Genomic DNA, 131308 nt, shown 5'->3' on the forward strand with positions numbered 1-131308 from the left:
CTGCATGCTCCCTACTGGGGATTTGGCCCATAACCTGGGCATGTGCCCTGACAGGGAATCGAACCAGCGACCTCTTGGTGCCTGGATCAACGCTCAATCACTGAGCCACACCAGCCAGGCCATGGTGGAGTCTTGATCCTGTGAACCATACATGTCTGTTCTTTACAAGCCACCTGGTGGTGGTATGTTACAGTCACCCCAACAGACTAAGACATCCATGAACAATACAGTGGACAAATAAATGGTGGTGTGTCAAATGAGTACAGATTCACACAACTGCACACATGAAAGTCACAGAGAAGTTAGACACAAGAAGCCAGGTACACAGAGTACAAAAACAATCAAGGCTAAACTGTTGTATTGTTTAGGATACATTGTGGGTATCAAACCAGTAAGGAAAGCAAGGAAAACGTTTTTTTCCGTAAAACTCAGAACAGTGGGGTTGGGAAGGTTAAGCTGGGAATGGGACACGCTAGAGTCTTCTGTGGGCTCTGGGGTGGCTGCCAACATTCCATTTCTTTCTTTTTTTATTTTTTTTTATTATTATTATTTTTTTATCCTCACCGGAGGACATTTTTCCATTTTTTGTTCAGATAGAGTGGGGGGCGGGGGGAGAGAGAGAGAGAGAGAGAGAGAGAGAGAGAGAGAAACATCGACATGAAGGGACACATCGAGTGGCTGCCACCGACACGACCAACCAGGGCTGGAGACAAATTGCAACCGAGGTACGCGCCCTTAGCGGGAACCGAACCCGGGTCTCTCTGTACCGCAGGCTGACGCTCCAACCGCTGAGCCAAACCGGCCAGGGCGATTTCTTTCTTTTTTTAAAAAAAATTGTATTTATTGACTTGAGAGAGAGAAACACCAATTTGTTGTTCCACTTATTTATGCATCCATTGCTTGATTATTGTATGTGCCCTGGCTGGGGATCGAACCCAAAACCTTGGCATATGAGGACAATGCTTTAACCAATGGAATTACCTGGCCAGGGCAACAATCCATTTCTTAACCTGGTGATCATTTTATAATTATTTGTTAAATTGTGCATTTGTATGGTACCCTTTTAATCTATGCATCCTGTGGATGCTCAACGTCAGAGATATTCCTCTCCATTCTGCCAACAACACCCAGGAACCTGGAGCCAGACTCATCCCTTTGGGGATAAAAAACACAAAAACAAAAAACCCACCTGCCTTGGAGAAACAAGAGCAGCCCCCTTAGAAACAGGCACCGCCCCAGGGACAAGACCCGCGGGGAGAGTTGAGCACCTGGAGAAGAGCCAGGGTTGCCATGGAGATGGCCTCAGGCTATGGAGTCAAGCATAGGGACCTCAGGAGGCCGAGGCTTCCGCCCACCACACCTCCACCTGCATCCTTTCTCTGAAGGCAGCACCGTTAAGCAAACAGGCGAAGCAAACCCCACCGCCCAGGAGTTTATATTCCAACGAGAAAAGAGGGAGAGGCAAGTACAACTGTGACAATAAAGGCAGAGTGCGGACCAGAGGGTGACAGGGAGGCTGTTTTGGCCAGATAGAAGCGAGGGAAATGTAGGAGAAGGGCGTTCCGGGAAGGGGAACGGCCTGTGCAAAGGCCATGAGTCCAGAAAGAACAAAGGCGGTGTGGCTGGAGCAGTATCCGCGAGGGAGGCCCCAAGGACCAGACCTGTAGCGTCTGTTAGGAGTGGGAGGGTGTCCAGGCAATAGTGACGAGAAGTGATCCCTGGGTGCACGAGACGGCCCGGGAAGCAGGAGAGCCAATGAGGAGGCAGTTGCAGTGGGACTGGCATCGGTAGCGCAGGTCTAAGCCAATCAGCGCCAAGGTCCCGCCCCTTGCCCGGAGCCTCGTTCCCAGCGCAGGGCGGCCCCGCCCAGGCCCCTCTCTCACCTGGACTCGCGCCCCGCCTCCTCCCCACCGCCGCCTGGGTCTCCCCTGCATCCGGCCGGGCCTCCACGTGGGTCCCACAGGAATTTCTCTAGAACGCTAATCGGATCATGTGACCCTTCAGCTTTAAACCTTTTCAATAGCTTCTCAGTGCACCAGGAATGCGTCCAGCATTCAGCCTGGGCCAGGAGGCCAGACACAGTCGCTTGCCCAGCTCTGGCCTCTGGCCGCCTTTGCTGCCCCAACCCGAGGCCCCCAGGCTTCCCCAACACACACACACCGCGCTGTTCTCTCCGCCTGAACTTTTCTTTCCCACCACCTCCATTCCTGAATTCGTTTCCCCCCAAAAAGTAAGCCTTTAAAATTTGGATGACAAAATAACAGGCACACCCCCTAGGTATATAAGTGTATCATGAAAAGAACCGAAAACAGCCGTTCAAATAAAAACGCAAGTACAGATGTCACAACAGCGCTATTCGCAACGGCCAAAGGGTAGAAACAACACAAATGTCCACCAACCAAGGAGTAGACAAAACGTGACCCAAACAATGAAATATTATTCAACAACCAAAAAGGAATGGATTGCTGACAGGCTACACAGTGGATGAATCTTGACAGCGTTGTGCTGAGTGAAAAGCCAGTCATAAAAGACTCTACTGATAAGAAATGTCTAGTCGGCAAATTCATAGAGGCAGAAGGTTGATTACTGGTTGCCAGGGGCTGGGAGGGGGAGGGAATGGGATGTGACTGCTTTTGGGGTGATGAAAAATTTCTGCAACTAGATAGTGGGTATGTGGCAAGCAGTTAGGCAGGAGCAGAATAAGGAGTATGGGCCAGGTACAGAAGGTCACCTGGGCAGAAAGCCCCAGGGGCCTAGCAACGGGCAAAACAAGGACCTTGCCCCTAGGGTGACCTTTCTTCCCCAGCATATCGCTGGTCATGCGGTTTAGACTTCCTGACCTTTCATATTGCTGCATGCAGTTCAAACCCTATCCTGCCCCCCCCCCATCTTGTTAGTTATTCAGGTTAGACACCCTTAGAAGGGGACTGAACAAGGGGACCAGCCCTTAAGCATTAAGCCCCCAGGACAATGAGGTTCTGATCTGAATGAAATACAGCTAGGCCTCAGTTGTGTTTCAGCTCCAGGCCCAGAAAAGAAGCAAAACCCAGCCATGGCTGACAGCAGGACCAGATGCATTGAATAATGACCCCCTGCCCTGGCGCTGACCAATCAATGGAGACCAGGACCCTGAAAGGACACACCTGGAAAGCTGATGAATCTTTGATTAAAACCCTCCCCTGAGACCTCCAGACAAGGACCCAGTTAGGCTTTCTCTATGAAGCAAGCTGGTGCCTTTCCCTACCCTCTACCCCCAGATGCCTTTCCCTTGCTTCTCTCTCCCAAGCTCCAAGGGCCCTCTTGCCTCAATAACTTGTTCCCTGAGCCCACACAGCCCAGATGGCTCACTTCTTCTACCTCCGTGACTTCTAAATACACTTTTGCTCGTGTTTGAGCCCTGGCTCTGAATTCTTTCCTAGCCAGAACTCAAGTACTGAGGTTGCTGAACCCAGGTCCAATAGCTGATAACATTCTGGTACAATTTTGCCATCAACAGATATAGTTACCCAACATTATGAATATACTTAATGCTACCAAATTACTGTTTTGTTTTGTTTTTTAATGTTTTTATTGATTTTTGTTGGGGGAGAGAGGAAGGGGGAGAGATAGAAACTTCGATGTGAGATACATCAATCAGCTTCCTCCGGCACACCCTCTACTGGGGATCAAGCCCAAAACCCCAGCATGTACCCTGACCAGAAATAGAACTGGGACCTCTCAGTACGTGGGACAACATTTAATCTACTGAGCCACACCGCCTGGGCCATATGCACATATTCTTCTTTTGGGGTACGTGCCCCTAGAGGGAACCAAACCCGGGACTCTCTGGTCCACAGGCCAACGCTCCAACCACTGAGCCAAACTCGCCAGGACAGTATATATTCTTTTAAAAATAGTATTATTGATCAGGTGCTTTTATTTTTTTCTATTTATTTATTTATTTTTTATCCTCACCCGAGGACATTTTTCCATTTTTTGTTCAGATAGAGTGGGAGGGAGGAAGGGAGGGAGAGAGAGAGAGAGAAACATCGACATGAAAGGGACACATTGAGTGGTTGCCACCCGCACAACCCAACCAGGGCCGCAGACAAACTGCAACCGAGGTACATGCCCTTAGCAGGAACTGAACCCGGGTCTCTCAGGACTGCAGGCCGATGCTCTAACCGCTGAGCCAAACCAGCCAGGGCTGATCAGGTGCTTTTAAATAGCATGCTCCTGGCCCTGATGGGTTGCTCAGTGGTTAGAGCACCAGCCCTTGGACCAAAGGGTTGTGAGTTTGATTCATCAAGAGCATGTTCCTGGGTTGCAGGTTTGATCCCCAGCCCTGGTTGGGGTCATGTAGGAGGCAACCAATCAATGTGTTTCTCTCACATTGGTATTTCTCTCTCCCTTCCACTCTACCTTAAAAAAAAAAATCAATGGAAAAATATTATTGGGTGAGGATGAAAATAAATAAATAAATAAATATCATGCTCCTGGTTCTTACCCTTTCTCCCATCTCTTTGGGAAATGCAACGGCTTGCTAAAACTCACTAGCTGAGAAACCTTTAGTACCTCACTTTACTGCTCTGTGAAATGGGCACGTCATACTACCCACTCAAGGCACCGAGAAATAAATGGGTTTGTATGTATAAAGCACATACAGGCCCTGGCCAGTTTGGCTCAGCAGTTAGAGCGTCGGCCTGCGGTCCAGAGAGACTGGGTTCGGTTCCCACTAAGGGCATGTACCTCGGTTGCAGTTTGTCCCCGGCCCTGGTTGGGTCGTGCGGGTGGCAGCCACTGGATGTGTTTCTTTCACGTCAATGTTTCTTTCTCTCTCTCTCTCTCTCTCTCTCTCTCTCTCTCTCTCTCTCTCTCCCACTCTACCTGAACAAAAAATGAGAGAATGTCCTCGGGTGAGGATAAATAAATAAGTAAATAAATAAAAAAAATAAAGTGCATACAGAGTTAGCTGTTACTCACTTTCCTCTTATGTTTTCTCATCTTCCACTTGTTTTTCCTTTGTCTGAGTTTGGAACATACTCCACATGGTTTCATGTTCAGACAGCACAAAAGGATAGTGTAGCAAGTTGCGGTCCTGGGAGTCAGACGAGGTTGCTAATTCCCTCTCTTTTCCTCCAGGTCCTCCTCCAGACACAGCCCTCAAATAAGCTCAGACAGAGCAGGCTGCAAGCTGTCCTCCTAACTGCAGGCAATTAGGCATGAGCCGAGTGAGGAGGGTGGGCCAGGTGCAGAAGGTCACCTCCTGTTCCTTCCCCCTTCGCGTAATCACTCGGAGCCTTTCCATATTGTTACACAGTGAACTTCCTCATCCTTTTTTAATGGACACATGGCATTCCACTGGGTGGATCAATCACGATTTATTACCCAAATACCAACCCATGTGCGTTTAGCTTGTTTCCGGTTTCTTGCAGTGACGCTCAATTCTGCACGGATTAAAATCTGGTACAGACAGCGATTTGTATGTGTCTGAGAACATCTATCTGATGGATAAGTTCCTGGAGCTGCTCACTAGTTAAGGCTGTTCCAAATTATACTCTCCCAAGGAATGTATGAGAAAGGTCCTGTTTCCCACACTCTTGCCAGCCACACTGAGCTTGTATTTCCCCTTGAACAAACGGCATCAAGCTGGGGGGTGTAATGTGCCTTTTCTGCTCAACTTGAGGTAGTGGAGATGTGGCCCTGTTGGTATGTTTCCATTTGCTCCTCCTCCTATTCCTAACCCTCGGCTGTTATCCTGCGGTTTTCAGCTGAAACGTGGTTGCCTCCAGGGAGCCCTCAGGCATCACTCTCTGAGAGTGACCTCAGCTTAGTGCCTTTTCTGTTCTCTATATTCCCACTGCATGTTGTTGGCTGCATTTGAACCCAATTTCTATTTATTTATTTTTTTATGCTCACCCAAGGACATTTTTTCCATTTTTTGTTCAGATAGAGTGGGAGGGGGGGGGGAGGGAGGGAGGGAGGGAGGGAGGGAGAGAGAGAGAGAGAGAGAGAGAGAGAGAGAGAGAGAGAGAAACATCCATGTGAAAGGGACACATCTAGTGGTCGCCACCCACACAACCCAACCAGGACCGGGGACAAACTGCAACCGAGGTATGTGCCCTTAGTGGGAACTGAACCCGGGTCTCTCTGAACCGCAGGCTGATGCTCTAACCGCTGAGCAAACCGGCCAGGGCTGGACCCACTTTCTAGAAGGGTGATTGGACCTGTGTCTGTCTGTCTCCTCCATCAGACCAGGAGCTCCCTGCAGACAGGATCCAAGGGCCACTCTCTTTGCTACTGTTACTCCAGCACCAAGGACAGATCCAGTCCACAGTAGGTGCTCAGTAAATACTAGTGGCTTAGGATGGAGTGAATAAGTATAGAAAAATATATGCAGAGCTGGCCTACAGTAGGTGCTCAGTTAACACTGATTATTTATGAATATGTGCAGGGCTTGTCACTGGGGGTGGGGGTGGAACTGAGGCTTGGAGAAGGGAGAGTCGCTTGCTCTGGCTGCCCAGTGTAGGCAGAGTCATGTTCTAGTCCAGAGTGTCTGTATTTTCCCTGAAGCCTCTGTCATTGCTTCATTAATCTCCTCCCCTGCCACCCTTCCCCCAACACAGTGCCTGGCACAGACAGGACCAGATAAATGTGTGTTTGTTGAAGGAATGAATGAATATGTGTTTTGAGGGGAGAGGAGCTAGACCCAGCCTCTGGGACCCCCAACCCGCTCCTCCCTCTGGGAGCCCAGGGGACAGGCCCCCAGCTCCTCCCTTTACGGGACCCAGGAGTCCCAGCCGCGCTCCCTCCTCGCCCCCTGGGTCCCCTCCTCCTCCTCCTGCTTCCGGCTTCCCAGCCAGTCTTTCCTCTCTCAGGCGGGGAGGAAAGGCGGGTTTCCGGGGGGAAGGCTTAGGCGGTGACACCGAGCCCAGCCTCCTCCACCCACCCCCCCAGCACGCTACGCTCGGGCCCTCCCTCCCTCCCTCCCCGCCACCACCGTCCACTCGGCCGGCCGCGGGGAAGGAAGAAAGGCGCAGAGGCGGCCAAGGTAAGCGCCCGGTGCCCAGCGATAGGGGCCCAGTCCAGGCTTCGGGCTCAGGAATCTGCAGGGCCCACTCCTGGGCTCCAATTCTGCAGATCATGCCTGAGGGCACCAGCAAGCTGGGCCCAGCCAGGAGACCGGCCCACTGGGGGACCTAAGGACCCCCAGCGGCCTTCCTCGGGGGTCCCGAGGGCCTGGCCCTCAGCTTCCTCCTCCCTGGAGAATTCAGGCAGTGGGGCCCCCAGCCCCCGCCTCTCCCTTGTCGGAGAAGCCCAGCCCCCTCCCCCAGCCCTCCCAGCCACTGGGACCCAGGAACCCCTACCCTCCACATACAGGGGACCCAGATGCTGCATCCCCTCAGCCGTCTCCCAGAGCCCAGGTCTCAGTCCCAGCCCCCACCTCTCTCAATCCCAGGCGTCTAGGTCCCCAGCCCCTCCGGGCTCAGACCCAAGAGTCTGAGTCCTCCTACTCCCAGCCTCTCCCAGCCCAGCACCTGGGCACCCACACCCCATTTCCGGGGCCTCAGGATTCTGACTCCCACCCCTCCCCTCCAGCACTGAGAGCTGTTTCCCAGCCCCTCCCAAAGTGGGGCCCCCGAGAAAGAGCAGTCGCTGACTTTGTCTCCTTCTGTTTCCAATTCTGTCTGTATCTCTGTCTTGTCTGTTTCTCTGTCCGTCTCCCTGTCTCTCCCTACCCTCTTTGTTTTCTCTCCATTTCTGTCTCTGTTGGGTGCCCTGCCTTCTGTGGCTCACCCTCCGGTCTTTCTCTTTGGTCTCTGTCTCTACCCCTGTCTCTGTCTCACGCTCTCTGTTCCTTTCTCCGGCTAAATATCTGACCCTCTGCACTTCCATCTCTCTGTCTCTGCTTCTCTCTCTGCCCCCCACCATTTCTCCCCTTTCTCCTCACAGGCATGGATCCGCAGCCCCCTCCACCCGCCCAGGGCAGCCCACCGCACCGTGGCCGTGGCCGAGGCCGGGGCCGTGGCCGTGGCCGAGGCCGAGGTCGAGGACGGGGCAGGGGGGGCGCTGGAGCCCCTCGGGCGCCCCTGCCCTGCCCCACCTGTGGCCGCCTCTTCCGCTTCCCCTACTACCTCTCGCGGCACTGGCTGAGCCACTCGGGCCTGCGACCCCACGCCTGCCCTCTGTGCCCCAAGGCCTTCCGCCGGCCTGCCCACCTGTCCCGCCACCTGCGAGGACACGGGCCCCAGCCCCCCCTGCGCTGTGCCGCCTGCCCCCGCACCTTCCCAGAGCCCTCGCAGCTGCGGCGCCACCTGGCCCAGGAGCACGCGGGCGGCGAGGTCGAGCTGGCCATCGAGAGGGTGGCCAAGGAGGCGGCCGAGTCCAGCTGGGCCCCGCAGGACGCCGCCGCCAACGCGGAGCAGCCCAGCACTGCTGCCTCGTGCGCCCCGGAGGAGCCCGCATGGCCTGAAACGTGGCCCGCAGGGGAGCCGGCAGCGCCCGTGGCCCCCACGAGCGCCGAGCCCCGGGAGTCGGAGTCGGAGGAGGCCGAGGCCGGGGCGGCGGAGCTGAGGGCCGAGCTGGCGCTGGCGGCTGGGCGGCAGGAAGAGAAGCAGGTCCTGCTCCAGGCCGACTGGACGCTGCTGTGTCTCCGCTGCCGCGAGGCCTTCGCCACCAAGGGCGAGCTGAAAGCGCACCCGTGCCTGCGCCCCGAGGGCGAGCAGGAGGGCGAGGGGGGGCCCCCGCCGCGCCCCAAGCGCCACCAGTGTCCCATCTGCCTCAAGGCCTTCGCCAGGCCCTGGTCACTGTCCCGCCACCGGCTGGTCCACTCTACCGACCGCCCCTTCGTGTGCCCGGACTGTGGCCTGGCCTTCCGCCTCGCCTCCTACCTCCGCCAGCACCGCCGCGTGCACGGCGCGCTCAGCCTGCTGGCCCCGCTGCCCTCGGCCGGCAAGAAGGACGACAAGGCCTCGAGCGGACGGAACTCAGGGAAGGGTCCCGAGGGCGGCGAAGGAGCCACCCCGGAGGGGGGCGACGGCGGGCAGAACGGAGGCGATGCGGCCCCGGCCCGGCCACCCGCCGGGGAGCCTCGGTTCTGGTGCCCCGAGTGCGGCAAAGGATTCAGGCGACGCGCGCACCTGCGACAGCACGGGGTGACCCACTCGGGGGCGCGCCCCTTCCAGTGCGTGCGCTGCCAGCGCGAGTTCAAGCGGCTGGCTGACCTGGCCCGCCACGCGCAGGTGCACGCGGGGGGCCCGGCCCCGCACCCCTGCCCGCACTGCCCGCGCCGCTTCTCGCGCGCCTACAGCCTGCTGCGCCACCAGCGCTGCCACCGCGCGGAGCTGGAGAGGGCGGCTGCGCTGCAGGCGCTCCAGGCCCAGGCCCCACCGTCGCCCCCGCCGCCCCCACCACCCCCGCCGGCCGGGCAGGACGAGGAAGGGCTGCCCCTGCCCGTAGCACACATCAAGGAAGAGCCGCCCTCCCCGGGGACCCCACCCCAGTCACCACCGGCTCCCCCTGTCTTCCTCAGCGCCTCCTGCTTCGACAGCCAAGACCACTCAGCCTTCGAGATGGAGGAAGAGGAGACTGACAGCAAAGTGCACCTGCGTGGATCCGGCGGCCTGGCCTCCTGACCCTCACACGCACCCTCGCCCCTCCAGTTGGCTCCCGGTTTGCAATATGGAGGAGAGAAGTTGAAGGAGAGGCCGCTTCCTCCACCTACCCACCCCGCCCCTCCCAGTCCTGACACTAAGGAGTGGGGACCTAGGCCACCCCTCCCTCCCCCTCGCCCACCCCCAGGTCCCCGATGCTGGTTAGGAACTGCTCACCCAGCACGCCTCTGAGGCAGGAACCCTTGGAAAAGGAGGGGCAGGACATTGGCCAGAAGAATGAAGACTGGGGGACCCCCTGCTGGCTGCCCTCTTTGTACACACTGGACATCACCTCTTTGGAACTGCCAGACCCTGGGGGTCCCCAGTGAGCAAAGGTCTGTCCCTGTCCCTTTGTCTGTCTGTGAATAAATGTGAGTTCGTGAAACGAGAGAGTGAGGCTGTCTGTGGAGGGGGCTGGGTGAGCCGGGGGCTGGGTGAGCCAGGGGCTGGCCAACAGGCTCTGAGTGTGGGTTCAGGGTGGAAAGGAGGCAGGGCTTGGCCAAAGAAGACCCAAGGAGTGGGAGAGGACAGGTTACCATCTGCTCCCGCGACTTCAGGGAGCCCCGTGGCCCCCTTGGAATCCGGCACATTGCCCTCATCCAGAGGATATTACCAGGCACAGTGCTGAGCTCTGAGGATGCTGAGGACGAAGCCACTGCTCCCTAAGAGGAGCTGGAATTCTAGTTTTAAAGACTTTTCTTTATTGATTTGAGAGAGAGAGAAACATCGATTTGTTGTTCCACTTACTGATGCATTCATTGGTTGATTCTTTTTTTTGATATTTTGTTCAGATAGAGGGAGAGGGAGGGAGGGAGAAACATCGATGTGAAAGGGACACATCAAGTGGTTGCCACCCACATGACCCAACCAGGGCGGGGGACAAACTGCAACCGAGGTACGTGCCCTTAGCGGGAACCGAACCCGGGTCTCTCCGGACCGCAGGCCAACACTCTAACCGCTGAGCCAAACCGGCCAGGGCCATTGGTTGATTTCTTGTATGTGCCCTGACCCAGGATGGAACTCACAACCTTGGCGTGTCCAGATGATGCTCCTGGCCGGGGTGGAGCTGGAATTCTAGATCTCTGTCCCAGACTGTAGCCACAAGCCATGTGTGGCTATCTCCATTGACATTTAGAATAAATACTTTTAAAACAATGGACATGGAGTAAGAGTCAAAGTTCAGTTCCTCAGTCAGTGTTTCAAGTGCTCAGTAGCCCCCTGTGGCTGGTGGCTACTCTACTGGAGAGCACAGATCACGGACCACTGCCTGAGGCAATAAACGGTTTGCAATCTAGCCTCTGGTACTGATAAGGGTTCCCGAGGAAACCTCAGGCACTGTAATGATGGACAGGACTGGGAGGGCGGGGCTGTGGTGAGGTGACATCTGACCTGATGAAGAACCAGCTGAGGGAAGGGCTCAGGCAAAGGCCCTGAGGTGCATGTTAGAGAAACAGAAAGGAATTGGGGGTGGAAAGGGTCATTTTCTACAAATCCTCTGGGTGTTTATAAAAAGTTTTTTTAATTTATTGATTTGAGAGAGAAAAAGAAAAAAACAGTGGTTTGTTGTTCCACTTATGCATTCATTGGTTGATTCTTGTATGTGTCCTGACTGGGAATTGAACCCACAACCTTGGTGTATTGGGACGATGCTCTAACCAACTGAGCTACCCCAGCCAGGGCTGGGTTCTGTTTTTGTTGTTGTTGTTGTTGTTGTTTTACACATTTATCAGACCCTAAGACTGGAGGGGAGAAAGTTGTGTCCAAGCCATTCGTCCTTTTTTTTAAAAAATATGTTTTTATTGATTTTTATTTTATTTTATTTTATTTTTTATCCTCGCCCGAGGACATTTTTTCATTTTTTGTTCAGATAGAGTGGGAGGGAGAGAGAGGAAGAGAGAGAGAGAGAGAAACATCGACGTGAAAGTAGTTGCCACCCGCACGACCCAACCAGGGCCGGGGACAAACTGCAACTGAGGTACATGCCCTTAGCGGGAACCGAACCTGGGTCACTCTGGACCGCAGGCCGACACTCTAACCGCTGAGCCAAACCGGCCAGGGCAAGCCATTCGTCCTTAAACCCCTTCTCATTTCTTCAGTGGATGCCCCCCCTTCCCCCGGGCCTTTCGTGGCTCTCTCTTGACATTGACCACTTGTGTATCTTCACGATTGTAAGGCCAGGCAAGAGAGAGGAGAGAGCAGCCCCGTCTTCCAGGCTCTGGGAGGGAAGGTGTCTTCCCTGGTGTGATGGAAACACCAGGCAGCCGGGAAGATGGTTGAGAGTCAGGGAGGGGAGATGATCACCCAGAGCTGCTCAGAGTCCCGTGTCCAAGATTTAACACGTCGTGGCTGAGCCCTTGGAATGGTGCCTGGCACGCAGTGAGCGCTCAGTCCGTGTCTGCCTGTGTGATTATCACCCAGGGGTGGATGTTGGGGACAGAGTGGTAGTAAGACCAGCTGGTCCTTCACGGAGCTTACAGACCAGCGGAGGACATGGAAAATAATGAAATGCTGGCACCAAGAAGTGAGGGTTGCCAAGTGAGACCACACACTGGATCTTACAAGAAGCTGGAACTCAGCCTCGGGTGCTGGGGCGATGGGGGGCCAGGGTATGCTTTCATGACGTCAAAGCCGACTCCCTTCCCAAGAACTTGCAGTGGCTCCCTGTGGCCACCTGCAAATGTGGGCGGCCGTTTAGTGAGCACCTACCATGGCCAGACACCCGTGTAAAACAATCTCAAGGGCAGAACCCTTTGGGGGAGGGAATTCCCCGTTTATAGTAGGGGCAAACAGAGGACTCCAGCCAAGAACCCACGTGTCCTGTTTCCGGAGCCTCTGCCACCCACTGAGCCTGTCTTCATAAATGAGTTACTTTTTGGAGAGGACGGGACAGTGCTGGCTCCTGGGAGGAAGGTGTTGCTCTCCTGGCCCTGTCTTTGTACTCCTCCCAGGCTGGTACAGGTGTGCTCCCGGGGCATCCTAGCACCTGTAGGAAACAGGGAAACGTGCTCACCACTTTCCAGAGGCAGAAATAGCCTCGGAGAGGAAGTCCTTTGTCCAGGACCTCACAGCTGGGAAATGACGGGTGTGGGATTCGAACCCAGGTGGGACCAGCTCCCTGCCCTGACCCCTATTTTTATTTTTTGTTAATCTTCATCCAAGGATTTTTTTTTTCCCATTGATTTTTAGATAGACTGGAAGAGAGGACTGGAGTGGGGATATATAGAGAGAAACAACGATGTGAGAGAGACACATCAATGGGTTGTCTCCCGCACGACCCTGACCAGAGCCAGGGATTGAACCTGCAACCCAGGTAAGTGCCCTTGACTGGGAATTGAACCTGCGACCCTTTGGTCCACGGGCTGATGCTCTAACTGCTGAGTAAATCATCTAGGGCCTGAACCCTTTAAAATGTTTTTTATTTATTTATTTTTTATTGTTGAAAGTATTATTGAACCCTCTTAAAAATATTTTAAATTAATTTTGAGAGAGAGAAACGTTGGTGTGAGAGAGAACCATCGATCGGCTGCCTCCTGCACGCCCCCTACTGGGGGTGGAGCCTGCAACTGGGGCATGTGCCCTGACAGGGAATCAAACCAGCAACCTTTTGTTACATGGGATGATGCTCAACCAGCTGAGCCACACCAGCCAGGGCATGCTCTGAACCCTTAACCAGGCTGATATAACCCTCATGAGCTGCTCCCAGCCACACAACCCACCTTTCAAAGCGCCCTCCCTGCACACACACTGGTCTCCTAGCCCCAAGGTATCACCCCCCCAACCACAGGTCTACCCAGCATCGTCCCGCATTTATCTTCAGATGAGTGGGAGGGAGACAAAGGGAGAGAAAGAGAAACATCGACATGAGAGGGACAAATTGACTGGTTGCCTCCCACATGACCTGGACCAGAGCTGGGGACAAACCACAAGCTAGGTACGTCCCCTTGGCTAGAATCAAACCCATGACTCATTGGTCCGTGGGCTGACGCTCTACCGCTGAGCCAAAACAGCCAGGGCTGTTTACTTGTTCTTAAGCAGCGGTTCTCAACCTGTGGGTCGCGACTCCTTTGGGGGTCTAACGATCCTTTCACAGGGGTCGCCTAAGACCATCGGAAAACACCTATCCAATGGCGATTCATAACAGTAGAAAATTACACTTATGAAGTAGCAACGAAAATAATTTTATGGTTGGGGGTCAACACAACATGAGGAACTGTATTCAAGGGTCACGGCATTAGGAAGGTTGAGAACCACTGTTCATAAGAATCTGCTGCCTCTGGAGAGAAACAGCCCTAGAACAATGTACAGAACTTAGGATGAGACAGCTGAGGCCCAGAACAGGGGGGACAGACACAGGAATTGATAAAACAACCAAATGGGGATAATTACTATGACGTCTTCTGCCACAAAATTTACTCACTTTCAGCGTACAATTCAGTTGTTTTTAGTCAATTTACAGGATTGTGGGACTATCACCACAATCCGATTTATTTTATTTGGGGGGTTTACTTTTTTTTTTTTTCCTTTATTGATTTTAGAGAGAGAGGAAGGGAGAGGGAGAGAGAGATAGAAACGTGGATGAGAGAGAACATCGATTGGCCCCTCCCTGCATGCCCTCCACTAGGGATCTGGCCCACAACTTGGGCATGTGCCCTGACTGGGAATCGAACCGGTGACTCCTGGTGTATGGGTCCATGCTCAACCACTGAGCCACACTGGCCGGGCACCACAGTCCAATTTTAGAACATGTCCATCACCCCCAAAAGATGTCTTGTACACATTCATCATCACTTCTCATTTCCAGCCCTGAGTTCAGGCAAGTCCTAATCTACTTCCTGTCTCTCTAGATTTGCCTTTTCTGGATTTTTCATAGAAACGGGTCACATGATACATGGCCTTCTGTTTCTGGCACCCTTCACTTGGCACAATGTCCTTAAGGTCCATCCATGTTTAAGTTGAATCAAATTTCCTTCGCCCCTTGTTCGTGGCTGAACGATATTCCACAGTATGGATGGACCACATTTTCTTTATCCATTCACCTGTTGATGGATGTTTGGGTTATGCCCGCCCTTCGGCTGCTGTAAGTAGTGCTGCTATGAACACGCGTGTGCACGTCTTTCTGAGGACATAGCATGCTGTTGCTCTTGGGGAGGATCCCAGAAGCAGAATTGTTAGGCTATGTGGAAAGTTTATAATGAACTGTTTTTAAAATGTCCGGGGTGGCTGTACCACTGACACAGTCCCACCAGCGATGCATGAGGGTTCCTCCTACATCGCCACCAGGGCTCCATCTTCTTGGGAAAGAAACTCGAGGAGGGAGATGAGAACTGACCGGCCAAGGTCACACAGCTAGGAAGGAGCAGAGTCAGACTTGACCCCAGATGTGTGGTTCAAAGCCTGTGCTCTTAACTCTTTTACAAGGATTCATCCTAACCCCATTTATTCATTCATTCCACCTAAAACTCTTTATTGAGGACCTACTATGTGCAGAGGGCTGTGTTTAGAGGTGGGAGAAGCCTCAGTAGATAAATAGACAAAGTTACATTCTGGTGGGAGACACATGAACATGCAGACTGAGGACATTGATTTGACAAATAATGATGCAGGCCCCCCTGTGTGCTGGGCACTGTCCTGGGTGCTGACTGCCCACTGGATAGTGAAACAGACACAGACCCCTCCCCACATGGGGCATCCATCCTGGTGGGAGGAGACAGACATGGGGACACAGGCAGCTAGTGAACGGTTAAGCAGCTCAGGGGGATGCGTGGTATAGAGAAAGATGATGGGGCCATGCCCCAGGGGTGGATGCAGCTGATGCAAAGGTCCTGGGGTGCAAATGTGACTATGTGGTCAGGGAGCAGAGAGGCCAATGTGGCTGGCGAGTGTGTGAGAGGGAAGGAGAGGTGAACAGGAGGGGATCAGCAAGGGGATGGGGGTCCAGATCTGCAGAGACTCACAAGGACCCTGGCTGCTACTCCAAATGGGAGGGAGAGAGCTTTGGAGGGACTCACACTGAGGCTGGTAGGATTCAACTTCCCTTTTCCTTTGAATATTTTATTACCAAAATTGAAAACCATATACATATTAGATTAAAAAGAAAAAGAAAAACATACAAGAAACCTGGCTGGTGTGGCTCCGTGGATTGAGTGTCGTCCAATGGACTGAGAGGTGCCGGTTCCATTCCCAGTCAGGGCACGATCCCCAGTAGGGGGCGTGCAGGAGACAGCTGATGGGTGTTTCTTTCTCACATAGATGTTTCAACCTCTTTCTCCCTTCCTCTCTCTCTAAAAAATCAATAAAAACATATACACATAGAGTTCTGGCTGGTTTGGCTCAGCGGTTAAAGCGTCAGCTCTTGGACCCAAGGGTCACGGGTTTGATTCTTGGTCAAGGGCACATACCTGGGTTGCAGGTTTGATCCCCGGCCCCAGCTGGGGTTGCACTGGGGGCAACCAGTCAGTGTGTCTCCCTCACATCAATGTTTCTCTCTCCCTCTCTCCCTCCCTTCCACTCCATCTAAAAATCAATGGAAATATATTCTTGGGTGAGGATTTAAAAGTAAATCAATAAGCAGAACAAAGAGAATTGTAGTCACTACCTATATGTTCAGCCTCCCGGACTCTACAGTCAGCATTTGGCTCTGTTTGCTCCATCATGAATCTGTCCTCGTCCGCCTATTCTTTCATCTATCTCGTCAAAAACTGATAAATGTTACAATCTAGAGCGGTTTTAGGTCCACAGCAAAACTGATGGTTCTTACACATGTATCATTTCAAAGTTCATTTCGAAGCAATTTGCAAATGCCGGTGCATGTCACCCCTAAACTCTCAGCATGCATGCCTGTCTCAACAAGCTGCCCAATATTTATTTAAGCTTCTTGTCCTCAGCAAAATCGAAATACTGTGAAAGCAGACATTCCACAGTTTGCCATCTGACACATTTTTATTTTTATTTTTTTTCCCTCACCCAAGGACATTTTTCGATATTTTGTTCAGATAGAGGGAAAGGGAGAGAGAGAGAGAGAGAGAAACATCGACGTGAAAGCGACACATCGAGTGGCTGCCACCCACATGACCCAACCAGGGCTGGGGACAAACTGCAACCAAGGTACGTGCCCTTAGCGGGAACCGAACCCGGGTCTCTCCGGACCGCAGGCCGACGCTCTAACCGCTGAGCCAAACCGGCCAGGGCCATCTGACATATTTTGTACACCTGAACAGCACAAACCCCTCTCCTGGGCAAAAGTCCTCTTAAGCCCATCTGGTTTTATATTTTAAGTAGCCTCTGTTTTCTGGAATCCTTTGGATTTACAGAGAAGTTCCCGTGAGAGTGCAGACTTCCCGTGAAACCCTCACCCAGGCTCCCCTACCGTTACTGTCTCCCCTTAACGTGGGCCATCTGGCAAAACCGAGAAACCAGTGCAGGCAGACGGGCTACCCCCCAGATGCTACCCTGCACTCAGGTTTCACTCATTTTCCTCCTCGTCTGTTTTCTGCTCCGGGATTCTGCCCGGGGTCCCACGTGGCCTCACAACAGCTCCTGGGTGTCTGCTCTGGGATCGTTTTTCAGACTTGCCTTGGTGCTTGGTGACCTTGGCCGCTTCCCGGCCTCCTGGGGAGAGAGACCACCCCGAGGAATCACGCCGCTCAGGAGGGCGCGCCATCCACGTAACTGGTCACTAATGTTCACCTTGGTCACCTGGCGGACGATGGCGTGGTTGGCAGGTTTCTCCACTGTAAGAGAGCCCTCCCCCTTCCAAGCCCCACTCTGTGTAAATAAATCACTAAATGTAGTTCACGTGGAGGGCGGGAACGGCGCTCCATCTCCTAGGGGAGCAAGTCTCCTGCATACATTACAAACTTTTCTTTTTCTGTCCCTTTTCCTTCTGCCTGTTTATTTATTTATTCAACCATTGATTTGTATTTGTATGGATTCATGGATGTTGATTTCATACTTCAGGTTATAGTCCATTGTGATGTTATTTCATATGAATATATTATTGTCCAATATATTATTTGTTTTATACTAATATGTATTCCAATATGACATTTTTAATTTCATATAAATATATTATAATCCAATATGATGTTATTAATTTTATATAAATATCTGTTATAGTTCAAAATGATGTGATCTATTTCATATAAATATATATTATGGTCCAATACAATGTTATTTATTTATTTCATTGATTGATTTGAGAGAGAGTGAAATATTGACTTATTCCACTTATTGATCCATTCATTGGTTGATTTTTTTTTTTTTATCCTCACCTGAGGACATTTTTGCATTTATCTTCAGACAGAGCCGGTGGGAGAGAGGGAGGGAGAGAGAAAAAAAAAACATCAATGTGAAAGGGACACATCGAGTGGCTGCCACCCGCACAACCCAACCAGGGCCGGGGACAAACTGCAACCGAGGTACGTGCCCTTAGCGGGAACCGAACCCGGGTCTCTCTGGACCGCAGGCCGACGCTCCAGCCACTGAGCCAAACCGGCCAGGGCGAAGCCCACCTGTTTTAACACAGGGTGCCACCAACAGAGACTGACACCATGCTGAAGAGGGCATTGCTCCAGCGGCTGCTACGGGCAGAGAGGACTTCAGCCAGGAGACCCAGGAGGGCTTCTCGGGAGAGTAATTTGAGATCTGATTCCCATGAGCTAGGGAGCTGGGTTTGGGAATCAGGAGCTGGAACAGCTGCATACAGTGAAACAAAGGAAGAGCCTGGGATACAAGAAGCAATGGGGGAGAGCAAAGAGAGAGAGAGCCTCGGCGAGCTGTTTGGCTTCCAGTGAAACAAAAGTCACAATGACAGCATTGAGCTGCTGTCAGCTCGCTGGGAAGTCAGAGGAAAGGGGCCTTGAAGACAGGATCAGGGGGCGGGCCTGGGACAAGCTGGTGCTGCCCATTGCTCCCCTGGTTGCAAGTCCTGTAGGGGCCTTTAGAGTTCAGGAGATGCATGCCCGAGAGGGAAGGAAAGCATAGGCTTGCTCCCAGGATGGGGAGAGCCCCCAGACTCCTTTGAAGGGGCTCCGGGGCTCCCAGGGACAGCCGCCTGCCCGTGGACATCCCCCCAAGCAGAGCTTCCGGGCTCCAGGCCCACAGCACCGCCCTCCCCTCCTCCCAGCCTCCTGGGCCAGTGGTTTGGAATTCAGCCTCAGAGGCCAAATCCTGGGGCCTCCTTATCTTGCCACACCCAGCGCTGCGCCTGGCACGGTCTTGAGCTCCATAAATATTTGCTGCCACTCAGCCAGCTGCCTGAGCCCCAACCGCCCTCCTTTACCACCTCTGGGCCGTGGCCCAAGCTGTGCCCCCTCCCAGTCAGCTCTTTTGACTCAACGAGGGATGAGGGGGTGTCCACGGAACCAGATGTGGAAGCAGAGTGAGGGGAGTGCCCCACCCAAGGTCCCCGGAGGTGGAAGGGCAGAGAGAGAGCAAGCTGGGCCGCGTCCCGGCTTCTTTGGCGGGATAGTGCCTGGAGCTACTATTCATCATCGCGCCCATTCTCCAGTGCCAGGCACGTCGTGCGCATTAGCCGGTCCCATCTGCACAGCAACTGTCCGTCCCCGGCACAGGCCAAGCGCTCATCTCACGGCCTTGGGTGGACAATTGTCTTTGCCTGGGATGACCCCCCTTCCCTCAGGCCTGCCCTTGAATGACCCTCAGCGGGCCCTCCTGTCCTCTCTCTCGCAGGCAGAATTCTACCACGACCCCAAGATCCCCGCCTCCTGATACACACGCACCTCCCCCCCGCCCCGTTCTCCCATCCGATGGGCATCTGAGCCCTGGCTGAGTGGCAGCAAATATTTGTGGAGTTCAAGTGGACTCTAGGCGACAGAGATGACCTTTGTGGGCCTGGCCTAATCAAGCGACTCTTTATTTATTTTATTTTTTATCCTCAGCCGAGGACATGTTCCCATTTTTTGTTCAGATAGAGTGGGAAGGAGAGAGAGAGAGAGAACAAGAAACATCGACGTGAAAGGGACACATCGAGTGGCTGCCACCCGCATGACCCAACCAGGGCCGGGGACAAACTGCAACCGAGGTACATGCCCTTAGTGGGAACCGAACCCGGGTCTCTCTGGACCGCAGGTCGACGCTCTAACCGCTGAGCCAAACCGGCCAGGGCATCAAGCGACTCTTTAAACAAGACAGAGAGAGCGATTGGACGTGTGAGGGGGAATTTAAGGGGATGAAGAGTTTCCCTCACTGGATTAAAAACATTTTTAAAAAATATTTTTTAGCCCTGGCCGGTTTGGCTCAGCGGTTAGAGCGTTGGCCTGCGGTCCGGAGAGACCCGGGTTCGGTTCCCGCTAAGGGCATGTACCTCGGTTGCAGTTTGTCCCCGGCCCTGGTTGGTCGTGCGGGTGGCAGCCACTCGATGTGTCCCTTTCACATCGATGTTTCTCTCTCTCTCTCCCTCCTGCTCTATCTGAACAAAGAATGAAAAAGTGTCCTGGGGTGAGGATAAAAAAAAAAAAAATAATAAAATATTTTTTAGCCCTGGCCGGTTTGGCTCAGCGGTTAGAGCGTCTGCCTGCGGTCCCGAGAGACCTGGGTTCGGTTCCCGCTAAGGGCATGTACCTCGGTTGCAGTTTGTCCCCGGCCCTGGTTGGTCGTGCGGGTGGCAGCCACTCGATGTGTCCCTTTCACATCGATGTTTCCCTCTCTCTCTCTCTCTTCCTCTCTCTCCCTCCCACTCTATCTGTGCAAAAAATGGAAAAAAGTGTCCTCGGGTGAGGATAAAAAAATATATATATGTATATATATATTTTTTATTGGTTTTAGGGCGAGAGGAAGGGAGAGGGAGAGAGAGATAGAAGCATGGATGAAAAAGAAACACCCCTCTGCTGCCTCCTTCACACCCCCTACTGCGAACTGAGCCTGCAACTCAAGACTGTATCCTGACTGGATACTGGACTGGAGACCTCTTGGTGCACATGGGACGGTGCTCAACCAGCTGCACCACCCTGGCCAGGCTCCCTCGCTGGTTATGAAGCGAGGCTGGGGCTGAGGCTGGGGTGAAGGGTTGGAGGAGCCATCACATGGTGAGAAATGCAGGCAGCCTCTGACAGCCACTGACAAAATGGGAGCCTCACAATTGATCCCAAGTGCAGACCCCATCTGTGCCTGCCTGGGCTCCTGACTCACAGAAACCGTGAGCTAATAAGGGGGTGCCGCCTTCAGCTGCTGCTACGGTGGTGGTTGCCAGGGGCTGGGGGGAGGGGAGGGATGAACAGGTGGAGCACAGAGTATCTTCAGGGCAGTGAAACTACTCGGCCTGATGCTGTCATGGTGGATACATGTCACTGCACATTTGTGCAAACTCACAGAATGGACACCAAGTGAACCCTAATGTTGGTTATGGACTTGGGGTCACAATGACGTGTCACAATGTACCACCCCGTGGGGGTGTTGATAATGGGGTGGGCTGTGTATGGGGAGGGGTGGGGGATATAGAAAATCTCTGTATTTTCCTTGCAACTTTGCTGTGAACTTAAAACTGCTCTAAAAAATGAAATGGCCCCGCTGGTGTGGCTCAGTTGGTTGAGCCTCATCCCATGTACCAAAAGGTTGCCATTTCCATTCCTGGTGGGGGCACATGCCTGGGTTTCGCGCTGGATCCCCACTAGGGGGCGTGCAGGAGGCAGCTGATCAATGCTTCTCTCTCTCTTCCTCTCTCTTCTCACTCTCTCTAAAATCAATGAGAAAAATGTAGTACCCCGGCCAGCTGGTGTGGCTCAGTGGTTGAACGTCGACCCATACACCAAGAGATCTCAGGTTCGATTCCTGGTCAGTGCACATGCCCAGGTTGTGGGCCCGATCCCCATTGCGGGGCATGTAGGAGTTGGCCAATGGATGTTTTCTCTCATCGATGTTTCTCTCTCTCTCTCCCCCCTTCCTCTCTCTCTAAAATCAAGAAAGAAAGAAAGATATATATATATTTTTTAAAGTTCTGTAAAAAATATAAAAAATAGCCCTGGCCGGTTTGGCTCAGTGGTTAGAGTGTTGGCCTGCGGTCCAGAGAGACCCGGGTTCGGTTCCCGCTAAGGGCATGTACCTTGGTTGCAGTTTGTCCCCGGCCCTGGTTGGGTCGTGTGGGTGGCAGCCACTCGATGTGTCCCTTTCACGTAGCTGTTTCTCTCTCACTCTTCCTCCTACTCTATCTGAACAAAAAAATGGAAAAATGTCCTTGGGTGAAGATAAAAAAATAAATAAATAAATAAATATATATATATATATATATATATATATGTATGTATTCATTCATTAAAAAAGAAATAAAAAGCGTGAATCAAGAAAATGATGCTGATGGTCATTCCATGACTATTACTGAGAATAATTGTGTTACATTGGGGGGGGGGGGCTGTTGAAATGATCCAGGCATCTAACCCCTCTGCCTCTCACTAGTGACAGAGATCTTTTTTTTATAGCTTGACGGAGATCTAATGCCCATAACTACACAACTCACCCATTTAAAGGGTCCGACTCCGTGGCTTTGGGTGTGGCCACAGAGCTGTTTGCCGATCACCACAATCAATTTTAGAATGTCCCCATCACCCCAGAAAGAAGCACCACACCCCTTAGGCATCAAACCCTCCACCACCACCCCCAGGCCCCTACAGTCCTGGGCACTCCAATGGCTGCCTGTGTCTGAGGTTTGCCTGGGGGACGGGGTGCTGGCTCTGCTCTTCAGCTCTGTCCCCAGACTCTTGATGCATCATCGCGAGCAGATAGGTGTTTTAACTAATGTTCGTTTGTTGTTTTGTTTTTGTTTTTTGTGGTACGTGCCCCTGGCGGGAACCGAACCCAGGACTCTCTGGTCCGCAGGCCTACGCTCAACCGCTGAGCCAAACTGGCCAGGGTCTAATGTTCGCTTTCTGTTTGCTTGTTTCTTTTGTTACTCCTCACCCGAGGATAATTTTTCCATTGATTTCTTTATTTTTTTTAGAGAGTGGGAGGGAGAGAGAGAGAGAAACATCAATGTGAGAGAGACACCCATTGATTGGTTGCCTCCTGTACATTCCCTGGTACGTGCCCTTGACCGGGAATTGAACCTTCGACCTTTTGGTGCTCAGCTGACACTCTAACCACTGAGCCACACCAGCCAGGGCAACTACTGTTTCCTTTTCATTCGAATCTCACCCATGACTGTCCTCTTCCTCACAGCTGCCGTCCCATGAGCACTTTCCTCAGTCACCCGTGGGCTCCACTTTATCACCTCCATGGGAACGGGGAGCCCCCTACTTCACGACGGCCGGCTCCTTGTCCCTCTGGGACTCCCCCGGGGCGGGGGCCAGCCCTGTCTGCGTGCCTTCCCCCAGCTCAGACCCCAGGAAGTGTGCGTTGAACCTGAACGGACACCGAAGCGGTCAGCAACCCGGTCGTAGGCCTGTCCCTGCTCCGGGCCTTCCCACACCTGAACCGCACAGAGAGGCCCTGCGGGTGTGAAGTGGGGAGCCAACGCTGGGGTTCCAGTCCCACCTCTGCTGGTGACCCGAATCGGGACACTGGGCAAGAGATTTGAGCTGCATGCGTGTCCCTTTCCTCAACTATGAAATGGAGCTAAGAATAGGGCCGCGGTGCGGATTAGCGCAGGGCTGCGGAGACAGAGAGTTCAGTAAACACCCGCTGTAATGATGCTTAATCAGGCGGGATTTAGGAGCCATTCCCAGTGCACTTCGCCGGGCCATCCGTCAGTCTCACCGTGGAGCACACATTTCCCGAGGACAGGGAGCTGGAGTCCAGCGGGCCCAGCTGCGCGTCCCTCCGCGTGACCGGGGTGTCGGGTGAGACGGCCAGCCCGGCGTGTGCCAGCTCCGGAAGGGCTCAAAGGCCGGGCTGGCCCGTGTGGACTCCGTCTCGGGGCAGTGGGGAGCCACAAGAGGCTCCTGAGAAGGTGAGAGACAAACATCTCTGTTAGAAAGACGCCTTTGCCCTGGCCGGTGTGACTCAGCGGTTGGAGCGCCGGCCTGCGGACCAGAGAGTCCTCCGTTCGTTCCTGCTAGGGGCACGTACCAAAAAAAAAAAAAGATGCCTTTGGATGTGGTGGGCAGGGCACCCCTCCCCCCCAGAGGTGACAGTGGGACCAGGGCCTCAGCCTGCAACCCAGTGGCCTTAGATAATGTGACGATTCTTTTTTTTTTTATCCTCACCCGAGTACATTTTTCCATTTTTTGTTCATACAGAGTGGGAAGGAGAGAGAGAGAGAAAAAAACATCGATGTGAAAGGGACACATCGAGTGGTTGCCACCTGCACAACCCAACCAGGGCTGGGGACAAACCGCAATCGAGGTACGTGCCCTTAGCGGGAACCGAACCCGGGTCTCTCTGGACCGCAGGCCGACGCTCTGACCGCTGAGCCAAACTGACCAGGGCAATGTGACGATTCGTAGCCCAGGTCTCCAGAATCCTAGAGAGACCCAGCAGGTCTGCTCTGTGATCCCCAGATGGTGGCTGTCAGATCCTATTTCCATTTTAATGGAATGCTGGGTGTTACCTGTTCTAACAGGGGTGACAAAGTGGAGCCCAGAGGTGGCTCTGAAACATCAAAAAGGAACCAGGTGAGCCCTGGCCAAGTGGCTCAGTTGGTTGAGCATTGTCCCACATGCCAAAAGGTCACCGGTTCGATCCCGCATCAGGGCACATGCCCGGGTTTCCGGCTCAATTCCCAGTAGCGGGTGTGCAGGAGGCAGCCGATTGATGATTTTTTCTTACATCAATGTTTCTCTCTCCTTTTCCTTACCTCTCTCTCTAAAAATCGACAAAATATCTTTTTAAAAAATGCCTACAAACCACCCACATGAAGGACCACACATGGTGCTCCCCAGCTGTGTGTTCACAGGGTCACAGTGGAGACGGGGCAGGGTGACAGTGGAAATGAGGCGGGGTGTCATCTCATTCCTCCCGGGCTGGGAACATGTGTGTCAGCCAGTTTGCAGACAGGGGATCCGTGATTACGGACATCGACTGTGTATCTGAAACATCGTGTCCTCGTGTAATTAATAGAAGAACCATCAGGGAGATAGCTTACATTCTCTTTTTCGTGTTAAGTTGTTAAAATCCCTGGTCTATTTTATGCTCACATCTCAATTAGGACTGGCCACGTGGCCAGGGCTGGAAGCCACGCCTGCCTGGCGAGTTGCTTCTGTGTCCGACTCTGCACGCCTCTAGCTTTCTTCAGATCCTCAAAGGGACCTGTGAACTCAAAGAGTAAAAATAAAAAGTCCACGCCAGAGAGAACCACCATGGAGAGCCGCACGGGAGGGGCCAAGGAAGCCGCACATTCTCTCTTGGGCCCTGGAATTCCCATCGAGACCAAGGCCCCGAGAGTGGCCCACTTAGCACAAATCAACATGCACCAGAGTAGTCTTTGTGCCCCCGTTTGTAAGAGCAGACTGGTGGAGAAAAATACAATGTCCGTCATCGGAAGTACGAATCCATAAAATGCAGCGTGTCCAACTTGGACTTCATGTCACAACGAGAAAGAAACCAACTCACACAGTGCTGCACTAATGAGGACAAAGGCAGGTGCGGAAGGTCACAGACGTAATGCTATTTATACAGCGTTTAATGACATGCAAGGCAACACTCTATTGCGGTTATGGGTTTATGCATATGTAGCAAGAGCATTTTTGTGTTGTTGTTAATCCTCACCCGAGGATTTTTTTCCCCATTGATTTTATTTTTTAGAGAGAGTGGAGATGGGAGGGGGAAGAGAGAGAGAGAGAGGGAGAGAGAGAGAGAGAGAGACCGATGTGCGAGACACATCAATTGGTTGCCTCCCACTTGTGTTCCAACCGGGGCCAGGGATCGAACCTGTAACCCAGGTACGTGCCCTTGACCGGGAATCAAACCCGTGACTCTTCAGTGCTCTATTCACTGAATCACCCTGGCCAGGTCTGTAGCAAGAGCATTTTTTTTTTTTTTTATCCTCACCCGAGGACATTTTTCCACTTTCTGTTCAGATAGAGTGGGAGGGAGAGAGAGGAACAGAGAGAGAGAGAGAAACATCGACGTGAAAGGGACACATCGAGTGGCTGCCACCCGCACAACCGACCAGGGCCGGGGACAAACTGCAACCGAGGTACATGCCCTTAGCGGGAACCGAACCCAGGTCTCTCGGGACCACAGGCCGACGCTCTAACCGCTGAGCCAAACCGGCCAGGGCTGTAGCAAGAGCATTTAAAAAATATCAGACACCTCCTTAAGGACAGTGGTTACTTCTGGGAAGGTAAGGGTTTTGGAGAGTATTCTGATTATGTTTGAAAACCTATATTTCTTCAGCTAAATGGTGGTGGCCAAGTAGGGACTCATAGTATTTGGGATATATATATTCCTTGCCTGAGGAAGGGTGGGGGGGGAGGGGGAGAGAGAGAGAGAGAGAGAGAGAGAGAGAGAGAGAGAGAGAGAGAAACATTGATGGGTTGCCTCCCATATGCACCCAACTGGGGATGGAACCTGCAACCTTTTGGTCAGGACGACGCTCCAACCAACCAAGCCACCCTGCCAGGGCTGCTTTGTTTCTTTAAAAAGGTTTTTAAATATATTTTTTAATTGCAGTTGACCTTCAATCTTACATTAGTGTCAGGTGTGCGGTGGAGTGGTTAGACATGTACGTAACTTACAAAGTGATCCCGCGATAGGCCGAGTCCCCACAGCCCCATCCATGGCTATCACAATATTATTGACTGTGTTTCCTATGCTGAACTTTACATTTCTGTGTTTTTTCTTCCTTTTCTCATCTTTTTTTCAGCCCAAGGATGAGGCGGCAGAGACGGTGATTTGAATTGTCAACCTCATAGTCTTTGATGTGTGTTAATTTATTAATGCGATCTTTCAGTATATATTTCATTCATTAGATGTATTTGAAAAATATATAAATAACATAAAATACAGGGTGGGGCAAAAGTAGGTTTACAGTTGTGAGTATGCAAAACATAGTTTATTCTTGTATTATTATTATTATTATTATTATTTTTTTTTTTTTATCCTCACCCGAGGACATTTTTCGATATTTTGTTCAGATAGAGGGAGGGGGAGAGAGAGAGAGAGAAACATCGACGTGAAGGGACACATCGAGTGGTTGCCTCCCACACGACCAACCAGGGCCGGGGACAAACTGCAACCGAGGCACGTGCCCTTAGCGGGAACCGAACCCGGGTCTCTCCAGACTGCAGGCCAACACTCTAACCACTGAACAAAATCAGCCAGGGCTATTCTTGTATTATTATTCATTAATTATTGTGTTATTTTCCATACGAACAACTGTAAACCTCCCTTTGCCCCACCCTGTATATGCCCTGCTATCTATAAAGAGAATACATAATATAATTATATACAAGGTAATGTAGATCACATTCATTATCATATTATATGCATATATTATACACAGGCAGACCTCGGAGATATTGGGGTTTGGTTCCAGGCCGCAGCAATAAAAAGGATTATAGTTTTTGCTACTGGAAGGTCTTGCCTTCAGTTTGGGGGAAAAAAGAAAAACATGCCCTGGCCGGTTTGGCTCAGTGATTAGAGTGTTGGCCCTTGGACCAAAGAGTCGGGGGTTTGGTTCCTGTAAAGGCTTGACCTTGTTTGCAGTTCGGTCCCCGACCCCCGCGCAGGGGGCAACTCTCTCTCTCTCTCTCTCTCTCTCTCTCTCTCTCTGTCTCTCTGTCCCTCTCACTCTATCTGAAGATAAATGGAAAAGTATCCTGGGGTGAGGATTTAAAAAGCATAATGCCTGTGAAGTGCAATAAAGCGAGGTAATATAATATAGTACAGAGATTTTTATTATTTTATTTTATTCTATTTTATTTTATTTTATTTTTTTAATTATTGACCCTAGGACTGATGACATTGTGGATGTTCACGTCTCTTTAACAAACTCTCTAGGTAGGAGCTGAAGTGACCCCCGGTGCTTAAGGAGGAGACTGAGGCACACAGGCAGCGGGACAGTGGCCAGGGGGAGAGCCAGGAGGGGTCACAGGAGGAGCGGTCGGGACTGGCCGGCAGGGGACACAGGACAGGCGGCGGGAGGCCAGCTGTAGTGAGGGGTGTGCGCGCGCTGGGCGGGGCCTGGAGCCTCCCTCCCCACACACACCTGCCTCTCCAGGTCAAGCCGGGTGACCCCCTGAAGAGTGGCGTTGCTAAATGGAGACATGCAAAGCTCCCGGGATCACTGTGAGCTCTCCGTGGGTGTGCGCACTGGGCGGGCTGTGCAGGGCGCAGGCCTGCAGAGGTCCAACCACCGGGCTTCCGGGAGCCCAGGTGGCCGCTGGGCAGCCTGACCTTTGGGCTCTGGTCCCTGCATTGCGCAGCAGCCCAAGTCCCCGGGGAGGAACTGAGCTCCAGTGGGCACCGGGGTCTGCCTCACTCAGCTGCCTGGCCAGGGGGCAGGGAGCAGCCAGAGTCCCCCCAGCCTCTTGGAACCCTGGCTCTGCCCCCCGCCAGCAGCTGCCCCAGGCCCCGCCTCTCTGTGCCTCGGTGTCCCCATCAGTAAACCGGACACCGGCATTGCACAAGAGTGGGGTTTGCAGGACCCCACAAGGTCCTGAATGAATGAAAACAAAACAAAACAAAACAAAAACCAAGGCCTGGCACCTGGTTAACATGGGATAGTCATCATCACAGCGTTTCATCGGTTTTACTTTTTGAATTGGTAACAGAGTTGGGAGGAAAATTCAAGTCATGGAGAAGGTAGGGGGGGGGCTACTGATTGGACTCCAACAGCCATCAGGGACTTCTTGGGGGAAACTGAACGCAGACGGGGCAGCAGCTGGTCTTCAGCAGGGTTAACGTCCTGCGTGGGTATTCACAGTGTCGTGGCTGAGCCGGACACGGCCCTTTTACAGCCGGAACCCCCGGTGTTGGGGCGACAGTGTCTCACGTCTGTAGCTTCTTTGGATCGCTTTGAGCTTATTCATGAAACATTTCCAGCATAACCAAAAACGATAAGGAAAGCGAAGCTCTGGTCCGTGTGGTTCAATGGTTCAACCCTCGGCCCAGCACTGAAGGGTCTTGGGTTCGATTCTCAGTCAAGGGCACTACCTGGGTTGCAGGTTTGATCCCCAGGCCTGGTCGGGGTCATGAGGGAGGCAACCAGTCAATGTGTCTCTTTCACATCCATGTTTCTCCTCCCCCCAACCATTCCACTCGCTCTAAAACTCAGTGGGGGGGGGACCTCGGTGAGGATTAAAAAATAAAAATAAAATAAAAGAAAGGGAAGCCCCTTGGTCTAGATTCTAGACTCTCGCACGTGTGTGCTTGTCACGACATCCCCCACCCCATGCAAGCTTGCATTTTCTTCTGTGGGCGTATTTTATTCATTCTAATAATTATTTTTTAATCCTCACTCAAGGTTATGTTTTTATTGATTTTAGAGAGCGAAGAAGAGAGAGAGAGAGAGAAACATCAATCAGTTGCCTCATGTACACACCCCAACCGTGGATCAAACCCACAATGCGGGTATGGGCCCTGACCAGAAATCGAACCCACAACCTTTGGGCGCCTGGGGCCACGCTCCAACCAACTGAGCCACCCAGCCAGGGCCGGCTGCAATATGTTACAGCAAACCTCAGGCCGTGTATCATTTCACCCCTCCCCCCCCCCCCGTGTTCCACAGGTTGTAACTTACTTTAAAATACTTCACCCCCACCCCCACCCCCAGAACACAGATCTCGCGAGGATGGCGCAAAGTTCTCTTTGGTGAGGTCCGGTCAGCGGCGCAAGAGCCTTCACTGGGGCCCTTTTGACTTCTGTACGTTGGCAGCTGTGCACCGTCAAACCTCCCAAAGGTCAAAGAGCAAAGGAGCTTTCCCCTCTGCACCGCCCCCCTGCCCGCCTGCCCGGGTGCCCAGGGGCAACACTGAAGCCAGTTTCCGGGGATCCTTCCAGAGTGTCGGTGACGGTTGTTGCTGTCTTTATTAATAGCAGGCTGTAGTAGTGAAAATCGAGCCGGCTGGGCGACAGCGCCGTGAGTCAGCCTGGCCCAGGTCCCGCCGACACCTCTGCCCCCCTCTGGCCTGGCGTAAGGCGATCTGTCTCTCGGAACCTCAGTTTCCTGCTCTGTAAACTGGGGATAAATCCCCACCTTTACTGGGTGGCTGGGAGGGTCGCGTGGAAAGCACCCGTTCCCCAAAGCTGGGCTCAGAGCAGCTGATGAGGACATGGGAAAGACCTTCCCCACCGTCTCTGAGCTCCCATGTCCTGGGTCTGAGGGAGGAGGACTGGGGGCCTGGACCCCTGGGTCTGAGGGAGGAGGACTGGGGGCCTGGACCCCTGGTCTGAGGGAGGAGGGCTGGGGGCCTGGACCCCTGGTCTGAGGGAGGAGGGGCTGGGGGCCTGAACTCCTGGTCTGAGGGAGGAGGGCCTGGGGGCCTGGACCCCTGGTCTGAGGGAGGAGGGCTGGGGGCCTGGACCCCTGGTCTGAGGGAGGAGGGGCTGGGGGCCTGGACTCCTGGTCTGAGGGAGGAGAAGCTGGGGGCCCGGACTCCTGGTCTGAGGGAGGAGGGGCTGGGGGCCTGGACCCCTGGGTCTGAGGGCGGAGGGCTGGAGGCCTGGAGGCCTGGATCCTTGGTGCTGTGCTGCAGGGCTTTGGAGTGGTCTCCCTGACTCCTGAGACCAGCACTTTCAGCCCACTGAGGAACCAGAATGCACCGAGCTCTGTTATCCACCCCAGGTAAGGCTGTGAAGGGGCTTGTCTTCCTTTTCCTGAAGCCGTCAGGCCTGGCCACCGGGGGTTCACAATATGTTTTGTCCCCTCTGTTCTGGGACTAGAGCCCAGGCTCCAGGCTGGTCTAAGTTTGGAAGGGGGAGGGAGGGGGCAGCAGGTCAGAGGGGGTGAGGGAGGGGTGTGAGGGGTACAGGATGTCTCTGAGCTGTCACACACACCCCTGTCCCAGGCCCAGAGAAAGGGAGGGACAAAAGGCTGAGAGAGAGAGTCAGGAACAAAGACAGGAGGAGAGAGGAGACGGAGAGGCTCTGGGGAGAGGAGGCCATAGGGGAACCAGAGAAATAGAGAAGGAGAGGGGAAAACAGAGTTGGGGAGCCCCCTGATCACAGACAGCGGCGACACCAGTGGAGACTGTGTCGGGACAAGAAAAAAGGGCCAGGGACCAATAGAGACAGGGCAGGGAGACCCACCCCAGAGACCTGGGAGCTGAAACGAAGGCAAGACAGACAGGGAGGGTGGTGGGGAGGTCAGGGAGGGGAAGAAGAGGAGAGACGGAATAAGACATCAACAGGATAATACAGCGCAGTACCCACAGACACCCGGAGGGTGAAAGAGAAGAGAGTGGTCAGGTGGAGAGAGTCAGAGAAATCTTTGGACTCAGGCAGACACCGAGGGAAACCGAGGCATACCCCTTCAGATGAGCTTCTAGACTTTGGACCTGTGGGGCACATTGGGCTTGAGTGGGCCAGCTGCCTTTCAAGGAGCCCAGACAAGGGGGAGCCCAAGGGCCAGCTGACACCAGGCAACCCCAAGATGGAGCTCAGGGACCCTGAGAACCACGAGGATGGGGACCCAGAGGTGAGAGATGGGACACAAGGGAGGAAGAGAGAGAGAGAGAGAGAGACCAAGAGACAAATACAAAGAGAAGCGGAGTCAGAGATAGAAGGGGCAAGGGGCAGAAAGCAGATGCAGAGAGACAGAGAAAGAAACAGAAAGGAGGAGACCGGGAAACAGAGAAACATCAGAGATCCAGAGTAATGCAAACGCGAGGACACACAGCAAGACCCAGGCCCCGAGAAATACCCTCAGGAACAAAGAAAGGGAAGCACAGGGAGAAAGGAGGATGGAGAGAGAGAGACGGGTGGAGTGGGGGCTCCATGGGTGAGGACGCAGCCCCACTTGAAGCTGGGGGCTTCTAGGGGCTCCCACGGATCGCGGTGGGTGGGGTCTCTGAGACAATCACCCCTAACCTTGCCAGGACACAAAAACAGGTGGCCTCAGGCCGGGTGAGTCACTGTGACTCACCCTCCTCTCTGGGGACAGTGACCCTATCCCCCTGACCCCCCACATCAGCCCTGGCGTTGGCCTCCAATCTCCCCCGGTGCTCCCAAGTGGGTCCCATACTCACCCCCTCCCCGCCGCTGTCCCTCTGCTGCAGGAGGACACAGCTACAGCCCTCCAACGGCTCGTGGAGCTGACAGCCACCAGGGTGACCCCAGTGAGGAATCTGCGTGTCCAGTATCGCCTCATCCGAAAGCTTGGCTCAGGCTCCTATGGCCAAGTGCTCCTCGCCCGGCCTCGCCAAGGGGGTGAGTTCAGCCACCAAAAGGCAGACGCCAGGACGCCCCTTATTAGGGTTCTCAGAAGCCACCGAGACAGGGAGCATCCCGGGAAGAGCTGATGGGGGACCCTTCTTGATCGGGGCTCTCAGAAAGTTAGGAGCTCTGTAATCTTCTGAGAAACAGAATACACCCAGAGAGGACAAGAAACTTGTCTGAGGTCACACAGCAAGGTCAGAGTGCCCTGAGTCCCCCTCTGCCCCCATCTCCCTGGCAGGTCCGGCTGTGGCCCTGAAGCTCCTAAATCGAGACTCAGTCCTGAGAACCACCTTCCTGAGGGAGTTCTGTGTGGGCCGCTGCGTCTCATCACACCCAGGCTTGCTGCAGACCCTGGCAGGACCCCTGCAGACCCCCCGGCTCTACGCCTTCGCCCAGGAGTATGCGCCCTATGGGGATCTCAGCGGGATGCTGCAAGAGCCGGTGAGGCAGGCAGGGAACAACGTTGGGACTGTTCATCTCAGGTGCAACTTTGTCCCAAACCTCATTTCTGTCTCCAACCCTGGCCCTCAAGTCAGTGCCCAACCTAGCTCCACCCTAAGTCCCCAAATGACCTCCTTATTTCTAATTCTTAATGCAGTTTCATGCATGACCCTAACCCTAATTTATCCAAACACAAGCTTGGATGGGCAGGGATTTGGGGTTGGGATTGAGGGTGGATTCGGTCTGATGAAGGTGGTGGGGATGGAGACAGAGTTGGAGTTCTAGTTAGCACTGAGGTGGGGAGTGTGGACATGAGTGGAGTGGTGGGCTGAGTTTAGGATTGATTATAGATTGGTAATGGGTATGGAGAAGGGCATGGAAGGGGTCGCAGAGCAAGGCAGAGCTAGCTGAGGATATATACACAGATTGCGTTGGAGATGGGCTATAATGAGGTTTCCTCTAGAAAGGAGACTAGGTCAGACTGAATCCATGAGATTCCAGGGGGACTTGAGTATGATGATTAGGGTGGGGCCATCTTTGGGAACAGGCTTTGGGTTTGAAATAGAATTGGAAATAAACAAAAGGAAAGAAGAGAGGTTAGATGAAAGGAAGGAAGGAAGGAAGGAAGGAAGGAAGGAAGGAAGGAAGGAAGGAGAAAAAGAGAAGGAAGGGTGGATGGAAGGAAGGGTGAATGGATGGATAGATGGACAGTATAATGGATGGAAGGAAGGAAGGAAAGAAGGAAAGGTAGGTGGAAGGAAGGAAGGAAGGAAGGATGGATGGATGGATGGAGGGAGGGAAGGAAGGGTGAGAAAAAGAAGGAAAGGTGGATGGAAAGAAGGTGGAAAGATAAATGGAAGGAAGGAAGAAAGGTGGAAGGATGGAAGAAAGGGAATAAGGAAGGAAGGAAGGAAGGTAGGTAGATGGAAGGAAGAGTGGGAAGATAGATGGATGGATAGATGGAAGGGGTAATGAATGGATGGAATAAAGGAAGGAAATAAAGAAGGAAAGGTGGGTGGAAAGAGGGGAGGATGAAAGAAAAGAAGGCGGGGTGGAAGGAAGGAAGGATGAATGAATGGATGGAGAAAAGGATGGAAGGAAGGATAGATGGATAGAAGGAAGGGCGGATGGAAGGAAGGAAGGAAGGAAGGAAGGAAGGAAGGAAGGAAAAGGAAGGGTGGATGGAAGGAAGGGTGAATGGATGGATAGATGGCCAGTATAATGGATGGAAGGAAGGAAGGAAAGAAGGAAAGGTTGGTGGAAGGAAGGATGGAAGGATGGATGGATGGATGGATGGATGGATGGATGGAGAAAAGGATGGAGGGAAGGAAGGGTGAGAAAAAGAAGGAAGGGTGGATGGAAAGAAGGTGGAAAGATAAATGGAAGGAAGGAAGGAAGGAAGGAAGGAAGGAAGGAAGGAAGGAACGATATATGGATAGAAGGAAGGGTGGATGGAAGGAAGGATAGATGGAGAAGGAAGGGCGGATGGAAGGAAGGAAGGATATATGGATAGAAGGAAGGGCGGATGGAGGGAAGAAGGATAGATGGATAGAAGGAAGGGCGGATGGAGGGAAGGAAGGATAGATGGATAGAAGGAAGGGCGGATGGAAGGAAGGAAGGATAGATGGATAGAAGGAAGGGCGGATGGAGGGAAGGAAGGATAGATGGATAGAAGGAAGGGCGGATGGAAGGAAGGAAGGATAGATGGATAGAAGGAAGGGCAGATGGAAAGAAGGAAGGATAGATGGATAGAAGGAAGGGCAGATGGAAGGAAGGAAGGATAGATGGATAGAAGGAAGGGCAGATGGATGGAAGGAAGGATAGATGGATAGAAGGAAGGGCAGATGGAAGGAAGGAAGGATAGATGGATAGAAGGAAGGGCGGATGGAGGGAAGGAAGGATAGATGGATAGAAGGAAGGGCGGATGGAAGGAAGGAAGGATAGATGGATAGAAGGAAGGGTGGATGGAAGGAAGGAAGGATAGATGGATAGAAGGAAGGGCGGATGGATAGAAGGAAGGGCGGATGGAAAGAAGGAAGGATATATGGATAGAAGGAAGGGCAGATGGAAGGAAGGAAGGATAGATGGATAGAAGGAAGGGCAGATGGAGGAAGGAAGGATAGATGGATAGAAGGAAGGGTGGATGGAAAGAAGGAAGGATAGATGGATAGAAGGAAGGGCAGATGGAAGGAAAGAAGGATAGATGGATAGAAGGAAGGGCAGATGGAAGGAAGGAAGGATAGATGGATAGAAGGAAGGGTGGATGGAAAGAAGGAAGGATAGATGGATAGAAGGAAGGGTGGATGGAAAGAAGGAAGGATCGATGGATAGAAGGAAGGGCAGATGGAAGGAAGGAAGGATAGATGGATAGAAGGAAGGGCGGATGGAAGGAAGGAAGGATAGATGGATAGAAGGAAGGGCGGATGGAAGGAAGGAAGGATAGATGGATAGAAGGAAGGGCAGATGGAAAGAAGGAAGGATAGATGGATAGAAGGAAGGGCAGATGGATAGAAGGAAGGGCGGATGGAAGGAAGGAAGGAAGGAAGGAAGGAAGGAAGGAAGGAAGGAAGGAAAGAAGGGTGGGTGGATGGAAGGAAAGAAGGGTGGATGGAAGGAAGGAAGGAAGGAGGGAGGGAAGGAAGGAAGGAAGGGTGAATGGACGGAAGGAAGGGTGGATGGAAGGAGGGAGGGAAGGAGGGAGGGAAGGAGGGAGGGAAGGAAGGAAGGAAGGAAGGAAGGAAGGAAGGAAGGAAGGAAGGAAGGAAGGAAGGAAGGAAGGAAGGAAGGGTGGATGGAAGGAGGGAAGAAAGCAGAAATGAATGGATGGACTTGGGATATTAAATAACTCCATAAATTATTGAATTGCTGACTGTGTGGTGGGATGGATGCTGAGTGGAAACTAGAATGGACTGTTGGGTGGAAAACTGGTCTGATGGACAGGCTGCAGGATGGCTGCCTGACCAGCTGGGTGGATAGATGTATCAATCAATTGGTGAAGTGACTGTCGAAGTGAAGAGCAGGGTCTGAATTGGAGATGGGATCTCGGTTAGCATGGGACGAAGAACAGAATTAAGTATGGGCTTTGTGTTCTCACTGGAGATCTGAGTAGTCAGGTAGGGGAGGTGAATAAGAAATGAAAGGAATGGTTTTGAGTATTAGGGTCAGGAGCAAGTTTGATGGAAGTTAAAAGAGCTTCTAGTTCAATTTTGGGTTAGGTCTACGGCAGGACAGGTGAGGGTGCCCGTTGTGGTTGGTCTACGGCAGGACAGGTGAGGGTGCCGTTGTGATTGGTCTACGGCAGGACAGGTGAGGGTGCCCGTGGTGGTTGGTCTACGGCAGGACAGGTGAGGGTGCCCGTGGTGGTTGGTCTATGGCAGGACAGGTGAGGGTGCCCGTGGTGGTTGGTCTACGGCAGGACAGGTGAGGGTGCCCGTGGTGGTTGGTCTATGGCAGGACAGGTGAGGGTGCCCGTGGTGGTTGGTCTACGGCAGGACAGGTGAGGGTGCCCGTGGTGGTTGGTCTACGGCAGGACAGGTGAGGGTGCCCGTGGTGGTTGGTCTACGGCAGGACAGGTGAGGGTGCCCGTGGTGGTTGGTCTACGGCAGGACAGGTGAGGGTGCCCGTGGTGGTTGGTCTACGGCAGGACAGGTGAGGGTGCCCGTGGTGGTTGGTCTACGGCAGGACAGGTGAGGGTGCCCGTGGTGGTTGGTCTACGGCAGGACAGGTGAGGGTGCCCGTGGTGGTTGGTCTACGGCAGGACAGGTGAGGGTGCCCGTGGTGGTTGGTCTACGGCAGGACAGGTGAGGGTGCCCGTGGTGGTTGGTCTACGGCAGGACAGGTGAGGGTGCCCGTGGTGGTTGGTCTACGGCAGGACAGGTGAGGGTGTCCGTTGTGGTTGGTCTACGGCAGGACAGGTGAGGGTGCCCGTTGTGGTTGGTCTACGGCAGTACAGGTGAGGGTGCCCGTGGTGGTTGAGGGTGATCTGGAGAAGGTGTTGGGAGGGGGTTACAGGGACATTAGAGGTAGCCACTGGTCTGGGTTTCTGGATTCTTAAACCCAAGAAGCAATATCAAGAAGGGGCCAAGGCACTCTGACCTTCACCTTCTCTCCTTGACCCCAGGGCCTCCCCGAGCTGCTGGTGAAGCGGGTGATGGCCCAGCTAGCCGGAGCCCTGGACTTCCTCCACAGCCGGGGACTGGTCCACGCGGACGTGAAGCCTGACAATGTGCTGGTCTTTGACCCCGCCTGCAGCCGTGTGGCTCTAGGAGACCTGGGCCTCACTCGACCTGAGGGCAGCCCGACCCCTGCCCCCCCGGGGCCGCTGCCCTCTGCCCCACCGGAGCTCTGTCTCCTGCTGCCCCCCGATACCCTGCCCTTGCGGCCATCCTTGGACTCCTGGGGCCTGGGGGTGCTTCTCTTCTGCGCCGCCACGGCCTGTTTCCCTTGGGACGTGGCCCTGGCCCCCGACCCCGAGTTCGAGGCCTTTGCTGGCTGGATGACCACCAGGCCCCAGCCACCCCAACCACCGCCCCCTTGGGACAGGTTTGCACCCCCGGCTCTGGCTTTGCTTCAGGGGCTTCTGGACCTGGATCCTGAGACGAGGAGCCCCGCACTGGCTGTCCTGAACTTCCTGGGGGACGACTGGGGGTTGGAGGGGAACAGAGGGGGACCTGGGGGCTTGGGGAGCATGTCTGGGGAGGATGGGGAGGAGGACGAGGGGGGATCAAGCTTGGAGGAGTGGACAGAGGAGGAGGAAGAGGAGCAGCAGGAGGAGGAGGAGGAGGAGGAGGACCAAGGTGGCGGGGGGGTGGAGACAGATGGGGGAACTCCCAGACTAGGTGACTGAGACAGGTGGCCAGAGCCTAAGCCAAAGGCCCCTCCCCCAGCCTCCATGGCCACCTGGATGGAGAGACAGCTGCTCCCGGGAGGACAGAGAAGGATACATTGCACTTCTCCCTACTGCAGGCCCAACTTGGTTGCACTATTCCCACCCCAAATGAAGGTCTGGGAGTCCAGGGCCCTCATCCCCTCCCCTCAGACCCAAGGGCCCTGCCCCCAGTCCCTCCTCCCTCAAGCACCCTTCCCTGAATGTGTCTCCTTGAAGAAAGGCACTGTCTCCCCTATAAATACGTGTCTGTACTATGGGAACATGGGGCTCCGATGAGATCACCCCTGTCCTCTAAGACCTTGCATGGCTCTCACGGTCCGTGGCACCAAATCTGGGCTTTCAGGATCCAAAACCATGGAACTCTCAGCCTGCCCCCGTCCCGGGCTCCTGGTGACGCTGAAGGAGCCACTCCTCCCCTGTGGACCCGAATCTGCACGCGCACACGTGCACGCACACGCAGGCACACGCAGGCACACACAGTCAGTGTCCTGCGTCCTTCCCAGCTCGTACCTCCGCAAGCCCCCACCGGCGTGCTCTCCGGCGCGCCAGGAGCTGGGTCCCCGTGAAGGTGTCTGCTTGTTCCCCGGCTCCCTCTCAGGCGCTCCGGCGTGGACTCTTCCCTCCTTCCTACATCCTTTCAGCTTCTGCTCGCACATCAGAGCGCCCTGTGCCTGCTCACGTCCGCACAGGTGGTGGGTGACCGCCCGAGCTCAGGGCCAGGCTGGTTGGCCGCACGGGGTTAGGTAGGGGGGCTGTGCTAGCGAGATCTGAAGAGCGGTGCTGCCCTGTCCGGTGTGGTTCAGTGGTTAGGGCGCTCGCCCGCAGACCAGAGGGTCTCGGGTTTGATTCCCGGTCAAAGGCACGTAACTGGGTTGCAGGCTTGATCCCTGGCCCTGGTGGGGGTCATGTGGGAGACAGCCAGTCGATGCATCCATGTTCTCTCTCTCTCCCTCTCCCTCCTTTCCACTCTTGTTGTAAAAACCGGTGGAAAACATATCCTTATTTTTTTTTTTTTATCCTCACCCGACAACATTTTCCCATTTTTTTGTTCAGGTAGAGTGGGAGGGAGAGAGAGAAACAGAGAGAGAGAGAGAAACATCGATGTGAAAGGGACACATCGAGTGGCTGCCACCCGCACGACCGACCAGGGCCGGGGACAAACTGCAACCGAGGTACGTGCCCTTAGCGGGAACCGAACCCGGGTCTCTCTGTACCGCAGGTCAACGCTCTTAACCGCTGAGTCAAACCGGCCAGGGCCATATCCTTATTTTTTAGGAGTGGGTTCACTCAGCCCAACGTGGCGTCTCAGGTTTGGGGGACGCTGATGAGGTGGGCTGTCTGGTGTGTGATGGTCCGTTTCCGAGCTTAGACAAATGCTCCGTTGGCTGAGAGACCCGTGGGGCATGGGTGAGGACACAGAAGTGCTCAGCACCCTCTTTGTAACTGTTCTCAAGATCTGAAAGTATTCCCAAATAAAAGTTTATTTTAAAAGAATGAAGTAAGATTGCATCTGTCACCTCACTGTAACCGGAGGGCCGGGGGTAGTCGACCAGGCCCACGGTCTCCCCCACCGGCACTGGGGTCCCTGCCCAGCTTCTCCCCCACAGCGAAGTCTGTGAGCTCAGACTGGACCCTCCCACGCCCTCCCCTCAGGCCCCTCTCTTCCCAGTTGTCCACCACCTGCTGCCCCTGGGCCCAAGTCTGAGCTCATCTCTCACAGCATCGGCCTGGAATCCACTGCCTCACCCGTTCCCACGGGACCCCAGTGTCATCCCCGGGACACCCTCACCGAACACTTGTGTCTGTCAATGGGCCACTGATGGGCAACCAGGGATGGGGGGGGGTCAAGGCAGGGGCTCCACAGAGAAATGACTTCATCCTCTGCAGGCAGGCCGGACTCCTGGGTCTGATGGGGGAGGGGCGGGGGGCCGGGCTCCTGGGTCTGATGGGGGAGGGGCTGGGGGCCCGGGCTCCTGGGTCTGATGGGGGAGGGGCTGGGGGCCTGGACTCCTGGGTCTGATGGGGGAGGGCTGGCGGCCTGGGTTTGATGGAGGAGGCACTGAGCTCCTGGGTTGGGGACATTTGTCCCGCCACAGCCAATTCTGGGAGTCAACACACGATGTCGCTCTGTCCCTAGTGGGATGGAGGGGGCGGGGCCAGAGGCGGGGCCTAGGACCCCAAGGTGGGGGCGGGGTCTTGCTCCTGGGCGGCCTCCGCTGGCATGGGCTCTGAGTGCTGGACACTGACCACAGCGGGCAGCCGAAGGGTCAGGCCAGCCTTGGAGAAGGTGAGGTCTGGAGGTCGGAGCCCAGGTCAGGGAGAGGCAAGGGTTAAAGGGCCTGAGGTGGGAGCCGCTGAGAGTAAAGCCAGGCAGGTGGCCAGAGTGTTGGGTCCCTCAGGGGAGCAGGAGCTGGACCCTAAGGCTGCAGGGTGGTTGAATATTAGGGACACAGAGTTTGGGGATCCCAAGATATGTGAGTTGTATAGGTTCCAGCAGAGACAGGAATGGGGGCCCTGACTGTTGGGTCTGAGGGAGGAGGGTCTGGGGGCTCAGATACTTGGGTCTGAGGGAGGAGGGGCTGGGAGCCCGGACTCCTGGGTCTGAGGGAGGAGGGCTGGAGGCCCGGACTCCTGGTCTGAGGGAGGAGGGGCTGGGGGCCCAGATACTTGGGTCTGAGAAAGGAGGGGCTGGGGGCCCGGACTCCTGGGTCTGAGGGAGGAGGGCTGGGGGCCCGGACTCCTGGGTCTGAGGGAGGAGGGCTGGGGGCCCGGACTCCTGGTCTGAGGGAGGAGGGGCTGGGGGCCCGGACTCCTGGTCTGAGGGAGGAGGGGCTGGGGGCCCAGATACTTGGGTCTGAGAAAGGAGGGGCTGGGGGCCCGGACTCCTGGTCTGAGGGAGGAGGAGGGGCTGGGGGCCTGGACTCCTGGGTCTGAGGGAGGAGGGGCTGGGGGCCCGGACTCCTGGTCTGAGGGAGGAGGGGCTGGGGGCCTGGACTCCTGGGTCTGAGGGAGGAGGGCTGGGGGCCTGGACTCCTGGTCTGAGGGAGGAGGGGCTGGGGGCCCGGACTCCTGGTCTGAGGGAGGAGGGGCCGGGGGCCTGGACTCCTGGGTCTGAGGGAGGAGGATGGGGCCCTGGACTCCTGGTCTGAGGGAGGAGGGGCTGGGGTCCTGGACTCCTGGTCTGAGGGAGGAGGACTGGGGTCCTGGACTCCTGGTCTGAGGGAGGAGGACTGGGGTCCTGGACTCCTGGTCTGAGGGAGGAGGACTGGGGTCCTGGACTCCTGGTCTGAGGGAGGAGGGGGGGCTCTTTGGCACGTTCCATCATGACTCAGTCTCCCTCTTCAGAGAAGCAGGAAACCAGTTGTGAGTCGAGATGAGGCCGAGCCTAAGATGGCAGATGTCCCTCACCCCTGCCCCCGCAGTCACCCAGTGGCCCAAGGGTGAAAGATGAACCAGATAACTCGAGACACCCCCATCTTGTTTCCACAGCAAACAGACTTGGGCCCTGGGGTGGACGAGCGGCCTCTGTCTCCTAAGCGCAAACAGGTGTTCCCTGCCCCTGGGGCCCGGGGCGGGGCTGTGCGCACCGGGGCCCGGGGACGCCTGGGTCCTAGTTGGGAGCACGGACTTGGGAGCAGTTACGGCCACAGCCCCTCCTCCCTCAGACCCAGGAGCCCGGCCCCCAGCCCCTGGTCAGACCCAGGTCTGGCGGCTGGGCCCTGGGTCACGCCCTGCGCTCTGCCCGCAGCCATGCCGGGCAGACAGTCCGACGAGGAACAGGTGAAGGAGGGGGCTGCCGAGAACGGAGCTGACGCGGAGGAGGAGCTGGGGGGCCTCACGGCGGAGGAGCTGCAGCAGGGCCAGGAGGCCGCGCTGGCCCTGGAGGACATGATGGCGCTGAGCGCCCAGACCCTGGTCCGAGCCGAGGTGGACGAGCTCTACCAGCAAGTGCGTCCCCTGGGCCAGGGCCGCTTCGGCCAGGTCCTGCTGGTCACCCACCGTCAGAAAGGTACCCGGCCCGGGGACGGGGGCGGCAGGGTGAACCCTGCAGGGCCCGCCAAGGCTGCAGAGCCCGTGGACCCAAATCAAGTGTTGCTTCTGTCCTCCAAGCTGTGTTCTCAGGAAGTCCTCTGTGAGCTCATGTCAGGACACAGAGAGGTCCCCCCCGGAGGCCCTCATGTGTGGCCAGCTTATCGGTCACCATGGGGATGGTTCGGAACCAGGCAGTGTGCCAGGCACCTAGCAATCTGGTGTCTTTCTGCCCGTGTGCCCCGCCCGCCCTCCCCACGACAGTAGGACACTGTGGATGGGGCTCGGAATCCAGATGAGGATGGACCCACCTTCCGAGTTCTCCCGAGGCTCAGCCCAGCCCGGAGGCGCAGGGAGGCAGAGGACCTGTAAGCCCACCTTCCAGGAGGACGACCTAGGCTGCCCCCACACAGGACCCCACATGAACAGGGCGGCTCCAACATCAGAAATCTGGTTTCTCCCAGGTCTGGAGGTTGCCAATCCGAGGTCAAGGAGTCAGCAGGGCTGTTCCTCCTGAGGCCTCCCTCCTGGGCCTGTAGATGGCCGTCTCCTCCGTGCGTCCTACAGGGTCCCCCCTCTGTGCGTCTGTGTCTTAATGGCCTCAGATTGGACCCCCTATGACCTCATTTTACCCCTTTCAATAGCCCCTCTCCAAGTACAGTCACATTCTGCGCTATCCAGGGTGAGAACCTGGATTTGGTGGGCGGGGCGGGGAGGGGCCTATTCAGCCCAGAACAAAGGGAAAGACGAGCTCAGACCCAGGTCATTGCAGAACCGGGAGGCAGGAGGCTTATAGAGGCTGCCTGGACATGCTCGCGGATCTCTGGGCAGCACAGCCGGACGGACGGACAGAGTTCGGCACAGACAGGCAGAGTTTCTCGGAACAAGCCGCAGGGCTCCGAGCTGCTGGTCCAGCTGGAACATGAGTGGGAGGGGGGTGGTCAGCATCTTAGGGAGGAGGTGACCTTCCTCCGTCACACGCGGCCTCCAGATGGCCGAGGCTGGGCCCTGGCAGGTGGTGGCGATGACATGGAAGAGACCAGAGATCCCGCCGTGGAGAGCGCACGTTCTCGGAAGCGGTTCCCACACGTGGCGGAATTCCTGGAAATTCCTTAGTTGGATCTAACACCCGGCGCGAGGTATCTTTCCCGGTCGCCTGGGACACGGGGGTCACGCTGGGTCACGGAAGGTCCCGGATTCAATTTTCACGGTGTCCCTTGGTGGGCTCCACGTTCGTGGCCTTGAAGCGAGCAGAGCAGTAACTCGTAAATGCTGTTATATTATTACTGTGACCCCCGCCCCAGGGTGCTTGGCAGCCATGCTGTTTACGGCAGGCTTGGCAGGGAGGCAGGGATCAGAGGAGCTGGAGACGGGAGATGGAAAAGACTCCGTGCTGGTGGCCAGCGAGGATGACCCCAGGTCTTGCTGTCCCCGCTGTCCCCAGGCACGCCCCTGGCGCTGAAGCAGCTTCCGAAAGCCTCCACCTCCCTCCGTGGCTTCCTGTATGAGTTCTGCGTGGGGCTCTCGCTGGGCGCTCACTCCGCCGTGGTGGCGGCCTACGGCATCGGCATCGAGTCGGCCAACTCCTACAGCTTCCTGATGGAGCCCGTCCTGCACGGGGACCTCATCACCCTCATCCAGCCCAAGGTGCGTCCCCAGATCCCCAGCGGGCCTCCGGGAGCCTTCCTAGGTCTCACAGCGCTGAGCAACCTGGCCTCAGGAATCGCTGTTGCTCGCTGCCTCACCGGCCTTACTGCCCGCCCCCCGCACCCACCCCGCAGGCCCCTTGTTGGGCCCACGCTCTTAGGGAACTGCCAGCCCTCTTGGGCTCACTGACACCCCAGAACCAACACAACACCCTCTGGATTCGCCTGCCCCACGAGGTCACACTAGACCCCGCCAGACCTCACTGGGGCTCCCGGAGACACACCATCTGAGGCCCTTCGTTCTCCTGGGCCTGCTCCCTGGGGCGGGGAGAAGCTACATCACCCGATGGCCCTGATGGGTCTGCCCTGCAGGTGGGCCTCCCGCAGCCTGCAGCCCAGCGCTGCGCCTCCCAGCTGGCCTCCGCCCTGGAGTATATCCACGCCCACGGCCTCGTGTACCGGGACATCAAGCCCGAGAACGTGCTGGTGTACGACCCAGACTGCCGGCAGGTCAAGCTCACCGACTTCGGCCACACGAGGCCTCGCGGGACCCTGCTCCGCCTGACCGGGCCGCCCATCCCCTACACCGCCCCCGAGCTCTGCGCGCCCCCACCCCTCCCTGAGGGTCTGCCCATCCAGCCTGCGCTGGACGCCTGGGCACTGGGGGTCCTGCTGTTCTGCCTTCTCACGGGCTACTTCCCCTGGGACCAGCCCCTGGCCGAGACCGACCCCTTCTACGAGGACTTCCTCATCTGGCAGGCCTCGGGCCTACCCCAGGACCGGCCTCAGCCCTGGGTCGGCCTGACGCCTGTGGCAGATGCTCTCCTGTGGGGGCTGCTGGACCCCCACCCCCGAAAGAGGAGCCCCGTGAGCTCCGTCAGCAGCTACCTGGGACGACCCTGGAGGCAGGGGGAGGGGGAGGCTGAAGAGGTGGACAAGGGGGACGTGGAGGACAGAGAGTGAGAAAGGCCAGGGCAGCCTGGGTCCACACTTGCCCAGGAGATCCGGGAAGGAAACCAGGGCCCACATGCTGAGGTCCTGGGCATCCATGTGGTGCTTTTATCTCTGTCTCATTACTCTGCCCTTTCTGTCCTCCCCGTCTCCCTGCCTGGGCCTGCGGGGTCTCTGAGGTCCAGACATGTCTGCGCAAACCTGTACGCACACCTGTCTCCATCTGCCCCAGGGCCTTTGCACTTGCTGCCTGTCGTTTACATGTGGAGCCCTTGGCTCACACCCTCACCTCCTGCAAACCTGAAGTGGTTACACCTCCGATCTCCGGGGCCGCCCTGTCCCACCCTGGGCAGCACTGCCGGGGCCCCAGCCTGGCATTCCCACCCGAGTGTCCTGTGACATTCAGTCCCCTGCAGGGGCCCCATGTGCTCACGTGGTTACTCTGCGCCCTGCTGGAGCGCCAGCCCCTGAGGGTGGGGTCCCGGCCTGTCCTGTTCGCTCACGTGTCCCATGCAGCTGGGGCCATCCTGGCTAAAGCAAGCGGGCAGTGCAGGCTCCTTGGGTAAAGGGATCCTGCGGTTTTGCACCTGAGCTCTGTCCCCCTCCCTCCTCTGTCTCCTCCTCCTGGGTTTCCCTCCCTCCCCCCATCCTTCCCCTTCCTCCACAGGCTGGGCCGTGCGGTCTTTATACAGCGCTTTCTCCTCTTATCCAGCCACTTTCAACAAATAAAGTCCACCCTGCACTTAGGTCTCCATGATGCTGTTGGTCTGTCAGCCCGGAGAGGGAAGGACGTTGTGTGTGTGTGGGGAGGGGGTGGGGGTGGGGAGGGAGGCTCACACCAGAAAGAGCATTGTGCAGGGGGGAGAAACGAGAGAGACAGACAGACAGACAGAGAAGGAGGAAGAGAAAGAGACAGACAGATGGAGAGAGAGACATTTACAATTTACTTGTAATATTAAAAATGACCACATTATCGCCCTGGCTGGTTTGGCTCAGCGGTTAGAGTGTCGGCCTGCGGTCCCGAGAGACCCGGGTTCGGTTCCCGCTAAGGGCACGTACCTCGGTTGCAGTTTGTCCCTGGCCCTGGTTGGTCGTGCGGGTGGCAGCCACTCGATGTGTCCCTTCACGTCGATGTTTCTCTCTCTCTCTCTTTCTCTCTCTCCCTCCCACTCTATCTGAACAAAAAATGTCCTCAGGTGAGGATAAAAAAAAAAAAAAAAATGACCACATTATGAAAAAAGGGAGGGAGACGGAGAGGCAGGAAGAGAGACAGACAGACAGAGAGGGAGACACAGACAGAAAGAAGAAAAAAGGAGAGACAGAGACAGAGACAGAGAGGGCAGAACCACCCTCAGCCTGATGGAGAGTGGCTGGCTCTGGGGGTGTGTTGTGGGCGAAGCTGCTGGTGTGGGGCTCATCCGGGCCTCTTTCGGCACATCCGCGTGTGAAAGGAGGAGACGGATTAGAGGGAGCTTGAGCCCTGACCAGTTTGGCTCAGCGGTTAGAGCGTCAGCCTGCGGTCCTGAGAGACCCAGGTTCAGTTCCCATTAAGGGCATGTACCTCGGTTGCAGTTGGTCCCCGGCCCTGGTTGGTCGTGCGGGTGGCAGCCACTCGATGTGTCCCTTTCATGTCGATGTTTCTCTCTCTCCCTCCCACTCTTATCTGAACAAAAAATGGAAAAATGTCCTCGGGTGAGGATAAAACAATAAATAAATAAATAAAAAATAAATAAAGGGAGCTTGAGCCCTGGCCGGTTTGGCTCAGCGGTTGGAGCGTCGGCCTGCGGTCCAGAGAGACCGGGGTTCGGTTCCCGCTAAGGGCATGTACCTCGGTTGCAGTTTGTCCCCGGCCCTGGTTGGGTCGTGCGGGTGGCAGCCACTCGATGTGTCCCTTTCACGTTGATGTTTCTCTCTCTCTCTTCCTCTCTCTCCCTCCCACTCTACCCGAAAAAAAAAAAAGGAAGAATGTCCTCCGGTAAGGATAAAAAAAAAAAAGGAGCTTGAACGTGCCAGGTGGGGGGCGGACAGGGACGGGAGCTGGGTTCGAGTGCAGTTGTGTGTACAGGAGTGTCTGAGCCCGTGTGTGTGTGTGAGTGTTTGCATGCACAAAGCAGGGACGTGTGAGCGGGACACAAGCTTGAGTGCATGCACTCTGTGGGCATCAGACCTTATCTGCGTGGCCCCCAGGCCGTGAGTGCACACGCACGTGTGAGTGTGCATGGGGAGGGTCGGGAGGCACCGGGCTGGCGCCAGTACCAGTCACCAGCTGGGCCCCGCCCCTCCACACCTCCCCTCTCACCCGGCCCCTTCCTGGCAGCCGCCCTGTTTGCAAACACTCTGTCTTCCTCTCCGTGCCCTCCTTGGCCGCCCGCCCAGCGCAAGGCTACAACTAGAGCTGGGTCAGGTGTCACTCCGTTCCTGGCCCCCCCACACCCCCGTGCTCCTGCTGTGGCCTTCGGGGGCGGGGGGGGGGGCAGTGGTGTGTGTGACCGCGTATGTGCTGAGTGACCCCAAGGGCCCTTTGAACTTAGGTTCAATTCAGAGAACTGGGGACACAGGCCCCTGCACTGGGCAATCCAGGTAAGCTTCCTGGAGTAGGGGGTCCTAGAGGGATGCCTCATGGGACAGCATGATCAGGACCACCTTATCCACGAATCTGAAATAGATCCGAAATAGCCCGAGCAATTAGGCCAGGAATGTGTCCCCAGAAAGCTGGAGGCGCCGGGAGAGGGTGGCGCTGAGCGGGCGAACGGGTGTGAGTGGAAATGAGCCGGGTGGAGATGAGCCAGAGGGAAGGTGGCTGCAGACGGTGTTAACTGGTGGCAGCAGCTGAGGCTGAACTGGGAGGTGACAATGACCAGGGTGGGCCTCGGGGGCAGGGGAGGACAGAAATTCCCGAGAAGGGCCTGCAGGGGGTGGGGCAATGTTGATTAAATGCCCCTTAGCTAAGTGACACCAAACAGGAACCCGCAACACTTAGTGCTGACAGGCAGCTCCGCAAGGTGTCTGCTTGGCCCCTCAGAGCCGCCTCGGCCCAGGTGGGCGGTGACGGCCCAGGGCCAGCCTCTGCTCAGGGCAGGTCAGGGTGCAGGTGGGCCTCAAACCTGGGCCGGCTCCTGTCCCCGGCTCAGCTCTTAAACGGCAGGAGTGTCCTGTCGTCATCAGCGGGGTAAGGGGCCCCGTGCGGGAGGCTGGGTGTGTGAGCATGGGTGTGTGAGTGTGTGTTACAAGTGTGAGTGTGCCCATGTGTTTGTGTGACAGTGAGTCTGCTATAAGAGTGTGGAAGTGTGTGTTGAGTGTGTGTGAGAATGGGGCAGTGTGTGTGAATGTGAGAGTGTGTGTGTGAGTGTGAGAGTGTGAGTGGGGAGTGTGTCGTTGTGAGTGTGCATGTGAGAATGTGGCAGCGTGTGTGTGAATGTGAGAATATGAGTGTGAGTGTGAGTGGGGAGTGTGTCGTTGTGCATGTGCATGTGAGAATGTGGCAGTGTGTGTGTGAATGTGAGAATATGAGTGTGAGTGGGAGTGGGGAGTGTGCATAGGTGGATGGGAGGAAGTTGGAATGCAACTGAGGAAGTGTGCGTGGGTATACGTGTGTGAGAATAAGTGTAGGTGAGGCATGTGAGTATGTGTCTATGTGTCAGTGAGGTGGTCACCCCCCCTTGGAGGAGATTGGAGAGGGGGTACCTAAATGAACACAGAAAATGGGGGCTGCAAAAGCCTTTAGAACACCAAAGGGTCACCATCAAAAGGCAGGCGATGGTGGCATGTTGGTGAGCACATGGACAAGTTGGAACCCTCCACAGTGAAGTGGAAAAAACGGGGCGGCCACTGGGGGAGACAGCGTGCATTTCTTCCCCGTGTTAGACACAGTTACCATGTGACCCAGCAATTCTACTCCTAGGCGTCCGCCCACGAAAAATGAAAACGTACATCCACATGAACATTCATAGCCACATTATTCACAGTAGCCGGAAACTGGAAACAACCCAAATGTCCATCAACAAATGAATGGATACACAAAATGTGGTCCATCCATACAATGGAATATTACTCAGCCATCAAAAAGAAGCCCTGGCATGTGCTGCGTCACAGAGGAACCTCAAAAACATCTCAAAGGGCAAGAAACCAGCCACAGGAGATGACCCGTTGCAGGATTCTACTTATATGAAATGTCCAAAGTAGGCAAATCCACGGAGAAAGACTAGTGACTGTCAGGGGTGGGGTCGCCGCAGCAGGGGGAGACAGGGAGTGGAGGCCACTGGGTGCAGGCTTTCTTTCAGGGGATGGTAATGGTGGTAGAAACGTAATAAAATTAGATCGCGATGAGTATTGCACAGTTCTGAGTATATGACAAACCACGGAGTTGTACATGTAAAAGGGTGAATTCTTTTCTTTTCTTTTTTTTTATCCTCACCCGAGGACATTTTTAAATATTTTGTTCAGATAGAGTGGGAGGGAGGGAGAGAGAGAGAAACATCGACGTGAAAGGGACACATCGAGTGGCTGCCACCCACACGACCCAACCAGGGCCGGGGACAAACTGCAACCGAGGTATGTGCTCTTTTTTTTCCGAATTCTTTTTTCTTTATTAATTTTTTAGCAAGAGAGGAAGGGAGAGGGAGAGAGAGATAGAAACATCGATGAGAGAGAACATCGACTGGCCGCCTCCTGCATGCCCCCCCACTGGGGATCTGGCCCACAGCCTGGGCATGTGCCCTGACTGGGAATCGAACCAGCGACCTCTGGGTGCATGGGTTGATGTTCAGCCACTGAGCCTCACCGGCGGCAAAAGGGTAATTTTATGGCATGTGAATTTCACCTCAGTGAAGCTGCTTGGAACAAATAAAAACAAACAAGCCAGGCATTTCCAAGTTTCCTTTGCTGTGGTCTTGATCAGGTGTTTTCTTCACTGCGGCTCTAATTGCCGTTAAAAAGAAAAGAACAGCCCTGGCCGGTTTGGCTCAGCGGTTAGAGCGTCAGCCTGCGGTCCAGAGAGACCCGGGTTCGGTTCCCGCTAAGGGCACGTACCTCGGTTGCAGTTTGTCCCTGGCCCTGGTTGGGTCGTGCAGGTGGCAGCCACTCGATGTGTCCCTTTCACGTCGATGTTTCTCTTTCTCTCTCCCTCTCTCTCCCTCCCACTCTATCTGAACAAAAAATGGAAAAATGTCCTCCGGTGAGGATAAAAAAAAAAGAAGAAGAAAGAAAAGAAAAGCCCTGCCCCCCTTCTAACAGCTCTGAACTCAGGGCCCACTCACTACTTCTCTCCGCACTTACAGAAGAGACCCCTGAGGCCCAACAGGGAACCTACTCTCCAGAGACCCTAAAGCCAAAAAAATGACGGTCTGGGTGCAAACCCAGCTCTGGCCTGACTCCAAATTCCCGTGCAGCATCCCTAAAATGCACCTGGGCGGGTGATTGCCGTAGGAGTTCTGGGCTCCCTCCAGCTGGGGAACCCCACACTTGCACACAGGACCAGGTAAAAAATTTGTGGGTGTCCAGTGCAAAGTAAAAATGTGGGGCTTTTTAAAATTTTTCTATTGATTTTAGAGAGAGGAGGGGGAGAGAGAGAGAAACATCGATTTGTTGTTGTTTCACTTATTGATGCATTGATTGGCTGATTTTTTTTTTTTTTTTTTTTTTTTGGTACGTGCCCCTAGTGGGAATCGAACCCAGGACTCTCTGGTCCGCAGGCCAATGCTCCAACCGCTGAGCCAAACTGGCCAGGGCTTGGTTGATTCTTGTATGTGCCTTGATCAATGATCGAACCCACAACCTTGGTGCACGGGTATGATACTCTAGTCCACAGAGCTACCCGGCCAGGGCAAAATGTGGGGTTTCCTAATTTAAAAAACAACAAAAGAACAGATAAAAAGCTTTCTCCTTCTCCCCTCTCTGTCTCTACCCCATCTGTCTCTGTCTCTCTCTCTGTATGTGTTGCACGTGTGGCTCTCCCGGGCAGACCCTCAAGGGGGTGGGAGATGGAGGCACCAGCCAGAGGGCAGAAGGCCAGGAACCCGGCCACCAGAACCTACAGGGAGGCTGGACTTTGCAGGCCCCAGGAACCTGGAGCACACTTCATTGTCTCATTGACTTTGCGTACAAAACACAAAATCAGAAGTCCGGCCCTGGTCACTTTGGCTCAGCGGTTAGAGCGTCAGCCCGTGGACCAGAGAGTCCCAGGTTCTGTTCCCGCTAAGGGCACGTATCTCGGTTGCAATTTGTCCCTGGCCCCCCGGTTGGGGTTGTATGGTTGGCAACCAGTCGATGTATCTCTCTCATGTCGATGTGTCTCTCTCTCTTCCTTCCTCTCTCCCTCCCGCTCTATCTGAGGATACATGCAAAAATGTCTGCCCTGGCCGGTTTGGCTCAGCGGTTAGAGCGTCCGCCTGCGGTCCGGAGAGACCTGGGTTCGGTTCCCGCTAAGGGCATGTACCTCGGTTGCAGTTGTTCTCGGCCCTGGTTGGTCGTGCGGGTGGCAGCCACTCGATGTGTCCCTTTCACATCGATGTTTCCCTCTCTCTCTCTTCCTCTCTCTCCCCCCCACTCTGTCTGTACAAAAAATGGAAAAATGTCCTCGAATGAGGATAAAAAAAAAAATGTCCTCGGGTGAGGATTACAAATAAAAAGTCAGCAGGACAGCCACGGACCCTGCAGAGCGTAAACCCGCAGGGGCACCCAGCACAGCCTGCTGCGGGGAAGCGTTTCCCGGGGCCCGGGGGCGCCGGCTGGGCCAGGCCTCCGTACACACTGCCTTTGTTCAGTGTTACACACGTGACATCAGCAGCGGCCCACGACCTGCCCGCCCATGTCATTCAAACACAGAACCTGATCCAGGGGGTCTGGAGACAGAGGGGCACCCAAAGTTCTGCTTTTCAGACCAGCTCGGGGTGAGACCCTTGTTTCTGGCCCCCGGGTCTGTGAGGACATGGTGTTGGAGCTCTGAGCCCACATCCTGGCTAAACCGTCAGCAACACCCAACCGTGAGCCCTCCGGGTCCCTTCTACGGAGACAGTCACATCGCCGTGGGCAGTGACAGGTGTGGGTCGTCCTTCCCACTCTGGTCCTGCTGAATTCAGGGAGCACCCTCGCTCCGCCTTTGCCGAGAGCCAGAGCGTGTGTGTCTATACACTGGGAATGTTTTTCTGCATCTGTCCAGCTAGCCGGGGCCTCTGCGGCTACTGTTCTCAGCTTGTTGCAAGCTGGCGGGCACGGCATCGGGCTCAGCTGTCCCCTGGGAGGTGTCCAGGGTCAGGGCCAACAGTAGGTGGGGGCTGGCCACCCGTCCTGGCCTTGGGCCCTGGGGCCAGATGTTTGGGCTTAGCTGCCTGGCCAAACAGGGATAGAGTGACCAGATAATTAAGCACCCACTTCTGCAGGGCTGGCAGAGGGTGGCAGGGGGTGGAGGAACCTTGGGCCAGGCAGCCTCTACAACCCTGGTTTGTGGAGAAGGGCCGGGAGCCTGCACCCCCAGCTGGGCTCTCTGGGGTGACCAGGAGCCAGGGTCCACCTGCACCCCTCTGGAAACAGGAAAGGAGACCTTTGGCTTGCCCGCTGGGGCACCATCCTCCGAGCCCCCGAGAACGGAGGAGGGCAAGGGGAATGCGGGCAGAAGCCGTCCCCTCAGCCCCTCCCAGGTCAGCGGTTATTTAAGTCTCAGGCTTAATGAGGACGAGGAAAGAGGAGTCCTCTGTGTGCTCCTTTGCCTGTTGGCGGGGGCAACGGTCCATCTATCAGGACCCCCAGACATTATTACCCCCCCCAGCGAGTAACTGGACCCCGCTGGCCTTTGCAGGACTGCGGGGGCGCCAGCTCCCTGACCTTCCAAGACCTGTGAGCCAGGCGCGGACCAGAGATTGGAGAAAGAGGGAACCAGTTCCTGCCTGAGGCTGCAGGAGCCAGCGCAGAGTTGGGGTTCTCCTAAGCCAGTCCCCAGGATACAAACTGAGGCCCAGGGAGGGAAGGGGCGTGCCGGGAGAGAGCCTGTCATAGGAGTCCATCCCTGAACCCCCCCAGGCCAAAGTCAAAGCAGGGAATCCACATCCCCCCATTCTGGGGCCGAATTCGGGCTCCGCTGTGTGGCCTGAGCCCTCCCAGTTTTCTTCTGAAAGGGGAACCAAGCCCCTCCCTCCCCCGAAGGGCTGTGGGGAGGACCAGGGGTACTGAGAGCCCACACCGCATCCGGCACAGAGGAGCACGGCCAGGCGTGGGCACAATCACCCTGGTTAACTGAGCACACGTTACATGGGGAGCCCTGTACTTCCTGCACTAGCTCATCCAATCCACGCAACCACCTCAGGCAGCCGGGACTAGTGTCGCCCCATTTTATAGGGGGAGAAACTGAGGCCCAGAGAAAGTCAAAGAACCGCTAGAGTCCCACAGCCTGGACACAGCCTTGAACCCAGGATAGTTGGACTTGGCTACGAACTATCTTATGAGCGATGGCCCCGGGGTCAGACCAGCCTGGGTACCAATGTCCCCTGTGACCTGAGCTGGGTCATGGGGATACACACAATCATACTATCACATGAGGAGCGAGTATCAAGAGCCAGCCCTGGGCTACGCCTTCTTGCACGTAGATTAACTCATCACTTCCTCATCACAGTAACCCAAGGTTATCATCCCCTTTTATAGTTGGGGAAGCTCAGACCAAGAAGTTCAGTAACCAGCTCAGGTGCACATCTACAAGGTCTCAGATTCAGGCACTCAGCCTCCCAAATTCACACCTCTCTGCTGAGCGGTGGGAACAGTATGCTCCTCAGCAAATGTCCGTGAAGATAAAATGCTGTCACATGTCCTGGCCAGGTGGCTCAGTTGGTTGGAGCATCATCTCATGTACTGGAGGGGCAGGGACTCAATTCCTGGTCAGGATACATACCTAGGTTGTGGGTTCGATCCCTGGTCAGGGTGCGTACGGGAGGCAACTGATTGATGTATTGCTCTCACATGGGCATTTCTCTCTCTCTCTCTACCTTCCTTCCTCTCTAAAAAAATATACATAAAATGACTTCATACATGCAAAGCCCTGAAAACAGAGCCTGACCCATTGGAAGTGCCTGATGAATATTAGTCATTTTGTTATTATTATACACTCAGGCATTCAACAGACCCTTATGGGGTGTGCCTGAGTTGTGTCAGACTCTTTTCTTGTTTCCATCTGTCAACAAGACAAAGATTTCTGCCCTGGTGGGCTTCATCAACACCATTGTCGCTATCATCATGACCATCTTCATCAACATCACTAGTACCATCATGGCCATCACCACCATGATCATCTTCATCTCCAACACTGGCATCATCGTCACCGTCAGCACCATCACCGCCACCGTGATCATCTTCATATACATCATTTCTATCATCTCCACCATCAACACCACCATAATCATCTTCATCACCATCATTACCACCATCACCATGATCATCTGCATGACCATCACCTCCATCACTGTCATCATTGTCACCATCATCACCATCATCAGCAATCATCATGACCATCATCACTATGATCATCTTCACCACCATCATCTCTATCACAATCATCACCACCATCACCACCACCATTACCACTATCATCATTATCACCATCATCACCACTATAATCATCTTCATCACCATCATCTTCACCACCACCATCACCACCATTACCACCACCATCATCATCACCATCATCACCACTGTAATCATCTTCAACACCATCATCTTCACCACCACTATCACCATGATTATCTCCATCACCATCATCACCACTATTACCACCATCATCTCCATCACCATCACCATCATTACTATCACCATCATCTCCACCACTATCATCACCACCATTATTAACACCAAGATCATCACCACCACCATCATCACCATCATGTTCATCACCATCATCACTACCATCAACCTCCCTGTCATCATCTCCACTGTCAGGATCATCATCACCATGCTCATCACCATCATCGCCATCATCCTCACAACTTGCACGGTACCTGTGATATTCACAAACAGATCAATCTTGTGATTCCATCTCTCCAGGGCTCCTCTAGTCCCCCAGAAATGTCATCCACATCTTGTTTTTAATTGGATACTTTGGTTTTCCTTTTTTGGTTGGGAGTGTCTTAAACCTCTCATGTCCCACAGAGGGTCACACGTCTCCCCTCAGAGGCCTCTCTTCCTCCTCTGGGGTGGTGGTGGTTGGTGCAGGTGTGCTGGGGGGCCAGGCCATCTCTGCCAGTCTCTTCACAACCTCACCCAGCTGCCCCAGACCCTGAGCAGCCTCCACTAGCTGGGTCAGCCCCAGTCCCAGGGCTTGGCGCTCCCGCTGGTCCCGCTCCAGGGCCTGGGTCAGCCTCTGCAACTGGCTACCCACGTCCCTCACAGCCGCCACCAGCTCTACCAGGGCAGGTGGCTCACAAGCCATGACCCTTACAGGTGGCAGTGGAGCCACACATGGGCCAAGGGGGCCTGGGTTCTGACCAGGGATTGGCCCTATGGTGAGATTGTCAGGAGGGGGTTGATCTAACGGGTGGGCCTTGGGGGACAGGTGGAGGTCAGGGGTTGTAGTGGGGTCAGAGACTGAGTGTGAGGTCTGAGGAGGTGAAGGGGTTAGTTTGTGGCTCTGGCTTCTGGGTGGTTTAAAGTCCTCAGTGGATGGTGTGTCCATGCTTGAGGCTGGAGAGGGCCTGGAGGTGTTGGACTCTGAGGCTGCGGAGGGCTCTAAGCTGGACATATGGGATGTGGAGGGGTGAGGGGCCCCAATGAAGGTGAACTGGGGGTGCAGGCTGGGCTTGACTGTTGGTGCTGGAGTAGGAAAGGGAAGTTCTGTTTTCAAGGAAGTTAAAAGAGACTTAGTAGTGATCACAGGGATTGAGGTGGGGTCAGGAGTCAAGGTGGGGTGAGTGGTGGGGGTAGAGTGAGAGGTCATGGTGGTGTCAGGGGTCGTGACAGGGTAAGGGATTGTGATGGGATTAGAGGTTGTGGGTTGAGCTGTTGTGGTGGGATAAGGGGTGGTGGTGGGGAAAGGGGTCGTGGCTGGGTGAGAAGCTGTGGCTGGGCGAGGGACTGTGGTTGGGTGAGGGGTCGTGGTGGGGTCAGGGGTCATGGTGGGGTCAGGGGTTGTGGTGGGGTCAGGGGTCGTGGTAGGGTGAGGGGTCGTGGTAGGGTGAGGGGTCGGGTGAGGGGTTGTGGTGAGGTGAGGTGTAGTGGTAGTGTTAAGGGTCTTGGTGGGGTGAGAGGTCACTGTGGAGGGAGGGGTGGTGGTGGGAGGAGGGCTTATGGAGTGGTCTGGGGATCCAAAAGGTTCTGGGACTGTTTTGGGGGATGGAGTTGTGTCCCAGGCTGGGGCTGTGTCCGATTCCGGGGTCATCTCTGAGGTAGGGGAAAGGTGAGTCACCACTGCTGGAGCCGAGGGGTCAGAGGTCAGTTCTTTGGGCAAGGTGGGAGGTGAGGTCGATGAAAGCCCAGGGGTCAGCGCCGGAACCGCGGTGGCATCCAGGGTGGACAAAGGAAGGCCAGGGGTTGTCAAGGTGAGGCCAGAGTTCTTCCAAGATGCAGGGTCTGGGCTGGGTGGCCAAGTGTCAAGAGGGTGAGAGGTCACCTCCACCGAAGGTGAAGCTGCGTCGGAGATGAGCTGTGGTCCTGAGGGGGAGGTGGGTGGCGGGCCTGGGGAAGGGCTGGGGGGCGCCGTCCTGGCCGCCGTGGGCTGCAGCAGCCGGCGCTCCTGCCAAGGTTTCCTCCCAGAACCTGCAGGAGGAAAGATGGACAGCTGAGGTCAGTCTGCCCCGCCCACACCACGGCCCATCCGCCCAGGGGTAGGACGACCAATCGGAAGGTGCCGAGCCTTGTGATGTCATCGGTCGCCGGCAGACTTCACCCCGCCCCATTGCCTCCAACCACGTCCCGCCTCCTCCGATTTCTCCAGGCGCCACCTGGCGGCCTCCACTACAGGAGGCCTGGAGGCCGCCGGGGTGTGCGGGTGCGGGGTGGCCGCGTTCATGGAGGGGACGGGATGCGGGAGCCAGCAGAAACGTGGGGAGGATGCAATGAAGGATGTGTGGGAGCGTGCGGGAAGAGAGTTGGGGAATATGGGGTGTGAAGGGGTACAGGGCAGGACAGAGGGGCGAATGAAGGGGGAGGGGTGTGAGAGCTGATGCTGCAGGGTGCAGAAGTTGGAGTGGTGCAGGAGGGTTGGGAGGGGTCATCGGTAATCAGGATCAATCTTTTTACGCCATATTTTAAAACAATCAAAAATAATGCAAAATATCCACGATGCACAAAAAGTCAAAAATTCATCCCCAACAAGACCTGACCAAGCCGAGATTAGGGGCAGTATGGTGAGGTAGGTCGGGTCCTGTCTTTATTTAAAAATTCGATATTTAGTTCACGGTGGGTTTTTGTTTGTATCCATTTTGATGTGTAAAACCATTGTATTAAGATTTTATTTATCTTCATTACTGAGGGTTTAGGCGCCCCCTTAATTGGGGGCCCGAATGAGAAGACTTATTCTCTTCCAGGTTGGACATTTTCCTGGTCACTAAAAGGTTGCTGGTGGGCCCTGGCCAGTTTGGCTAAGTGATTAGAGCGTCAGCCTGCGGTCCGGAGAGACCGGGGTTCGGTTCCCGCTAAGGGCACATACTTCGGTTGCAGTTTGTCCCCAGCCCTGGTTGGTCGTGCGGGTGGCAACCACTCGATGTGTCCCTTCACGTCGATGTTTCTCTCTCTCTCTCCCTCCCACTCTATCTGTACAAAAAATGGAAAAAATCCTCGGGTGAGGATAAAAAAGGTTGCTGGTGGAGTACTGGATTTTGGTCAGGTAGGGGACATGTGGGAGGCGGCTGAATCTGTGTTGCGCTCTCACGTGGATGTTCCCCCACCCCACTTTCCCTTCCTCTCTCTAAAAATCAATAAACTTTTTTTTATTTTATCCTCACCCAAGGACATTTTTGCATTTATCTTCAGATAGAGCGGGAGGGAGAAAGAGAAACATCATCGTGAAAGGGACACATCGAGTGGTTGCCACCCACATGACCCAACCAGGGCCGGGGACAAACTGCAACTGAGGTACGTGCCCTTAGCGGGAACCGAACCCAGGTCTCTCTGGACCGCAGGCTGACGCTCTAACCGCTGAGCCAAACCGGCCAGGGCAGGGCTTAACTTTTTTTAAGGCCTTTTTACAGATGAGGGAAATCAGGCCAAGAAGGTATGTAACTTGCCTGGAGTCACTCACACACACAGATTGCAAATTGCAGGGACAAGATTTGAACCTAGGTCCTTTGTACCCAGAGTCTAGACCAGTAAATATCACTTTCTCCGTGATGGGAGTGTTCTGCATGGTCCCGCGTGGTCCTGAGCACTTCAAATGGCGTTAGTTCCACCAAGAAACTGAGTGTTTCCTTGTTTCCATTTTTGATTCATTTAAGTTTAAATCACCACCTGTGTCGGAAGCGCTAAGGAATTCCACACAGCCCATCCCCCTGCCATCTGTCTGCAGGGTTGGAAGAGCAGTTGAGTGAGGGGCTTGGCCTCCAGCCAGGCTGCCTGGGTTTAAACCCCAGCTCTTCAGTTTCCCTGCTGGGTGACTGGGCAAACGAAGTACTGACAATAGTGCCTGATACATAACATATTGCTCAATAAGCATGAACTGTTTGTAATTATTTCTAGAATCTCAGCTTTCTTAGATATTGTCAGGGCTCAGATACTTAGAATGGTATTGATTTTTTTTATTCTCACCCGAGGACATTTTTCCATTTTTTATTCAGATAGAGCGGGAGGGAGAGAGAGGAAGAGGGAGAGAAACATCGACGTGAAAGGGACACATCGAGTGACTGCCACCCGCATGACCCAACCAGGGTTGGGGACAAACTGTAACTGAAGTACACGCTCTTAGCAGGAACCGAACCCGGGTCTCCCTGGACCGCAGGCCGACGCTCTAACTGCTGAGCCAAACCGGCCAGGGCTGATTTTTATTTTTTTAATCCTCACCCGAGGACATGTTTTTATTGATTTTAGAGAGAGAGGAAGAGAGAGAGAAACATCGATGTGAGAGAGAAATATGGATCAGCTGTGTTTGTTAGTACATGTGTATTTTTGTGTTTGTGGATCTGCAAATAACATTCTGTGAGAAATCTCATTCTGTTTCTGACTTTTCCCCTCCATGTTATGTTGTTAATCCCTGTCCATGTTGCTGTATATACAGCTCGTCACTGCTTTACTATTGCATAGACTTCCATCACACACTTGTCACATTTCTCTTATCCCTTCCCCTACTGTTGGACACCTAGCTTGCTTCCAACTCCCCGATGTCACAGTATTGCAAAGAACATGCTCATATATGTTTCCTAGTAAATCCGTGCAAGCATTTCTCTGGAATAGGATTGCCGAGTCACAGTTCACTGTCGTATTTAACTTCACTAAATACTGCTAGAGTTTTATCAAAGAGCTCTATCCAGTGGGGATACCTGTCTCCCCACATCCTCACCCACACATGGTATTATTCTCTGTACTTTTTCCTGTTCGTCATTGTTTTCATTCGAATCATCTGATTCTTCCTGAGTGTGAGCTTTTCTGCACATTCTCCTTGGCCATTTGGGCTTCCCCTTCGGTGAATATCCTGTTCATTACACTGGTCTTTTTCCTTTTTATTTTTTATCCTCACCCTGAATTTTGTTTAGATAGAGTGGGAGGGAGAAAGAGAGAGAGAAACATCGACGTGAAAGGAACACATCGAGCCCTGGCCGGTTTGGCTCAGCGGTTGGAGTGTCGGCCTGCAGTACAGAGAGACCCGGGTTCGGTTCCCGCTAAGGGCACGTACCTCGGTTGCAGTTTGTCCCCGGCCCTGGTTGGTCGTGCGGGTGGCAGCCACTCGATATGTCCCTTCACATCGATGTTTCTCTCTCTCTCTCTTCCTCTCTCTCCCTCCCGTTCTATCTGAACAAAAAATGGAAAAATGTCCTCGGGTGAGGATCAAAAACAAAAACAAAAAAAAGGAACACATCGAGTGGTTGCCACCCACACGACCCAACCAGGGCCGGGGACAAACTGCAACCGAGGTACGTGCCCTTAGTGGGAACCGAACCCGGGTCTCTCCAGACCGCAGGCTAACGCTCTAACCGCTGAGCCAAACTGGCCAGGGCCACTTGTCCGTTTTCTTACAGAGTTTCCTACCGTTTTCTCATTGACTTGTCCCAGGGTGTCTGTACTTTGGCACCACAGACATTTGGGACTGGATGATGACCTGTGATGTTACACAACATCCCTCCTCACCCCACCCTGACTAGGCTCCCAGTCATGACCATCCAAACCATCCTCAGAGATGGCCAATGGCCCCCTACGGCTGCAGGTAGTAACCCCTTATTTTAGGATACATTTCTGTTGGGTCTTTCTGGGGTAAGAGTTGGGTCACTGTTGGGGAATTTGGGGTGCATTTCTCTACCCCGCCACACAGACATCTTCGCCCCAGCAGCCGCATGCCTCACCTGTGTCTCCACGAGCCCTTGGAGCTGGCGAGAGATGGCTTGGGCTCCTGGTGGAGCCAGTGGTTAGACTGGGTCCAGGTACACCCGTGGCGGGGGTCCTCTGGGCCGAGGCTCCTCTTGAGGTTGTGTCCCATGTCCAGGAAGGCTTGGGACCATCCTCACCACCTGGAGAGAGATGGGAGAACTGAGTGTCCTTGACCCTCTGCTCCCCCTGGGCCCCAGCCAGGCCTCCTGGCCCATCACCCAGGTCTCCTCTCTGACCTTGCAGCCACCTGGGTGACTCACTGGGGATGTTCTCAGCTTCCAACAACAGAAATTGGGACTAAACAAGCTCATTCTTGAATTCCTCCCCACTCAAAACACCCCTATAATATATTTATTACTAAACTACCTGGAATAGTTCCATAGTATCATTTTCCCTGTTTTCTGGCTGAATACACTTGGACAATCTCTACCTGACAACTTTGTGTAACATATACATTTATAATATACTACATACATATACACACACCACTTTTATTTGTTTATTTAAATCCTTACCCAAGGATATGTTTATTGATTAGGGGAGAGAGAGAGAGAGAGACAAACTTTGATATGAGATAGAAACACTGACCAGCTGCCTCCTGCATGCCCCCTACCAGGGATCAAACCCACAACCGGGGCAGGTGCCCTGACTGGGAATCGAACCCACAGCCTTTCGGTGCACAGGACTACACCCAGCCAACTGAGCCACCCAGCAAGGGCTTATTAACTGTCCTTAATGAAATGCCTGTCCCGTGTCTGTTAAAGACCGGAAGGGGATGACTATGAAACGCTACCTGATGGCCATACTCATGAGGATTTTTTTTAAACCATGAGTGGGACTATTAATGAAAAAATAAAAAGTGAGGACAAGTTTAGGGGGGAAAAACCTATTGGTGATGAATCACTAAAGATTTCTTTCCAAGCTGCTGGGTTTGAGGACACAGATTAAAGTGATCTTCCCAAGCATGCTTCTGCCCTTAACCGGACGCAGGACTCCCTGACGCCACATGGCTTCTCCACGCTTCGGCCTCCTAAATGGATTTAAGACCGTGCACTTCCGTGTGCCTACTGCAGACGTCCTCTTGCAGCTTGCTTTCTGGCTGGGCCTCTTCCTAGCTGGGTGAGCACATCCCTTACGTTCCCCATGTGTCAGTTTCCTGGGAAACAGGGACAGTGGTGGCCTGCATTCCACGGGGTCACAGGGCCTGCTGCGTGCTGAGCTGCTCCTTTATTTATTTTTTACATTGTTTTTGTTCATCCTCACCCGAAGATTTTTTTTCTACTGATTTTTAGAGAGAGTGGAAGGGAGGGAGAGAGTTGGGGGGGAGGGAGGAAAACATCTATTGGTTGCCTCCAATACGTGCCCCTTGGTCTGCAGGCTGATGCTCCAACCACTGAGCTAAACAGGCGAGGATGATAATCTGCTCTTTTAAAAAATATACGTTTTTGCCCTGGCCAGTTTGGCTCAGCAGTTAGAGCATTGGCCTGCGGTCCAGAGAGACCCGGGTTCGATTCCCGCTAAGGGCACATACCTCGGTTGCAGTGTGTCCCCGGCCCTGGTTGGGGTCATGCAGGAGGCAGCCAGTTGATGAGTCTCTCTCACATCGATGTTTATCTTTCTCTCTCTCTCTGTCTCTCTCCCTTCCACTCTATCTGAAGATAAATGGAAAAATATCCTCGGGTGAAGATTAAAATACGTGTGTGTGTGTGTGTGTTTATTGATTTTAGAGAGAGAGAGAGAAACATTGATGAGAAACATCCATCAGCTGCCTCCTGCATGCCCCCTATTGGGGATCAAGCTCGCAACCCCAGGCACGTGCCCTGACCAGGAATCAAACTGAGGACCCAGTGCATGGGAGGATGCTCAATCCACTGAGCCACACCTGCCAGGGTGCTGCTCTTTGAATGAAATACGAAGACCTCTAGTTTCTTCTTTTTAACCTCAGGCTAATACTCTACCATCAGACGACACGAGTACCAGTTTATCTACGCCTCTGTTGATGGGGGTTAGGCTTAGCAAGGTTTTGCAGTTCAAGTGCAATGGCAGTGAACTTCTTGCACCCATGTCCTCGTCCTCGGGCTCAGTGCCTGATTGTGGAATCGCTGTGGAAGGCAGATGGGTCTCCCTAGATATTGTCACACTGTCCCCCTAAGTGGCAGTGGATTCTCTTGCCCACCTTTATTCCACATCCCTGGTGCTGTCAGACATTGTAATTTGGCAATCTCATGGGGAGAGGGTGGGTGGAGGAGCTGCGGTTTCATAACAGATGGCCAAACTGAAGCCCAGAGAGGTCAAGGAGCTTTCTCAAGGTCACACAGCGAAGGAGCAGCATTAGGCTTCAGACCTGGGCAGCTCTCCCTGGTTGTAAGTGGGGACCTAGTTTCCTCTGGGTGCAGACCTCCTGAGTCTCACCCCAGTCCTTTCTGGTGAGCTTGAACTCACCCTCGATGCAGTCATGGTTCTACACTCCTGGTTCTTCAGAGCTAATTCTGCCCGGGCTGGTGTGGCTCAGCTGGTTGAGCGTTGTCCTGTGCACCAGGAGGTCACCAGTTTGATTCCCGGGCAGGGACACATTCCCCAGTTGGGTTGTGCAGGAGGCAGCCGGTTGATTCTCACATTGAAGTTTCTCTCTTTTTCTCTCTCTCTCTCCTCTCCCCCTTTTCCCTTCCTCTCTCTCTAAAAATAAAAGTATTTAAAAATAATAATAATAATAATAAACCAAGTGGGCCCAATCTAAGTACACTAGTCCTTAAAATTGGAGAACGTTTTCCCAGCTGTAGTGACAGAGAAAGATGTGAAGACAGACTGGCCGGTGTGGCTCAGTGGTTGAGTGTCGACCCATGCACCAAGAGGTGGCGGGTTTGATTCCTGGTCAGGGCACATGCCCAGGTTGTGCGCCCAAACCCCAGTGGGGGGCATGCAGGAGGAGGCCATTTGATGTTCCCTCTCATCGATGTTTCCATCTCTCTCTCCCTCTCCCTTCCTCGCTCTCTAAAATCAATAAAGAAAAACATTAAATACACACACACACACATACATATATATATATGATGTGAAGACAAAATAAGGGTCAGACAGAGGCAAGTCGCTGATTTTGAAGACAGAAGAAGGGGCCATGAACCAAGAAGTGTGGTGGCCTCTACAAGTGGGAAAAGACAAGGGAGCTGATTCTCCCCTGGGGCCCTCAGAAGGAAAGCAGCCCTGGGCGGCCCCTGTTGAAGCTCTGACCTACGGAACTGCAAAATAAGTTTGTATTGTCTGAGTCCACGAAATGTGTGGTGACACGTTATTGCAGCCACAGAAAGTGGCACAGCTAAACACACGACAGCTAACGGTCTAGGGGACAGGACAATGTCCTGGACCAGCAATGCCATTGTCTTGGCTCCAGCCTTTGCCCCACTGAGGATCCTGTCCCTCCTGGTGTCTTCTGGTGGGGATCACACCATCTCCACTGGGAGGCTTTCCTGATTGCTCAACTAAAATAATCACTCCCTCCCTGGGATCCTGCAGCTGTTGTTCATTTACAGTAAATAACTTTAACAACCAATGTTTTGCGGTTTTCAACAATTTCACACACATTTTGCTCACTGGCTTGGGACCCGAGGTCACCCAGCTAGTTCTACTCCCAGTGGGGCCACCACGGAACCCCAGGGAGTTGGACCCCAGAACTCACGTGTGTGCTTACTTCAGTAATTCGATAATCTTTCCCAATCCAACGAGCAAAATGTGTGTGAAATCATTTAAAGTGGAGCTCAAGCCCTGGCCGGTTTGGCTCAGCGGTTGGAGCATCGGCCTGCGGTACAGAGAGACCCGGGTTCGGTTCCCACTAAGGGCGTGTGCCTCGGTTGCAGTTTGTCCCCGGCCCTGGTTGGGTCATGCGGGTGGCAGCCACTCGATGTGTCCCTTTCACGTCGATGTCTCTCTCTCTCTCTCTCTCCCTCCCACTCTATCTGAACAAAAATGGAAAAATGTCCTCGAGTGAGGATAAAATAAAATAAAATAAAATAAAATAAAGTGGAGCTCAAGCACGGCTCTGAGTTCGAGTTCACCTTCTCTGAGCCTCAGTGTGTCCCGACCTGAAACATGGACGGGACAACAGGAGCTGCCACCCAGTTGTTGGAACGTGGGTGCCTAGCACAGAGTAAGGAGCTCCCCTTGACTCTTGGCAGGAACCCTGGAGCTGTTTTTGCTTTTGTTTTCAGAAGAAGAAACTGAGGCTCAAAGAGGCAGAGTCGTATCTTTCAAGGTCACCTTGCTAGGGAGGATGAGAGTTCGTGCCTGTCGTTTTTCCCACGCACCACCCCCGCCCGTCCCTCCACGTCTTCCCGTTTCTAAGGTTGCATATGGGGCTGTCCTGAGACTTCCCTTGCGCAGTGTGGAGCTCTGCACAGACCTGTGCTCGGGTACTGCCTTCTCCCCCACCAGGAGGGACTCCCGAGGGCGGACCCCGGCCTCCTGCACAGCGGCACGCGCCCAGCATCTGCCCGTGTCCGCCACAAGGGGGCGCTACGGGGCAGGGAGGCGGCGGGGGGTGGGGGGGGGGGGGCACCAGGGAACAAAGGCCCTGGAATCCTGGCTACACTGCACCGAGGAGCATCACCCCTAGAAACTGGGCAGCATAAACCCTAATTCACAGTTTGGATCCCCCCTAAATATCTGAGCCTCATGTGCCTGGTCTTCTTCCCCTTCCCCCACGCGACCACAGCCGGCGACAACCAGAGCCCGGGACACCCACAGCCGCCCTGCAGGACCACAGGGCACGGCACCCGGCTTTTATCGCCGCGGGCCTGGGCCAGCCAGCCAATCAGAGGCGCGACGGGCCAGTGACGTTACAAGACGTGAGGCTGATTGACGCTTGCTCCTCCCACCCCGCATCCTCCGCCCCGCCCCTCTTGCGCCGGGCTGCGGTGTGCGCATGCGTGCTGAGCTGATGGAAAAGGCGGGAATGAAGCGAGGAGCGTGGAGGGGCGACTGGGGACAAGATGGGCTGCGGGCTTGGAGAAGGGCTTTGAGGGAGCCGGGGTTGGGATGACGACCTGGCGACAGGGTGGCCCCCGGCCGTGGGGTCCGGCTCTGGATCGAGGGCTTGGGCAGCACAGCAGAACCCCAGAGGCCCCGTAGTAGGTGGGGGGACATGGGCTGGGGCTGGGCTCAGCCTGCTCTGTTGTGGGAGACACACGCGGTCCCCTCTTCTAGGCTCGGGGACAGCGCTCCAGTGGAGCCAGAGGAGGGGAGGGCTTTAGGGCCCCTGAGGCCGAGGAAACAGGCGGGGGTCTCTGACACCCAGGCCCACTCATTTAGGAGGGTCTTTCCGGAAGCCCTGCAGGGGGCGCCCCGAGGCCCCGTCCCACCTGGCCATGCTCCTCACCTGGGCCCGGAAGGCGCCTCACTTCTGGGGAGGGGGCCCCAGGGCTGCGGGTGCTGCCCCAGGAGACAGTGTGTCCAGGCGCCCCTGCAGTGGTGGTCCCCTGGGCCAGGTCCTCTCCCGAGGTGGGGTCCCAGGTCCAGGCGGGATAGTCCTCCTCATCGGCGTGGCCTTGGGAGAAATCGGGAGACATCTGGGCCCTGTCCGGCCTCACTGGTCCCTGGCGCTGCTGCAACCCCCCCTTCCGGATCCTCCTGGAGAGACTCTGGGTTCCCCGACCCCCTGGCACCCTGGCTCTGTGCCCCCCGCACCCCCCTGTCGCCAGTACCAGTGCAGGTCAGCCCCACGTCCTCCTCATGGTCACAGTTGTGCTGTCCCCATGTCCCAGCGGGGCAGTCGCTCAGCGAGGTCTCAGTCCCTTTGCAGCGCACGTCATCCAGCCAGATGGGCCCGGTCCCAGGGCCGTAGTGGGTTTTGCCCACGCGGGGCCGGACTCGTCCACAGCCCAGCTCCCAGCAGGCCACGGTGCCGTCCCGCAGGTCCCAGTTGTCATCGCACACTGTCCCCCAGCGTCCAGCATGCCACACCTCCAGCCGGCCGGCACACCGGTTGGGCCCGTCCGCCAGCCGAACCCGGAAAGGGCCTGCAGGGGAAGCCGCAGGTCAGGAGGGGCCAACCTTGGGTCAGCCTCGCCCCATCACGTGCACTCCACTCACCTGGTCCCCCAGGGGTGCCCCCAGTGGGGGCCGGGTCTTTGGATGACTCTGGAAGACCTTGGGCTGGGATCTCGGCTGATGGCCCAGCAGAGGGCGGAAGGGTTCGTTTGATGGTGGCCTCGGGGGTCATCTCCCGGGGATCTTGAGTGGTTGGCCTTGTCACAGTCTTAGAGGTTTGTTCCAAAGGGGATCGGGGGGTCGGTGTAGTGGTATATGAGGTCAGCCTGTGGGGGGCCTCCGTGGTCAGGGCTGCGGTGGTCTGGGAGCTCAGTTCTGGGGGACTCTGGGTGCCCGGGACTCTGGAGTGTTTAGTGGTTGGCGAGCCGGGGGCCTGAGTGGTCGGCCTCTTTGCATGCTTGGTCACCCACTTTTTAGTGCTCTTGGGCATTTTCCCCGGGGCCTTGGTGGTTTTCTCAGCAACACTGGGGGTCAGCCTTGCAGAGGGCTTGGTGGCCAGCTCCCCGGGGAGCCAGGCATCTGGGTCTCTGCCCAGGCCCGGGATCCAGCTCCAGCTGAAGGGGTCCGAGATGGAGTCCAGGCCAGGGTTCCCTGGGAGGTGGAAGAGAAGGCAGGGAGGATGGCAGACCCCGTGGCACCAGTCATCCGCCGATGCCCCTCCCTCTCTCCCATCTCCCCCTCCCCAGTCAGTCACCAAGCTCCCGTTCCTTCGTTCATTCATTCATTCATGCTCATCACAAATATTGAGCATCTCCTCTGAGCCAGGCACTGTGCCTGACCCTGGGCACACTGTGGCCAGCCAAACCCGACACTGTCCCCTGCCTTCTGGGCACTTGCAGTCATGATGTGACTGGCTCTCTTCGCCTTTCACACCCCTGGCCACACTTCCTGTACCTTCTGACGGGCTGCCCTTCTTCCCTGCCCAGCTCTCACCAACCACGAGAGGGGCACCAGGTCTGACAAGTCACTCCACGACCTAAAACCCTCTGTGGCTCCCGTGGCCTCGGAAGGAGAGGGAGAGGGGGAGGGCCTCAGCTCCAGGCAGCATGGAAGACTCCATCTTCCCAGCAGCGACTGACTCACTGCACCTCTTTCTGGTTAGTACCTGCGTGCAGCAAAGGGTTAACTTAGCCCAAAGAAAGGTCTGGCCTTTGCCCCTGGCTCCTGGCAGTGACCTGAAGCCCCTGGAATGTCCTGCCTAATAAGATGCCTCCTCTGTCGGTCCCCTCGTCTGACCGACCTCACAGGGAGGCTGGGAGGGCTTCCCTGCTTGGCGCCCACCCCCCAGGGGACTGCAGGAAGCTGCACCCGTCTCTCCTGGACCCCGCACCACATGCCTCCTCCCTCAGCTGTTAACGTGTGTCTAAGTAACCACAACCCCGAGTATGATGGCGGTTCCGAGTCCTGGAAATTATGGAAGCTGCAGACGGTCTTAGAGACCTCCCAAATCCCACATATCCCGCGGGTTTGCACCATCTGTTGACGTGTCCTCTCCCTCGAGAGCTGTGAGCTTCTCACGGGCCAGGCCGTGTTCGCTGCATCTGAGGACCCAGCTCAGTGTCCAGCCCTCAGTAAACGTCGGCGAGTGAGTGAGTGACAACGGGAGGCCTGAGTTTCCTGCCGTGGGCCTTCACTCTGGCTTCACCCCATGTCCCAGGGCCCCTCTGTCTCCTTCCTCTCATCTTGGGGAAGACAAAACTCCCCTGTGTGGGGGAGACTTCCCTGATTCTTGGGAGAGAGGAGGAAGAAGAGTCCCAGCTCTGCCACTTTGTTGCTGTGTGACCTTGGGCAAGTTACTCAAACACTCTGTGCCTTAGGGTCTTCATCAGTAACATGGACATAGCATCCACCAATCTGGGCTTATTGTGAGATGTGAAGGCAGTCCCGTGTGGAAACACCCAGCCCAGGGCAGGGGCTCAGGAGGTACTTGCTCAGTCGACATTCGTGTGGATGTTAGTTCCTGTTCCCTCCTCCAGGAAGCCCTCCCGGAGCTAATGGGTGGCTAGAATTCCTTACCAGTGCAGATGACACCAACATCCTCATTGTGAGCGCAGTTGTGCTTCCCCCAGGGAGTGGCGGGGCAGTCAAAGAGCGACGCCTCGGTCCCTACACACCTCACATCGTCCAGCCAGATGGGGCCGGCGCCCCAGCCAAAGCGGCCCACAGAGGGATCCGGCTGCCGAGCTCCCCCGCAGCCCAGCTCCCGGCAGACCACAGCTGAGTCCCACAGGTCCCAGCTGTCATCACACACTGTCCCCCAGCGCCCAGAGTGCCACACCTCCAGCCGGCCAGAGCATCTGCTGGGTCCGGCCACCAGCCGCAGTTGGGGGGACCCTGGAGTGGAAGAAACCCAAAGAGTTAGAGTTGAGGATGCTTCTGCTCTCTGAGTCCTCCTCCACCTCCCCTCCATCCATCCTTCCATCCAGGCAGCAAGCATTTACTGAGGCTTGTGCTGTGCCATCGTCGGCATTAAGTACAGGGATAGAGAGCTAGCTGGGCACAGTGTGGTGGTTCCTTGGAAAGCTAAACAGAATTACCGTGTGATCCAGAAATTCCACTCTGAGGGACCAACCCAAAATAAGATAAAAATGGTTTTCAAATAGACACTGGTACCCAAAGGTTCACAGCAGCACTATTCACAAAGCCAAAGAGTGGAAACATCCTAAAAGTCCATCCATGGACAAGTGGACACATAAAATGTGGTCAATTGGTACAATGGAATATTACGCAGCCACCAACAAGGAAGGAAATTCCAACACCTGCCACAACATGGCTGCATCTTGAAGATATTGTACTAATTGAAATAAGCCAGTCACAAAAGGACAAATATTGAATGGTTCCACTTAAATGAGGTCCCTAGTGTCATCAAATTCATAAAGACAGTAAGTATGACAGTGGGGGCCAGGGGCTGGGGGATGGGGAATGAGGAGCTAGTGTTTGATGGGTCTGGGGTTTCTGGAGATGGTCGCGGTGATGGCTGCACAACATTCCGAATGTACTTAATAGCACCAAACTGTGCCCTTAAAATGGTCGATTTTATATTGTGTAAAATGGTCAATTTTATATTGTGTATAATGTACCACAATAAAAACAAAAGAATATGGTCTCTGGGACAAACTGCCTTTGCTCGAGTCCTGCTTTCCCACGTTTCAGCGGTGGCCTGGCTGGGACGTGGAGACCGGAAGCGTGCAGGGCGTCAGTAATGGGCTGTTCGTTACCTGTCACCTGCTGAAGAAGCTTAGAGCACTCGCACAGTCCTGGTCACACAGGAGCCAGTGAACTCTGAGTCACTGGTAGTTATTGTTATGTTGTTATTATTATTCGAAAAAGAGGAAAGAGCCCTAGCCAGTGTGGCTCAGATGGTTGGACATTGTCCCGTACACGGGAAGGTTGCAGGTTCCATTCCTGGTCAGGGCACATGCCCGGGATGGGGGCTCCAACCCCAGTAGGGGACGTGCAGGAGGCAGCCAATGGATGTCTCTCTCACATCAATGTTTCTAGCTCTCCCTCATCCTCTCTCTCTAAAAAAAATCAATAAAAATATGTAAAAAAAAAAGAGAGCGAGAGAGAGAAAAGCCCGGCTGGTGTGGCTCAGTGGTTGAGCCTCGACTCATGCACCAAGAGGTCGCTGGTTCGATTCCCGGTCAGGGCACATGCCCAAGTTGTGGGCCAAATCCCCGGGGGGGGGCATGCAGGAGGCAGCCAACTGATGTTTTCTCATCAATGTTTCTATTTCTCTTTCTCTTTCTCTAAGAGCAACAAAGAAAAGAATTTTAAAGGAACGAGAAAAGAAGCCTTCACTAATATTGAACGAGTCCCCACTGTTTTCGGCCTTGAAGAGACAGCTGTGTTCATCATATCTGCTTATTTTTGGTATTTCCGAGGCTTTGACACCAGGGGCCTTGGTGACATCAGAGGGTCCGCCCCTCCCCGGGGCAGCTCACAGCTCGAGATGGGAAACCACTGGATGGTGCCATTGGTGGGCCAGCCGGCCCATCCAGAGCCCGCACCACACTGCTCCTTTATGGGGCTCACACCCCTCAGCCCCTGGGACGCGGACCACACACCGGACAGTGGCCAGTCTCCCCTGCGGGAGCCCGCGGAGGCTCCAGCCCACAGGTTCCCCACCTCCCTGCCTCCTGGCCGACCCTTGCGCGCCCCCGTGTGGCCGTGCCTGGCGCGGCGTGCCCCCCTCTCGGGAACCGAGGCACCACCGTGTCTGCAACGGCAGCCTCCTGGTTTGTTGGCCTCGCCCGTGCCTGAATCATAATAAAGCCTAGATTTCAAAGCACGGCCGTGGTGGGCACAGGCCCTTCTGTACTCGGGAGGAGGCGGCGGTCTTCAGTCCGGGACCGGGGGCCTTAGAGCCGGCGAGGCCGGAGCACCAGCCCTGTGCACCTGTGCCTGTTGGTCCTCGGGACAGTCCCTGGGCAGAGGGGAAGGGCACTGGGGCCGATCCGGGGAGCAAACAGAAGCTAAGACCCTGTTTTGGGGGAGCAGAATGGACTCACCAGCTTCAGGCCCAGGCTCCCAAGGGGCAGCTGGGGAGGCAGGCGGCGCCGAGATGCCCGCTGTCTGCGAGGCCGGGTGCACCGTGGGGAGCGGGAGCCTGGACGCTGCGTCCCTGGACGCGGAGCTGTTGCTGCCCATGGCGGGGGCCGTGGGAGGGGCGTAAGCAAGAGGCATACCTGGGGCAGGGGCAGGGGAAGAGATGGTCACCACCCACCCAGTGCTTCCCTGGCCCCCACACCCTCTGCCCCGGGCCAGGGACATAGATGAGGTTTCACGGATAAGAGGGGGCACGGGACAGTGTGAACAAAGGGAGTGGGGGGCACGTGGTACTGAGGGAAACACATCAGCACCCCCCTTCTTGCCCTCCACCCGCCCACCCGCCTTCTCCTGGAGCCCTCACCGTCACACACAGCTCCTGCATCCTCCCGGTGGTGACAGTCGTGATGGCCCCAGGGCCGCGATGGGCAGAACCGCAGGGCTGTCTCGTTTCCCCGACAGCGAAGATCATCCAGGAGGATGGGGCCAGCCCCCTCCCCAAAGAAGGCGCCTCCGGGGGCGGCCAGCGCGGCCCCACAGCCCAGCTCCCGGCAGGCCACAGCGGCGTCACGGAGGTCCCAGGCGTCGTCACACACCGACCCCCAGCGTCCACCGTGCCACACTTCCAGGCGGCCGGCACACCCGTGGGGGCCATCGGCCAGGCGCAGCCGGGGAGCTGGGCCTGGACGTGGGGAGAGCGACAGCAACTATGATGCTTCCCAGTCTAAATGATGCTGGAGCCCTGGCCGGTTTGGCTCAGCAGTTAGAGCGTCGGCCTGCGGACCAGAGAGTCCCGGGTTCGGTTCCGCTAAGGGCATGTACCTCGGTTGCAGTTTGTCCCCGGCCCTGGTTGGGTCATGCGGGTGGCAACAACTCGGTGTGTCTCTCTCACATTGATGTTTCTCCCCCTCCCCCCACTAGATGTTTCTCCCCCTCCCCCCACTCTATCTGAAGACAAAAATGTCCTTGGGTGAGGATAAAAAATTTTAAAAATGATGCTGGAAATGAGGAAAAGGCTCCGAGACAGAAAGCCACTCGCTGAGACCCCAATTCTGATCCCCACCCCCATGTCCCTCCCTGTCCGGGGTGTGGGGTGACTGCCCCAACCCCGTGGGCCTCCTCCCTAGCCTGGCTCCCCATGCCTGGGGGACCCTCGCCTTCTGAGGGCACTGTCCTGGGTACTGTCCAGCGCGCCCACCCACCCAGCAGCCCTGGGCTTCAGCCCCCAGATGTGAGGAGTACCCACAGCTGTGACAACCAAAGATGTCTGTAGACTTTGTTGATGTCCCCTAGGGAGTGGGGGTGAAAAAATCACACACACCCCCATTGAGAACTGCTGGTGCAGACAGTAGCCTCTTGCTGGTTCTGGGGAGCGTTTATGTTAGGTCTTCAGGGGTCAGAACTGGGAGGCCACTGCAGATGTGGAGTCAGTCCATCCCTACTGGCCAGTACGGGGGATCACCCCAGTCAGTGCTCTCGGGCAAAGGTCAGCCCAGAGAGAAGCCAGAAATGCCTGCCCTATGTCTCCTCGTAACTGACAGGAGCTGCCCTACAGGGTCACTCTGCGAGCCACACGTGTTAAGGACAGCCCTGCTGGTGTGGCTCGGGGGCTGAGCATCGCTGTGCACCCAGAGGTCAGTGGTTCGATTCCCGACAGGGCACAGGGCACAGGGCACAGGGCACATGCCAGGTTTGGGGCTTGATCCCCAGTAGGGGGCGTGCAGGAGGCAGCTGATGGATGGTTCTCTCTCATTGACGTTTCTCTCTCCCGCTCCCTTCCTCTCTGTCTCTAAAATCAATGAAAACATATTTTTAAAAAATGTATTTGTTAATCCTCACCCGAGGATGTTTTTCCATTGGTTTTTAGATACAGTAGAAAGGAGAGAAACATTCAAGTGAGAGAGACACATCAATTGGTTGCCTCCCAAACATCCCCCCACTGGGGCTGGGGATCGAACCTGCAACCCAGGTACGTGCCCTTGACTGGGAATCTAACCCAGGACCCTGCCGTCCACGGGCCAATCGATGCTCTAACCACTGAGCCAAACCAGCCAAGGTCATAAAAACATATTTTTAACAAATTATTTTTAAATTAAGATGTTAAGGCACTGAGCTCCTGGGCCCTTCAGTGGGTTCACTTCTTTCCAACAATGAAACTCTCTCCGAAGCCTCATCTTACCTCCTGTGAGCTGGGCCCCGATTCTGGCCCCATGTGCTTCCCACCCTGTGGCAGGTGGAGGGCCCCCTCACTGCCCCGACCCGGCTCTCTGCCCCACCCTGTCCTGCTGGCCTCCACCCCACCGCACACTGTGCTTCAGACACGCGGGACCCCAGGACTTGGCTGTGACAGACCCAAGTTCAAGACAGGTCCCACCTGTGCAGACCAGCCCTGCGTCCTCGCTGTGGTCACAGTTGCTCCGACCCCAGGGACTCCGGGGACAGTCCCGCAGGGCCTGCTCTCCGCCTCCACACCCCACGTCGTCCATCCACACCGGTCCTGAGCCGGGGCCAAATCTGGCTGCACCGGGGGCGGCCAGCGCCCCTCCACAGCCCAGCTCCCGGCAGGCCACGGCGGCGTCCCGCAAGTCCCATCCGTCGTCACACACCGTCCCCCAGCGCCCGCCGTGCCACACTTCCAGGCGACCCGCGCACCCGTGGGGGCCTGAGACCAGGCGCAGCCGCTCTGGGGGGCAGACAGGGGACCGTGTGAGGAGGCTGGGATGGGGGATTCAAACGCCCCTGCCCGAGAGGGTGGTGGCCTGAGGTCCACCTGGCAGCCAGGCCACTCGGGAGAGCAAGGATCTGAATGATGCAGGGAGCGGGGTGCCTGGGTGCCAGGAACAGATGCCTGGGTGGGGGGGACCCAGCCTGGCTCTCAGTTCTGAGGGAACAAGAAGACACCTGGGGGCCCAGGTTGGTCCACATTAGGCCAGGGTCCCCCAACCCGTCCAGACCTACCGAGGGGCCTTACCCTGGCGGGAGGCTCCAGCCGTCAGGAGAGGGGCCCTGGTGGACTTGGCCTGCTTGGGTGGCCGCGGGCTCTTCTTCCGGGAGCTGCTCTGGGGGGTCCCGACCGGGCGGGGTGCTGGGAGAGGACACAGCAGGGAGGGAGGTTGGGAGCAGCTCACCCCGTCTCCCTGCCTGGGGGCTGCGATGGGGACCTTCAGGGTTGGGGGGTGACAGGCATCTGTCTCTCTGTGCTCTGCGCCATCTGATGAGAGGGCCCCTCTCCCCTGGCTGAGCAGACGCGGGCGTGGGCAGTGGGCTCACCGTGTGTCACAGGGGGCTCCTCCGAGCTGGGGCTCAGCTCTCCAGACAGCCCGGGCCAGAGGTCCCCGTCCAGCAGGGAAGGGGAGCCATCTGCGTTCCTCGAGTTGGTCACACGCTGGCCTGCGGAGAGCAGGGGGCTGTGGACAGGTGGGCCCCGTGACAGGCTGGGCAGGACCCCTGCGTGGTGGTAAGCCAGGGTCCTGCAGGGAGGCCCCTGCTCTGGAGGGACGGGCTGAGGACTCGGGGTCCTCACCTGCACAGACGACACCTGCATCCTCCTCGTGGGAGCAGACATGGGCCTTCCACCCTCGGTGGGGGCACAGGCGCAGCTGCCCCTCGCTGCCCCGGCAGGCCAGCTCGCTCAGCCACACGGGCCCTGCGCCCTCCCCGAAGAAGGCGCCTCCGGGGGCGGCCAGCGCCCCTCCGCAGCCCAGCTCCCGGCAGGCCACGGCGGCGTCACGGAGGTCCCATCCGTCGTCACACACCGTCCCCCAGCGCCCGCCGTGCCACACTTCCAGCCGACCTGCACACCCGTGGGGGCCGTCGGCCAGGCGCAGCCGCTCTGGGGGGACGGAGGAGAGGCTGCGACATCCTGGAGGCCCGGGGGCCAGGGTCTATCCTACAGAGTGGGACTGGGGGGCCAGCACCCAGGCTGCAGAAGAGGACCCCGACTCCTGGGTGCCCAGGGGAGCAGTGGTGAGAGACCTTGGTCCCTGGGTAGCCGGCCACTCAGGTAGTTCTGAGGGGAAAGGTGCCTGAGGTCATAGCCAGATGGGGGAGGAGGGGTGGCCAGGGTCCCACGGGAGGGCGAGGCCAGGAGTGGAATGGGCTTGGAGCTGGGCGAGGCGACAGAGTGTTGGGGCCACTTACCAATAGCCTGGATCCCCATCAGAACCACTGGAAGGGAGGTTGGAGGGGTGGGACACAGTGAGGGCAGGCCTGGAGTCCTCTCTCCAGCACAGGCCCCTGGCCTTACACACCCTCACACACACACGCGCACACACACGCATACGCACACACGCACACGCACATGCACACACACAGATCCTCACACCTCTAAACCAACAACCTCCCGCAGAGGACTCTGGGCTAAGCAGAGGCCCAGGTGCCAGAGGACAGGGCTGGGGACCAGGCCCTTATGCTCCCCAGAGGCCTGGCTAAAGGTCACATGGTGGATCACCCCCCACAAGGGTCAGGGCTGGTGGTGGGACTGGGTGTGCCGAAGGTGGGGTCCCCGGGGGGTCAGGCGGGGAAGGTGCACATCCTGTACCCTCAAGCACCAGGAATGGACCCAGGAAGTCTGAGTTCCTCAAGTGCATGAGCTCAGGGCTCAGAGGGTGGGGCCCAGGCCCCTGAGTCCCCATGGAGAAGGGGTCACTCACCGAGGAGGCAGGTCAAGACCCTCATGTTTGCAGAGTCCAGGGCAGGGATGGGGTGAGAGGGGATGGGAGCGGGGCAGGGGAGGAGGCAGCGGCCACTGGAAGGAGGAAGGGGGTGCGCCTGCTAAGGCGCCCTGGACCCGGGAGGAGCAGGCAGGAGCTGGATATGCTTTGCCAGGATCAAGAGAGGCTGCCGAGGAGGCAGCAGGGGACAGGAGGGGGGGCGGGGAGGGGGCTGGCCGGCGGCTGAGGCTGAGGCCTGGGAAGGAAGGGGGGTTGTGGGAGGGAAGGAGGGTGTCCAACTGCAAACACCCACACAGAGCCGCCAGGCTCGCTGGGCGGGCGCAGAGATGCTTAGGGGCGGCAGGCTCAGGGAAGGGACACGCCGGGCGCACGTGGAGGCCAGTGGAGGTCGTGTGGGCAGGGTGCCCACCCATCTGCCTGCTCTCTTCTCCAACAAGGGAAGTGTGGTGGGAGCAGGGTGGAGGGGCTGGAGGCTGGATTCACAGGAGTTGCTGGGCTTGGGGATCACGGCTCAGCAGCAAGAGGGCTTCCAGCCAGACACCAGGAAGGACTTCCTGGATCGGGAAAGGAGGCTGAGAAACCCCCTCTCCCCATTCCCCTGCCTAGAGTCGGATGCACAGCTCCCATCTCAGGGAGAAGAGGTTGAACTTATTTGCCCCTTTCTGGTAACACCCCCAAGGGAACTGGGGTGGTGGATGGGCAGACGGAAGGTCGAGGCCTGGGCGGGAAGGCGACTGACTGCACACTCACACACTCTGCACCAGGCAGCTGGGAGGCGGAAAACTTCGGTAATGGGGAGCGTGAGTCAGCCGGCTGGCTAGGGGGGAGCTGCTGTGAGCTCATCACCTCCCCTTCTCCCAGGCCAGCACCCCCACCGACAATTAATGTCAACTCAGGGGAAGGAGGAGCCAGACAGAAGGGGGGGTTCGGAGACAGACTGGAAAAGGCATCAGAGAGAGGGAGGCGGGCGTAGAGCAGTTTCAGGCTTTATTAACAATCGGGTGTAAAAAACCAGATGGGTCTGGCGGACCGCTAGGCTCCCACCTTCCCCCAGGGCGGGGCGCTGGGCAGCCCTGTGCTCCCCCTACCGCCAGGGCTCCCTGGGAGACAAAGCTCCCCTGCAGAGGCTCAGCTCATCGGCTCTGGCTCCAGACTCACCCCCTTCAAGCACAGGCATCAAACCCCACCCCATTCGCAGGGGCCTTGTCCAAATTTGGGGTGCCCCTGCCCCAAGTCCCCTTGGAGGTGGAACTTGCTCAGCCTCCTCTCCCCCACCCTCTTCTCTCCCAGGCCGGGAGCACAGAAGGTGCAGACTCTGCAGTGAGAGAGGCAGACCCCGAGGCAGGAGGCTGGACAGGCTGACCTCTGACAAGTGCACACGCTACAGACAGGCCTGACTGCAGTGCGGTCTCTTGCCCTCGGCAGGCCTGAGTTTCTGGGCCCTGGGTGGGCTGAGGATTCGCACGGGATGTGAATGTGCCCGCACACAGTAGGTGCTCAGGTTGGAGTCACAGGTCCTTGCTGAACTCCCTCACCAGCGTGTAGCCCATGCAGCCCCAGCTCCCCTCAGCCTGGTAGCCGCAGCCCTCCAGCATCCCTGCCACGCCCCAAGCTGCCACAGCCACGGGGACCACGAGGCGGGCCCGGGGCTCCCCCACCCCGGCTGCCCAGGCTCTTGCCCGGGACTCTGCAAAGGCCAGGAGCCGCCTGCCCACGCCTTGGCGGCGGTGCCAGCGGCAGACAGAAAGGCGGGTGACCCGGGGCCCGCCCCCAGTGTTGGAGCCCAGAGCCAGGGCCAGGACCCCACACACGTCCCCTGAGCCACGCACTGCCACCCAGGGCCCCCCCAGGCCACCGGACGGAGGCAGCGAGCCCCACCGGGCCCGCAGGCCCAGCTTCATGGCCACCACGGCCAGGAACACCGGCAGGAGGAGGGCCAGGGCAAAGGAAGCCAGGATGAAGCGCAGGCCACTGCTGGCTGCGGCCAGCAGGAGCAGGGTGGGCGGCCGTGTCAGGGCGTGGAGGGCCACTCGGTTCTCCATGTCCTTCACGCCAGCCTGTGGGTAGCAGGGGTAGTCAGAGCTGGGGACCTGGCCTTCCGTTACACTAGGGCCCCCGTGGGCACCGGGGACCAGGAGAGGGGTCCTGTTCAGGAGAGACCCGGGGTGGGAGCTCCGGAAGGAGAAGGGACAGCAGTGTGCCGGGGCCTGTGGCAGAGGGACAGGCGGCCGGGGCCACATCTGCTCTAGGCACCGACAGACACATCTGGCGCACTGCGCTTTGCGTGAGTGAGTGAGTGAGTGACTGAAGAAATCAGGAGCTCTGGGGACACCCAACTCAGGAGCGGGACGGGCAGGAGGCACCAGGGAAGGCTGAGGTGGGGACAGACCGGGGACTGCCCCCAGGCCAGAAAGCGGGCATGCCCCGGACAGCAAGAGGCGAGTCTGGAGGCAGGCTGAGGCCCCTGGGACTGGGCTCTGAAGAGTGGGGGTCAGAGGCAGAGTCCCCCCCAGCGCTCCAGTGTTAACCCTTCCGGACCCTGAGGCACGGGAGGCGGACGCACTGGCGGGAGAGGGGCCCGGGCAGAAGGGAGGGGAGGAGGGCTGCCTGGGGCGGGCTGGCTCAGGCTCAGGCAGTGGCGGAAGCCGCCCCGCCCCCGGCTCTCTGGTGCCCCCGGCAGCCCTCACCTTCAGCATCTCCAGCACCAGGGGCCGCTCGTCTTCCCTCATCTCCCGCACCGACAGGTGGCTGGGGGCCATGGCAGCCCCCGCGCCCCCAGGGAGCAGGCGTGCACCTGGGGAAAACAAGCAGGTCAGCATCAGGAAGGCGCCTCTGCTGGCCCGGCGCCCCAGGGGTGGCGATCAGCAGTCGCGCGTCCCAGATGAGGGCATTGAGGACGCTCGGGGGACCCCCAAGGCTGTAGGACAGGCTGCCCTCCACCCAGCGACCTTCCTAACGTCTCCCGGGATCCTGCACCCCCACCCTGTGGGGTTCACTTATCTGCCCCTAAAGGCCGTGTGGACGCCAACACCAGGCAACACGGGGCCCCCTCCCAGGCTCCGGGGCTGCTCTGGGGGGTCGGCGAGAGGCCCCCGCCCCCCCCCAGGGCGCGGACCCGCTCCCCACGCCCCGGCGCCCCTCTCCCACAGTCGCCGCAGGACAAGGACCTGCAAACACTCTTGCGGGTCGCCCTGATCCTTTGACAAGGTGGAGGGGGGCAGGGTGGGAAAGGGGGTCGCCGGCGGAAGTGACGTCAGACACACGCACGTTGGGGGTGGGGCAGTACCTACACTGGACCTTAGCAACTGTTGCCAAGCTCCCTGGCGTGCGGGGCTGCGCGGCAGCTAAAGCAGGGCGCGGAGACTCTGCCTCTGCGGGATGGGGTACGGGTAGAAAGGGCGATGGGGAAAGGGGACCCCTGGGACGACCGGGGCAAACACCGGCGGCGTGGGGGCGGGGAGCGGTCCTTACCAGCCCGTGGAGCGCACGCTCTTCCCGACGTTTACTGGTTGCTAAGCAACTTGAGTGTGGGGGTGGGGGCGGGCCAATTCTCATTGGTACCGGGGCTCTGGCCGCGGGCTGCGTCACCATCCTAAGCCCACTAGCTCGCGCACCCTAGGGACCTCCGCCCCAAACTTCCGTGCTCGGTGACCTTCGGACAAGCATTGCTCCCACCCACTGTTCAGACGAGGGGATGTGTGGGGTGACTAACTGCAGACAAGGATTCTAGATTCCACCGCCGCCCCATCTAGTGACCACTGCATCCCCCGTTTTTTAAATCTTCACCTGAGGATATTTTTCCCCATTAATTTTTAGAAAGAGTGGGAGGGAGGGAGAAACAGAAACACAATGTGACTCATCGCGTCTCCGACGGAGGTGGGGGCGTTGAACCTTGACCGGAAATCGAACCCAAGACCCACCTCATGAGCCACACCAGCCAGGGTAAACAGAGCAAGTCCCCTGCGAAGAGGGAGGCAAGAGATTAGACTCCAGACTCCCAAGCGGTGACTGTGGCCATGACAGTGCCCCTCCCCCAATAAAACAACCTGGGAGAGCGGGACTCCGGTTTTTATTAGCGAGCCCTGCCTGCACTACTCCTGCCCCCAGCCCAGGCCAGGCGGACAGGGAGTCGGGGCCTGTGTGGGGGCGGGAAGAAGTACCAGTGGTTCTTCTCAAAATGTGTGCACCAGCTGGACTGCAGGCAGAGTCTGGACAATCTGAATAGAGGGTAGGCCCTGCGAGGCCATGGCGCCCGGTGCGGCTGCAGAGGGGACCACTTGCACCATCTGGGAGGCAGGAGCCGCAGGGATGCCGGCAGGGGCAGAGGCTGGGCTGGGCGGCGGTGGGGCCAGCAGCTGCAGTGTGGTCGCACCTCCCCCAACACTGCTGTTCTCCAGCAGCTCGGTGGCCGGGGCGCTGCGGATGATGAGCAGTTTCTGTCCAGGAGGCCCGGGGGCAGGCGGCTCGGCCAGCCCCGAGGGGAGGGCCTCCACCTCCTGTACACACAGCTGGGTCTGCTCCCCATCTGCCCCACTGAGTACCAGGACGCTCTGCAATCCCTCATCCGTCTGCAGCGTCTCAAAGAGCACATCCTGGACCACACCCGCGGTGGCCTCACCATCACCCGGCTCCCCCGTGCCAGAGCCCGCCAGCAATTCCTCCGCTGCCCCACTCTGAACTACCAGCAGGTTGGGGGCCTCAGTAGTCACGGCTCCCCCACTGGGATTGGACAGCTGGCCTGCCACAGGCTGGAGCTGGACCGTGGTCACCTCCTGTGCTGGCTGGAGCTGGACCGTGGTCACTTCCTGTGCTGGCTGGAGCTGGACCGTGGTCACTTCCTGCGCTGGCTGGAGCTGAACTGCGGTCACCTCTGGGGCTGGCCGGAGGGGCTGGAGCTGGACCCCGCTAACTTCCGGTGGCCCCACCTCCCCACTGCCCACATTCTGCAGAAGGATGAGGCTTTGCCCTGCTCCATTAGCCCCAGCGTTGCCCCCTCCCTGCACCCCCAGTCCCCCAGGGCCTGGCAGCCAGACTAAGCCAGTCCCCTGACCAGCCTTCCCTACTGCCCGCAGGCCCTGCCTGGCCCGGCTGCCCCCACCACCAGTACTGGAGGAGGGCAACAGAATGAGCTTGGGGGGTGCAGGGGGCGGTGGAGGCGTAGGGGGCTGCACACTGCTGGGGATTAGCTGGAGGCCCTGGGCAGTCTGTACCAAGAGGAACGTCTGAGAGTTGGGGGATGCTGAGGCCAGGGGTGGGGCCTGGGCCGGGCCCCCTGCCACCTCTAGGGAAAGCGTAGCCTGGAGGTGGGGGAGCACGTGTACATCTTGAGTGGCCGGTGGGGCTGGAGCAGCAGCCAACGGAGCAGGGGCTGGGGGTCCGGTGGCCGGGGTAGCAGGGGTGGCTGGGGCATGCGTCCTCAGGTGCCGCTGCAGGTAGGCGGCCATGACGAAGCTGCGGCTGCAGATGGGGCAGGCGAAGGGGCGCTCGGCCGAGTGGGTGCGCTGGTGCAGCAGCAGGTTGGACGAGTGCGTGAAGGTCTTGGGGCAGAGCGGGCAGCGGAAGGGCCGCTCGCCCGTGTGCACGCGCTGGTGCTGCCGCAGGTTGGAGGTCTGTGCGAAGCTCTTGCCGCAGACGCTGCAGGCGTGCGGCCGCTCGCCCGTGTGCACGTGGCGGTGGCGGCGCAGGCACGACGTGTTGCGGAAGGCCTTGCCGCACTCCCCGCAGGCGTAGGGCCGCTCGCCCGTGTGCAGCCGCAGGTGGTACTGGTAGTGCGACGACCACTTGAAGGTCAGGCCGCACTGGCCGCAGGTGAAGGCGCGCAGGCCCGTGTGCACGCGCTGGTGGATGGCCAGCAGCGACGAGCGCTTGAAGGCCTTGCCGCACTCACCGCACTGGTAGGGCCGCTCGCCCGTGTGGTCCCGCAGGTGGTAGCGCAGCCCTGACGAGCCCTTGAAGGCCTTGCCGCACTCCGCACACTTGTAGGGCCGCTCGGCCGAGGCGGGCGCAGGCGTAGGCGCTGGTGGCTGCGGGGCTGGGACAGCGGGGACCAGCGGTTCCTGCGGGCAGGTGACCTCGGCGGCCTCGGCCTGTGGGGGCGGGCGCCCGGCCGCCGCCTCCTCCACGTGGCACTGCTGATGCGCCAGGAGGCTGGCTAGCTGCGGGAAGGCACCGTCACAGCTGCCGCAGCGGAACGCCTGCCCGCCGGCTGCCCCGTGGCTGTGCTGGTGGCGGGAGAGTCCGGCCACCGTCCGGAAGGACTTCCCACAGGGAAGGCAGGCGAAACTGGGGATGGTGGCAGTGGCAGGAGGCGGCTGTGCCTGCGGGGCCGGAGCCGGTGGGGCGGCCTTGGGCGTTTCTGGAGGCGCGTCCTGGGGCACGGGCACCGCCTCGGGGCCAGGGCAGGGCTGGTGCTCCAGCAGCAGCTCCTCGCTGCCAAAGCCCAGCTCGCAGCCGTCGCAGCGGTACACCAGCTCCACTGTGGTCTCCGCGGCTGCCAGAAAGAGCTCGGGCACCACGGGCGGGGGCGCGGGGGGCGGGGGCGCCGACGGGCTGGGGGAGTGCAGGTGCGGCTGCAGGTAGGTGTCAGTGAAGACCTTGGCAGGCTCCCGCGGTGGCGGCGGCGGCGGCGGCGGCGGAGGTGCAGAGGCAGCGGCGGGGGCGGCGCCGTGGGTGCGCTGGTGCAGCAGCAGGTTGGACGAGTGCGTGAAGGTCTTGGGGCAGAGCGGGCAGCGGAAGGGCCGCTCGCCCGTGTGCACGCGCTGGTGCTGCCGCAGGTTGGTGCTCTGGGTGAAGCTCTTCCCGCAGACGCTGCAGGTGTAGGGCCGCTCCCCCGTGTGCACGTGGCGGTGGCGCCGCAGGCTGGACGAGTTCTTGAATGCCTTGGGGCAGTCGGGGCATGGGTAAGGCCGCTCGCCCGTGTGCTGACGCAGGTGGTACTGGTAGTGCGACGACCACTTGAAGGCCAGGCCGCACTGGCCACAGGTAAAGGCCCGCAGGCCGGTGTGCACACTACGGTGGATCTGCAGCAGCGACGAGCGCTTGAAGGCCTTTGGGCAGTCGGGACACTGGTAGGGGCGTTCACCCGTGTGGCCCCGCTGGTGGTAGAGCAGGGCTGATGAGCCCTTGAAGGCCTTGGGGCAGTCGGGGCACTTGTAGGGCCGCTCGCCTGTGTGTGTGCGCTGGTGGTGCAGGAGCCGGGAGGACCAGCGGAAGGACTTGCCACACTCCCCACACTCGTACTGGGCGGCAGGGGCCGGGGCCGCAGAGCCCGGCTTCTCCCCGGTGCCCTCCGCGGTGGAGGCCGGCGCCATGTCAGCGTGGGAGCCGACCATCACACCTGGGGGGGGATTCTGGGTCAGGAGAGGGTGGCGCTCCCCTCCACACACACACACACACACACACACTCTCTCTCTCTCTCTCTCTCTCTCTCTCTCTCTCTCTCTCTCATCTCAACCCCAAACCCATACGCTGCCCTTTCAGAGGCAGGGGCACCTCCCCAGCCCACCCTTAGCGCAGAAGCCTCCCTCAGGATTAGGGCCTCCAATGGTCTGGGTTTGCCCCAGGATGCAAGACTTCAGATGCTAAAACTCCCAGCAAATTGGAACAAGAGGGTCACCAGCCTTGGGAGGTCAGCCGTCTCCTCCCGGAGTCTGGGCCTGGCCTGAGGGCTATGCTCTGAAGATGGGCAGTGTCCTTGAAAAAGGCCAGGGTCTCTTCAGCACCCTGGCTTCCAACCCTTGACCCCTCTCCCTGAAAAGACACATCCTCCCCCTGCCTCAACACCTCTACTGTAACTGAAGCCCCTGTGAGCGTCCCACTCTCCACTGCCACCCACTCTGCTCGCAGGCTCCCTCTTGGTAGCCTGACCCAAATTCCCTCAACTCTACTAGATCCCGGCCTCCATCTGAGTCCTCACTTCCCCTTACCCAGCATAAGGGCTGGGGGTGACGGGAAACTGCTGGGCTTCGGTCTCCCTTTGCACTCATGCCTGTGGATTGCAGAGCTCAGCCCACCAGCCCGCGCTGCTTATCCACATTTCTCTGGTCCATTCACTCCCCAGCTGACACTTGCATGTTTTTCCCTCTTCAAACCTCTCTCCTTTCCCCTCCTGCTCTCACCAGGTGACCCTCGGCATTGAAAAAAATAAAAGCAATCAGAAGAGAACGTTACTATGTTCCAACCACTGCACCAGTGGTTCTCCATGGGGCAAATAAGATCCCCCCTGCCCCAGGGGACATAAGAAAATGTCTGCAGACTGTTCTGGTTGTGAGGCTGTCACTGGAGGGGCAGGTGCTCCTGGCAGCTAGTAGGCCAGGGACACTGCCCACACCCTGCAGTGCACGGGACAGGGCCCCACAGCAGTCCAAAGCCAGTGCTGCTTAGGCTGAGAAACCTGAACTGTCCCCTCCTACCACTTGCCTCTGGGCCCATGGACCCTGAACTCCAGCCTACAGCAATGTTTCTCATCTCCTGGACTGCTCCCATCAGTGTACCCACAAGCTATGTCTCCCATTATTATTATTTTTTTAATAATTTTTCTTTATTGATTTTAGAGAGAGAGGAAGTGAGAGGGAGAGAGAGAGATATCAATGAGAGAACATCGACTGGCCGCCTCCTGCATGACCCCCACTGGGGATCAGGCCCACAACCTGGGCATGTGCCTTGACCGCCTGGGAATCAAACCCTTGACCTCTTGGTGCATGGGTCAACGCTCAATCACTGAGCCACACCAGCTGGGCAATGTCTCCCATCTTTAAAAGAAAAACAAACCTTCATCCCTCCAGCTACAGCCTAGTTCTCTCCACCCCTCTGCATTAAAGCAACTCAAAACTGCTGTCAATACCCAACCCCTTCCACCTCAGAACTGGCAACCAGGTCCTCCTCCCCCAGCCCCACTCATGGCCTTTTGCTTTCTCCATAGTGTGTATCACCTTCTAACCTACTTTAGAATCAGGGTTTCCCAACCTCAGCACTGTTGTGATCTGGGGCTGGACCAGTGTCCAGGGGGCTGTGCCCCGCACTAGAGGGTGTTTAGCAGCATCCCCGGCCCCTACCCACTAGATCCCTCATTCACTGTTTCATCCCAGCTCCTAGATTAAGCCCTGGCACAGAGTACTCAGTAAATGTTATCTTGACTCAACGAAGTCTGGGCGTTCCCTCTGGACAGATCATTAAATCCCCTTTGAAGAGATGAGCGTCCCCTTTAAAATGTAAACAAGTCCTTTTAACAGACAGTTATCCCAGGAAGCCGCGCGTGCCTTTCAGAGGCTGAGCATCCTGCTCTGGAAGAGTCCAGACCCATCTAATCCAATAAAGAGCACCCCTTCCAAAAGGCCAACCACACCCTTCCATCAGGCCCGACTTCCCCTTTAAGAAGGTGCTCCTGCTGCACCCCCATCTCCACCGTTGTTGAGCTAAACTAGGGGCTGCCTTGAAGCCACCTGGGTTCATAAGCCTTTTCCACAAATGTCTGGGACACCGTCTTTTAAGGAGATAACTCATTTTTAGGGGGGTGAAAGAGGGAAGCTCCCGAAGACTGGCGAACCCGCCCCGCCCCTCTAACAGCAGCCCTTTGCCCTTTAAGAGGGCGGAGTCGACCCGGCCCATAAAAGTCGGAGGTGAAGTAGCGCCCTTCCCTTTAAGGCATCCCTTCCGGTTTCACGCTCGCCGCTTCCCCAACGTCTCCGCCCTCCGGTCCCTCCCCCCACCCCACCCCTCCGGTCTCTCACCTGCGGCCCCGACCCGGGGAACGAACGGAGACCCAGAGCCTTCCCGCGGGGGCCGACGGGAAGGCGGGGCCGCGGCGACGGCGGTGCAGGAGTGGGGGCCGGGGAGGGGGGCGGGGGCACGCTCCCTCCCAACGGCCCCCGGCGCGAGGCACCCAACCTTTATCAGCGGCCACTCGCGCACACAAACCCCGACGTCGTCGTCGGTGCGTCACGACGCCACGTGCGCTCCCCCGTCCCTGCCCCGCCCGTTGGCCTCTGGCCGCCACGGCGCTCCCCCGGCTTCCAGGGCGCGGGGCATCCTGGGAGTTGTAGTTCTCCCCGGAGGCCGACCGTCGGGTTCTGGCGGCGGTCGTGGGGGGTCAGCTCAAAGCCGGGAAACGCGGGGTCTGGATGTGGGAACGCACGTTCCCTTTTGCTAGTATTTTTTATTTTTATTTTAGAGAATGGATGGTTTTTATTGGCGTGGATCCCTTTATTAGTCTTGACTCTTGGTCTGCGATAGAGACCCTCTCCGGTGGTGCGGCTCCAGCAGGCCTCGCCCACCAGGGGTGTGGTCACTTGTGGCCTGGTCCCCACGCCCAGGCCCTGGGGCTCCCTTTCCTGAGCCTGAACCGAGCGCAGGGGTCGCTGCCCGTGGAGGTCACACGTGCACACGTACAGTTGTGTGGGAGCCGGGCCCTGCATTGCTCAGAGCACGGGGACCGAGCCTTCTCCCTGCTTTCCACGCTCAGTCCCTGCCGGCCTGGGCCTTCCAGCCACGCTGGCTTCTCTGCAGGTCATGCAACACAGGGTTTCTCGACCAGGGCGTTAGTGACATTCGGCTTGATCTGCCTTTGCTGTGCGTTGTACGGTGGTCAGCAGCATCCCTGGCCTCCACTCAGAAGGGCCAAGAGCACCCCCTCTCCGCCGCTCCCCCGCCCCACGCCTTAGGACAGCTGTCTCCAGACGTGGCCACCTGGCCTCTGGTGACAACCACTGCTCCAAGGCCTCCCCTTCAGCCAGAGGGCCACTCCACATGCTGTTGCTTAGACCAGAAGGCACTACCAGAAAGCCCTCTATGTTAGGTGGGTGTCCCATTACATGCTCAGTGGCACTCATCTGTGTTTCATGACAGCAGGGGAAAGTCTGTCTTTGCCACCAACAACCAGTAAGGGGCCTGGTCAGAAGCAGGAGGTACTCTGCTAAATGAGTGTTCTGTTTTGTTTTTTTAATCCTCACCCGAAGACATTTTTCCATTTTTTGTTCAGATAGAGTGGGAGGGGGAGAGAGAGAAAAACATCGGTGGGTCCTGGGGACAAACTGCAACTGAGGTACGTGCCCTCAGTGGGAACTGAACCTGGGTCTCTCTGGACCGCAGGCTGACGCTTTAACTGCGGAGCCAAACCTGCCAGGGCTGAATGAGTGCGTTTTTACAGCTCCTACTTCCCCCACCAGAAAGGAGGGTGCTGGAGGCACTGGGAGGGGCAACCTGAGCTACTGAGGGGTGAAGAGGGCAAGTCAGGAGAGGCAGGCACCAGAGGTAGAGCTGGGAGGTAGACCCCTGCCCCCTGGGGTCCAACCCCACCAGCATCTGAGGCTGCCCAACACACTAGGCCCTGACCCCTAAAGTTGCCTCCCAGATGGAGGGAGGACCCCAAGCCCCATAGGGGTGTGGATGTGGAATGTGCTGCCCAGTTGGCTATGGGCAGGGGTGGCCCAGAGCTACGTAGCCCGCACCCACCCCTTGCCTCAGGCCACTGGGGACCCTGCAGTAGTGAAAGGAGCCCCAGCCAACTCCCTTTTACCTGCTCATCCCAGGTGTTTTGGGGGAGGTAAGAGAGGCAAAGTCCCAGCCCTTGTTACGCCCGTTAAGCCAATTCTCTTAGCCACTTCGTGTACTGCATAGGTGATATGTCCCCAGCTTCTGGGATTGTCCAGCTCCAAGGGAGCCCAGCCAGGACCAGATTCTGTGCCCTGCCTCTTGGATCACAGGGTGGGTAGGTCCCATTCACGTGCCCCCACCCATGCTCCTGGCCCCTAGGTACTCGAACCCCTGAATCCACCTCCCTTCCCTCTGCAGTGGATGTTTGATTCTGGTTTGGGACACTGTTGCCTTGGTGAGGGCACAGCCTGCGGTCACTAAAGAAGAGGGGTGCCCAGAGGAAGTATCTGGGGCCAGAAACTAAAAATAAAATATCCTTTTTCACACAAGAGTAGTAGAGAGAGCAGAGATGTACTTGAAGCAAGGGTGGGCAAGGGCAAGAGAGTCCTGAGTTATGCTGCCAGCCACCCCAGGGGAAGGGAACCTTGGGGCCAGCCCCCCATAGGCTGAAGGTGCACCTTTCTGATATCTCTGGGGCTCCCAAGCCTCTCCACATGGAAGGGGTGTCATCCCCAGTTCACTGGGTAAATAGAGGCCTTCTGAAATCTCTCTGCCAGGCACAGAGCCAGGAAATAATGCAACTTCCTGTAACCAGGAAGCCATGTCAATGGGAGAGTAACCCACTCCAGAGCCAGCCCCCATGCAAGGCTTCTCTGGTGGGTCTCACATACACGCATGGTCAAGGGCCCATGGAGCTGCCCGGGCACGGAGTCGGAGGAGCACAGTTCACAGGGAACACAGGCCCCTCTGTTTTAAGTACAAAAACGTGGCCACAGACAAGACACACACCAAATCTCCTCCCCAAGAATGGCCCCCACCTTCTATGCTGCTCCCCAGTGGGCTGTGCCCTAGTATAACGAATGCCTTTTCTTCAGCTGGGCAGGCCCGTGGTACCATGGCCATCCCTCCTGCAGCAGGTTATGTTCTACGACACAGGTGAAGGGATCTTGGCAGGTGCAGTCGAGGCTCCTACTCAGTTGACCTTGATTGATCTCAAAGAAATGCAGCGCTTCGTTTTATGTGTCAACCTGGCTGGGCCGCAGGATGGCCAGGTTTCTGGTTAAACATGATTTCTGGGTGTTTCCGGAAGAGTTTAGCATTTGAGTTGGTGGACTGAGTAAAGCACTATTGTGGGTGGGCCTCATCTGAGCAGGCGAGGGTGCAAGTAGAACAAAAAGGTGGGGAAGGTTGAATTCATTCTCTGCCTGACTACTTGAGCAGGGACGTTGATCTCTGCCTGTCCTTGGCGCTCCTGAGGGCTCAGGCCTTCAGACCTGGACTGCGGTCTACACAGTGGGCAATCTGGTTCTCAGGCCTTGGAACTACACCACTGGCTGACCTGGCTTGGGACTTCTTCGTAATCACAGAGCCAATACTTTATAACAGATCTTTTTATATATGTAATATCATATATATAACACCTGTCTCACTACATATAGATATATGAGTATAGACCTAGATACATATAGATCCTATTGGTTCTGTTTCTCTGGAGAACCTTGACTAATGCAGGAAGATTTGCCTGGGTGGGACTGATCTAATCAGTTGAGCTCTTTGAAATTAGGCCTGGTGGGCAGAGATGGGAAGCCTCAGTGATTCTCCTGCTGGCCCTGAAGACACAGCCTCCATGAGATCCAAGATGCGAGGATGTGAGTTCGGCCACGTGACTGTGGAAGGGGGCCTGACTTCAGGTGAGGCCCCAGCCCCAGCCAACACCTGATGCAGCCTGTGCGGCCCTGCGCAGAGGGCCCGGCTGAGCTGTGGTGCACTACTCCTGAGCCACAGGAACTGGGAGAGAATTCCTGTCTGGTGTCGCCACTGTATCTGTGGCCTTTTGTTATACGGAATAACTAGCGCACTTGAATTCATCAGCTCCAGCTGTAACAAAGTGCCACAGGCCAGGGGATTAAGCAACAGAAGCTTCTGTTCTCTCATTTCTGGACACTAGAAGTCCAGCAGGGCTGCTTCCTCCCCAGGCCTCTCTCATGGGTGTGCACAGCTGTCTGGGTGTGTGTGTGTGTGTGTGTGTGTGTGTGTATGTGTGTGTTCTAACCTCTTCTAATAAGGACACCAGTCAGACTGGACCGGGTCCCGCCCCAATAACCTCATTTCACCTTAATTACCTCTCTAAAGACCGAGTCTCCCATCCATTCACATTGGGTCTCAGAAGAAAAGGTGGCAAACAAGCATGACAAGGCTGGCCCCTCTGAGTTCTGAGGTGGGGACAACAGGAACCTGCCACCTGGAGATCTTTGCAATACAAACGGTCCATGTGGGACTGCGTGAGAGAAGGAGCAGCTGAGCAGGGCGGAGGCAGGGAGGGACAAGCCTTGTCCCGGCTTCTGGCTGGTCCTGACACCTCAGTTTCCCCTCCACAGATTGGAAGGGGACTTAGGAGTGGGTTCTCCCATTCCGGGTGCAGTGAGGCCTATAGAGGAGGCTGGGGGCAGGGCCATAGGGTCTGGGCACTATCTCCGCCCACACCCCCATGGCTTCCCTTCACTCCTGCCCTCATAACCCAACCCTTCCCTAGCCTGCAAAGCCCTGTAGGTCTGGGCCCTGTTCACTTCTCTGACCTCAGCTTTTCCCGTGGCTCCCTCTCTCACTCCAGTCAAGCCTGCTCCTGCCTCAGGACCTTTGCACCCACTGTGCCCTCTGCCTGGGAGGCTCCTGGCCGACACCTCTCCTGCTCAGGTTGTAGGACAATTGTCAGGGCTTCTCCGTCTGAAGCAGTACCCCTCCCCCACCCAGCCTCCAACCTCCTGCGCGGTCAGCACCTTCACGACCCGTCCGCAGCTGGGATTTCCTTGTGCATAGGTCTCCCTCCCTGACTCCTGCAGGTTCAGACGGGACTTGTCTTGCTCACAAGTGCACCCTCAGTCTCTACACACAGTAGGTGCTCCATCAATATTTGCTGATATGACTAAATGCTGCCCCCCGTGGCCAGCACTGGGATAGCGGAAAGGAGCCTGTGGGTACCTTCTGCTGCCTGCAGGGGCAGGTCTTCAACAAACCCCAGAGCGGGGCGGCCCCAGCTGTGGGTGATTCTTAACAAGCCGGAGACGGCAGGAGAAGGGCCCGAAGTGCGGCCACCCACGCGGCGCCGGGCCTCCCAGCGCCCGCCCGGGGTGTTGGCGCCCCCTGGTGGAGCGTCCCAGGTCACAGCCTGCAGGGCCGGTGGCCCCGGCTGTGTTGCAGGCTCGGCCTGGGCGGGCCCAGACCCGGCCAGGGGATACTGCCCCTGGCTCCTGCTGGCCGATTGGAGCCTGTCCTGGAGCCACGCGGTGGCGACCCCTTGCCTGTCCTCGGGGCCTGACCTCCAATCCTCCAGAGGTGAGGGGGTTCACTCCCCCCAGCCCATTGCCAAGAGCGCTGGGACCTTCCCTTCCAGGCCTGAGAGCAACAGGACAGGAGACCTAGCACCGGCCCGGCCTGCCCGGCCAAGACAGACAGATTGGGAGAGACAGGCACGTTCACAGGCAAAAAGACACACACAGAGGCTGAGAAAGGCCGGGAAGCATGGAAGGTGAGGAGTGTGGTCAGAGAGGGAGGAGGAGAGAACTCCAGAGGAGGGACAGAAAAGCCCGGGGGAGGGCTCCAGGGAGATGGAGAGCCCACATCTGACTGAAGACAGTGATGGCGGAGAGGCCAAGCCGCAGAGTACTGGAGGCGAGGGGCTGGGGCCCCTGGAGGCACCTAGGCCGACAGGCCAGGTGCCCCAGCCTGTGCTCAGGGCTGCCCTGTCCTCCCAGGAGGCTACGTGGTGCACGTGCACGGGTGGTACTGGGCAAGGGAGGGTGCCCCTGGGTGTCTGGTCTCACTGCCTTTTGCAGCCCCCACATGCCCACAGGTAACTAGACTTCTGGTGACATCGCTGGCTGCCTGCAGCTGGCCCTGGGCAGTGCTGCTGCCGGGAGCAGGCCTGGCCCGAAAGGGTGCGGTTCCAGGGCCCCTACGGACCAGGCTCAAACCCCGGCTTTGCCACTTACTTGTTCTGTGAGCGTGGCGTCAGGGAGCCTCGGTTTCCCCCTGTGCTGCCTTCTTACCCCAGCTTTACCACCGAGGTCCCTGAGGCTCAAATCAGACAGGGGGTCTCCACACAGTGGGATGTATTGTTTTTATTTTTATTTTTCCATTTTATTTTTGGTGGTGGTTGTTAATCCTCCCCCCCTAGGATATTTTTCCATTGATACTTTTTTTTTTTAATCCTCACCCGAGGATATTTTTCTCTTTATCCTCAGATAGAGTGGGCGGGAGAGAAAGGGAGAGAGAGAGAGAAACATCGACATGAGGACACATCAATTGGTTGCCTCCTGCACGACCCCAACCAGGGCCAGAGACAAACTGCAACCGAGGTACATGCTGTTGACCAGAATCGAACCCGGGCCAACGCTCTACCACTGAGCCAAACCTGCCAGGGCTTTTTCCATTGGTTTTTAAAGAGTGGATGGGAGGGAGAGAGAGAGAGACATCAATTGGTTGCCTCCCACACACAGGCCCTGACTGAGACCAGGGGTCGAAACTGCAACCCAGGTTTATGCCCTTGATCGGGAATCGAACCCTTGACCTTCTGGTGTGAGGGCCAGCGCGCTAACCACTGAGCAGGCTGTATTGTTTTTGTTTTTGTGTTTTGCATTTCTCTTGAGATGGAGCGGGAGGGAGAAAGGAGGAAGAGAGAGAGAAAAATTGATGTGAGAGAGACACATTGAGTGGTTGCCACCCACACGACCCCAATAGGGGCCGGAGACAAACTACAACGGAGATACATGCCCCTATCGGGAACCGAACCTGGGACTCTCTGGTCCACGGGCTGACGCTCTAACCGCTGAGCCAAAGCGGCCAGGGCCAGGCTGTATTGTTTTTGTTTTGGTGTTTTGCATTTCTCTTGAGATGGAGCGGGAGGGAGAGAAGGAGGAAGAGAGAGAGAGAAACATTGATGTGAGAGAGACACATTGAGTGGTTGCCACCCACACGACCCCAATAGGGGCCGGAGACAAACTACAACGGAGATACATGCCCCTATCGGGAACCGAGCCTGGGACTCTCTGGTCCGCGGGCCGACGCTCTAACCGCTGACCCAAAGCGGCCAGGGCCAGGCTGTACTGCTTTTCATTTCACCACGTTCCACGTGTTGGTGTGGCCGCGGCATGTTCACACCCAGCGGCTGTCGTTTCAGAGGGAACCCGAGTTCCCTTCTGTCCCAGCCAGCCCCGGTTTCCCACCATAGTCCCTTCATAATGTGCTGCTGCTAATCGGCAGGGTCTCGTAGGGCAGATGGATGGTGAGGATACGTAGAAACAGGACCCTTTAGTAGCTCGCGACAGTGAGAGCTTTCAGGAAGCCCTTCCTGGTCCTCTTCCCCCCACGCGGGTGGCGTCCCAGCTCTGCCGCTGTGACTTCGGGTGACTGTGCACCCTGACCTCAGCGAGTGGCCTGGGCACCGGGGGCCTGCCCCTGGACATGTCCTTACTGTTCTGTCTCTCTGCCGCCTCCTCTCCTCGCCTGCGGAGGCTGAACACCAGCCCCCAAGGACACTCAGGTCCTAACCCACAGGAACCGTGAATGTGTCGCCGTCCATGGGAAAGGAGCTTTGCAGGTGTGTCTCAGTGCAGGCTGTCAAGTGGACGAGGCGATCCTGGTGACCCAGGGGCCCCCAGGGTCATCCTCATAAGAGGGAGGCAGGATGTTCCGAGTCAGAGGAGGACATGGGATGATGGAGGCAGAGGTCGGATGACCCGATGTGAAGATGGAGGAAGGGCCACCAGCCAAGGAACTGGGTGCCTCTAGAAGCTGGAGAAAGCAACCTCCCGTCTCCCCTTGGAGCCTCCAGAGGAAACACCTTGATTTTAACCCACAGGACCCACCTGGACTCCTGACCTGCAGAACCACGAGAGAGTGAAGGAGCAGTCTTTTTTTTTTTTTTCCAATATGTCTTTATTGATTTTTTAGAGAGAGAGTAACATGAATGGGTCGCCTTCCTGCACGCCCCCTACTGGAGATCAAGCAGGCAACCTGGGCACGTGCCCTGTCCGGGAACCCAACAGGCCCTTTCAGTCCATGTGACGGTGCTCGACCCACTGAGCCACACGGGCCAGGCTGCAGGAGCATTCTTTCAGCCACTAGGTTGTTACTACAGCCATAGGACACTCGTACACCTCCAGCAGTCCCCTCCCTGCAACGCCGAGGGCCCTGGCCACTAGCCAGCACACTTGGCCAACCCGCCAGAGGAGAGGACCCCACTGCCCTCCGAGCCCCGGGGGTCAGCCCCTCCACCTGCCAGCCCAGCCATTCTCTGCCTCCCCAAACACTAGGGACCCGAGTCCCTCAGCAAAATGCCTCAGGGGAAACTGAGCCCCGTGTTTTCTCCTCCCCTCCGGCCACAGCCAGACTGAGCCCGAAACAGCCCCCAGCGCCACCCACCCGAACCACCAGGCCCAGTCTGCAGTGCCCCTCCCTTCTCTCCGCTCACTGGCTGCGCTTTGGCGTGAAATGCAGGGTGTAGGGGTCAAACCCCACGAAGTCGAGTATTCCTGGTGGCTGGAGACCTTGGGCACAATGAGCCCCTCTCTGGGCCTCAGTTTCCCCAGGATGCTGGGCCTGGGGCAGAGGGAGGCAGGAAGACATGGCAGCTGTGAGGCTCTCGTGCTGTGTCCCCCTCCCTCCCGGCCTGCACCCAAGCCTCCCACCGCCCCCCCCCTCCAATTAAGGGCCCTCAACGCTAACCGCTGCGGTTGACTCAGCTCCTGGCCTCGCATCCCAGCGGAGGCCTTTGTCACCTTAATTGGCAATCTCCAGGCACTATTTCCCTGCCCCCCACCTGCGCCACCCTGACCATATCCCAGGTCCAACTATGTGCTAATTGGGTCCCTGGGGTGCACAGAAAGCCCCCTCCCCAGCCCACCCCCTGCCTTCATATATCAGCCCCCACCTACTGTCCCTCAAACCTCGGGGTCCAGCTCCCAGGTCGCAGGGACCAGGAGGGCACAGGACAAGGTAGCGCCCAATTCTGGGAGCCCTATGCCCCCTTCTGTCCAGAGTCCAGCTGCCCCTCCCAAAGGCCGTCCCCCATCGTCCTCCTCCGCAGCCCCGAGCCAGCCCTCAGCCCTGGCTGCCCCTCTCTCCTCACAGATTTGGGGGGCTGCTTTCTGATCAACAGGAATATAGCGGAACGTTGCCCCCAGGTCACCCAGGCCATGCACCCCGGGGCCCCCACAGCCGCTGGAGTCTCCGAGCCCAGCCCCCGGGAGCTGTGTGCCTTTGTGAGCGGGGCAGCCGTCCACATGCTGCGCACCTTGCACCCCCGGCGGACCCGGCCCCCCAAGAGGAGACCCAACCACAGGAGGTTCCTGCACAACCAGATCTGCAGGTGAAGGGGCAGGGGCAGGGGGAGGGGCGGGGAGGGGCTGCAGCCCCAGGTCTGTGGCCTCCAGGGCTGGATGCAGTCAACACTCCGCGTCAACCGCCCGGCCGGAGACCCAGCACGGGGCACAGCAGAGCACACCCCCAGCCTTTGCCAGCCAGCAAATGGTACATGTGACGCCACAATGTGGATGAAGCTTGAAAACAAGAACCGGCCAACCCACAGCCCCAGGAAGCAGATCGGTGGCTGGCAGGAGCTGGGGGACGCGATTGCTCCTGAGGACAGGGTTTCCCAACATTTGGGGGGGGTTGCCCAACATTGCAAATGTGTGAACCACCGCCGAACTGTGCGCTTCACAATGGCTCATTTTAAGTTACGCACATTTCGGTTCGATGTTTTAAATGACCGGGGATGCTAGGAGGTGGTCAGTGCGTGGAGGGTGTGCTGGGGAAGGGCTGGCGCTTTAGGTCAGGTGTCCCTGGGGAGGTGCACAGCTGAGCGGGGGCCTGGGGCCTGGGGCACACTGGGAAGGAGCCCTGTGGGTGGCTGAGGGGGGTGTTCCCAGGGCACAGCGAGTGCAAAGGCCTGAGCAGGAACAGTGGAAGGTGGGGGGGCGGGACTAGGGCTTGAAAGAGTCAGGGACCTGCCCTGGCTCAGCGGTTAGAGGGTTAGAGCCTTGGCCCACCGACTGGGGTTGCAGGTTCGATTCTGGTCAAGGGCACATACCTGGGCTGAGGGGACCATGCAGCAGGCAGCCAGTCGATGTGCGAGAGACACATCGATGTTTGTCTCTCTCTACCCCTCCCTCCCATTCTATCTGACAATAAATGGGAAAATAGCCTCAGGTGAGAATTAAAAAAAAATAAAAAATTGTCAGGGACCTGATCGGAGACCTCGTGGGCCTCCGGAGGGACCTCAGCTCTGAGCGGACCTGAGAGAATCCCTCTGGCTGCTGAGAGGAGAACAGACTGTGTAGGGGGCAGGGGTGGAAGGGAGAGATCAGGAGAGGGGTGATGGCAGCTCGGACCAGGGTGGGGGCCAGAGCCAGGTCCGGCTGTGGGGCTTTTCAAAGGCAGAGAGGAACTTGCTGTTCCCAGACAGGACTTTCTAACCCACAGGCCACATTTGGCCCCTCTCCTGCTCCAGGGCCTCCCATGGCTCCCCATTGCCCTCACAACAAAGGCTTGGCCCCATCAACCCCTGCTCCCATCTAGCTCTCTGTCCCTCAGACGGTGGGCCTTTGCACATGCAGTGTTCCTGGCATACGGCAAGTGCTCAAGCAATGGTTACTGTCGCTGGGTGAGGGGAGAGCACAGGTGGGCTGGGGGGGGGGGAGTGTGAGGCGCGGCAGGCCTGAGCAGAGACCCCAAGGAGTAGAGGTCCCCAGTCACACTCCCAGAGACAGCACGACAAGGCAGTTGTCTGTTGCAGAGGTTCTCAAAGGGGGTCCCTAGACCAGGGCATCACACCTCAGCACCTGACTGGGGACATGTCAGAAACACAGATTCTGCTCTGGCTGGTTTGGCTCAGCGGTTAGAGCGTCGGCCTGCGGTCCAGAGAGACCCGGGTTCGGTTCCCGCTAAGGGCATGTACCTCGGTTGCAGTTTGTCCTCGGCCCTGGTTGGTTGTGCGGATGGCAGCCACTCGATGTGTCCCTTTCACATCGATGTTTCTCTCTCTCTCTCTTCCTCTCTGGCTGGGACAGAATAGAACTCAGGTTCTCTCTGAACAAAAAATGGAAAAATGTCCTCGGTTGAGAGAAAGAAGAAAGAAAGATAGGTTGATTCTCAGACCCCAAATCAGATCTGCAGAACCAGAAACTCAGGGGTGGGGGCCCCGTGTTTTCACAAGGGCTCCAGGAGTTCTGTGGAGAACCCCAACCTGATGGCCACTCACACACATACCATCACTGAGATTCATCTTAGCATTTTTCTTTCATCTGCGTTTTTTAAATAGTTTAAAGCACATTGCAAATGTCATGGCTCTTCAGCCCTAATGGTATCTGTGCTTAGTTTGTTCAAGTCGGGGGCTGTACATAGCGTACAAGGTTGTGAATCTTAACCCTCTCCCTCTGTCTCTGTCTCTCTGTCTCTGTCTCTCTGTCTCTCCCTTCCTCCCTCCCTCTCTCCTTCTCTCCCTCGGTAAAAATCAATGGAAAAAATGTCCTCAGGTGAAGATTAACAACAACAAAAAGACGGTGTCAGAGTCACAGCTCTCACTAATTTACTTAAGAGTCATATATATATATATATATATATTTTTTTCTTGTGGCAAAATACACAGAACAAAACATTTTCCACTTTATTTATTTAAATATTTTTCTTTTTTATTTTTCTTTTATTTTGTTATGTATTTACATTTTTGTAAATGCTTTTATTTATTTATTTTTAATTTTTTTCCTTTATTGATTTTAGAGAGAGAAATAGAAACATTGATGAGAGAGGACATCGATTGGCTGCCTCCCGCATGCTTCCCCCCCACCCTGGGGATTTGGCCCACAACCTGGGCATATGCCCTGACCGGGAATTGAACTGGTGACTTCTTGGTGCATGGGTTCGACACTCAACCACTGAGCCACACCGGCTGGGCTATTTGTTTTTTCTTTCTTGATTTTTAGAGAGAGAAAAAGGGAGAGGTAGAGAGAGACAGAAACATTGATGAGAGAGAACATCGATTGGCCGCCTCCTGCATGTCCCCTGCTGGGGATTTGGCCCACAACCTGGACGTGTGCCCTGGCTGGGAATCAGACCATCGACCTCCTGGTGCAGAGGTCAATGCTCAACCACTGAGCCCCACCGGCCGGGCCAACATTCTCCACTTCAACCATTTACAGTGAACAATCCAGTGGCATTTCGTGCATTCACAGTGTTTTGCAACATCACCTCCATCTGGCTCCAGAACATTCTTATCACCCCCAGGGGACCCTGTACCCATTACCAGTCCCTTCCCCTTCCCTTCCCCTCCGCGCTTGGCAAATACTCATCGGCTCTCTGTCTCCAGGGATTTCCCTGTTCTGAACATTTCCTTTCAGGAGAATTACACACTATCGGGTATGTGTTCGTGGAAGATGCACACACATGCAAAAACAGCACACACACTGACAGTGTGAAGACAGGGGGGAACTTTCTCAAAGGGAACCTATGACCGCGACTGACCCTGGGATCCAGGGACAGAGCGTCCCCTGCCCCCAGGCTCACTGCTGCTCCTTCCCATCAGCCGCCACCTGATCGCTCTCTTTGCCCCTCTGATTAGCCGATTTCTGAACTTTCCTTCAATGAGGTCCCACGGCTGCTAACTGTGGGTCTCACTGCCTTCGCGCGCGTTATGCTTGGGCATTACTTTGCCAGAACGGCCGTAATGAAACACCCCAGACCGGGCGGCTTGCACAATGGACATTTGCTCTCGCACCAGGCTGCAGGCCGGAAGTTTGAGATCAAGCTGTGGGCAGGTGCCCCGTGTCCTCACACCGTTCTCCCTCTGTGTCCTGACACCAGGCCCACTGGGCTAGGAACCACCCTAACGACATCATTTTAACTTCATCGCCGCTTAGAAAACCCCGTCTCCAAATACAATCACATTCTGAAGTACTGGGGTTAGGAAGTCAACATGTGGATTTCAGGGGGTCACGGTTCAGCCCATCGGGACTTGTGCGACCCATTAGAATTGTCAGGGGGGAGAGCAGTCCCTCATCCAGGCGGGAGGAGCTGGAGACTCCAGTTAGCGGAGGGTGGAGGTGCTCAGTGGTGAGCAGATTCCGAACTGTCGTTCAGTAGGGTCACCCCATGCAGGCCCCAGCTTGAGCCTCGCTGCACTGGGTGCCTCCACCTTGGAGTCAAGGCTAAGAGGAAGCAGAACCCACAGGGCATCACTGTGATAGACGTACTGCTAGCCCACAGCGCACATCTGTATGAGAGATCTTTTCATTTACTCATTTACTTTTTGGTACATGCCTCTAGTGGGAACCGAACCCGGGACTCTCTGGTCTGCAGGCCAACGCTCCAACCGCTGAGCCAAACCTCTTTTATTTGTTTTATTGTTTGCTCTTTTTATTGTTTTACTTATTTGCTCTTTTTATTGTTTTATTTTTTTTTATCCTCACCCGAGGACATTTTTCCATTTTTTGTTCAGGTAGAGTGGGAGGGAGAGAGAGGAACAGAGAGAGAGAGAGAGAAACATCGATGTGAAAGGAACACATCGAGTGGCTGCCACCCGCACAACCAACCAGGGCCGGGGACAAACTGCAACCGAGGTACGCGCACTTAGCGGGAACCGAACCCGGGTCTCTCAGGACCGCAGGCCGACGCTCTAACCGCTGAGCCAACCGGCCAGGGCTCTTTTTATTGTTTAAAAAAAAATTTCTTTTCTTGCCCTGGCCGGTTTGGCTCAGTGGGTGGAACGTCGGCCTGCAGTCCAGAGAGACCTGGGTTCGGTTCCCGCGAAGGGCATGTACCACGGTTGCAATTTGTCCCTGGCCCTGGTTGGGATCGTGTGGGTGGCAGCCACTCGATGCGTCCCTTTCACATCGATGTTTCTCTCTCTTCCTCGCTCTCTCCCTCCTACTCCATCTGAGAAAAAAAAGAAAAAGAAAAAGGAAAAAAATTTTTGTATTTTTTTTTATCCTCACCCGAGGACATTTTTTTCCATTTATTATTCAGATAGAGTGGGAAGGAGAGAGAGGAAGAGAGAGAGAGAGAGAAACATCGACGTGAAAGGGACACATTGAGTGGCTGCCACTCGCACAACCAACCAGGGGCGGGGACAAACTGCAACCGAAGTACATGCCCTGAGCGGGAACAAAACCTGGGTCTCTCTGGACCACGGGCCAACACTCTAATCGCTGAGCCAAACTGGCCAGGGCAAAATTTCTATTCTTTATTGATTTTAGAGAGAGAGAGGAAGGGAGTGGGAGAGAGAGATAAAAACATTGATGAGAGCCCTGGCCAGTTTGGCTCAGCGGTTAGAGCGTCAGCCCACAGACCAGAGAGTCCTGGGTTCGGTTCCCACTAAGGGCACATAGGTTGCAGTTTGTCCTCAACCCTGGTTGCGGGCGTGTGGGTGGCAACCACTTGATGTGTCTCTCTCACATTGATGTTTCTCTCTCTCTCTTCCTCCCTCTCTCCCTCCCACTCCACCTGAAGATAAATGCAAAAATGTCCTCGGGTGAGGATTAAAAAAAAAAAAAAAAAAAATGGATGAGAGAGAACATCAATTGGCCGCCTCCTGCATGCCCCCCACCGGGGATCGTGCCCACAACCTGGGCATGTGCCCTGTCTGGGAACCGGCAACCTCTTGGTGCAGGGGTTGCTGCTCAACCACTGAGCCACACTGGCCGTGCTGCGTGAAAGAAGTTTTTAAAGGCATCCTTTCCTTTTTACTGTTTTATATTTGAACGCGGTCATAATACATCTAAACGTCAAAAAATGTGCCTGGTGTTGGACGAGACGCCCTGTTGGTGCACGAACCCCACGGCTGTCCAGAGCGTCCCTCCTGATAGAGTCGCAAATACTGAATTGTCGGGCTCAAGAAGTGGACCCGGGGCAGGGAGACCAGCTTAGAGAGGAAAAATGAGGAGGGCAAGGAGGGACAAATCACTTCCGGGATGAAAGACAGGGACGCTGTCACGGTCACCCAGCTGATGCCCGTCTCTCCACAGGCAGTTTGCCAGGATCGAGGCTGCCACCCAGCGCCTGGCCCTGTCCATCCTTTCCCAGGAGGTGCCTCCGCGGAGACCATCGCCTCAAAGACCACCCCCACCACCTCCATCCCCCTTCCTGGGGGTGGCCCGGGCTGTGGCCCCCACTGAGGCACCCCATGCAGGCCCCAGCTTGAGCCTCGCTGCACTGGAGGCCTCCACCCTGGACCTCTTTGATAGCATCGCACTGACCCCAGAGCATCCCTCAGTGCCCTATGACCTGCCCCATCACGCAGTGGGCCAGCCAGACCTCAGGCAGGCCCTTCATTCCCATGATCCCATGCCCCTGCCCCAGCATGCCCTGGGAGGAGGAAATGAGCTCTTGGCTCCTGAGGGGGCCTGGGTGGGCAGGTGGGAGATACCTTGTGCTCACCATTTTCAGGGGGTCCCTGAGGGATGGGGGACCTGCTTCCCATGACACCCAATCACAACCCAGCTCAGGCCCGGGATAAACCAGAGGCATCCCTCTGACCTCACCCTCTGCCAGGAGCTCCCCCCAACTCTTCTGGCAACTTCTGGGAAAATGACCCCAGCCCACACTCCTACCTGAGCCCAGGGCCTCACTCCACCTCTTCCAGGCTGGCCTCCTCGTGTTCTCTCTCTCTCCCCCACCTTCTCCCTTTATTCTTCCCAGCCCCCTCTCCTCAGAGTCCCCTGTCACCCTGGCTCATCTCTGCCTAATGTCTGGTCTCATCTCATTTATTCTCAAAGATGCATTGAGCACCTACTCCATGCTGAGGCTTCAGCGGTGAATAAAATACACAAGACCAATAAATCAAGACAGGCATATCTTTCTAAATGCGAGACCTATCTCCAATTTCAGATTGGAATTAGGGCTGTGAAGAAGATAAAACTGCGATTTTACCGAGTAGCTATTTGACACCGGGTGGGAAAGCCTTGAAGGACAAAAAAAGCTGGCCATGCAAAGGTCTGGGGTTCCAGGCAGACGGAACAGCACATGCAAAGGCCCTGGGGTGGATGGTTGGGAAACAGCAGTGGAAGCCAGAGTGGCTGGAGTGGTGCGAGCAGGGGGAGAGTGGTGAGAGGTGAGGTCTGAGAGGCTGACAGAGTCAGACCATGATTTGGGAGTAATTTGGATTTTATTCCAAGAATGATGGGAAGTTCTCTCTCTGTTTCTCTCGACCCCATTTCCAGGCACAAAGTCTACATTTTATGAACCTGGGGGCAGGTACTGTACAGATGGGGAATCTGAGGCTGCAGAGAACACAGACTGAGGGGGTCTGGGGGTGGGGGGATCTTAAAACTCCAAGCTGCATCGCGCCTGTAACCCTTCCCTGGAAAGTGCTTGGGTCGCTGTAAGTTTCTGTCCTGACAAAAAGGTCAGGGTTGAAACCCAGACCCTCCCCAGGCCTGGTCACGGCCCCTCCCTCTCTCTCTCAGCCTCTTGGTCTGGTCTTTGCAAAGCCGCGGCCCCACCCACCTCCTCCGCTGGAGTCAGCGTTCTGCGCACTCACCGCGCTGCTCCGTCCTGGGCCCGCCACTCACGTCTTATACGCCTACCCATTGGTCGGAAGCGCTTTTCTTCCCGCCCCCTCGGCGGGCCAATCACGCTTTCAGGACTGACAACCGGGGGCGGAGCAGCGGCTCTTGCGGATTGGCTGGGAGCGGGGGCCGAGCAGAGCTCAGAGCGCGCCGATTGCGCGGCTCGGCCAGAGTGGGCGGGACGAGGACGGCGAGGGGGTTGGGCCACGTGTCGCGATCCTGCCCAGCTGCGACCGCGGCTGGGAACCGGGTGGGAGGACTTGAGCGGCGGAAGTCCGGGCCCTGAAAGGTGAGTGACTCCAGGACTCACCTGCGGAGGGGCGGTGGGCCGGGCTCGAACCCCGTGCCTTCCGGGTCGGGCCCACCCGGGCGGTGCGCGGAGACCGACCTTCCCGCCTTGCCGGTGGGGAAACGGAGGCTCTGCCGGGACGTCCCGCGTCCAGGTCGCTGGGTTCTCACCCTACGTAGCTCTTCTATTGCACCGCACTTGTTCCTGACTCCACAACCTGTTACACACCGTCCAAACCTCCAGCGGGGGGGGACTCCCTCCCGGGCACGGCCCCCGCCTCTGCGGCCAATTCCACCTCGTCCCTGCGGGGTGTGGGGGGGTTGACCCCCATTGCTCTGCGGAGGAAACTCAGGCTCAGACAGAGCGTGAAACTTGCCCAAGGTGACCCATCAGGAAGTGCGCCCAGAAGGGCCGGGTGCCCCAGGCCTCGTGGGGATCTAAGCTGCCTGCCCCGCCCCCAGGTTACCGCCCACCCCGGCCGCCCCTCCTCCTCGGGTCTTGGGCACCCATCACTCCCCCAAGGCACCGCCAAAACCGTCTCCATCCCAGACCTCCCCACATTCACACACACCCCTCCTCCAATTTTTCCTCTTCTCCCCAAAACCACTTTCCCAGGCCAGGTCCCCAATTTAATCCCCAGGACCTGCCAGCCACAGACCAGAAAACGGGGGTCTTCCTCCTTTGCCTTCTCCACAGCCAGCCGCACCCGCCCCCTGGATCGCCCTGCCCTGCCCCCTCCCCTCTGTGCCCCGCTGCCTGAACTGGAGTCCAGCCTCACAGTGGCCGGACATACTTGATATGTTAAAGACTTTTTAAAAAAATTATTTATTGAGCCCTGGCCGGTTTGGCTTAGCGGTTGGAACGTTGGCCTGTGGACCAGAGAGTCCCGGGTTCGGTTCCCGCTAGGGGCACATACCAAAAAAAAAAAAAAAATTATTGATATTAGAGAGAGAGAGAAGTTAGAGGGAGAGAGAGACAGAAATATCGATGAGACAGAACATGATTGGCCACCTCCTGCACGCCCCCCACTGGGGATCAGGCCCACAACCTGGGCATGTGCCCTGACTGAAAATCGAACCGATGACCTCTTGGTGCATGGGTTGACGCTCAACCACTGAGCCACACCGGCCCTGCAGTGTTGAAGACTTTTAATGGAAGTATGCCATATTTGCAAGAAGATTCCCAAATCACAGACACACAGCTTAAATAACTTTGCACAAAGCGGATGCCCTGGTGTAGACATCCAAATTTAGAAGTCAAACATCCCCCCGCACCCCAGAAGCCCCCAACCCCTTGGTCACGGGTAAGTATAACCATCCATAACTTGAACGCCAGACGGGTTTTGCTGGGTTCTCACTCTATATAGGGCTCTTGTTGCACTGCATTTATTCCTGACTACACAGCCTGTTACACACTGTCCAAAATTCAAAAGGAACGGAATTGCACACAGTGAAAACCAGATCTGCACACTCTGTCCCGCAGTGACCTGTTCCCGCCGGAAGCCCCTGCTGCCTGCCTGCCTCCCAGAGCAAGTATAGATAGAAGCAGTGCACACACTTTTTTTCCCTTCTTTGTTGGGGAGGATAAATGGGAGCAAAATGAGAGCATTGCTATACACACTGTTCTGCTTTTTGTTCTTTCCTTTATCCAGTGTTAACCTCTTTTGAACACCTTTCCATATTGTTACTTAGAGAGTGTCCTTGTAATTTTTCTGGGCTGCAAAAATTTCCATGGTATGGATATACCATAACTTACATAACCAGTGCCCTAACCTTGGACGTTTAGATTCGCTCCGGGTGGAGGGAACTGCATGGGCAAAGGCCCTGAGGTGGACCATGGTCAGGAAAAGGCTGCAGTGGTCCCTGGCATGGGGAAGACAGTGAGACCAGGAAGTAGCAGGGTCAGCTTTGTCTTTCAAAAAGATTGTTTCCTTTCTCTGTTCACTTCCTACGGGAGAACTTTCCTGACCCTGCCACCCCAGATCAGGTTCCCTAGAAACCCCAGCACACACATGATGGTTGTAATTAGGTGATTAATTAACTTGATGTGGGAAACAAAAGTTTTGGAGGGCATTTTCATTCCACTGTATTTTATTGAGAAAAAACTCACATAGCAGTCTGTCTGGTGTGGCTCTGTGGTTGAGCATGGACCCATGCACCAGGAGGTCGCCGGTTCGATTCCCAGTCAGGGCACATGCCCAGGTTGTGGGCCAGATCCCCAGTGGGGGGCGTGCAGGAGGCAGCCAATGTTCTCTCTCATCAATGTTTCTCTCTCTCTCTCCCTCTCACTTCCTCTCTTTCTAAAAATCAATAAAGGGAAAAATTTTTTTAAAATTCACATAGCATAAAATTCGCCATTTCAGCCAAACACTGGTTTGTAAATTCTAGATGTGCCACACAGAGAACATCTCTGATGGCAGATGTGTTTGGTTGAAAGAATCACTGTAAACACCTACAGGCACTCATCACCCCGCTTGACCTTCCCCCCAAGGGTCAGCCAGGTTGGCCCAGCTGTCCGGCCCTCCACTCAGTCTGCAGGGTCTGCAGGTTCTCCCGCTTCCCAGGCAAACTGAGGAATAAACGGGTGAGCTCTCAGAAGAGCGGGGAGCTGCAAACAGAATCCCAGCCAGAACCCCATTTGTGCGCCAGCTCAGGGGACACAGGCCTCCAGGGGACACGGCTGGGCCATGTGAAGACCCAGGAACCCTGATGCCCTGCTGGGAGGCAGCCAGGCCTCTAGCCCCTGTGGGACCTCGGGCAAGTCACCCTCTGAGTCTCAGCGCCTCCCTGAAAGGGATGCTGGGCAGGCAACTCCACCAGCCCCACCTTGCTCTTTCTTTTTCTAATTATGGTAAAATACACAAATACACGGAGCATAAAAGTTGCCATTTTAAAGTGTACACATATGTGGCATTTGAGTACCTTCATGATGTGCAACAATTGTGCTATCTATTTCCAGAATGTTTTCATCTCCCCAAACACAACCTCTACCCATTAGGCAGTCACTGCTCAATCCCACTGCCCCGCCCCCAGCCCTGGACAACCACCCAGTCAGCCTGCTGTCTGTATGGATTTGACCACTGTGGCATGCGGCACACACAGCCTCCAACTGTGGCCTCAGGGAGTGGCTCTCACTGAGTGCTTGTTAAGGTCCGTCCCTAATGTGACACATGCCAGCGCCTCCTTCCCTTCCATGGCTGACCACTGTCCCCCGGACGGACGGCACACCAGCCTTTCCTTCCAAGTCCTGGAAGGGAGTTCAGCTGGCCGTTCACACTTGGGTAAACTGAGTTTCAGAGGCCAAGGGGGGAGCCTACTGGAAGGCTCCCAGAGCAGGCCCGTTCCACCCCCAGGCAGAGAGGAGGGAGGAGGCGCAGCCCAGGAGCACGAGGCCCTTTTCCCCTCAGAAGTCACATCCCGCTTCCTGTTACCAGCGGCGGCCCTTGGGCAGGTCACGGCCCTGCCCAGGCCTCAGTTTCCCCCTGGGGGTGCGGGGAGGGTCAGTGTTGGAGCCTGAGATGTGGTGGGATCTCGGGGATGGATAGGGTCAGAGGCGACCTCCCGGGAAAGTGGCCTCCTGGCTGAACAGGACACATTAGAAAGAGGTGTGCTCCAGACCTTGGACAGCCGGTGTGAAGCCTGCAGGTGGGAAGAAGGGGATTTGGAGGGCCCTCCAGGGTCTAGGTGCATGGACCCCGGACGTGCAGAGAAACCACACACACCTACACCTGGCCCCACCCTCCGCCCCTCTGCCCACCCTCAGGACATGGCAGCTGTAAAGCCCGGCCTGGGCCGAGTCCTCCCTGGATCGTCCATCCTTTTCCTGTGTGACATGCAGGAGAAGTTCCGCCACATCGCGTACTTCCCCCAGATTGTCTCTGTGGCCGCCCGCATGCTCAAGGTACAGGCCCCTCCACCCTCAGACCTGGGGTCTAGTTACCTCCTCTCTCAGACTGGGGTCCAGGCCCCTCCACCCTCAGACCAGGAGTCCAGCACCTTCTACCCTCAGACCAGGAGTCCAGCACCCTCCACCCTCAGACCGGGAGTCCAGGCCCCTCCACCCTCAGACCAGGAGTCCAGCATCCTCCACCCTCAGACCAGGAGTCCAGCATCCTCCACCCTCAGACCAGGAGTCCAGCATCCTCCACCCTCAGACCTGGAGTCCAGGCCCCTCCACCCTCAGACCAGGAGTCCAGCACCCTCCACCCTCAGACCGGGAGTCCAGGCCCCTCCACCCTCAGACCAGGAGTCCAGCATCCTCCACCCTCAGACCAGGAGTCCAGCATCCTCCACCCTCAGACCTGGAGTCCAGGCCCCTCCACCCTCAGACCTGGAGTCCAGGACCCTCCACCCTCAGACCTGGAGTCCAGGCCCCTCCACCCTCTGACCAGGAGTCCAGCACCCTCCACCCACAGACCAAGAGTCCAGGCCCCTCCACCCTCAGACCAGGAGTCCAGGCCCCTCCACCCTCAGACTGGGAGTCCAGCATCCTCCACCCTCAGACCGGGAGTCCAGGCCCCTCCACCCACAGACCAAGAGTCCAGGCCCCTCCACCCTCAGACCAGGAGTCCAGCCCCTCCACCCTCAGACCAGGAGTCCAGCATCCTCTACCCTTAGACCGGGAGTCCAGGCTCCCTCGGGCTCAGGCCTTTGTTCCCCCTCTCTGGCACAGGTGGCCCGGCTGCTGGAGGTGCCAGTCGTGCTGACAGAGCAGTACCCACAAGGCCTGGGCCCCACGGTGCCCGAGCTGGGGGCTGAGGGCCTGAAGCCCCTGCCCAAGACCTGCTTCAGCATGGTGCCTGTGGTGCGGAAGGAGCTGGATGCGCGCCCCCACCTGCACTCCGTGCTCCTCTGTGGCATCGAGACCCAGGCCTGCATCCTGGTGAGACCCCGACTGGCCCCTGGGGACCCCCACTCTCACCTGGGATCGCTCCATCCCAACAGGGACATCCTTTTCTCACTCAGAACCCTCTATCCTCCCAGCGTGACACACTTCCTGAAACAGGACCCCCCGCTAACCCTACCCCTAGCCCTACCTGGGGTGCCCATCCTGCCCTAGGATCCCATTGTGACCCGGGGGGCCTCCTGCCTCGATGTGAGCCACCTTTATTCCCATCGCAGCACCCCAGTCCCTCACCCTCACCAGGGACTCTGTTCTCACCTGGGCTTGTCCCTGACCTCTCTCTGTCCTCAGAACACGACCCTGGACCTCCTGGACCGGGGGCTGCAGGTCCACTTGGTGGTGGATGCCTGCTCCTCCCGCAGGTGAGAGGGTCCTGCAAGGGGTGGGTGCATGTGGGGTGTGGACGGGGCGCCCAGGGAGAACCAGGGGTCTGGGTATCAGGGCCACAGTGCGGACACCTCTCCCCCTGCAGCCAGGTGGACCGCCTGGTGGCACTAGCCCGGATGCGGCAGAGCGGCGCCTTCCTCTCCACCAGCGAAGGACTCATTCTGCAGCTTGTGGGTGATGCTGCGCACCCCCAGTTCAAGGAGGTACTGGTCCCCGATCCCTCACCTTCCATACACCTGACAAATGTCTTCTCAGCCCCCACCACGTCCGGGAACAGAGGGCTGCTGCCGCCTCCAGGGGGGCTGAGTTCTCACGGGGACACCCCGCTGTCAACTGTAAATCAATGAGAGGAGAAGCTGCTGGCCAGGCAGTGAGGCCTGGAGAGAGAAAGAGGCTGGGAGGGAGGGAGGGAGAGAAAATCAAGGAGGAGCATGTACAGGGTGGTCCAGGAAGCCTGGGAGAAGGTGACTTTGGAGTGAGATGAGGCCTGGAGGGAGCCAGGCAGACACCAGAAGGAACAGCCCAGCAGAGGGCCTGCAGATGGGGCCTCTGGACCTCTCCTCTGGTCTCTGGCACACAGGCCCAGCCAGCATCCATGCTCAGGGGCTCCCCCAGTACCCAGGCCTGGCCAGGTCGTTCCCACTGCTGCACACCATTGGCCTGCAGGATCACAGGACTTGCCTGAATTTGACATTCCTGGCCCTCTGAGCTCTGCCCTTTCCTCTTCTCTTAGTTATGTTGAGCCTTAATTAAGCACCTACTATGTGCCAGCCACTGTGGCAAGTCCTGAGGCAACAACAGCAAAAGCCAATCAATATTCCATTACACACTGTGGTCTGGGGCTGGGAAGGGCACCTTCAGAGTATGTAAGAAATAAGATAATAGCCCTGGCCGGTTTGGCTCAGCAGTTAGAGCGTTGGCCCATGGACCAGAGAGTCCCGGGTTCAGTTCCTGCTAGGGGCACGTACCAAAAAATAAAAAAAAAGAGAAATAATAAGCAGCAGGGAGGCCCCTCCCGAGGATAGCCTTGAAGTGGAGACCTGAAGGGGGAGGAACAGCCAGTCATCCAAAAAGAGTTCCTGGCAGAGGGACGAGCTGGGGCAGAGGCCTGGCAGTGGGACCCACGTGCTTCATTCCAGGAACTGGAACAAGGCACCGAGTTCTGAGTGAACGTGGAGGAGGGGAGGCAGAGAGGAGCCAGGCCTTTTCTTCCCCCAAAACTTGGAATTTTAGCGAGAGGCGGCCATGGAGGCTCATGCAGGGGAGCTGCAGTTGGGTAGGTGTCAGGATCCAGGGGTGCCAGAGCGGGTGCAGGCTCTGCTTACTTCTGTTTGTTTTCTGGAGGAGTTACGGGCTTGCGGATGGGTGCGACGTGGGGCGTTGGGAGAAGGCGGCCGGGCGGGGGCTCCAGGTGGTCCTCTGCAGAAGGGCTGCCCGCGAGTGTGAGAGGTCAAATGGAGACAGCCATCTAGGAGGCGGCAGCATAATGGGTCTGGAGTTGAGGGGCAAGGTGTGGGCTGGCTGTGGGAGTTGGGAGAGTTGAGATGACTTAAGAGGAAGAAAGCATAGACAGGAAGCCCCTCCATCAGTCTTTGTAGCCCAAGCCAGCAAAGCAGACAAAGATGGCAGGTGATCGGAAGCTAACTCGGGTGGGTATGATGAAAGGGAGGCCCCAGGACAAGTTTTGAGAAGAAGGAGTGGTTGGTTTGGCCATTTGCTGCCAAGAAGGCAAGGGAGATACAGAGAAGTGTCCCTCAGATCTGCCCTGGAAATGGGGTCCCTGGACACTTCCTGACACCCTCCTCCCTCTACAGATCCAGAAAATCATCAAGGAGCCCGCCCCGGACAGCGGGCTGCTCGGCCTCTTCCAAGGCCAGAACCCCCTCTTCCGCTGAACTCCCACTCTGCCTTGGGGAGAGACCTCCCTCCCTCCTGTCACCGTGGAAGCGCTTTTCCCCCATCCTTGGATCCCAAGAGTGGTGCAGTCCACCGGGAGTACCGCCCCCTCGGGAGGGGAGGCGGGTGCTGCCCTGCCATTGGGCAACAGCTCCCGGAAATGCAAATGAACTCCTGGAAACTGGATGACCGTTGGCTGAGCTGAGCTGGAGGCGGGGCTCGGCCCCGGGCCACTTCACGGGGTGGAAAAGGGAGGGGAAGGGAGTGTCACAGACTTGTGTGGGACCCGCACTCGCAGAATAAACATCGATGTGGCTGTGGACCGAACCATTCTTGGATTTGGGGGGTATCCCGGGGGCGACAGGGGCTGCGGGAGTGGGCAAGCGGGGTATCCAGCAGGTGGGGAGGGGGAGGTGCCTCTTCTCGGCTCCGAGCCGGCGCGAGGCAAAAGCGAGGGCTGGCCCTATCACATCTGCACCGAAAAGAGCTGCCGGCAGGGTCGCCCGCACGCTGCCGGCCGCCCCCCACCAGCGCGCGCACGCCCAGCCCAGCCGGCTGCAGACGCGCTCGCTCTGCCTCCCCCGGCCGGCCCCCCACGCCGCCGCCACCCCAGAATCCCCAAGGGTCCCGCATCCGGAAAGTGAGGTGAGCGGACCGCACCCGGCGCGGAGGGAGAAACTGAGGCACGGGGTCGTGGGAAAGGGAGGAAGGAAGAGACAGGCATGCGGATGAATGGTTGAACGGATGGGAAGGACAGACAGCATCTCAGGGGTCCCTGCGCCCCTAAGACGCGGGATTCAGGGGATCCACAGAGGGGCTCCCAGAATCTTGCAGCTCCCTTAGAAATCTGGGAGTCGGGACTCTACGGACCCCCCAACGTCAAGGCCTCTCAGCCCCTTGAGATTTGCAGTCCTTGTTCCCCACCCCACTCCTAACCTTGGGGACCTAAGGCAACCTCTGTGTCCCTCAAGAACCCAGGTGTCAGAGCTCACAGCCAGCCCACCCCCACTGGAGAATCAATCTCCATCCCTGGACCCCAGACCCTTTCCAGAAGGCTGGGACCCCGGCGTCAGAGCACCCAGTACCCCCTCTCCCCAAGGACCTAGGAGTCCAGTCTCCCTCCTCCAGGAGTCCCTGGGATCAGGCATCGGCGCCCCCGGCCCCCGCCTTCCGGATCCAGGTGTTCCCCCCTCCTCAGCCTGAAGCTTCGCGTCTCGGAGGCCGCGCTCGCGTCGCCATGGCAACAGGAGTCTATTTTGCGCTGGGAACACACAGCTTCAGCCGCAGCGCCCCCCCACCCCGCCCCTCTAAACCCGGCCGAGAGAGAGTAGGGGGACCAGGAGGGAGACAGGTGGTCCGCAGTGGGGGGGGGGGGCAGAGACACTCAGAGGAGCAGAGATTTGTAGACAGCAAACCTGGGAAAGAGACACAGAGACAGGAGAGAGAGACAGAGACAGAGGGCGAGGGGAAGGGGAAATGCTGGCACACGGAAAACAGACTCAGAGAAGGGGTCAGCGAGAGAGGGAGCCCAGGGGCAGAGACGCAGAGACGCAGAGATGCGAGGTCTAGACACCCACCGGCAAGGAGAGACCAAGACCCAGGACACATCCCGTTAGAGACGAGAGACCCGCCCTGGGAGGAGGGATGGACAAGGAGGCACAAGCGACAGGAAGGCCTAGGGACCTGGGGGGCCGGGGAGGGGGACCGCAGGGACCCGGTCTGGGCCCGCCACCTGAATGCCACCTGAATGCGTCGAGGGAGAGTTCACGTCTCTCCCTAAGTCTCCGCCTCCCTGGCGGCGAGGGGCGTTTTGGGGTGGGGGAAATGGGAGGAGCAACACCGGATCCCCCACCTTGCCGCCCCCACCCGGACCCCTTACTTTCTCCCTCCACTTTTCCCCACCTGCTGGTCCGCCTCCTCTTGAACCCAGATCCCTGCCTCCTCTTCCTCGCTTTCTACATCCTAGCCCCAAACCGACCCTCACCCCTCCCTTTGCATTCGGACCCCGTGAGCTTGGCCCAGCCCGTGAGCTTGGCCCAGTCCTCCACCGCCTCTTCCTCAGGGCCCACCACGACCCTCAGTTTCCGTCCACCTCCGCCTGCGGACTCCCCTCCAGCCCCCAGCTTCCCAGAGCCAGGACTTCTGCCTCTTTTTCTGGGTCTCTATCACCCTCTGGGCGTCTGCCCCCTCCCAAGGTTCCCTCTCCCTGTCCTCCCCAGGTTCTGCGGCATCTCTCCCAATCTCCACTGCCTCCAGGCTCCTCAGGCCCCACGGAGCCCTGGCTCCCACCTCCAGCTGGCAGGGTCAGGGGAGGGGTGGGGGCCAGAGGGTGGGGCAAAGTGCTGTGCAGGGTGCCAGGTAGGGGGAGGGGTTCTCCAGGAGCGCAGGGAGCCAGTGGGGCCTGCTGGGGAACCCCTCCTTCAGCTTAGCTGGCTCTCCTGATCTCTGTCCACCCATATGTGCGTGTGTCTTAGGTCTTGTTAGGGTTGAAGCGGTTTGGGGCACAGCCGGACCTCTGGCCTGGATCCGCTGGGCAAGCAAAGTGCAGAGGGAGGAGATTGGGTCCCAGAGGCCCCCTTCTTCTCCACCTGTGGAGGAAAAAAGTGTCGCTGTATGAGTGAATGGGGGTGGGGGAAGGGGTGGCGGCAGGGGTGGGGCTCTGTGTGGGGGGTTGTCACATGCCTGCTTCCAGAATCTCCACCACTGGGTGAGGATGTGTTTGCACACGTGTGTGTGTGCACCCACAAGGTTGCATGACTGGGGCTGTGATATGTGCAGTCGCGTGTCCATCTGTGTGTAGCTGGTTTGAGCAAGTTCTTACCTGTGTGCATGAGCTGTGTGTGGTCCCAGAGTGTCACGATGTCTATTATATGCTGTAGGCTGAAACACGCAGACATGCATGGCTGTGTGTCCACGTGGAGTTGGGTATTGCGAGGAGGTTCCAGGTGGGCCATCGGGATGACACATGGGGTGTCCTTGAATGTTGCGCCTGGGACACTGTGTGGGTGCCCCATACTTTGTGTTGTTGTGTATATAAGTTCTGTTGTGTGACCAAAGGGGTCAACTTGTTCCCCTGTATCCTTGTGTCTGGACAGGCCACGTGTCCCTAGGTGTGGGTCCCCTTCCCACCAGTGGGTGCTGCCCTGCACTGCCCTGGGAGGTGAGGCTGGAGCAGGAGGAGGTGTGTGTGTGTGTGTGTGTGTGTGTGTGTGATGTGTCTGAGTGTGTTGCTGGCTTCGAGGGGATGTGTTACTGCTCTACCCCCCACCCCCAGAGTCGTCAGTGGCCTGGAGTTGTGTCTCCCTGGGTGTGTGCACCTGTGTGCAGTCAGAGAAGACAATGGGACTCTCAGGAGGAGGAGAATTTGTCCATGGAGCCAGGGGAGACTTGGCACAGAATGGGGGTTGAGCAGGCACAACGCTAGCCCACACAGCAGCCTTTGTACAGGTGAGGTAAAGGTGCCCTTGGCCCTAGGTGGCCTCCCAGTGTCTATGGTTTGGCTGGCAGATGGCACTTTTGTGTGAGTCTGAAAAAGACTTCCCACAGATGGATGCAACCCAGCCGGCCCACCTTAGAGAGGAAAGCCCCTCTTGGTTCCAGCCAGACCCCCTTGTGCGGTGCCCAGCCTGCCAGCCCTATGTGGCAGCCATCAGTGAATAAAGGGACCCACACTGCTGTGTGCATGTGGCACTGTTGGAAGGGGTGTCTGCGTGCGTGTGAACCGTTGCTCTGTGTGTGATTCGGGCATCCACGTTCTGTGGGTGATGGTACCCTGGGACCTGAGTTCAGGGCCCGCTCCACTGCTTGGGCACTGTGGGGCTCAGGCAAATCAGGGGACCTGTTGAAACTTTGGTGCCCACATTTGAAGTGAGTATGTGTGTGTGTGTGAGAGAGAGAGAGAGAGACAGACAGACGAACACACAGATACACAGACACACTGAGGCAGACAGACACACTGAGGCTTGAAATCCCTTGACTGTTAGATCTGGATACAGGAAAGAAGTAAGTGTTTGGGGGGACTGAAGAACATAGGGATCTAAGCCAGTGGTTCTCAACAAGAGCAACAACGGTGCCCCTGGTGACATTTGGCAATGCCAGCAGGCATTTTATGCTGTCAGGATGTGTGGGAATTCGAATGCTCCTGGTGTGTACTGGATGCTGCTAAACACTGGTCCCCAAAAGTCAGCAGCGCCGAGCTTGAGAACCCTGCAATCCTCCTTCCCACCTGCCTGGCCTACAAACTCAAATTCTCAACTTCAATCTCTCTCTCCTCCCCCCACCCACACCTTCTTCTCCTGTCTTCCTGCATTCCCTCCCTCTATTCCCTCTGACCCCTCCCGAACTCCTCTCTCCGTGTCCCCAACCCTCCCCTCTCAATCCCCCCATCCTCCTTCCTCTCTCTCACCCCATCTGGCCTCTTACTCTCCATCACCCACTTCCACGATTCCTTCTCCATCACATCGGTTTTTGTCCACCCATCTGACATCTCATTCCCAATCTTTTCTCCCATCCATCACTTCCGTTGATCCTTTCCATCCATCGTTACCATTTATCATTCTGTTCTCCTCCGGCCTGGTCTGGGTATGTCTCCGTTGTTCCCCTTCCTCCACTGCCGGGTGAAACCACCAATACTGGACCCGTGCGTCTCCTCTCCACTCATCCTTTCCGTCTCCATCCGTCTATCTTCCCTCGCCTCCCTTCCTCATCCTCTCTGGCCACGCATCTCCATATTTCCCCACCTGTGGACATCTTTCACCCGCCCTCCGCTCCAGCCTCGGTTCTCCGCTCAGCCTGGCGGCCCCGTTGGACCTCCTGCACCACCCATGCCGGCCCTCCTGCTCCTCGGGACCCTCCTGCTCCTGGCTTCGACCGCTGACCAGGCCAGGGCGCGCCCGTCCAACGCCACGAGCGCGGAGCCCCCGGGTCCGCTGCCCGCCCTGCTGGCGCACCTGCGGCGCCTGACCGGGGCTCTGACGGGAGGCGGGGGCGCGGCGGGTCCCGGCGTCAACGGCACGCGGACCAGCCCCGCGAGCGGGACGGGCGCAGCGGCGCGGGCGCCCCCTCCGGCAGAGCTCTGCCACGGCTACTACGATGTCATGGGCCAGTACGATGCCACCTTCAACTGCAGCACGGGCTCCTACCGCTTCTGCTGCGGCACCTGCCACTATCGCTTCTGCTGCGAGCACCGCCACATGCGTCTGGCGCAGGCCTCCTGCTCCAACTACGACACGCCGCGCTGGGCCACCACGCCGCCGCCACTGGCCGGGGGCGCTGGTGGCGCCGGGGGTGCGGGCGGGGGGCCCGGACCCGGCCAGGCCGGGTGGCTGGAAGGGGGCCGGGCAGGGGGCAACGGGGTGCGTGGGGGCGAGGGCCCCGGGGGCAGCACGGCCTACGTAGTGTGCGGGGTCATCAGCTTCGCCCTGGCCGTAGGCGTCGGAGCCAAAGTGGCCTTCAGCAAGGCGTCCCGTGCGCCCAGGGCGCACCGGGATATCAACGTGCCCAGGTGTGTGCGCGCTGGGGCAGGAGGGTAGGGAGCCTGGGGGCGGGGCCTGGGCAACGGAAGGTGGAGCCGTCGGGGGCGGGACTACAGGGGTGGGGGCGTGGTCAGAGACCAAGGAGGCAGCAAACGAATGCCTGGCTGTGGAGTGTCAGAGAGGCTCACGCCTCATGCATTCAGCAAATACTTCTTGAGCACTTTCTGTGGGCCAGGAGCTGGGGATCCGGGGGTGAACAAAACAAGGTCCTTCCCCTGATGGGCAAGCCTGGCTTCCCATCCCAGGTCTACTGCCTGTGACCTGTGCGACCCCGGGCAATTGTGCCTCTGTTTCCTCGTCTGCACAATGGGGCTAATAAATGTTCCCCGCCCATTCGGACTGTAATGAAGATTAAGTGGGTTGATTCATGTTGAGTCCTGGCACACGGTAAGCCCTCAATAAAGGTTGGCCAGCATTATCATAAAAGTTAGTGGCCCAGACAGTAAGCAAGCAGACAAATATGCAATATACTTTTGGAGACTGACAACTGTGAGGAAAATTAAGCAGCATAAGGAATTGAGGGGGGTGTTGTTTTATATGAAGTGGCCAGGAAAGGCCTCTCTGAGCAGACTTGGAGGAAAGGAGCAAACCAAGCAGGTATCTGTGGGAATGGCATTTCAGACAGAGGAAACAGTATGTGCAAAGGCCCTGAGGTGACTTGTTTGCAGGACCGCGAAGGAGCCAATACAGCTGGAGAGCAGTGCCAAGGAGGAGGTGGACAGAGGCAGCAGGGACCAGGTTTATTCCAGGGTGATGGGGGAGCCACCGGAGGGGCCTGCGCTCAGCCTGCGCGGCGGCGAGACAAGGCTGCAAGGGGCAGGGGCAGAAGCAGGAGACTGGTTAGGTCACTGTGGCAATGATCCAGCTGAGAGGTAGTGCTGGTAGCAGCGGGGGTGCTGAGAAGCAGTCGACTTGCGGTGTATTTTGGAGGTCGAATCCGCAAGCTTGCTGAGGAACATGAGGGAAAGAAAAAGAGAAGCCAAGGGTGATTCTAAGATTGGGGGTCTGCGTAACTGGGTAAATGGGGAACCCTTTATCCCCATTGGAAAGGCGACAAAGAAACAGGATTAAGCTTCCAAGTCGGGGTGGGCAGGGACACTTCAAGCAGGAAGTGTGACCCCAGGAACCTTTGGGCGGACAGTGCTCAGATTGCCATTAGCGAGGGGCGTGGCCAAAGGCAGAAGCCCAGCCAAGCTGAGTTGACAGATTACCCCAAAATTGAGAATAGGGAGGGGAAAGAAGCCTGGGTCCTCCCTCCCCTATTCCCGGTCCTCAGGCCACTGACCATCCCTCTGCCACCTCTAGGGCTCTGGTGGACATTCTGAGGCATCAGGCGGGACCCGGGACCCGCCCGGACCGGGCACGAAGCAGCTCCTTGACCCCAGGGATCGGGGGTCCTGACAGTATGGCCCCGAGGACACCCAAGAACCTCTACAACTCTATGAAGCCCTCCAATCTCGGTGAGTGGCACCTGAGAGCTGCGGCAGTGGCCTGTGACCACGCCCCCATCCCAGTAGCCCCACCCTCTTCAGGTGGCCCCACCTCTGGCTGCTCAGGCCCCACCCCCAACCTCAGCCTTCCCGCCTCCGCAGTGAGCGAGAGCCCCCTCCCTGCCTCCCGTGGACACCCTGAGTGGGCGCCATGGACGGCAGGGTGACTTAGATTTAGCCCCTGCGCTTGACAAATTCCGAGTCAGACCACCCAACAGCCAAGGACACACCAGGACGCGCCTGTTGAAGTAGAACTTGTCGGGGGCCAGATTGCTGGGTTTGGCATCCTGGCTCTGCTTCTGTGTGACCTGGGGCAAGCCCGCGTCCTCACCCATAATATGAGAAGCAGCCCGTGCCCCCGATAGGGCTGTTGTCAAGATCCGGTGAACAAGCGAGTCTGGTGCTCAGAGCCGTGCCTGGCCCAGAAAACGTGCTGTGTACCTGCGAGCTGTTGTTATTCTTGTATTTCATGGTGAGTGCGTCCAGAAGTCAGGGAGCTGGAGCAGGCTGCAAGGGTCTCCTCTGGTTGGAGGAGGAAGGCTCCCCCAGGAAATACAGCCTGAGCAGTGGTCTGGAGGGTGAGGGGCGTTACTTGGGCTGAGGGAGCTCTGGCTGGCGTGGAGCTTGTCAGGCTGGGGAGAGAGTGAGCAGACACCCGAGGAAGGGCCTTGAATGCCACACCGAGCTGAGGAGCTCTATCTTTGCCCTGAGGGCGATGGGGAGCCACAGAGGAGTTTAGAGCAAAGTCAGAAGTAGGCAGGAAAGCTATTCTACGTGAAGGGGAGAGGCTGGGATGATGGTCCAGGCTGTAAAGGACAGGCCTGAGCTGGGTTTGAGTAGTAGTAATAAGAAACATTTGAGATGGATCTTGAGGGATGAGTAGGAGTTCTTCAGACAAAGATGGAGAGGCAGGGATTTGTGGTAGCGAGAACAGCATGTGCAAAGGTCCTGTGGTGGGACTGAGCTGGGCTCAGTCAGGTGCCAGAGAGAAATGTGGCTTGAGAGGAGGGGTGGGAGATGAGACTGCAGACGTCAGCTTGGGCCAAGTCACGCAGGCCTCAAATGCTGTTGCCGGCTTAGCCTGTGCCCAGTGCGTTATGAAGACACCGGAACAGTGTTGAGCAGCCGAGGGGCAGATGTGGATGTAGGAGCTCCGCGGTGGGGCAGACCTTGGACATGGCTGGCCAATGGCCAAACGGCTGGTTTGATGACCCAGCAGAGAGAGGCAGGTCAGGGCTGAGATTCAGGAGGCAGGTGGGACCAGAGCTGGGGACCAGGTGGATGTGAGTGGGGAGCCTTCCATGAGACCAGGACAGTGGCACCAGCCGACAGCGAGCAATGATGGTGATGCCACCTCCCTTCTTGGTCCCCACAGATAACCTGCACCACAACTACCTGCACCTCAACATCAACAGCCCCAAGCACCATGCCACCACGCTTGGTACGAACCAGGGCTGGGCTGGGGACAACAGGGCTCCTTTCCTTCCCTTGACTGCACACGAGCTGGGTGCTGGGACAGAGCAGGTGTGAGACCCTGGGAGCCTGTCCTCACAGTCCAGCCAGGTGACGGAATGAACCTCAGTTTCCCCATTTGGACACCAGAAGTGGTCAGCTCTCTCCCACCCATGTTGGTAGGGAGATGCAGAAGCCTACCCCCCAGTCTGGGGCAGGGCACCCAGTGGGTGCTGAGCAAGGGCCAGTTGCTCTTCCTCCTGTGACATGTCCTCTTTGCCAGCAAAGAGCCTGTCTCACGATGTGAGGGGAGCAGAGGCAGCCTGAACGGCGGGAGCTTTGAGGGACTGGAATCCCAGATTTATACTTCTAAGGGGCTGGGGGCCTGGACTCCTGGGTCTGAGGGAGGAGGGCTGGGGGCCTGGACTCCTGGTCTGAGGGAGGAGGGGCTGGGGGCCTGGACTCCTGGGTCTGAGGGAGGAGGGGCTGGGGGCCTGGACTCCTGGGTCTGAGGGAGGAGGGGCTGGGGGCCTGGACTCCTGGGTCTGAGGGAGGAGGCTGGGGGCCTGGACTCCTGGGTCTGAGGGAGGAGGGCTGGGGGCCCGGACTCCTGGGTCTGAGGGAGGAGGGGCTAGGAGCCGGGACTCCTGGGTCTGAGGGAGGAGGGGCTGGGGACCCGGACTCCTGGGTCTGGGGGAGGAGGGCGGGGGGCCCGGACTCCTGGGTCTGAGGGAGGAGGGGCTGGAGGCCAGGACTCCTTGGCTCTCAGGGAGGAGGGGCTGGGGGCCTGGACTCCGGGGTCGGAGGGAGGAGGGGCTGGACTGACCCCAGCTGTGCTCTCTGCCCCAGACTGGAGGGCCGCCCCACCACCCAGCCCCTCCTTGCATTACTCTACACTGTCCTGCTCTCGGTCTTTCCACAACCTCTCGCACCTGCCCCCGTCCTACGAGGCCGCTGTGAAATCCGAACTCAACCGCTACTCCTCCCTCAAGAGGCTGGGTGAGTCCCCGGAAGGGCAGCAGCCGAAACCATGGGGCGGGGTCCCGGCCAGGGCCTGGGTTCAGGACCGTGGACAGTGGCCCAACAGACCTCTGTCGGTTTAGAGCCTCCCCCAGGTTCTTCTCCAAGTTTGTCCCAGAATTACCTGCAGTAGTTTTGTATCAGAATTACCTGGGGTGCTTTTATAAATGCTAATTCATGGTTCTCTTCCACATACACACACACATACCATCTACTGTATTTATCAGGACTTGCATTTGCAGTGAATAGAAATATGACTTTAAGCACACACACACACACACACACAGAGGTAACTAAGTGGGCTTGGCAATGGGAAGGCTATGGGTCACGGGCTTCAGGTGTGGCTGGATCCAGGTGCTCAAAAGCTGTCTATCAAAAGGGGATTCTACATCTCTCAGCTCTGCTAAGCATTGGGCTGGCTTCATTTTCAGACAGATAGTTCCCCTCATGGTGGTAAAGAGTGGCCTGAGAATTTCAGGCGGCCATTCAACCAGCAGAAAAGAGTCTCTCCCAATGACGCCAGCAACAATTCCAGGCCTGGGTCTCATCAGCCCAAACAATGTCACATACTCATCCCTGAACCAATCGTTGTGACTCTGATGGGACATTTCTGGCTCAGTGGCCCATCCCTAGCAGTGGAGCATCCTTCAAAAAGTTTTAACTGTGAGCTAAATAAGAAATACTTTTTAGCCCTGGCCAGTTTGGATCAGCAGTTAGAGCGTCAGCCCGCAGACCAGAGAGTCCCAGGTTCGGTTCCCGCTAAGGGCATGTATCTCGGTTGCAGTTTGTCCCCGGCCCCGGTTGGAGTCGTGTGAGTGGCAGCCACTGGATGTGTCTCTCTCACATCGATGTTTCTCTCTCTCTCTTCCTCCCTCTCTCCCTCCCACTCTATCTGAACAAAAACATGGAAAAATGTCCTTGGGTGAGGATAACAAAAAAAAAAAAAAAAAAAAAGAAAATATATGTTTTTATTGATTTTTGTTTTTTTGAGAGAGAGAGGGGAAGGCAGAGAGAGAGATAGAAACATCGATGTGAGAGAGACACATCAATTGATTGGCTGTCTCCTGCACGACCCCCAATAGGGATGGAGCGGGAAACCCAGGCACGTGCCCTGACCAGGAATTGAACTGGGACCTCTCAGTCCGCGGGACGATGCTCAATCCACTGAGCCACACTGGCTGGGCTTGGTGGATTATTTTAAAACAACTCTCAGGAATTATGTCACTTTATCCATTCATATATCAATAACACACACATAAGTGAAAAAAAATGTATGAGCCGGTACTCACCCTCATTCTCTTATTATGGGGAAGAGAATTTTCTATTCTCTTTCATTTTTCAAAATGCCAGTCACTACCTATAAAATTGACTTCACCACCCCCCTATGGGTCACATCCCCAAGACTGAAGAACAGGATGCAAGGGAGGGGGAAATGCTTCCTCAAAAGCAAACGTTGGGTTCTACTCCCAAAAGAACTACTCTGAGGCGCAAAAAGAAAAAAAAAAAAGTCCCCACATCTACCTGCCCAGCGTGGCAGGAGGGGCCTGGGAGTCTGTATTTTGGCCACATTGCTAGTCTGATGTTCTGATTCAATTGTGCCCCTGCCCAGGCTAATGACCCGGGTGTTCTGGGCGATGCTGGGGGTCCCCGTGGGGGCGCAGGCCCAGCGCGCAGGGCGGGGCGGGATGTAGGGAAGTCAGGAGCGAGGGTAGGTTCTGGGCTGGCTGGGACGGACCCTGCGCCTCCTCCCCTTCTCTCCAGCCGAGAAGGACCTGGACGAGGCCTACCTGAAGCACTGGCACCTGGGGGAGGTGCCCCGCGGGACGCTGCCCCTGCATACGTTGCGGCGACCGGGCACCGGGGGCGGCTACCGCATGGACGGCTGGGGCAGCCCGGAAGAGCTGGGCCTGGCGCCCGCGCCCAACCCCCGGCGGGTCATGTCCCAGGAGCACCTGCTGGGCAACGGGGGCCGGTCGCGCTACGAGTTCACGCTGCCTCGCGCGCGCCTGGTGTCGCAGGAGCACCTGCTCCTGTCGTCACCCGAGGCCTTGCGCCAGAGCCGCGAGCACCTGCTGTCGCCCCCGCGCAGCCCCGCGCTGCCGCCAGAGCCCACCTCCCGCGCGGGCCTGGCCGCCTCCCACTCTAACCTGCTGCTGGGGCCCGGGGGGCCCCCCACGCCGCTGCACGGGCTGCCCCCGCCGCCCGGCCTGCACGCGCACCACCACCACGGCCTGCACGGCTCTCCGCAGCCCGCCTGGATGGCGGACGCCGGCGGAGGCGGGGGCACGCTGGCCCGCAGGCCGCCCTTCCAGCGCCAGGGCACGCTGGAGCAGCTGCAGTTCATCCCTGGCCATCACCTGCCCCAGCACTTGCGCACCGCCAGCAAGAACGAGGTGACTGTCTGAGGCCAGGCCGGGGGCTGCAGGGCTTCGGCCTGGCGGCCCCGTCTCAGCTTGCATCCCTCAACTCCAGGGGCCTGGGACCCAGATTGGCCCGTGGCCTGGGGTGGGGGTGGGGGGGCTGCCTCTGAGGACACTGCTTTGAATGAAATCGTCACAGGAGACTAGGCCTCCTGCTAGAATGTCACAGCAGATAAGATCTCTCCTCATACGTCACTGTTTGAGGCCAGGCTCCTTCCCATGACGTCATCACAGAGGAAGAGGCCTGCCTGTGAGGTTATCACTAGCAACAATGTTAACAAAGGGACCAAACCTTCCCCTGAGGTCATCACTAGAGGCCATGTTCCATGAGGTCATCACAAAGACTTCCTTCTTGTGATGTCAAAGCAGAGACAATGCCTTGTCCTATGACATCATCCCTAGAGACAACAATTCCTTCCTGTGATGTCACTGCAGAGACAAGTCTCACCCTTATAACATCATCTCTGGCACCAAAAGGCCTCTTTTGACATCATCATCATCAGACAAATATTTTCCTCCAGAGAAGATGCCTCTGTCTATGATGTCATCACTACAGACAAAGCCATCTTGCTGGGACACACTGCAGGAGAAAACCTCACCAAGCGTGTTGTCACTAGACACAAGGCCTCCTGTCCACAGCACCATCACAGGGACTCCACCTCCTTCCTGTGATGCCATCACCAGAGAAGGTGCCTTGCCCTATGATATCATCAGAGGGACTGTGCCTCTTCCGGGGGGCTGTGATGTCACTTCCAGACCCCGCCTGCTTTGAGAGGACACTGTGAGAAACCTCACTGCTGCCCCATCACAAGGGGGCATGGCAGGCCCAGAGTCCCTGAGAAAGTGCCCTGTCCTGAGATGGCCCCTGAGGGATGTCATCACTGGGGAGGCTGCCCCCATCCAGAAGGGTCTCCTCAGAGGTGATGGTCTGTCTATAGGTTGGTTGCAGTGAGGACCCCCCGCTCCCGTCTGAGGCTCCGCCCCAATGCTATGATGTCATCACTAGAGACACTGCCTGCTCTGAGGGGCCATCACTTGTGCTGGTGTCACCAGTTTCTGCCTTGTCCCCTCATGACTTCACATGGTCACTCCTCCCCTGACCCCAGGGACATGTGCTGTCGGATCTCCACCCGACGCTCCCTCTGAAGGGAGGTTGGGCCTTGGGTCCCACCCTTGTGCGGTGATGTCACCTCCTGTGTGGTTCCCAGAGGGCAGTGCTCCCAGACTGGCTTCTTTTCTCAAGGAGGCTCTTCTGGCCCACCAGGCTCTCAGAGTCCTGAGACTCGATGGTGTTTCAAGGGCAGGTGCCACTTCTCTCTGCCATAATTAGAGACATCATTGCCTCTGTCAACAAAGTCCTGGCCTCCTGCTGGGGTCAGGGAGGGTGGGGTCTGCCTGCTATTGATCTTGCTGATGACATCATCAGCACCACAAGACTTCCACTGCTCATGATAGCTTTGCACCTGGAGTCAAATGCTAACCATGCTTGATGATAACATCATTTCCCTGTGACCTATGGTATCTTCATCTCCCAGGATCCACCACAACTACGGTACCATCCTCTTCCAGGATTTATCACAACCATATAGGGTCACCTTCTCCCAAGCTTCCCCATAGCCAATGGTGTCACCATCTTCCACAATTCTCCATAACCATGGTGTCTTCATATCTCAGGATCCACCACAACCACTGTATCATCCTTTAGAACCCACCATATGTAAGGGTGTCATCATCTCCAAGAATTCACCATGACCAATGATGTCATTACCTCCCAAAATCCACTGTGGTTGATGGTAACATCCTCTACCAAGATCCACTAGGACTAATGATGCCACCATTTCCCCTAATCCCCATGACTGTGGTATCATCAACTTGCAAGATCCACTTCAACCATAATGTCTCCCTGCCCCAGGACCCACCCTAGCCATGGTGTCATCACTCCCAGGACACACTTCAGACAAGGTGTCACCCCCACAGCATCCATGAGACTCAGTGGTGTCCCAGGACCCATGACACCCAATAGTATCATCACCTCCCAGGATCCATTTCAACCATGGTATCATCATCTACTGGGATCCACCACATCCATGACATCATCTTCCAGGACCCCTGACACCCAATAGTATCATCACCTCCCAGGATCCATTTCAACCATGGTATCATCATCTACTGGGATTCACCACATCCATGACATCATCTTCCAGGACCCATGACCCAATAGTATCATCATCTCCCAGGATCCAGGACATCCAATAGTGTCATTACTTCCAAGGATCCATTTCAACCACGGTGTGTCATCATCTGCAGGAGTACACCATATCCATGACACCATTTCCCAGGATCCATGGCACCCAACAGTGTCATCACCTCCTAGGACCCATGACACCCAATAGTATCATCACCTCCCAGGATCCATTTCAACCATGGTATCATCATCTACTGGGATCCACCACAACCATGACATCATCATCTCCCAGGATCCAGGACATCCAATAGTGTCATTACTTCCCAGGATCCATTTCAACCACAGTGTCATCATCTGCAGGAATACACCACATCCATGACATCATCTTCCAGGATCCATGACACCCAATAGTATCATCACCTCCCAGGATCCATTTCAACCATGGATTCATCATTTCAACCACGGTGTCCTCATCTACTGGGATCCACCACAACCATGACATCATCATCTCCCAGGATCCAGGACATCCAATGGTGTCATCATTTACCAGGATCCACGTCAGCCATGTACAATCTTCCAGGGTCCATCATCTTGAGAGCCAAGTACTATGACAGCTGTATTTCAATTGTCTTCTGGGGTCACGTGGCACCTACAGTTGTTCCCTTAAGGGAACCCAGCACAATACATACCATTTTCCCATTGCCTCAAAAATGGAGTAGAGGCCCCCTCTGATGACACCATCCCTACTCTGGTCCTTCTTGATGATGTCATTGCCTCCCTCCAGACTTAGGCTGATGCCTGCATCAACCCCCCCCCAGACTTGGCCTTGGCCAGCCCCCCTACAACCCCTCTGGTGAGGACATCCAGGCCCCTCCTGATAACTCACTGCCCTTCACCCAACTATCTGATTGGTGACAGGGTCAACATGGAGGCCTCTTATCATCACCAGAGTGGCGGCGGGGGTGGGGTGGGGTGGGGGTGTGTGTTTCCAATCCTTGGGTAATGTCACTGCCCATTGCCTAATCCCTCTTACCTGGACCTCCACCTGCAGCAGCACTCCACTGGCTTGGGCCAAATTCTCCTCAGAGACTCCTGTGGGCTGGGCCCGCCAGCTGCTAATTTCCCTGGGGCCTTCACTCATGTCCTCTGCTGGTCTGGTCCTGGGGCAGGCACAGCTGGACAGCCACGCCACGGCCAGCACCATATGTGGGGGGCTCTGCATCATCCCAACGATCAGAGAGGCAGCATTCTCCCTTTCATTCCCCCTGCACACACCGGGGAGCCCCCAGGGCTTTCGGGGATTCACCAACATCCAATTTTTCTTTGTACATAGCCATGCTGGGGGTGGGGGCGGCCATTCCCCCAGTCTTAAAGGGCTACACATCCCCTCCCCTAGCCCCCAGGGTGAGGTGGGGCCCTCTTTTCTCACCTCTGGGTTGTTCCCTCCTCCTTCTTCCGTTTCCCCTTGCCCTGAATACTGGCGCCTCCGTTCATCTCTCCTCAGCCTTTGGCTCCCACAAACACTGGCGGAATGTGGGGAAGGGGTACCCCCGTCTACCTAGCCCAGCGCTGGTTTTCAACGCCATGCTCAGTGGCCCTGGAGCAGACTGTGACTTCCTCCTAAAAGAGCCAGCTTAAGCACCTGCCCCTCCCAGACCCTGCCCCTCCGCTCACCGTCTCCACAAAGCGCTCAGCTTTCTCCAGCCCCCCGAATTGGGGGGCTCCAGGCCCTTCCGCTTTTGTATGCCCCCCTCAACTTGCTCTCTCTTGGCCTGGACTCCAGGTATTTTGCCCCAACCCTGGGGCCTTGGCCTCTTATCTCAAATAAGCCATAGTGAGGAGAGGTCCTGAGGAGGTGAGGAAGTGGGCATGTCCTGCCAAATTCCCTGGATGCTCTGGAGCCGGACCTCGCCTTGAGTCTTCCTTCTCCCCCCCATACACACACACACACACACACACACACCTGCCCTTCCGATTGTGGGCAATGGGGGGATGGTGCAGAGACAGGAAGATAGTTCTGGACTGGAAGACCCTCCCCAGCTCTGCCTCCCTCCTTATCCCCCTAACCCAACACCAGACTCTCCCCCCGGTTCCTTGGTGGGGTCAGCCAGCCGAGCTGCCAGTGGGTATTTTTGGAATAAACAGATGTTTTCCTGACTCTAAGGCTCAAAGTCACTGCTGGGAGGGGACGGGTTTCCATGTGTGTGTTGACGGGTCACTGGGCATTCCCCAGGTGGCCAAGGTAAAGGGTGGGCATCCAAATGTCCTCACCGGTGGTCAGGGCTGCCTCCCTGCATACTCGGCAAGTGAGGAGTCGGGCATGGGGGCATGGAAGGTGTCTGCAGGTCCTCATTTCTTCCTAAGAAAGCCCCCTCCCTGAGCACTTTGGCACCTCCTTATATCTGAATCTTCTGGCTGAATATCAGTGGGGGGCTGTAACAGTTTTCTGGGGCTGCTGACACAGTGTACCGCACACGGGGCGGCTTAAGCACAGAGAAGTGTTGCCCGGTTCTGGAGGCTGGAGGTCCAAGATGGTGGTGTCACAGGGCTGATCCCTCTGGGCTGAAAATCTGTTCCCTGCCTTTCTTGCCTGCTTCTGGTGGCAGTGGCTGGCATTCATCATCTTTGTCTATATCTGTCTCTGTGCCTAAATTTCCATTGTTTTGTTTTGTTTTGTTTTGAATCCTCATCAGAGAACATTTTCATTGATTTTGAGAGAGAGAGAGAGAGGAATGTAAGAGAGAAACCTTGATCAGTTGCCTCTCCGACGTGTCCCTACCCGGGCCAAGGATCGAACCTGCAACCTAGTTATGTCCCCTGACTGGGGATCAAACCCGTGACCTTTCGGTGTATGGCATGATGCTCCCACCAACTGAGCTGTTTTATAGGGACACCAGTTATATGGGATTAGGGCCCACACCGATAACTTCATTTTAGGTCGACCATCTGCAAAGACCCTATTTCCAAACAAGGTCACATTCACAGGTTCTGCAGGTTCGGACTTGAACGTATTTTGGGGGACACAATTCAACCTGTAACAGGGCACAGTACGGTTGAGAACCAGTTTTTAGGATGATAACCAGGGCATTTCCCCACTCTCTCCTCCCACCCACTTCATTAGAGTATCTGCGTAGTGTTGCCCCCTCCCTACTCAGGAGGTGCCTGCCAGGCTTGGTTTCATGAACTTGAGAGCCCTCCCCTAGGGGCATCTAAGCATGTGTTGACAAACTGCAGACCTTCAACTGGCATCAAAGCCTTCCTCTGCACATCCGCCTGGGTGTAGCTTGTGTGTACAGTGCATATTGGTATTGATTTATCATTAAGAAAACCCCTTCCTCTCTAGTGTATTTAAGTGTTTGCTTCCCAAATAGATTTTACTCTGTATTTGCTTCCCAAATAGATTTTACTCTGTATTGGTCAGGGTTCTCCAGAGAACCAGAACCGAGAGAGAAAGAGAGAGAGGGAGAGGGAGAGGGGGAGGGGGAGAGAGAAAGAGAGAGAGAGAATTTAGATTTAATTTTTTTCCTAAAATATTTTATGTATTTATTTATTTATTTTGCATTTATCTTCAGATAGAGTGGAAGGAAGAGGGAGAGAAACATCGATGTGAGAGAAACACACCAAGTGGCTGCCACCCACACGACCCCAACTGGGACCGGGGACAAACTGCAACCGAGGTACATGCCCTTAGCCGGTACTGAACCTGGGACTCTCTGGTCAGCAGGCCGACGCTGTAACCGTTGAGCCAAACCAGCCAGGGCACCTAAAAAATATATATATATATTTTTAGATGGAGTGGGAGGGAGGGAGAAGAAGAAAGAGAGGGAGAGAAACATTGACGTGAAAGGGACACATCGAGTGGCTGCTTCCCGCACGACCAACCAGGGCCGGGGACAAACCGCAACTGAGGTACATGCCCTTAGCGGGAACCGAACCTGGGTCTCTCTGGACTGCAGGCTGACACTCTAACCGCTGAGCCAAACCGGCCAGGGCCTAAAATATTTTTAATTGATATTTTGAGATAGAGGAAGGGAGAGAGAAACACTGATTTGTTGCCCCACTTGTCTATGCATGCATTGGTTGCTTCTTGTATGTGCCCTGACCGGGAATCAAACCCTCAACCTTGGCATATTGGGACAATGCTCCAACCGAGCCACACTGGTCAGGGCTTTCTTACATCTTGATTCACATGTGTGCTACTTGAAGAAGGTCCACCCTGACCACCCATCTACAGTGTTCCCAGACCCCCCTGACCCTGCTCCAGTTTTTTTTTAATTTTTTTTTTTTTATCCTCACCCGAGGACATTTTTCCATTTTTTGTTCAGGTAGAGTGGGAGGGGGAGAGAGGAAGAGAGAGAAATAGCAATGTGAAAGGGACACATCGAGTGGCTGCCACCCACACGACCAACCAAGGCTGGGGACAAACTGCAACCGCGGTCCGTACCCTTAGCGGGAATCGAACCCGGGTCTCTCTGGACTGCAGGTCGATGCTCTAACCGCTGAGCCAAAGCAGCCAGGGCGACCATGCTCCAGTTGTCATAGTAATTTACATCTTCTGATATTCTCAAAGTCTCTCAGCCCCTCACCAGGACATCCCCAGGGTTACGCTGACCCGTCCTGAGTCCCGGGCAACCCGGGAAGATTATGCAAATAAGCAGAACCCTGCCAAGGGCCACCTGGCAGAACTGCACCCAGGTCCTGCTCTTCGGTCCTGTGACTGCCCTTCCAGGAGTTCCTCCTCCAGAAAAGTTCACAGCTTTGCCCAGAGACAAACGTTCGCGGCTGTTCCCCGCAGCGCCTGGCCTCGGACAGGAGGGGCGGACACACCGTCAGCGGGAGAATGCTGGAAAGCCTGGTGTGCTCCTACCGAGGAACACTGCTCAGCCCCATCCGCACACTGCCCGGGAAGGACATGTGGGGATGCGGACACATGAGGCTGTGTAACTGTCCAGGCGGTTCCGGGCGGTCCCGCCTTCCCTTCTGGCTCTTCAGTAACCGCGGGATGTTCCCTCCAAGCATGTGTTTCTTTGTAATTTGACACAGATGAGCAGGAGACACGAAGATTTAACTTCTGAAGCTAGAATTCCAGACCTGGCCGGTGTGGCTCAGTGGTTAGAGTGGCGGCCTGCGTGCGGAAGGCTCGCGGGTTCGATTCCAGCACCAGGCGTGTACCTGGATTGCAGGCTCATTCCTTGCTTGCAGGCAGGAGGTGACCGATGGATGTTTCTCTCACACTGCAGTCTCTCTCTCCCACTCTCTCCACAAACCAATGGAAATATCCCCGGGGTGAGGATGAACAAAAAATAGAATTCCAGCCAGTGGGACAATTTGGGTTTCACTGTTCTAAAGTAAGTTTCTGAGTCACCAACATTCAGCAAAAGGGCACCCTCTTCCCCTCCCCATCTCACCCCACCCCGGCAGATCGGTCTCCCAAACTGACTCAGAAGGGCCACCCCTAGGCCACCTCCTGAGTCGTTCTCGGAGATGCCCTTCTCTCCAGCCACCATGGCCGCCAACCTAGCCCAAGCCACAACCAACTCCCTCTGGATGTGCTGTTCGCACTCTGGGCCTCCAATCCAGTCCGCGTCCAGCAGCGCAGAGTTGGAGTCTCAGTGGGAGTAGCAATCCACCCACCTGCAGGTCACTGGCTCTACCCAGCTCAAGCTCCTCCCATTGGCCTTCGCCTTCAGAGCCTGGCCCTCTGTGCCTACCTCTTAGCTCAGAATATTCTTCCCTTACATCTCGCTCTCTTTCCCCACCGCTCTGTCCTCTTTTCAAATGCTCCCATCACAGCATTTAAAAAAATTCTTAAAAAAAAAAACAAAAAACCAACCAGCCCTGGCTGGTTTGGCTCAGCGGTTAGAGCGTTGGCCTGCGGTCTGGAGAGACCTGGGTTCGGTTCCTGCTAAGGGCATGTACCTCGGTTGCAGTCTGTCCCCGGCCCTGGTTGGTCGTGCGGGTGGTAGCCACTCGATGTGTCCCTTTCACGTCGATGTTTCTCTCTCTCTTTCTCTCTCTCTCTCCCTCCCACTCTACCCAAACAAAAAATGGAAAAATGTCCTCAGATGAGGATAAAACAAAAACAAAAAACAACCAGCCCTGGCCAGTTTGGCTTGGAGGTTAGAGCGTTGGCCTTCAGACCAAAGGGTCTCCGGTTCAATTCCCAGGTAAGGGCACCTAACCAGATTGCAGGTTTGATCCCTGGCCCCAGTGGGGGTCATGCGGGAGACAACCAATCAATGTGTCTCTCTCACATCAATGTTTCTCTCTCTCTCTCCCTCCTCCCTCCCTTCCACTCTATCTAAAAATCAATGGGAAAATATCCTTGTGTAAGAATTAACAAAAATAAATAAATACATAAAAAATAACAGCTTTGAGATATAATTCACATATCATATATACAACTCACCAATTTTAAAGTGTACAATTCAGTGGTTTTCAGTATATCCATAAAGTTGAGCAACCATCACCATAAGCAATCTTAGAACATTTTCATCAGCCTCACTCCCTCCCAAAATCTGTGCCCATTAGCTATCACCTCCCTATCCTTCATTTCCCCATTCCCCTGGCCCTAGGCATTCACTAACCTACTTTCTTTTCGTATGGATTTAACTATTCTGGACATTTCATATATATGGAATCATACAATATATGGCCCTTTGTGACTGGCTTTTCTTTTCTTTTTCTTTTATTTTTTATCCTCACCCAAGGACATTTTTACATTTATCTTCAGATAGAGTAGGAGGGAGAGAGGGAGAGAGAGAAAAACATTGATGTGTTGAGAGAGACACATCGAGTGGTGGCCACCCACACAACCCCAACTGGGGCCGGGGACAAACTGCAACCGAGGTACATGCCCTTAGTGGGAATCGAACCAGGAACTCTCTGGTCCGTGGGCCAACGTTCTAACCACTGAGCAAAACTGGCCAAGGTGCTTTTCTTTTCTTTAATATATATGTTTTTATTGATTTTTTTAGAGAGGAAGGAGAGGGAGAGATAGAAACAGGGATCAGCTGCCTCCTGCACGCCCCCTACTGGGGGTGGAGCCTGCAACCTGGGCATGTGCCCTGACAGGGAATCAAAACAGCGACCTCTTGGTGCATGGGACCACACTCAACCAACCGAGCCACGCTAGCCAGGCGTGACTGACTTCTTCCACTGAGTATCGTGATTTTGATGTCCATCCATTCTGTAGCGTGTCAGTGCTTCATCCCTCTTTCCTTTTTTAAAATTTTATTTATCTATTTTTGGTACGTGCCCCTAGTGGGAACTGAACCCTGGACTCTCTGGTCCACAGGCCAATGCTCCAAAGGCTGAGCCAAACCGGCCAGGGCCTCTTTCCTTTTTTTAAAAAATTGTTTTACTTATTGATTTTTAGAGAGAGAAGAAGGGATAGGATGAGACAGAAACATCAATGAGAGAGAACATCAATTGTCCGCCTCCTGCATGCCCCCCTCTGGGGATTGGGCCCACAACCTGGACATGTGCCCTGACCAGGAACTGAACTGGCAATCCCTTGGTGCAGGGGTGGACGCTCAACCACTGAGCCACACCGGCCGGGCTCTTCTTTCCTTTTTTTGCTTCATTCCTTTCTACAGCTATATAGTATTCTATTGCCTAGATGTGCCACGATTGGTCTATCCACTCATCAGCTGATGAACACTTTTGTTGTTTCCACCTTTTGGGTGTTGTGAATAGTGCTACTATAATCGTTTGTTATAACATGTTTGTGGACATACGTTTTCATTTCTCTGGGTTACATGCCTACCAGAATTGCTGGACCATATGGTAATTCTGTTTAACCATTTGAGGCACTGTCCAACTCTTCCAAACCAGGTGTGTGTGTGTGTGTGTGTGTGTGTGTGTGTATGCGAAAGAGTGAGCCCTGGCCGGTTTGGCTCAGCGGTTAGAGCGTCGGCCCGCGGACCAGAGAGACCCGGGTTCGGTTCCCGCTAAGGGCATGTACCTCGGTTGCAGTTTGTCCCCGGCCCTGGTTTGGGTGGCAACCACTCGATGTGTCTCTCCCACATCGATGTTTCTCTCTCTCTTCCCCTCTCTCTCCCTCCCGCTCTATCTGAAGATAAATGCAAAAAAAAAAAAAAGAAAGAGAGTGAGAGAAGAGAGGGAGAGGGGAAAAGAGGGGGAGAGAGGGGAGAGAGAGAGAGAGAGAGAGAGAGAGAGAAACACCAATATATTGTTCCACTTATTTATGCATTCAGTAGTTGATTTATGCATTCAGGGGTTGATTCTTGCATGTACCTTAACTGAGGATCCAACCCCCAACCTTGGCATATCTGGATGATGCTCTCACCAGCTGAGCTACCCAGCCAGGGCTTTACTACAGTTTTGATAATGCATTTCCCTGGTGGCTGGTAATGTTGAGCATCTTGTCCGGGGCTTATTGGCCATTTGTGTATCTTTGTTCATCGCCACCACCACCTCTTCTCAGGGTATTGCAACAGTCTCCTCCCTGGCCTCCCTGCCTCTGCTCTCAACACCACCCCCTTCATTCTCTTCTCCACCCAGCAGTCAGACCTGGGAAAACCTGAGTCAGACTAAAGTACTCTCTGCTTTAAAACAACTATGAGGTATCTCTTCACAGCTGTGAGAATGGCCGCCATCAACAAATCATTAAACAACAAGTGCTGGCGAGGGTGTGGAGAAAAGGGGACTCTAGTACACTGCTGGTGGGAATGCAGACTGGTGCAGCCGCTATGGAAAACACTATGGTGTTACCTCAAAAAATTAAAAATTGAACTGCCGTTTGACCCAGTGATCCCACTTCTAGGAATATACCCTAAGAAGCCTGAAACTCCAATCAGGAAGGATATATGTACTCCCACGTTCATAGCAGCACTATTTACAATAGCTAAGATCTGGAAACAGCTCAAGTGTCCATCAGTGGACAAATGGATAAAAAAGCTGTGTGACATACACAATGGAGTACTATGCAGCTGTAAGAAAGAAAGATCTCTTATCCTTTGAGATGACAT

General features: G+C 56.5%; 9 protein-coding genes across 10 annotated transcripts; 6 read left to right on the forward strand and 3 right to left on the reverse strand.

Annotated features, from left to right (window-relative positions):
• The first annotated feature begins 7930 nt into the window (after positions 1–7930).
• ZNF579 (zinc finger protein 579) lies at positions 7931–10017 on the forward strand. Its single transcript, XM_036275618.1, has one exon. It carries the CDS (start codon positions 7935–7937, stop codon positions 9612–9614), a length of 1680 nt encoding a protein of 559 aa, XP_036131511.1. The 5' UTR covers positions 7931–7934; the 3' UTR covers positions 9615–10017.
• A 21096-nt stretch (positions 10018–31113) lies between these two features.
• SBK3 (SH3 domain binding kinase family member 3) lies at positions 31114–37441 on the forward strand. Its single transcript, XM_036274927.1, has 5 exons — positions 31114–31158; positions 31739–31889; positions 32137–32339; positions 36460–37100; positions 37378–37441. The coding sequence occupies exons 1-5, from the start codon at positions 31114–31116 to the stop codon at positions 37439–37441; spliced, it is 1104 nt and encodes a 367-aa protein (XP_036130820.1).
• Positions 37442–39475: 2034 nt separating this feature from the next.
• SBK2 (SH3 domain binding kinase family member 2) lies at positions 39476–43877 on the forward strand. The gene is made up of 4 exons (XM_036275728.1): positions 39476–39514; positions 40976–41236; positions 42701–42903; positions 43275–43877. The coding sequence occupies exons 2-4, from the start codon at positions 40978–40980 to the stop codon at positions 43863–43865; spliced, it is 1053 nt and encodes a 350-aa protein (XP_036131621.1). The 5' UTR covers positions 39476–39514; positions 40976–40977; the 3' UTR covers positions 43866–43877.
• A 10060-nt stretch (positions 43878–53937) lies between these two features.
• SSC5D (scavenger receptor cysteine rich family member with 5 domains) lies at positions 53938–74600 on the reverse strand. Its single transcript, XM_036275574.1, has 14 exons — positions 74576–74600; positions 74064–74090; positions 73447–73755; positions 73194–73313; positions 72895–73008; positions 72298–72606; positions 70288–70605; positions 69887–70063; positions 67392–67709; positions 65418–65966; positions 65030–65344; positions 64705–64872; positions 59312–59476; positions 53938–55580 (listed from the first exon to the last, which is right to left on the reverse strand). Exons 1-14 carry the CDS (start codon positions 74598–74600, stop codon positions 53983–53985), a joined length of 4512 nt encoding a protein of 1503 aa, XP_036131467.1. The 3' UTR covers positions 53938–53982.
• A 1000-nt stretch (positions 74601–75600) lies between these two features.
• NAT14 (N-acetyltransferase 14 (putative)) lies at positions 75601–84376 on the reverse strand. 2 transcript variants are annotated; one of them, XM_036276053.1, is made up of 3 exons: positions 84325–84376; positions 77284–77390; positions 75601–76653 (listed from the first exon to the last, which is right to left on the reverse strand). In XM_036276053.1, the coding sequence occupies exons 2-3, from the start codon at positions 77353–77355 to the stop codon at positions 76105–76107; spliced, it is 621 nt and encodes a 206-aa protein (XP_036131946.1). In that variant the 5' UTR covers positions 77356–77390; positions 84325–84376; the 3' UTR covers positions 75601–76104. The 2 variants fall into 2 exon arrangements, with proteins under 2 accessions (XP_036131946.1, XP_036131945.1); XM_036276052.1 differs by lacking the exon at positions 84325–84376 and adding an exon at positions 77764–77824.
• Positions 78684–82528, reverse strand: ZNF628 (zinc finger protein 628). Its single transcript, XM_036274928.1, has 2 exons — positions 82522–82528; positions 78684–81932 (listed from the first exon to the last, which is right to left on the reverse strand). Exons 1-2 carry the CDS (start codon positions 82526–82528, stop codon positions 78769–78771), a joined length of 3171 nt encoding a protein of 1056 aa, XP_036130821.1. The 3' UTR covers positions 78684–78768.
• Positions 84377–93378: 9002 nt separating the features above from the next.
• On the forward strand, positions 93379–99655 carry LOC118638403 (uncharacterized protein C19orf85-like). The gene is made up of 2 exons (XM_036274189.1): positions 93379–93551; positions 99199–99655. Exons 1-2 carry the CDS (start codon positions 93379–93381, stop codon positions 99653–99655), a joined length of 630 nt encoding a protein of 209 aa, XP_036130082.1.
• Positions 99656–100947: 1292 nt separating this feature from the next.
• Positions 100948–108530, forward strand: ISOC2 (isochorismatase domain containing 2). Its single transcript, XM_036275285.1, has 6 exons — positions 100948–101029; positions 104792–104929; positions 105701–105910; positions 106223–106293; positions 106404–106521; positions 108133–108530. Exons 2-6 carry the CDS (start codon positions 104795–104797, stop codon positions 108211–108213), a joined length of 615 nt encoding a protein of 204 aa, XP_036131178.1. The 5' UTR covers positions 100948–101029; positions 104792–104794; the 3' UTR covers positions 108214–108530.
• A 4507-nt stretch (positions 108531–113037) lies between these two features.
• SHISA7 (shisa family member 7) lies at positions 113038–120115 on the forward strand. Its single transcript, XM_036276083.1, has 4 exons — positions 113038–113717; positions 115054–115208; positions 117540–117689; positions 119472–120115. Exons 1-4 carry the CDS (start codon positions 113038–113040, stop codon positions 120113–120115), a joined length of 1629 nt encoding a protein of 542 aa, XP_036131976.1.
• Positions 120116–131308: the final 11193 nt, after the last annotated feature.

This window comes from Molossus molossus, unplaced genomic scaffold (genome assembly GCF_014108415.1).
Source record: "Molossus molossus isolate mMolMol1 unplaced genomic scaffold, mMolMol1.p scaffold_m16_p_21, whole genome shotgun sequence".
Lineage (NCBI taxonomy): Eukaryota > Metazoa > Chordata > Mammalia > Chiroptera > Molossidae > Molossus > Molossus molossus.

What these genes read in the sequence shown, in the direction of transcription:
- ZNF579 (XM_036275618.1), top strand. Translation starts at nt 7,935, where the DNA reads ATGGATCCGCAGCCCCCTCCACCCGCCCAGGGCAGCCCACCGCACCGT.
- SBK3 (XM_036274927.1), top strand. Translation starts at nt 31,114, where the DNA reads ATGGAGCTCAGGGACCCTGAGAACCACGAGGATGGGGACCCAGAG. An exon ending in ACGAGGATGGGGACCCAGAG is followed by an intron (nt 31,159 to 31,738) that starts GTGAGAGATGGG and finishes CCTCTGCTGCAG; the next exon opens with GAGGACACAGCTACAGCCCT. An exon ending in GCGGGATGCTGCAAGAGCCG is followed by an intron (nt 32,340 to 36,459) that starts GTGAGGCAGGCA and finishes CCTTGACCCCAG; the next exon opens with GGCCTCCCCGAGCTGCTGGT.
- SBK2 (XM_036275728.1), top strand. Translation starts at nt 40,978, where the DNA reads ATGCCGGGCAGACAGTCCGACGAGGAACAGGTGAAGGAGGGGGCTGCC. An exon ending in GGTCACCCACCGTCAGAAAG is followed by an intron (nt 41,237 to 42,700) that starts GTACCCGGCCCG and finishes CGCTGTCCCCAG; the next exon opens with GCACGCCCCTGGCGCTGAAG. An exon ending in TCACCCTCATCCAGCCCAAG is followed by an intron (nt 42,904 to 43,274) that starts GTGCGTCCCCAG and finishes TCTGCCCTGCAG; the next exon opens with GTGGGCCTCCCGCAGCCTGC.
- SSC5D (XM_036275574.1), bottom strand. Translation starts at nt 74,600, where the DNA reads ATGAGGGTCTTGACCTGCCTCCTCG. An exon ending in GATGGGGATCCAGGCTATTG is followed by an intron (nt 73,756 to 74,063) that starts GTAAGTGGCCCC and finishes CCGTCCCCCCAG; the next exon opens with AGCGGCTGCGCCTGGCCGAC. An exon ending in GGAGCCTGGGCCTGAAGCTG is followed by an intron (nt 67,710 to 69,886) that starts GTGAGTCCATTC and finishes CTTCCACTCCAG; the next exon opens with GGTCCCCCCAACTGCGGCTG.
- NAT14 (XM_036276053.1), bottom strand. Translation starts at nt 77,355, where the DNA reads ATGGCCCCCAGCCACCTGTCGGTGCGGGAGATGAGGGAAGACGAGCGG. An exon ending in TGGTGCTGGAGATGCTGAAG is followed by an intron (nt 76,654 to 77,283) that starts GTGAGGGCTGCC and finishes TGCTACCCACAG; the next exon opens with GCTGGCGTGAAGGACATGGA.
- LOC118638403 (XM_036274189.1), top strand. Translation starts at nt 93,379, where the DNA reads ATGCACCCCGGGGCCCCCACAGCCGCTGGAGTCTCCGAGCCCAGCCCC. An exon ending in CTGCACAACCAGATCTGCAG is followed by an intron (nt 93,552 to 99,198) that starts GTGAAGGGGCAG and finishes GTCTCTCCACAG; the next exon opens with GCAGTTTGCCAGGATCGAGG.
- ISOC2 (XM_036275285.1), top strand. Translation starts at nt 104,795, where the DNA reads ATGGCAGCTGTAAAGCCCGGCCTGGGCCGAGTCCTCCCTGGATCGTCC. An exon ending in GATGCCTGCTCCTCCCGCAG is followed by an intron (nt 106,294 to 106,403) that starts GTGAGAGGGTCC and finishes CTCCCCCTGCAG; the next exon opens with CCAGGTGGACCGCCTGGTGG. An exon ending in CGCACCCCCAGTTCAAGGAG is followed by an intron (nt 106,522 to 108,132) that starts GTACTGGTCCCC and finishes CTCCCTCTACAG; the next exon opens with ATCCAGAAAATCATCAAGGA.
- SHISA7 (XM_036276083.1), top strand. Translation starts at nt 113,038, where the DNA reads ATGCCGGCCCTCCTGCTCCTCGGGACCCTCCTGCTCCTGGCTTCGACC. An exon ending in CGGGATATCAACGTGCCCAG is followed by an intron (nt 113,718 to 115,053) that starts GTGTGTGCGCGC and finishes TGCCACCTCTAG; the next exon opens with GGCTCTGGTGGACATTCTGA. An exon ending in TATGAAGCCCTCCAATCTCG is followed by an intron (nt 115,209 to 117,539) that starts GTGAGTGGCACC and finishes TCTCTGCCCCAG; the next exon opens with ACTGGAGGGCCGCCCCACCA.